This window comes from Saccoglossus kowalevskii, chromosome 1, assembly GCF_978046115.1.
Source record: "Saccoglossus kowalevskii chromosome 1, keSacKowa6.1, whole genome shotgun sequence".
Taxonomy (NCBI): Eukaryota; Metazoa; Hemichordata; class Enteropneusta; family Harrimaniidae; genus Saccoglossus; species Saccoglossus kowalevskii.
The window spans coordinates 15,927,186-16,071,364 of record NC_140641.1 but is presented as its reverse complement, the minus strand read 5'-3'; the positions used below and the strand labels follow the sequence as shown (position 1 = coordinate 16,071,364).

At 36.8% G+C, this 144,179-nt stretch overlaps 6 protein-coding genes, 1 long non-coding RNA gene and 1 pseudogene across 7 annotated transcripts; 4 read left to right on the top strand and 4 right to left on the bottom strand.

Annotated features, from left to right (window-relative positions):
• The first annotated feature begins 5,734 nt into the window (after nt 1-5,734).
• Nucleotides 5,735-8,530, top strand: LOC102806704 (uncharacterized). The gene is made up of 3 exons (XM_085496500.1): nt 5,735-5,739; nt 6,845-7,008; nt 7,806-8,530. Exons 1-3 carry the CDS (start codon nt 5,735-5,737, stop codon nt 8,528-8,530), a joined length of 894 nt encoding a protein of 297 aa, XP_085352626.1.
• A 13,710-nt stretch (nt 8,531-22,240) lies between these two features.
• Nucleotides 22,241-24,161, top strand: LOC146750388 (uncharacterized). Its single transcript, XR_014930061.1, has 3 exons — nt 22,241-22,421; nt 23,446-23,510; nt 24,022-24,161. It is a non-coding gene; the product is annotated as an uncharacterized LOC146750388 (long non-coding RNA).
• A 16,030-nt stretch (nt 24,162-40,191) lies between these two features.
• Nucleotides 40,192-40,941, top strand: LOC146750387 (uncharacterized). Its single transcript, XM_085496498.1, has one exon. It carries the CDS (start codon nt 40,192-40,194, stop codon nt 40,939-40,941), a length of 750 nt encoding a protein of 249 aa, XP_085352624.1.
• A 16,210-nt stretch (nt 40,942-57,151) lies between these two features.
• Nucleotides 57,152-58,063, bottom strand: LOC102809929 (histamine N-methyltransferase-like). Its single transcript, XM_006811837.2, has one exon. It carries the CDS (start codon nt 58,061-58,063, stop codon nt 57,152-57,154), a length of 912 nt encoding a protein of 303 aa, XP_006811900.2.
• Nucleotides 58,064-69,093: 11,030 nt separating this feature from the next.
• Nucleotides 69,094-71,943, bottom strand: LOC144354642 (profilin-2 pseudogene; annotated as a pseudogene).
• Nucleotides 71,944-79,982: 8,039 nt separating this feature from the next.
• Nucleotides 79,983-94,361, bottom strand: LOC100377758 (profilin-2-like). Its single transcript, XM_002730998.4, has 3 exons — nt 94,097-94,361; nt 80,609-80,783; nt 79,983-80,394 (listed from the first exon to the last, which is right to left on the bottom strand). The coding sequence occupies exons 1-3, from the start codon at nt 94,205-94,207 to the stop codon at nt 80,297-80,299; spliced, it is 384 nt and encodes a 127-aa protein (XP_002731044.1). The 5' UTR covers nt 94,208-94,361; the 3' UTR covers nt 79,983-80,296.
• An 8,937-nt stretch (nt 94,362-103,298) lies between these two features.
• On the bottom strand, nt 103,299-124,190 carry LOC102801475 (general transcription factor IIF subunit 2-like). The gene is made up of 8 exons (XM_085499521.1): nt 124,005-124,190; nt 122,812-122,885; nt 119,569-119,726; nt 113,254-113,295; nt 112,712-112,793; nt 108,517-108,616; nt 106,744-106,887; nt 103,299-105,010 (listed from the first exon to the last, which is right to left on the bottom strand). The coding sequence occupies exons 1-8, from the start codon at nt 124,068-124,070 to the stop codon at nt 104,888-104,890; spliced, it is 789 nt and encodes a 262-aa protein (XP_085355647.1). The 5' UTR covers nt 124,071-124,190; the 3' UTR covers nt 103,299-104,887.
• Nucleotides 124,167-143,245, top strand: LOC100369895 (replication factor C subunit 4-like). Its single transcript, XM_085499517.1, has 11 exons — nt 124,167-124,260; nt 124,472-124,611; nt 125,994-126,072; nt 126,294-126,373; nt 127,603-127,722; nt 128,434-128,503; nt 129,192-129,265; nt 131,089-131,209; nt 134,701-134,826; nt 140,167-140,292; nt 142,594-143,245. The coding sequence occupies exons 2-11, from the start codon at nt 124,490-124,492 to the stop codon at nt 142,759-142,761; spliced, it is 1,086 nt and encodes a 361-aa protein (XP_085355643.1). The 5' UTR covers nt 124,167-124,260; nt 124,472-124,489; the 3' UTR covers nt 142,762-143,245.
• Nucleotides 143,246-144,179: the final 934 nt, after the last annotated feature.

Here is a 144,179-nt window from a genome sequence, read left to right as displayed (position 1 = left end):
AAGATTGATTAATATTAGTACGATACATATAAAGTGTTTGGTGCGGGTAGTCAACAAATATGTTTATTTATACTGCATCTCAGTGCGCCAAGTAGCTGGCTAAAAATTATTCAAGTACAGAGTGAAAATGAGAACATTTGAAAAGTTGCCAGGTTGTCCATGGAAGGTAATATAATCTACCATGGGTTGGTATTGGAAATAATTGATTCTGGATTTCACTTGTGTCAACACAAGTGCGGCACTCTGCCGTGTCAATGAATAATAACTACCAGCTATGTCAGCGCATCATTATCACAAAGAAAGATCTTTTTTTTTTGTTTCTTTGGTAGATAGAACAAATACTGAGATATAACATTGCCACGTTGCAGATCTCCTGAACCACCACTAGTACTTGAATAATCGGAAATAATCAATGGATAGGAAGATGGCATGGTAAGAATACTGAATAGCAGTAACTGATAGTGAAGGACTGTACGAAAACGCAAACAATTGTTAACAGCTAATACACGGACAAAAGTCCCGTAGAAATCGGTATCCAGACAAAACACCCCCTTCCCTCAAAACAAAACACCCCCTTCCCTCAAAACAAAACACCCCCTTCTCTCAAAACAAAACACCCCCTTCCCTCTAAACAAAATACCCACTAGCATATATAGTGCTGCAGCCAAGGCTAAAATTGTGCACATTTGGTTAAAAGCATGAAACTTGGCACAAACATGCATTGGCCCATACTAAATAATTTTGGATAAAGACCCACCTGAAAAGCGCCCTCTATTGGTCACATGAGGCATATGTTTTTTCTCGTATACTTTTCACATTAAAGTGCTCTTATCGTATTACTATTTTAAGGATTGCCTATAATTTCTCCCTCAAATGATGAAAATGACTCAATTAACCACTGCCCATTATTGTATTATATATATGAAAATGCACAAAAATAAAAATGCGCCCTCTGGTGGCCAGTTTTAATATATACTTGATTTTAAGTATCACAAAGCTGTCAGAATTAATTTCTCCATTTATATCAGAATTTACACTTCATGAAGGATCTTGGGTGTATACTCAATTTATGATACTTACAATATCCACATGTAATTAGTCTTGACAGTTTCCACCACAAGTGCAAAGAGCTGTGCACTTCAAGCTGGCCTTGTAGCATTTGCATAGTCCTGTACATGATTTTTTACAACCGCAGTGGATAAGTTCATAACACTTGTTCTGTGCCTGGTGAAGTGTTGTCCACAGTGGTGTCCATCCATTTTGATACACCCATCCCCAATTTACAGGGCTTGGTATCACTGGGTCTGGTTGCAGTACCTGTCCCCATATATATCCAGCTTGATGGGCTGTACGCATAATGTGTTGTTTCAGTGCTGCTTGTGTTGGTGGGATATTCTCCAGTGATCGAGACTTCTTGGAAAACAATTCCTGCCTTGCTTCATTCACTTTACAGATCACACTGGTGCGGTTGTACCATAGGACTACAAACTTTTCAATGATGCAAGGAAGGCATCTGTTACTTCTGGAAATACACTCCATGTATCCCATGCTGACTTTTTGCCTTTTCCAGAAAAGAAGGGAACTACATCACACCCTGTGAATGCATGGAACACTGGCAATGCCAGGGATTTTCTTGGTCCTAATTGTGCTGCAATTTCATGTGCTGCAATGTATCTAAAACGACCAGCTCCAAAGGCTATCCATACTTCATGAGCAGCAATGTGTTGCATTTGTGAAACTGCAATAACCACTACATCTGTGTTGACTGTTCTGATCAAAATGCTATCACAGCCACGTTGTGCTGCATCTGCCACATGTAAAAAATATACGTGTGTCTGCTTCTTCATGAGTACACGGCTCTAATGGACTTGTGTCCTCTCTGTGGGGTGAAGTCAGCACCTGACCACCAACAGTGGCATATAGCTCTTTGCCTTTGACACAAATCTTTGAAACATGTTGTGACAGACGTTGGAACAGTTCATTGACACGTAGAAAGCTTAGCCAGTTACCCGGAACTAGTGTAGAAGGACCAACTCTTCTTCGGGTACCTGTGCCTCTCTTCTCACGAGTAGATAATTTGAGGCTGTCTGCTTTATAAATATCAAAAACAATGTCCAATCTGTGTACATGTTCAAGTTGGTACATTATGTATGGTATAAATTTCTCGTTTATGTAATCTTGAAATGTCTTTGAATTGCCTGGCAATACCATCTGAACTATAACAGCACCATCTAATACAGTTGCATCAGTATTTGGTGCAACTTCAGGAGCTTTTGCAAGATTTTCCAGGCACACAAGAAGGTCTGACTTTGTGCCAGATCGTAAAGCACCCAACTTAGACAGTGATGGGGGCCATGGCTGATTTTCATGTTTGAAGAATTCCTCTAGATTACCATCCCGTGACTGGCATGCAATATACAACCTGGAAAACAATGAGCAATCATCCTTCAATGCTGCAATCTGTGTCTTTTGCTTTGAGGGTGAAGCACTTCCGGAGAACAGGGGAAACTTATTTTTCTTCACTGGCTCAGTAATTGGTTTAGACCTCTGAACAAACCTTTCCTCAATAAAGCGGTCATATTGCCCCTGTCCTACTGCACATACATTCTTTATTGTCTGGGCTACATTTGAACCCATGATGTCCTTTGTGTCTAAAGTGAGAAGATCACCAATATCCTCCTCACATGGGTTTCCCAAATCCTCAATAGCTGAGACTAAAGCTGTTACCTCCTTTGCAAAGGCCAATTGAACATTGAATACTTGCTCATGATGTTTTGTTGGTTGTGGGTTCACTGTGCTACTTTCAAACTCTTGTATCATCCTGGACATTTCTGGACCTGCAATCATCCATCGTCTGAGAGCTGTTGGGTTTTCAGTCAATCCCACGGCACCACCATCTCCTTTCACTAGGGCATTTACCTGTTCGTGAGCCTGGTCCAAAGCCATTGCTGAGAAGGGTCTGCTCGTCTTGTGTGCAACAAACTGTCCAGAACGGAATTCTTGGTATACAGAGGGGTGTTTATCTGGTAAAGAGCTCATATCCCTGATATGAACTGACATCCATCTTGCATAATTAATGTGGTCTAGGGCAAACATCCATGGAATAAGCAGTCCTAGTGATTCAACATACTCTGAAAAGTGTGCCTCTCGGATCGAACCTACAAGCTTCAGAATGTTCAACTCTAGCACCAGGACGAGAGACCAGTATCGAAACTGTGGCTGCTTAGTTGACATGTTCTCACACCAATCTGTGAGTGTTAGTTGCTCTTCTCCATCTGGACAGGATTCAGAGTATTTGCTATATGCTTGTTGCTGAAGAGAACTAAGAGCAGCTGCTGTTACCTGATGGGCATGTCTGGTTCTTGTGAGATGTGTAACTCTTATAAAGGAATCGGCCACTCCACTTGTAGCTATACCTGCTGAAGTAATGACATTTGCCCATCCACTACCATCAAGCCAATTTCCTAAGACCTTGAATGCTGACATCTCAATATGCAATCCACCAAACATGATTAGAAAGTTGTCTTCGCCATGTGTTGTCGGAAAGTTCCACTGAATTTGTTTTGCTATCGCAAAAAGTGGCTGATCCATAACAAGGACTGGAATCTGGCCAGGATTTAGGTAATTTGTATCATCCTTGGCAACGTTCTTTGCATGTTTTATCATAGCAACAGAGTGAGCATTCTCTAAAAACAGTGGGAGTAGAGTGATCGTAGTTGGAGGATCAGTGCGTGGTTCCTGGCAGGCAGCATGATGTGCTGCCCAAGATAGACAGTCTTCTTTACCAAGCTCTTGTTTCTGGATTAATTGACCTGCATGTTTTAGCCATTCATATTGTTTGGTTAAAGCAGTTGATGCCATTGTTTTCTCGGATCTAGCAGCTCCAGATGTTGGCGGTACAAAAGGCTTTTTTAACCACAGAGCTGCTGGAGGTACAAGGGCATATGTTGCTGGCATTGGAGCAATTGACTTCTTTGCTTGCACACTTCCATCTATCACTGGAATATCACGGACTACACCTCGATGTTCTAGTGTTGAATTCTGCATCAAAGAAATGCTTGTGCCATGGAATGAGTCTTTAGCTGTAGTAGAACTTGGATTATGATCCAAATTGTCAACAGCTGCTATTGTGAATAAGTTCTGTGACAGCTTAGAAGGACATACTACGCCTTCTGCTTCATAGCTAGCACATACAGTGTTAGCTATATCTGTGGAAATACTGAGAACACGGTCATAAGAAATACACAGTCCCATATTATGCAGCGTATCAATTAGACCTCTTTTTCTCGTTTCTGCATGAATCTTCAATGCTATATAGATTGGTGCTGGTGTTTCTCTATCTCTGCTATGTCTCTGGTATGATGATGGTGCTCCATCATCATTACGTCTATGCTTAACAGTGTTGAATGCCACCAACTGAGAAATGATGAGAGAAGCTGATGTGTGTGGTTGGTCCTTAACAGATTGATCTTTGATACTAGGACCATCCAGGATCATATTAACCAGAGCGATTAATGATGTGGGCACTGACTGCTGCTGACAATTCTCAGGAAATCTACCCCTGAAAGACTGTTTGAATTTGAAAATTTCTCTACGAATTATTTTCGCTGCTTGTGCCAGATAAAGGGCCTCAGAGTCATAATCGTGCTGAAAAGCCTTTCTTATTGCATCTCCAATGTCGTGGTCAAACACTAACAGAACATCACGACCTTGATTGTGGGCCGTTAGCTCTGGGACAGCAGCCAGTATTCTGTTCTTGAGTCTTGTAGTATGTACACATCCATTCGTAACTCCAAGCTCTTCTAGTCTTGATGAATATAATTTACTGAGATATGCCATGTTAAACACTGGAGCACATTCTTTGGCATCACTGAATGATTCAATATATTCAACTAACTCAGCAAAAGCTATTCCATGTAATGAACTGTCACCAGTATCATCTTCATTCACATTCTCAGCCTTTTGCGCACGTTTATATAATTTGGACAAGCATATAGTATGATATTGAGTATCAATGGCCACCATGTCTCCACCAGCAAATTTCGCTAACAATGAAGTATCATTCACAGCTTGTGCACACTGTCTCACCTTGAAATCGATACCTAAGGTTGATGCCTTATGAAGACCATTTGGCCCAGCAACTTTGTCACAGAATATGCAAATATCTACACCACGCTTTGCTTGTGTGTGTCCTAAGCGTGATTTCCTGGTTTTAATGGGACTAGCAGTACTTGCCTCATGCTTTCGTTTTAATGCTCTTTCTAATTTCATAGTGTTTATTTTGTTCCTACATGATTTATGCCATACCGCCTTATTTTGCCGCATGTTGGTTTCAACTCCCAACCCTTCATTTAACTGCTCAACAGGCACAGTTACAGACAGTTCACCAATCTCGTGAAATTTGAGTATATTTTCAGCTACACTCTTATAACCAGAACCTACATCTGTTCTCTTAGATTGTGCAGGGCATTGCAACACCTCTTTCGTTTTGCGTTGGCAAAGGATACACAAGTTCCAATCGATAGGTGGGATGTCTGTTTGCTTAGATGAACTTGAAGTGCCAGGTTCTACAAATACATACGGCTTAGACATGTCTGTATTCAATATCTAACTAGATAATATTAAGAGTTGTAAACCACCACCACTTTCACCACTGTCTATGCTACTGTAATTGTGTGTACCAGTTAATTGCTGCAGAAAAGGATATACACATTATAAGGTTATATAGTGTAATATGGCGTAAATAAAGTTACTATCAGAGTGAACAGACATGCATTGCTCATACATTACTAATAACTGACCACAGAGGGCGGCATTTTCTTGTTTATCAAAATTTAGTCTCACAAATTAAGTCACTTACCTAATAATTTGAAACGTCCTTACAGTATTCAGTGGGATGATCCTCCATTGAATGGACACATGTATGTCGTTTTCTATAATGGAGACTCCAATTGTTGGCCACTAGTCAAGTATATCATCAGAACACGAGTTACTGAAATCATTCAAGGCACTCAAATCTTACTGTGCCAAAAAACACTACACAATCTGAATTGTGTACTCACTTAGAATTACTGGAACTACATATATGATGATGCAGTACGCAGCAGCTCTGGGTAAACTAACATTCAAAATGGCGCCTTAGCAACTGAAAGTGGGACCCCCTAGCTTGGTGACAATAATTACATCATCGAATTGTGCTACATGCTTGTAAGAAGTATCAATATTAAGATTAAATCTAGCGGTACAGTTATATTTATGCAATATTTGAGAGATTCTGAGCTACTATATAACACCCTAAAATGAGAGGGCGCTATTTACCACTAGAGGGCGCTATTCACATGGGTCTTTATCAAAAAACATTTAGCATGAATCAAGTTATCTATGTGCCAAATTTCGTGCTTTTAACCAAAAGTGCACGATTTTGACTATTTTTAGAGTTAACCGCAGCACTAATACTTTCATACAGCGCAATGATTATTCAACTTGTATTTTGACATAATACGAGTGTCAAGTATACAGTAAATAACGCCAAAAGGTTGTTTCAGAGTGAACATAAAATATAGGTAAATCGTGTCTGCCTGTAGCGCTCAAAGTTACGAGTTGGAAGTGTACGGCGTAATTGCTTATATTTGCTTATACATGTAACATAAGGCGTTTTACAACTTGATCACTTTTTGTTTCATACACCAACATTCAGCTCGTTTTTTTATATTCTGATCGGGTATCAGTCTAAATACGTACATCTCAGATATAATTCATCATATTCGTGAACACACACCAACACTCATATATAATACGATCTCAATATATTACATCAAAAACTCAATTGTGTCACTGTGTTCAGTTCACAGGTTCTTATAAGATGCGTCAGGCAAGAAGACATGCATCAAGTTAGTGATCTAACTGTTGATGTACATTGGGACTATTCAGTAGAGTATTTAGAATCCTTGCGTCTGGCAAATCCAACAGGATTTTACGTAGCTGAAAAAGAAAAAGGTGTAATAATTGGTAAGTATAAAACTTATCATATTGCGATTCAGAAAGTTCGGTACGCATCAGTTTGTAATACTCACAGAGTTGACCATTGTAAATCGAGGGTGAAGCTTTTCATAAAAATTGTTTTTATAGAACTTGTGACTTAAATAGCAGCTGACTGCCTGCCATGTGTAAGCCATTATCTGTTTAAAGGGAGATTGTTCTATGTATATATGATTAGCTAAAATTACCATTTGCCTACATCCATCCAGGTAGAAAACTAATAACCTCGTATTGTATTGTTGACTAGACATATATCCATACCGATATAACGGTATGTTTCTCAAACATTCTCTTCATGCAATATATATTTTAATGACATATATCACATATTCTATTTGGTTTGCGCATAAATTATGGCAAGTTAGATTTCGTAATTTAAATGTGTTGACAGAAAGCAGGTCATTATATGTATTTGATTGGAAGATCAATTCAGTTGTGCAGCATTCTGTTATCGTGTACCCAGGTGTACCCATGTCCCCGAAATATACACATGACCGCAGAATAAACTATAATGTTAAAAATAAAAGAGACATTGATAGGTAAATCTATTTACATGAACCTTAAAATGAATTAATTATTTCACTCCCTCTGTAGACCTTATGTTAATTTGTGGAGAGATCAAGGCCATGATTTCAAGAATATGCAAATGTGGTATCAGCTTCCAGACTATATAATAAATGAGCAAATCATTCTACTCAGAAGTTATTGATTGCCAAATGTTCTTATTGCCGTTAACAAAACAATGACTCGATTTTTCAACTTCTCAGGTACTGGATACAGTATTATCCACTCGAATGATTTTGCTTTTTTCGAGCTATCTATAACTAAATCAGAGCATAGAAGGCAGGGAATACAGAAAAAGATGTTGGAGACGATACTCGAGCATGCAGGAGACCGTAATGTTGGATTAACGTCACACGGTCAACATCGAAGTGAAGTGTATTCCAAAGCTGGTTTCAGACATTTAGACATCAATTTTGAGACAGCGTATTTACGTGGGAAAGTCGACCATTCAATATTTTCCCTGGATAATAATGTAAATATTGATATTGTGCCATTTCGAGAAGTTTCATTCAATAATTTATTGCAGTACGACTGCAAAATAACTCGGTTTCTAAGACCGGATTTTTTAAATGTTTGGTGCAATAGATCTGTAAATGTTTTGATTGCACTCAGCCGTGGTTCCCGTGAAATCGTGGGTTATGGGGTCGTCTATAAAATGGTACCCGGTGAGTTTGCCATAATGCCCCTGTATGGGGACGATGGTGACATTGCCAACTCGTTGTTTCAGGCATTGTATTGCTCTATTCCGGATAAGTCGAGCCTTCGAGGACATTTTGTTTGTAACAACCCCAAGGCATTGCAGCTGGCCACTGCATATGGTTTACAAGAAAATCTCGTTACCCTCAGAAGACAGTATACCTTGAAAACGATGTCATTTTCACTGACACAGATATTCACAGTTGGTCCCCCGGAGGCGGTCCCCGTTTAATATATACAAATCTGGTTTTAGCAGGAATCTCTTTATCTCCGTCATTATCCCAACAAGGGTTTGACATTTCTCAAAGTAGTGTACCGTACACGAGGATAAGCAGCCTTCAATTTTATTCAGCCTAGGCCTGTATCAATAATTATTTGAAAATACTTCCGTTCCCATACTTAAGTAAGCTCAACAAAACTTTCAACACATAGAATAGATAATTCAAATAACCCAGTTGAAATTGTTTCAGATTTTGTACTAGAAATCGGAGTACAATTTTGATATTATTCAACCAACATTACATCTCACTGTTTTGTGTAAGTTTGAAAGTGATACCTAAACATAGCTTTTAAAGTTTTTTGATGGAAAAACAATAACAATACTGATGTCTACATGTGAAGTATGACGTTTCTATCCGGGTAAAAATATTGAAATTGTTGAAATGATATATTTTGGTATATGTTATATTAAATGGCAAATGAATTGTTTCATTTGGTAGATGTATTTATTCTGTTATTCCATCAGTGTAGTCTAGATAGAGTGCATCAATTGTCCACGGTCGGGAATTTATTAAACAAAAAGACAGATTATGTAAATAACTGCCATAAATAACATATGCACTATATATCAATGTAACAGTGTATGCATGTGCTTGATTGTGATCCGACAACAAACATTCAGGTTAAAGAGTGTGGTAACGATTGATTATGATTGTTTAAATTCCCCGTTAAATCATATACCTGTATATTAAACAGAATTGAATATTTTATGCAAAAAAAAAAACGACCGCTTAAAGGAACGGACACAGTGCTTCACAAAGATAACACGGTGTAAAATTTGCTCACGATATGGAAAACATATAACAATATATTTTATTTGAACGTCCACATTTTGAACTATATTTAATAATTTTGTGAGGTATGATGGTAAATTTATACATTTCTCAGTAGCCGGAATATTTGCAACACATAGTAGTATTTTAAAGTTTTATTATATTTTAATAAGTTTATGAGTACGGAATATGATGGGAAGGATTCTGCCCTATATGATTCCAAGAGATTTTCAGAGTTGTCAATTAAAGTTTTAAAATCATGCTGATATAGACACTCTCTTATAATCCCAAACATTTGCTCATGTACGATAACATTATATGTAATTCGGTAATATTTTATAATTATAGATTTTCCCACATAATCTAGGGGAAAGTTTAAAATTTGACAATGCTTCTGTCATTGCCATATAACTGATTGACATGCAAATGCTATTGTTTCCATTATAAAGAAGATGAACAGGAAAAGTCTTGTTGAGTTTTCAATGTAAAATATGTCTTGCTCTCCTCGGTGAGTCCTGAGTACAGTTATGCAGTTCCGAAAGACATCAATATATAGGACTGTACTTAGTTTAACGAATGGATAAATTATTGTTGTTTACCACTGATCAATCATCAGTGGGAAACAAAGATTACATTTCAAAATGTCCATAGAAAACGTACAGTAGTTCGACACTTGAAAATTACCTACGGCCTCAAATAGAACAGGCAACATAATACGTAGTTTATAACACGTTTCCCATAGTTTGCAGTACAGGTGAGCTCTCCATGCAAATCTTCAGATATTCTCTCTTAAAATATGTATTGAGCAAGCACAACACAATGCCAGTAAACTCCAACAAGAAATGTACCATAGCTATAAGCCACTGATATATTTATATATATTTAGAGAAGACAATTGAGGTAAATGTGATTATATACATTGAATTACAAGACAAACTACAATTTTGCAAATATAGTTTAGACTAAGCCCTGGTTTATTGGATGATAAGTTTCATGCTTGCTACATTAAACCTATTGTAAACAAACTCAAGCTTCTCAAACTTTCCCAACCATAACGGACTTTTTCCTTCACTATGCACAATCCATAAATTACCCTGTAGGTAGAAAATTGCTCCAAAATAGATTTTGGAATTTATTTGTGAAAAGCAAACATCTATGCTAAATCAAGTCCTTATATGGTAAGGTTTCACGTCAGAGGCGATGCCAAAATTAAAAATCATTTTTGACCATTTGTGGGAGGGGGACATTTTGCGGTCAATATTTAAAAAAAATGACCCAATTCCTTTGCGATGCATATCAATTCACTCGTCTTGACAAGTAGAGTTCAAAAATATATAGTCACAGTGACCGAAAATGTGGAAAGGTCAACACACATTTCGTGAAGGGTCAAATTCATAAAATCTGTCATTATGATTCGATTTTGACGATTTTGGTGCCTAATAATATGTTTTCGTGCATGATAAAATTATGTCTATTGTAATCTGATGAAAATCATATATTTTTAGATATTTATTTTACTTTTAAGAGATAAGTTAGCAGAAATGTCAGATCTAGTTCAGCAGAACCTCACAAAAGAAAGTGTGGTATGACCGCAATGCTAGAGATAGAGAATTTATGATTAGTGATAAAGTGCTAATCTTTTTACCATCTTATACCAACAATCTGAAAACGCAATGGTAAGGGCCATACAAGAAAAGTGTCTGCAGTAGAATCCAATATCCCATATGCTGCTCCTGTTGTACTCGTTAAGACAAAGGATTGACTTAGAGATTCTTTGTGGACTATAGAGATTTGAATGAAGTGACGCACTTTGATCCATTTTCTATGCCTGATACTACCAAAATCGAGAAATTAGAAAAGTCGCAATTCATCACAAAGATTGACTTAATAAAAGGATACTGGCAAATACATTTAGACAAGATGCACGTTCAAATTCTACATTTGTTACTCCATTTGGCAAGTTTAGTTTTCATGTGATGTTGTTCTGCATGGCAAGTGCACCGCCAACGTTTTTTCGCCTTGTGCAAATGATTCTAGATTATGCAGGCGCATATTTTATTGACATCAAAATCTCTGATATGACCGTGTCAGATCATATTGAGCACCTCGAGCAATCATGAACATCTTGAGCATATTGAGCAACAGCTGCTAGCTAAAGTGAAAGAAGCAGGAAAGGATGCAATGTTGCGTTCTCTGAGCTGCAAACATAAAGCCTAAATCAAGTAAGATACAAGCTACAAGACTTTCCGCAACCTGTCACGAAAACTGATGTTTGATCGTTCATTGATCTTGTTGGGTATTACAGACGATTTAAAATGCATTTCCCTTGACATACTTAAAGAAAGAAGTACCCACGAAAGTATATTGAACGCAATGTGAACAGGTTCATCATCCAGGTAGATGCAAACAACACAGGACTTGATGCTGTGCTTAGCCAGGTGAATGATGATGGCCAAGAACATCCTATAGCTTACCTAAGTACAATGTTGGTTCCAAGTGAAGATTTGTAGTGTTGTGATGCAGTTTGACTATTGTAAGTTATACTATTGAAGATGCATTCTGTTACTTTATAACATAATTTATACTAGTGTCACAGTATAAGACCTGCTTATTGCTATTGAGAGGGAAACTCACAGAACTCAAACTGGACATGGGGTTCTTTCACAGCTAGAATGGGATAGACTAGACAAGAGTACTGGAAATGAAATACACACACACCCAAAATATCAAGTTAAAGCTCAAGTTATATGTCACCTTATCACCCGAGTGTATTGGAATGTAAAAAGTAGTGACGTTCGTGTAACTGAAAATGGCGGAATAAGCAAAACGTTATCTGCTTTCCTTGATGTTTCGTTTCATTTTGTTATTTGTGCAATTAAGAGTTTGATCATGGGAAACGATAATGTTTTTGGAAAAACATATACCAACAAAAATTATAGCAGAGACCACAACATTTCTCAGCATACCTTGAAGGTTATAATTGTGTTTTGTGCTGAAAATATCATTTCATTTACTTTATGGTAGCATATATTTTAATATGGTATTTGGATTCTATGTATAAACACATCTAATGTGTAGTCATTTAGAACATTGCTATAAAAAATATGTAATTGTTTCATTAATACAGGATTTTTGAAATCATGGAACGCAGAGGCGGCAATTAAATGTGGAAAAGTTCACCACCCGTTCAAAAAACTCAAAGACAGTGTGTACGTCATGGCATGGGTTGCGATATTAGGAATTTTCATTTCAGTAGACGCATTCAAAGTAACACATTACGCTCCTCGATGTTACTGATGGCTGACGCAAATATTTCCACAATATCTTCAACTTTGCTCACAATAAATCGGAGAATAATATCTAAATGTAGCTTTAGACATTCAGAAAAATTCTTTGGACATGTACACAAATATTAGAGTTCTCCTCAGGAGTAGAAAATGTAACTCCATTAATGTAGAATGCTACTCAAAAGTTAAAATATTGTCAGTTTCATTATTTTATCATATTCGATATATAATGTTACAGGGAATATCAAAATGACCGTACTCGGTTCAGAGTAAATAGCATGTTTTGTTTTAAGGCATTTTACCACTGTTTCTATGCAAGTCCATATCTTATACTTTTGCTCGGTGACATATGATAGAAAGAGAATATCATTCGATAGAAGTATTAAAGAATAGACAATATTTTTAGTGCTTTGTTAGTAATGAATTGTTGAATTGGTCTATAGAATCCGCTGCTGAAATGTGCTTTCACTTTTAAACATGGGTTGGACCATATAAATATACTGGCAAATTACTTCTGCAGGCACCTTTGCTAAATCATAGGTCTCATCTTTTAATTATAACTCAATACAAGGAGGTCAATAAACTACAATTTCGCCTAGACACATATATATATATATATGTGTGTCTAGGCGAAATTGTAGTCCCTGTTAGTTATCAAACTTAAGATATATAATTTTGTTTATAGTAATATAGTTCAACCATAAACATGTCAGAGATATGGATCCAGAAGCTGATGCTTGATTATGGTAATTTGTTAACACTGACATTATTGACATTCAACCATCTTGTATCTGATCGTCAAATGTGTACTTGTCCATATTGAGAGATATTACTGTGGAACAGCATTACTTAAAACAAAATAGCCACTAGTCGTCCATTTTGAATACATCTGTAAATCTATAACATGATGTAGAATGAATATATAAAATTTTAAGTCAAATCATGTCAGAGATACGGCTCTAGAACCACATTCATTAAAAGAAAATGAACACTAGTCAGCCATTTTGAATTAGATTTGAAAATTATGCATCCGGGACCTATAATTTCTTATGTATGTACCAAGTTTGAACAAAATCCATCCATCCATAAACGATCCATAAAAGATCTAATTCCATAATGCAGAAATGTTTTATTTTTTATATTTTTAGCACAAAAATGGCCACCACTTGGCCATTTTGAATCAGATAGTCAAACAAGTATATCTGTACATCTATGACATGATCTATAATAAATATAAAAAAATGAACATAATCAGTTAAAGCACGGCAGAGATATGGCACCAGAACTGCATTCATTAAAACAAAATGGCTGCCAGTCGGCCATTTTAAATCCGATCTGAAAAACAGTATGACGTGCATCAAGGTCCCATGTACAACATATGCACCAAGTTTGAACAAAATCCATCCATAAATTCTTTTGAATGATTTTGAAGATTTTTCAGCACAAAAATGGCCGCCATTCTGCCATCTTGAATCAGATCGTGAAACAAATTGATGTGCTTATGTATAATACTATGTATGATGTATGTATGAAGTTTGAATGTAATCAGTCCAGGAATGTCTAAGATATAGGACACACGGACGCACGGACGTACATGCGTACAGATTAAACCACAAGTCCCCGTTTTCGTAAACTGATATTAGCCAACAATTAGAAGTAACGTTTTAGGCCAGAAGATAGCCCCACTAGAACACCAATACTTCGTGATATGTGATGTCGCCTTGAACAAATGGAGAATCTGTGTGACGAATGGGTCAATTGATAATTGACACAATAGACTATTTGACGACATGGTATCCAATACTTAGACAGTGTGGTTCCGGGCCATTGCTGCTGCACATCGTGTCCACCAAAAGGGAGTCAATGCTCTGCATGACACTGTTATTTTGCGAGCAGGTCAACGAATTACAATAGCTGAACCCGGCGTTTATCATCAAAGTCTGTAGAGTTTAAAGTCGAACTTGGAAGAAAGCTTTGTTCTGCAGTTGCGAGGGTAGAGTTCAACGTTTCAATTCGTGACTATCTAATATTCGCCGGGCGACAACGCGGACTGACACATTTCGACGCACGTCTGGAAACGTCAGGTAGCGAACATGCTTTTACACACACACACACAATTTAGTCTTGAGCTTTCAGTTCATATACTTTGCTTGTGAACATTTTATTTAAGTGTATTTCACTGTTATATTGGACGAGTGGGTAATGTCGTTTCTCTCTGCTGACGCAGGATCGTTACTGACCTTGCTGTAGTATTTGTCTATTTGTGTGTCTCTTGTTTGTACAGTTTATCGATGTCATTCAGCGTCCCCATCTTAGGCAAGACCGACACTTGCCCAAACTAGTCGTAAACTGGCGTGAAGTGTGCGTAAAGCAAGACTGACACTTGCATGCCTTTTGACCACGATTTAGTCGTGGAAAGTCGTGCTATTTTGGGGCACGAACTTGGAGGATCCAGCACTGTTAACGACGAGTTCACAAATAGTGAATGCGTGCCCAACAATGTCCACATTGACACGAACTGGCACGACGAATTAACGTATACTAGTAGTTTACGCTCTTCCCGCATTGGCATGACGAGTTTGCACAATTCAGACGGTGTGCCGACTTGAGCATGCCATATAAAAAAGGGACTCGGTGACTTTCCGTGAACTATTTAATGTGATCTCGTTGTGAACTATGCATGAACTTGTCGTGAACAGTGCGGTAGCCTCCCAGTTCGTCTCAAAAAATTGCACGACTTGCCACGACACATTTGTGGTCTAAAGTCGTGCAAGTGTCAGTTTTGCTTTATTAAACCTCACGTCACAATTACAGTAACATACGAAATGTAATATCAGAGTACGCTATACACTAACGAGTACGTATTAAATTCATCCAGGGAGGGGCTGTACGAGGCACATTTACATAATTATAATTCCGCTTTGCGCTATTAATTGGTGTTTTCAGTTTGTGATCTGTCAAGTGTTGGACACGGCTAACAACTAGTAAAAATGCGAACAATTTAAGAGCACTAACACTTAGATATTTTGCAGAGCGAAATGTTCTATTAAATGAATTACACAGAACAAATCAGATGATGAATGTCTCATATTTGTTCCGTGAGAAAATGACTTTGTGGTTTCTGCATATTGTTCCTATTACGGGGCTATATTTAATTCAAAATCGGCCAAAATATATAGAACGAAGATTCGTTATTCAAAACACTTTCAAATCGAAGGAAACAATAAGTTAGCCATATTTCAAGATTGTCCCGTCTATCCTGATTCTGTGACGCTCGATAAAAGATTGATTAATATTAGTACGATACATATAAAGTGTTTGGTGCGGGTAGTCATTAAATATGTGTATTTATACTGCATCTCAGTGCGCCAAGCAGCTGGCTACAAATTATTCAAGTACAGAGTGAAAATGAGAACATTTGAAAAGTTGCCAGGTTGTCCATGGAAGGTAATATAATCTATCATGGGTTGGTATTGGAAATAATTGATTCTGGATTTCACTTGTGTCAACACAAGTGCGGCACTCTGCCGTGTCAATGAATAATAACTACCAGCTATGTCAGCGCATCATTATCACAAAGAAAGATGATCTTTTTTGTTTCTTTGGTAGATAGAACAAATACTGAGATATAACATTGCCACGTTGCAGATCTCCTGAACCACCACTAGTACTTGAGTAATCGGAAGTAATCAATGGATAGAAAGATGGCATGGTAAGAATACTGAATAGCAGTAACAGATAGTGAAGGACTGTACGAAAACGCTAACAATTGTTAACAGCTAATACATGGTGCAAAGTCCCGTAGAAATCGGTATCCAGAGAAAACACCCCCCCTAAACAAAATACCCACTAAGCGAAGCATATACTTTCATACAGCGCAATGATTATTCAACTTGCATTTTGACATAATACGAGTGTCAAGTATACAGTAAATAACGCCAAAAGGTTGTTTCAGAGTGAACATAAAATATAGGTAAATCGTGTCTGCCTGTAGCGCTCAAAGTTACGAGTTGGAAGTGTACGGCGTAATTACTTATATTTGCTTATACATGAAACATAAAGCGTTTTACAACCTGATGACTTTTTGTTTCATACACCAACAATCAACTCGTTTTTTTATATTCTGATCGGGTATCAGCCTAAATACATACATCTCAACTATAATTCATCATATTCGTGAACACACACCAACACTCATATATAATACGATCTCAATATATTACACCAGAAACTCAATTGTGTCACTTTGTTCAGTTCACAGGTTCTTATAAGATGCGTCAGGCAAGAAGACATGCAGCAAGTTAGTGATCTAACTGTTAATGAACATTGGGACTTTTCAGTAGAGTATCTAGAATCTCTGCGTCAGGCAAATCCAACAGGATTTTACGTAGCTGAAAAAGAAAAAGGTGTAATAATTGGTAAGTTTAAAACTTATCATATCGTGATTAAGAAAGTTCGGTACGCATCAGTTTGTAATACAATATTATATTCCTATTTGCAAACAGAATTCTTTCTTGAAACAGATTTATAGTTGACCATTGTAAATTGAGGGTAAAGCTTTTCATTAAAGTTGTTTTTATAGAACTTGTGACTTAAATAGCAGCTGACTTTATCCACTAACATGTGTGGACCATTATCTGTTTAAAGGGAGATTGTTCTCTGTATATCTGATTAGCTAAAATTACCATTTACCTACCCCTATCCAGGAAGAAAACTGATAACCGCGTATTGTATTGTTGACTAGACATATATCCATACCGATATAACGGTATGTTTCTCAAACATTCTCTTCATGCAATGTATATTTTAACGACATATATCATATATTCTATTTGGCTTGCGCATAAATTGTGACAAGTTAGATTTCGTAATTTGAATGCGTTGACAGAAAGCAGGTCATTATATGTATTTAATTGGAAGATCAATTCAGTGGTGCTGTATTCTGTTACCGTCTCAGGTGTACCCATGTCCCCGAAATATACACATGACCGCAAAATAAACTATAATGTTAAAACTAAAAGAGACATTGATAGGTAAATCTATTAACATGAACCTTAAAAAAGGATTAATTATTTCACTCCCTCTGTAGACTTTATGTTAATTTGTATAGAGACCGAGGCCATGATTTCAAGAATATGCAAATGTGGTATCACCTTCCAGACTATATAATAAATGAGAAAATCATTCTACTCATTCTGATCAAATCATTCTGATTTCCAAATGTTCTTATTGCCGTTAACAAAACAATGACTCAATGTTTCAACTTTACAGGTAGTGGATATAGTATCATCCACTCCAATGATTTTGCTTTTTTCGGGCTATCTATAACTAAATCTGGGCATAGAAGGCAGGGAATACAGAAAAAAGATGTTGGAGACGATACTCGAGCATGCAGGAGACCGTAATGTTGGATTGACGTCACAGGGTCAACATCGAAGTGAAGTGTATTCCAAGGCTGGTTTCAGACATTTAGATCTCAATTTTGAGACAATGTTGTTACGTGGGAAAGGCGACCATTCAATAGTATCCCTGGATAACAATGTAACTATTGATATTGTGCCATTTCGAGAAGTTTCATTCAATAATTTATTGCAATACGACTGCAAAATAACTCGGTTTCCAAGACCGGATTTTTTAAATGTTTGGTGCAATAGATCTTTAAATGTTTTGATTGCACTCAGACGCGGTTCCCGTGAAATCGTGGGTTATGGGGTTGTCTGTAAAATGGTACCCGGTGAGTTTTTCATAATGCCCCTGTACGGGGACGATGCTGACATCGCCAACGCCTTGTTCCGGGCCTTATATAGCTCTATTCCGGGCAAGTCCAACCTTCGAGGATATTTTGTTTGTAACAACTACAAAGCATTGGAGCTGGCCACTTCATATGGTTTACAAGAAAATCTCTTGACTCTGAGAAGACAGTATACCTTGCAAACGATGTCATTTCCACTAACACGGGTATTCACAGTTGGTCCCCCGGAGGCTGTCCCCGTTTAATATATACAAATCCAGTATTAGAAGGAATCTCTTTATCTCCGTCATTTTCCCAACCAGGGTTTGACATTTCTCAAAATAGTGTCCATACACAAGGATAATCAACCTTCAATTTCATTCAGCCTAGGCCTGCATCAATAATTATTTGAAACTACATTCCTTCCCACACTTAAGTGAGCACATGAAAACTGCCAACACATACAATAGATAATTCAAATTTCCCAGTTGAAGTCGTTTCAGTTTTTGTACTAGACAATTTGATATTATTCAACCAACATTACATCTCACCGTTTTGTGTAAGTTTGAAAGTAATATCTTAAACATAGTCTTCAAGGTTTTTTTGATGAGAAAATAATAACAATACAATAACAAGATGGTGTTTATATCCAGGTAAAAATATTGAAATTGTAAAAATGATATGATATGTTGGTGTATTTTATATTAAATGGCAAAAGAATTGTTTCATTTGGTATTTATTCTGTTATTCCATCAGTGTAGTCTAGATAGAGTGCATCAATTGTCTCTGATTCCAATTGCTAAATCTGAGCATTTATTTTACATATAGTAAATCAGAATTTGATTGATTGATTATATTATCGTGTATGCCAATTTAAGTAGGCCCTTGTATCTACTATTGAGAGCAAAACGTTTGTTTAAACCCTAGCTTTATAGTAGCATATACAAGACTAGCACAGTTGACAATATTTTTAGTGTGTTTTAACGATGAAATGTGTATTCATTATGGTCTATGGAATCCACTGAAAACAGACACTGAAATAAAAAAAAAACACTCACGATTGACTAATGTTAAGATGATCAATTCAGTCAGGCTTTGTCGAGCATTTTGAACTTGACCTATCATAAACCAGTCGTATTTATGCCACATGACATGTACAATCTACGTGAAATGCATAGAATCGTCATGCAGTAAACAAAAGACATTTTTTACACGCATCGTTAATCTTGTCGCACACGGCCCACATATATCGACGCAGTAAACGAAAATGCAAAGAATGCAACCATTTTGCAAACATATATACTACCAGGTAATACAAATGTCACGAGACGTCTGTATCACATCATAAGAAACGAATTATTATTGTTCAAAAGAGATGCAATTGTGTGTGTGTGTGTGTGTATGTATTAATTATAATCTATTATGCATTGTATACAATGAATGTATTTAGGTAGTAATTCATTTATTTTCATTGTATAAATTACTCAGAGGTAGGTTTTATAGCCCTGTAGGTAGACGCATTTGACCTACAAGAACAAACAGTGGGTCGTGACATGTAACCCAGACGGCGCCCCTATACAAAACTTGAATATTTGTGTGGTAACCGATAAATGAACAAGTGCCGTGAACCAATTGATGATTGACTCAATAGACTGTGACGTCATGGTATTCAATACTGAGACAGCGTGGTTATGGGGTCTAGATCTTGTCCAACAAAATGGGTCTACGCTTTGCATGAAATCTGGCGGGCAGATCCACGTACTACCATGGTCGAACCCGACGTTTAACATCAAAGTCTGAAGTCAAACTAGGAAGAAAGTTTGGTTCTGTGGCCGGGAAAGTAGTTTGATGCTTCAATTCGTGAACTCCAGTCACTGGTTACCTAAAATTCGCCGGGCAACGAAAGAGACTGGCACAACTCGACGGATGTCGGGAAATGTCAGGTACCGAACATTCCCACAAACACGTTATAACAAGAATTGTTATTTCCCTGGCCAGTTTATTCATGTAATAATTCACAAGTTTATATCATCGGTATATGGGACGTGTATAGGGAATGTCGTTTCTCTCACTTGTGTCGTGATCGTCACCGACCTAGCTGTGGTGTCCACAGTGCGTAATTTCGTGACCCCTACCTCTAACCAACCGGGTATACACAATTGGGTTGCACAATCTCGAGTTGTCTTTGTATGGCAGCGATGGACATTTTCAGCATGACCAATCATAAATCAATCGTGTTTATGCCACATGCATAGAATAACTTTGTGGGGATACTCGCTTCTTATCCGTTAAAAACCCCATCCGTGAAGTGGTTTAATCCGATAATTAATTTCATCTTGACACAATATATATCAATCAAGTATGTATTTACCACTGATGTTATCGTGTAACAAGTGTCCAAGTTACAGATCCAATAAAAAGCTGTCGATATATATATATACCTCACTCATCAGGAGTTAAGACTTTATTAAATAAACCACCGAAACAGACTACGTTATAAGCGCTACAGATTTGCATAACAATGGAGTGTGTTTACGATATTAAAACTAGTTGTTGCATAGCAACGATTAGGCTCTGTGTCTACAGGAAGAAAAAAGCTCATTTCTTTTATTTAAACTACAGTAATGTGGTTGGAAAAATATAATATATTTCTCTCTGATACATAAGTTGCAACGTTTGCTTGAATTATTGTATGGTGCAGCACGCGATAACACTCCCCATTTGATGTCGTAATCGCTGTTATTGTCTTTTAATGACCAAGCGTATTTACTGAGCTCTGTTGCGTTTCTCAATGATTGGTTGCGTAGCGATGCAGTGTGGTTTATGTACCGGGTTTTAAATTCATTTCCTGTTAGTCCCACATATGTTTCACACTTGTTGTTGTCTTGCCGTCTAATATTAGCTTGGTAAACCAAGGCCGATTGTAAACATTTTCCGTCTAAGGGGCATTCAGATTTCTTACGGCAATTGCATAATCTGTTGATCTCGGTACTGGGTGTATTGGTGTTGGCCGCTGTAAGTTGTTGTTTGTTTTGATTGCAGATTATTTGCTTCACGTTATTCGTACAACGGTATCTCAATTTGGAAACACTTATCAACATATATATATTGTGCCAACATGGCCAACTCATAAACTCAGCAATGCCAACTCATGAACAATACATTATATTCAAAGCCACAAGTGTGTCACGATACGTCTGGATTGTACTGTTGAAAATAGACGCAATTGTATATTAATAATAGTAATAATGTAGTATGCGTAGGTCGTGATATGTTGCGCATTTTAAATCCGATCTGAAAAACAAAATGACGTGCATCATGGTCCCATAATGTCCAACGTATGCACCCAGTTTGGACAAAATCCATCATGGAATTTTTATGATTTTGCAGCTCAAAAATGGCCGTCATTCAGCCATCATGAATCCGATTGTGACAAAAATTGATGTGCATATGTATAACATTATGTATGATGTTTGAATGCAATCAGTCGAGGCATGTCTAAGATATAGGGCAAACGGGAGCACATACCTACAGAAGTCCCCGTTTTCGGACTGTGTCTTATGCGTTGTATTAATGAAATATAATTATGTATTCATACATTTGGTATCATTGTATAAACTGATATCAGCCCACTATTAGAAGTAGGTTTTAAGGCCAGAAGGTAAGCGCATTTAATCCCACTAGAACAACAATAGGTCGTGATATGTGATGTCGCCTTGAACAAAAAGAGAATCTGTGTGACGAATGGGCCAATTGATGGTTGACACAATAGACTGTTTGACGACATGGCATTCAATACTTTGACAGTGTGGTTCCGGACCATTGCTGCTTTAGATTCTGTCCACAAAAAGAGAGTCTACGCTTGCATGACACTGTTATTTTGCGAGCAGGCCAACGAACTACTATAGCCGTTTAACATCAAAGGTTGTGGAGTCGAACTAGGACGAAAGTTTTGTTCTGCTGTGGAGTTCAACACTTCAACTCGTGGCTACCTAAAATTCACCGGGCGACAACGCGGACTGACACATTTCGACGCACGTTTGGACACGTCAGGTAACGAACATGCCTTCACACACGCACACATTAGTCTTGGGTTTTCAGTTCATATACTTTGTTCTTAGTTTGTGGGATTGTTATTTTCCTGGCCAGTTTATTTATGCGTATATCACTGGTATTTGGGACGAGTAAGTAATGTCGTTTCTCTCTGCTGTCGCTGGAATTTATGTCTCTTGTTTGTACAGTTTATAAATGTCATTCAGCGTCGCCATCTTAGTAAACCTCACACCACAATTACAGTAACGTACGAATTTTAATATCAGAGTACGCTCTGCACTCACGAGTACGTTTAAAGTTCACCCAGGGAGGGGAAGGTACTAGGGTACTAGTTGTGTTTCAAGTTTGTGATCTGTCAAGGGTTGGACACGGCTAACAACTAGTAAAAATGCGAACAATTTAAGAGCACTAACACTTAGATATTTTGCAGAGTGAAAGGTTCTATTAAATGAATTACACAGAACAAATCAAATGATGGATGCCTAATCTTTGTTCCGCGAGAAAATGACTTTGTGGTTTCTGCATATTATCGCTATATTTAATTCAAAATCGATCAAAATATATAAAACGGAAATTCGTTATTCAATAACTATTTTAAGTTCCAAGATTGTTCATCACACTTTCAAAAAATCATTTATAGGAAACAACAATAAATAGTCCCGTCTATCCTGATTATGTGATGCCCGATAAATGATTATCTAATTGTAGTAGATACATATAAAGTATTCGGTGGTGATAATCTATAAAAATGTGTATTTAAACTGTGTCTCAGTGCGCCAAGCAGCTGGCTTGAAATCGTTCATGTACAGAGTGAAAATTAGAACCTTTGAAAAGTTGCCAGGTTGTCCATGGAAGGTAATATTATCTTCCATGGGTTGGCATTGAAAATATTTGACTTCAACACAAGCGCGGCATAATAATTACCTGCTATGGTAGCGTGTCATTATCACAAAGAACGATGATTTTTTGTTTGTTTCTTTGGTAGATAGACCAAATACTAAAATATAGCATTTCTATGTTGCAGATCCCCCTGAACCACCACTAGTACTTGAGTAATCGGAATTAATCAATGGATAGGAAGATGGCATGGTAATAATACTGAATGGCAGTAACTGATAGTGAAGGACTGTACGAAAACGCTAACAAAACACCCCCTAAACAAAATACCCACTAGCATATACTTTCATACAGCGCAATGATTATTCAACTTGCATTTTGTCATAATACGAATGTCTCCAAGTATATAGTGAATAACGCCAAAAGGTCAACGTACAACTAATTAATCAGTCAAAGTTGCTTTAGAGTGAACATGTCACTAAATATAGGTAAAGCGTGACTATAGTGCTCAAAGTTACAAGTTGTGGGTATACGGCGTAATTAATTATAGTTGCTTATAACATAAGACGTTTTACAACTTGATCACTTTTTATTCCATACACCAACAATCAACTCGTTTTTTTTTATATATTCTGATCGGGTATCAGCCTAAATACGTACATCTCAGCTATAATTCATCATATTCGTGAACACACACCAACACTCATATATAATACGATCTCAATATATTACACCAGAAACTCAATTGTGTCACTTTGTTCAGTTCACATGTTCTTATAAGATGCGCCAGGCAAGAAGACATGCAGCAAGTTAGTGATCTAACCATTGATGAACATTGGGACTTTTCAGTAGAGTATCTAGAATCCTTGCGTCTGGCAAATCCAACAGGATTTTACGTAGCTGAAAAAGAAAAAGGTGTAATAATTGGTAAGTATATAACTTATCATATCGTGATTCGAAAAGTTCGGTACGCATCATTTTGCAAAACTCACAATATTAGATTCCTATTTGCAAACAGATTTTTTTCTTGAAACAGAATGATTAAAAGTTGACCATTGTAAATCGAGTGTGAAGTTTTTCATGAAAGTTGTTTTATAGAACTTATTGACTTAAATAGCAGCTGACTCTATCCACCCCCATGTGTGAGACATTATCTGTTTAAAGGGAAATTGTCCTTTGTATATCTGATTGGCCAAGGTTACCATTTACCTACCCCTATCGAGCGTGACTAGAAAACTGCTAACCCCGTAATGTATTGTTGACTAGTCATATATCCAGACCGATATAACGTTTTGTTTCTCAAACATTCTCGTCATGCAATATATAATTTAACAACATATATCATATATTCTATTTGGTTTGTGCATAAATTATGGCAAGTTAGATTTCGTAATTTAAATGTGTTGACAGAAAGCATTATATGTATTTGATTGGAAGATCAATTCAGTTGTTCATCATTCTGTTACCGTTTCAGGTGCACCCATGTCCCCGAAATATACACATGACCGCAGAATAAACTATAATGTTAAAACTAAAAGAGACATTTATTTACATGAACCTTAAAAAAGAATTAATTACTTCACCCCCTCTGTAGACGTTGTGTTAATGTGTGTATGATTTTGAGAATATGCAAATGTGGTATCACCTTCCAGACGTCTATATTAAATGAGCAGCTCATTCTACTCAGAAGTTATTGATTGTCTTATTGCCGTCAACCAAACAATGACTCTTTTTTGAACTTTTTAGGTGCTGGATATAGTCTTATCCACTCCAGTGATTTTGCTTTTTTCGGGCTATCTATAACTAAACCTGAGTATAGAAGGCAGGGGATACAGAAAAAGATGTTGAGGACGATACTCGAGCATGCAGGGGACCGTAACGTTGGATTAACGTCACAGGATCAACATCGAAGTGAAGTGTATTCGAAAGTAGGTTTCAGACATTTAGATCTCAGCTTTGAGACAACGTGTTTACGTGGGAAAGTCGACCATTCAATATTTTCCCTGAAAAATAATGTAAATATTGATATTGTTCCATTTCGAGAAGTTTCATTCAATAATGTATTGCAGTACGACTGCAAAATAACTCGGTTTCTAAGACCGGATTTTTTAAATGTTTGGTGCAATAGATCTGTAAATGTTTTGATTGCACTCAGACGTAGTTCCCGTGAAATCGTGGGTTATGGGGTTGTCTATAAAATGGTACCCGGTGAGTTTTCTATAATGCCCCTGTATGGGGACGATGGGGACATTGTCAACGCGTTGTTTCAGGCATTGTATTGCTCTATTCCGGATAAGTCGAGCCTTCGAGGACATTTTGTTTGTAACAACCCCAAGGCATTGGAGCTAGCCGCTACATATGGTTTACAAGAAAATCTCGTGACCCTCAGAAGACAGTATACCTTGAAAACTATGTCATTTTCACTGACACAGGTTTTCACAGTTGGTCCCCCGGAGGCTGTCCCCATTTAATATATACAAATCTAGTTTTAGCAGGAATCTCTTTATCTCCGTCATTATCCCAACCAGGGTTTGACATTTCTCAAAGTAGTGTACCATACACGAGGATAAGCAGCCTTCAATTTTATTTAACTTAGGCCTGCATCAATAATTATTTGAAAATACTTCCCTTCCCATACTTAAGTAAACACAACAATACTTCCAACTCATACAATAGATAATTGAAATTGTATCAGTTTTTGTACTAGAAATTGGAGTTCAATTTTGATATTATTCAAACAACATTACATCTCACCGTTTTGAAAGTGATACCTTAGCATAGCCTTCAAGACTTTTTGATTGAAAAGTAATAACAATACTGATGTCTGCATGTGAAGTATGGTGTTTCTATCCAGGTAAAAATATTGAAATTGTTAAAATGATATGATATTTCGGTGTATTTTATATTAAATGACAAAGGAATTGTTTCATTTGGTAGACTATTTATTCTGTTATTCTATCAGACGAATGTAGTCTAGATAGAGTGCATCAATTGTCTGTGAATCAACGATGTTCCAAGTCCAAAGTCTGAGTATTTATTGTATATTTAGTATATCAGAATTTGATTGATTATATTATCGTGTATGCCAACTTAAGTAGGCCCATGTATCTACCATTGTGAGCAAACGTTTATTTAAACTCTTTATGGTAGCAAATAATTGACTAGCATACTCGTAATCTTTATTTGTTCACATCAAATTTGTAGTCATCTCCAGGAAAGTGGGTATTATCTCACAGATTCGGCATTATGTTCCAAGATCAATTCTTCTTCTTCAAGTATAATTCCTTAATACTTTCCCACATTTCTTACTGTTCAGAGATTTGGGGAAACACATACTCTTGCGCCTCCAGAAAAAGGTCGTACGTCTCATCACATTTTCGACATTTATGCTCACACTGCCCCCTTAAAAAACTTGGAATATTGTATGTTTACAAGTTATGTAAGCTTCAAACATGTCTATTTGTTTTTGATCTAATAGTCGATTTGCACATACAATAAATCATTATCTGGACCCAATACCCCACAATTATGCAACACGTCTAGCAATGGATTAAATCCAAATTAAAAATTGCTCTCCTTATGTCAGTGAGATGACGAAATGTGTACTATAATTTTATTTAATATGTTTGTATGTGTATTTTTCTTTTGTAAGTTTATTGTTACTGTTTTGACTTTGTGTGATTAAGTTTTTTTCCCCAAGTAATTGACAAAAAATGATTCAATCAGTTTATTTTCTTTCGTCTCTTTTGTTAAGTTGAGACTTTGAGTCTTTAATCATATACATAATAATGTACTTGTATATAACTTATTCATATTATTATTTACTGTTTATTTTGTTCATTCTTTTTAAAGGGTCGTGGACTAGACTAGTTTTAGGCAACTGTTTCCGTGATCGTCAAGCAATTTATATAAATATATACAAAATATATATATTTTAAATTCAAATTCTACACTTATTTACATAACTGTATTTACTCATTTGTTTATATATCACATTCATTTGTATATTATTATCTGTATATATGTTTCATAGTGAAATAAACTTCATTCATTTATTCATTCATTCAATATGGACATGTTTTCTTGGTATAGAGGATTTTCGATCAGTTGCCCACTTGCAGGAAAAGTCTCTCTCTTGTTTCAAAACTCTAAAGCGAGAGAGTCTTCAGCTACGCATGCGTCAGGTGGCCATAGCGTGTCATTGTTTATAGACTAGCGTCTACCCATGAGCCTTTGCTTTCTTAGCGTGTGTTGTTATCATCGCTTTTAACTCAATTCTCGCACGTGCACAGGTGACGTCCCTCCCGCTTTAACGTTAATGACAATATGTACGTCATGGAAAGGGCCGCGATATATTGGAATTTTATTTTTTAATTAGACGCATTCAAAGTACACAAATATTAGAATGTTCCTCACGCGGAGACAGCAGGGGGAGAAAGAAGAGTACCTCGATTAATGTAGAATGCTACTCAAAAGTTAAAACATTGTCATTTTCATTATTTTTACACATTCAATATAACATGTTACAAGGAATATGAAAATGATTAAATATATGAGGTAACCGTACTCGGTTTGGAGAAAATCGATGTACAAAATGGGATGAAAATAGCACGATTTTTCTGTTTTAGAGCATTTTACCATTATTTCAAAGCAAAGTTATATCTCTCAATTTCATTTCCTCAGTGACATATGATGAAAACAGAGGGCGCTTTTTGATAGTATTATTTCAAATTGACAATATTTTTAGTGGGGTTTTAACGATGAAATGTGTATTCATTGTAGTCTATGGAATCCACTGCTGAAATTGAATGTTAAACACATTATTTAATTTTTTTCCCCTCAAAAAATCAACCACGATTGACTAATGCTAAAATGATCAATTCAATAAGGCTTTGATGAACATTTTGAACATGACCAATCATAAACCAGTTGTATTTATGTCAAATGATATGTATGATATCTACGTGAAATGCATAGAATCGTCATGCGGTTAACAAAACACATTTGTTACACGCACTGTCAATCTTGTCGCATACAGCCCACATATATCGACATAGTAAACGAAAATGCAAAGAATGCAACCATTTTGCAAAAAAAATATACTCCCAGTCAATAAAAATGTCACGTGACGTCTGGATCATGTCATAAGAAACGCACAGGAATTGAGTACCAAACGACAATAACAACACGCGCTAAAAACGCAAAGGCGCATGGGCTTGTTTGTAAAATGGCCATCTGACGCAAGTGGAGGTGACGATTCCCCGCTTTAAAAGAATCAATACACTGTTGGGGTAACCAAAATGTCTCCCTCAGTATTGAACTCTCCTTTGGTTGCCCTTTTTTAATTGAAAACTGGTCAAAATACATTAAACTGAGTTTCATATTTCAACAACAAATCTTTTTTAGCTATTGTCTATTTGTCGAGCGGAGCTTATATGAGTGATTGTCCATCATCCATGTGAACTTTTTACTTTTTCGACTTCTTGAAAACTACAAGCCTGATTGCATTGACTTCACTTAGACCTTTTATTTCATAATATCTTTAATTCTCTAATTTTGCTGAATATTTTTAATAAAAAGTTATATTTTTGACTTCTTGTTGAAAACTGCAAGGCTGATTGCTTTGATTGCTTTGATGGACCTCTCAGATTTGCTCATTTCGTGATGCCTTCAGTTCCCTAATTTTTAAAAAGTGATATGTTTGACTTGTTGACTTTGTTGAAAACCAAGTCCAATTGCTTTGATATTATACATAAAGGTACTACAGGTGGACCTCTCTCAGATTTGTTTATTTTGTGATAATATTCTCAATTCGTTAATTGAAATGTGCATTGCTAACAGCAAATAACTTGTCCAAGTTTAAGAAACTTCTGTGCACTTGGCTGGTCAAGTAATACATATGTGCATTCTGAATTTCGCTTAGAAAAAGGTAAACTATCAGCTTAATTGCTTGGGGTGGACCTTTATCAAATTTCATGACGATATCTTCAATTCTCTTCAATTTTTTGGTGAATATATTTGTCATTTTTGGTAGAAAAATGGGAATCCTTCTTGAAAACTACCAGCCAAATTGCTTTGATACTTAGTATGTAGGTACCTTGCGTTGACAGATTTCAGGTTTGTTCATTTTGTGCCGATATCATAAATTCTCCATTTTTGGCAAAGATTGTTGTAATCAGATTGCTTTGACATTTGAGGTGTACATTATTTTTATGAACAATGTGTTTGATGAAATTAAATTGACATGTTCTCAACAGCCAGAACCAAACATGTTGTGTGCATTAACTGCATTTAGTCTTATGGATGTACGTTGCTCGACTTGGCTACGACAATGTTCTTGTAGGACAGCGGAGCTATTTCAACCGTCAAGTAGCTTCTTTCACCTACCTCGATATATATCGTTTTACACCCCTGTGATATTAGAGTTTGATGTATTTTTGAAGATGCGTACAGATGAGGTAATTGGCTGTTGGGTAATGCACGTCATATTCAAGTGTTTACAAAGGGATAGTGGAAAGTACATTTAAGTCAAGATACTCGTGCAATAAGTTATCGCAACTCCATATGTTCAGTGCCCTGAACACCTGGCTCATTTAGCCGAAGTATTCAGTCAAATAAAAGCAGCTGGCTTATCAATATGATCAAGCAAACGCAAAATTAGTTTTAGTGAAGCTCATTGAACCCCACCCTATTTGTTTGCTTTTACAAAATGTAGAAAAAACACAGATTGTTACATTAGAGATTTGCACTTATACACTATTCATTTGATGTTGGGAATTACTAATAGGAATGCAAATGGACTACCACAGGCAAGGACAGTCTGGAATTGTTATACTTATATGGTATTTGAAGTAGTGTTTACGCAGTTGTTTATTAGTCCCTGTTTCAGGTGCAGCCTGAAAGGCGTACTATTAATTCTTATTTCTGTCTGTGACGTCTCTAACATTTTCTCAGAAATTCTGCAGCATATATTGATGAAACTTGGCAGGTTGATGAACAAGTCTCTGCCGAATATGCACATAATTTTTTTTCCAGATCTGAAAATCCTAAGTGGGTCATTTTCATCCAAAACTACCTCTCCCAACACCACTGAGAGAACAACTGAGCATTTTCAGAATAAATAATTAGCTTAGATTGTAATGCTAGGGTTTTCAGTGATGGGTCATACCATTACAAATCTCAGTGGAAGCTGTAGAGGGGTGTCAGGGCTACATATTGATGGGAATTATAGTGGTGATACTGAAACAAACTCAGGTCCTGCTTTTATACAAAGACCTGAATTAACAAAGAGGTAAAGTTGTTATTAAAGGTAAATCAAGGTTTACTCAGATTTATGAATGCAGTTTCTTGAGCATGTATGATACATAGTTTGGTTACACTTGTGTACTCTGAGATTTTGGACAATAACAGTTTTCAGGAAATTACTTTATGATGAGTTGTACCCATTCAATTGTTTGCAGATGTTCCATGTATTATTTTGACATGTTTATTTTATAATTAAATAACGGGGACTGTGACCCCTCCCATCTATGACCCAATTTATTGGCTCATGGTTATGCTATAATCTTAACAAGGTCAGAAAGTATAAAACAGTTTTTAAATTTAAAGGGCGGCAGTCGTCACAATTTGTGTAAGAGAATACATACATTATTGTTAAAACTTTGGTTGTTATAGTCAAACTACTGTATGGAGACAGGATAAGGAATTAGAGGCTGATTATTGAAGAATATAGAACAAATGTTTTTAATGAGACAATTCATTGAGTTACAGAGGGCGCAAACGAGATTCGTTATAGCGAACAAGTTCTAGTAGAAAAGTCCCTATTGGGATGAGATATGAGGGCGCACAAATTAGGTTTTATAGATATAACAGTTTGAGGGCGCTCTTCATCTCTGCAGCCATTTTATGTATTTTTTTGTGCCGTCTTCCAGACAATTCATCTGAATCTATTTGATTCTTGTGTCATATGAGGTTGTTTCATGCAAATTTAACGTCTAGAGTGGTTCGATTATTATTACCCCTACATATTGGGGGCTTTTCTTTTGCCATTTTGTTCTGTTCTAGAATTCTGGTATAAAGATTGCAATACATGTGATGGGTGTCTTGTTCTCTGCATTACATCACAGCATAGTCAACATGATTCATATCTGCTGTCTACATGTTTGAGAACCCTGATTGGATTGGATGTATCTCAAAGGTACACCGAGCATCTAACTGGTAAGGCACACCATGAAATATTAGGTAGGGATGATGTCAAAACAGATGCCACAAAATTTTTGCAGTATTGTGTAAAGTATTTGGTGATGGTGAAAGTTTACCAAAACTACTCCCTCCAATGATTCTTTTCATACAAGCAGTACGAAGTTTGTGTCATGATGATAGACGCATACAATCCTACATGTATGTACAAGTAAAGATACTTATGTAACTGTACCAGAGGTCACCTCTGTGATCGTAGCTGAAAAGAAACCTGTGTTGATTCCAGCTTGTTTCTTTAGTGTCATTTAGGGGTCAGCAAATATTGAAAGACATAAAGCTCACAGAGGGATTGCAATTGGTGCAGCGTATGTGTCGATAGATGACAGTGGTAAAGTCCCAAGACAGATAGCCAATTTTAGTGACAACGACGTGTACCTCCAACCCTGCACTTCTGTTGGTACAACATAACCTATGTTTCTAGAACCAACTTAGTACATTGAATGTGAATGAAATTGCTGATAATAATGTAGCTTTAACAGTACTGAATCATATTGTCTCTAGGGTGACAGTTGGTGACATTGTAAGTATGAGCAAATTTATTTTAAACGGTTGATTGGTAAATATCACACTACATTTAATATGAACGATATTGGATCATGCGACCTGGCGAAGCAAAATGTAACAACTACTGATGATATATCAATTTTTATTCCAGGAGTACATTCACAAATTAGAACCAGGCATCATTCAAGAGACATCCAGTCCTATGCCTTACAGATTGTGGCAAACTGCGATTTTGTGTTGAATACCTTACCTTAAACATAAAAACACACATAGATGCATATCCTCTCCTCTATTTGAAAGACACTTTATATGTATTGGGCAGTATTTTTGTAGTCTAGACTTGGCCCATGGATTCAACCAACTATCTGTTGCTAAATAAGATATAGAAAAGACTGCATTTCACACTGGTACTGGAGGTCTATACGAGTACGACCGCTTGTCATTTGGACAATACGCAATGCACCTGCCACATTTATGCGCTTGATGGATAATGCATTTACTGATTTGATACTTCTTTACTTCCAGACACTTCTTGTGTTATGTTGCAAATTCGAGTCTCAAAGTTAAACTTGATAAATGTTATCTATTTGGCACAAAAGTGAATTATTTAGCTCATACGGTATCAAGTGGGGGCCTTGAATAGGTGTGTGCTGAGTGGGCCAGACTAGTAACAGACTGTGAACTGCATGGAAACCTTGGACACTCTGGGTATACATGTGTGTAATTATCCCAAGATATGCTAAGATAGCTGCGCCACTGGACAACTTGCCAAACAGTCTGGCGGAGTTGTCAAGAAACCAAATAATTGGATGAACAAAACAAATTAAATTCGTGTGACGTGTGGCATTTCTGCAAATTGTGTCTACGCCCATTTTAGGCTCCCCAAATTTTTATATTGTTTTATACTTGAGACAGATATTAATTTTCTTGGTTTAGGTGCAGAATTGTTGCAAAAACTTGGTTACCAGAAAGTTGTGTTAGCATATGCAGGGATATGGAATTATTCAAGTACAATGTATTAAGTTTCAGCTTTCAGTACTCGTACTGAGAATGTGAATTTGTGTTATTAATTGTGTTATTTACAAACAACTACAAAACTAGGAGCGACAGAAACACAATGAGCAGCAAATCGTACATGATTCAATAAATATAGTCCTGGTAAAAGTACGAACATTACAGACGCACTGAGCAGAAAGGCGAGTCATGGTAGTGAACCTGTATCTGTGAAACTGGAAGAGATGAGTGTTTTTCAGATCTTAGTATACCCCAAGAGGGCGCTGTCCGATGTTCGCGGAAGGTATGGGACGGTGAACGCCTGAAAATTTATATCGAAACTCAAAAACAGTAAAAAACGATCACCATGACCTCACTTAACCAGAAACGTTTGTTTTGCTTCGTTTTCTGCAATTTATTGGGAACATTTAGACAGAATTACAGTGCTAATCCCATTGAAGCGAAACACCGTGTAGTCATCCGTCAGTCAAATTATCCGCAAGTTGAAAATTGTATCTGTTCATACAAAATAAAATTGATATTACCATTTATGATTACTGGTTCATGTTGCTTTGGAAACTATTAAAGCGGGGGAGTCGTCACCTGCGCATGCGCTACATGGCCATAGTGTGTCATTGTTTACAAACAAGCGTCTACCCATGAGCTTTTGTGTTTTTAGCGTGTGTTGTTATCGTCGCCTGAGACTTAATTCCCGCGCGTGCGCAGGTGACGACGACGACGCTTTAAAATAAGTATTTAGCCCACAGTCACATGCTCAAGTCAAAATATAGATTTCTTTTATAAATATAAAGCATCTCTAACTAGGAATAACTATTCACTAGTATTAACATTATACAACATATATTTCAAAGTTGAAATTTGGGGTCAAATCACCAGCACATATAATACCTAGAGAAAATTTCTAACTGTTGACACAGTCATTATTTTGTTGTTTTTGTTTGTTATGTTGCAATTCGTGGTCAAAATGACGATTTTTAGATCAAATTATTAAAACACGCTAACACTTCTTCTGAATTCGGGAGACCACAAGCACAGTTTGAAAATCGATTACACACCAACTAACTAGTAATGAATAATCGCCAGTAGATATTATATATAGAAACTTTGACACAGTCATTATATCTGTATTCAATATTGGCTGTGCTCAAGCACACAATTCTCCCCAAAGTTCTCCTTGCGGCTAGAGCACCAAAGTTTATATTCGTAAAAATAGAACTCTGCCAACAGTAGAAATCAGCCGAGATTTGGAGAATGAATCGCCAATATATACAAACTCTAAATCGGTTTCACCGTCGGCATACCCTGCTATAAAACATATTATTTCCGGTTTTAAGTTTGCAGTTTAAAGTATTGATTCCACATATTCCACCAGGAATACGGCTATTTCGTTATTCCCTATTTACCTGAATAGCAAGAGCAATGTGTAGAAAACGCTGCATAAAAAGGCAATCGACCTTTTTTCGGGTCATCGCTGCCTATTGTGTACATGGAAACACAGTCCCTCTATTGTCCATTGAGAGGGACTGTGATCGAAACAATCTACAGTTGCCGCGAGGTGTCAACTTCTTTACAGGACTACGATTTGCGTCATTTGTGAACATTCGCAATGTTTTTTATATCAGGGTACAGAATAATATCAGCTAGAAGTTTGGCCAAAATTATTTCTCCAGTGGCCAGAAGAACGAGGTCGACGCCATTGGATTTGGGTTATCGCCGACAGGTCAATGTAAATCAAATTCGGTAGGACAAGTCAATATTGTTTACAGTGGCAATTCACATAAATACATTACTCCGGATGTCCCGTCGGTTTACTCCGTTTTGGCGCTATGATTGCTCACATTTTTATCACACACACCAATTTATCCCTGCCCCTTTATTATCGCGGACATTTCACTGGGTGTGTCTGATAAATAACTAATGTTAATGAAAAAACTAAAAATGAACTCGACCTATTTTGAATCAGTTATCCTATGTCTAGCATTATATCAATGTTAGTTTATACATGCAGAAGTGAACAGGTAGAAGCGTTTCTCGTCATCTGGGTTTCTCCGCTGAGTCGGTCGCCAAAATGTTTACGTACAGCACAATAATAAATTACGTGACGTTTATTGTCACCGTTCTGCATACATTCAACTCGTTGTTTGCCTTGCCCGTAGTGTAGAGTAAACGAAGGGGAAGGTATAGTAAGGAAAAGATTTTGGTGTCGTCATTGTTGTTGGCGTGACTTGTGCGTGTGATAACTCAAGTAATGTTCACACGATCGGTTTCAAATATATATATGTTATAAACAAACATGCATCGATGGCCAAGTTCGATGTTGGAGCATTTTGCTTGCATAATTAATGAGAGATGGCTACTGATTGGTTTTCGCTTGTGGGCGCGATAACTTAAGTAATTTTCACCCGATCGGTATAAAATTTATATATGTTGTGAACAAAAGTGTAAGGATAACCAAGTTCAATATTGGTGCACTTTACATGCATAATTAATGAGATATGTGGTGATTATTTTTTCAGTTAAAACGTAATTGTTGTGAAAGCTTTTTTAGTTAATGAAAAGTAATTTTAATGTTTTGAAATTCAATCCTCCTAATCTGTATATGGATTTAACGAGAATATCCATGATGTAATAGTTGTTTTGAATTTCTTTGGCTGTTTTCATTGTTGTGTGATTATGTATATATTTCATCTTATTGGAACGAGTGCCATCTTAAGTTCTTTATAGAAAAATGCCTTGTTTTTACTCTAGTTAATATTTGACCTTTGTTTGAAGTCACTGTATGGTAATTTTATCTGTTCAAAGTTTATTTTCAAACACATTTGTCAGTTTACACTGTGAGCAGTAATCTCCTCAAATAGCTGCATTAGGTTTACTATGTGTGTCATTTCATTTTCATTGTGTGACTTTAGTATGTTTTCCCATCTTATTATAATCAGGGCTACCTGGAGTTCATTTTTAGAAAATGCTTTCTATTAATACTTTAGATAACATTTGATCTTTGTGAGAAGTCATTGTAAGGTAATTAGATCTGGTCAAGGTTTATATTCAAGCTCAGTTGCCAACAACTGTTTTTCATCAGTACAAACACATTCTTTTAGTTAACTTAGTTTGTTAAACCACAGTCGTGAGGAACTGCACCTGTGCTCTGTACTAGTCCTCATTGTTCATTGAGATACCAACTAAGTGCAATCAGTTTTGTGAAGTTGCTAATGTACTTGGATAATAAGTTATATCCAAAAGTTCACATATAATAATTATGCTATAAGTTGCTATAGAGCATATTCAGTATTTGTCAGTGCAATATAAGTGTTCTAAAGACATTACTGTACAATCAGTTATATTCTATTAAGTCACATAAGATAGTTATACTATAGATTGCATATCTAGTAGTTGTTAACTGAGCTGCATTTGCTAATATCCAGACTAATAAGTTAACTTTGCACAATTATATAAGTGTCATTCCAATATTATCATTATTTAGAATGCCTTGACTTAAGAAAAAGAGTTTTAGACTGAAACGCGAACAAAATCGTAAATACATACAGTGTGCGAGTCACAGCCTCAACAGTACAGTATACAACAAAACAACAAAAAGTAAATAGTGAAATAATTCCTCGGTCAGGTAATCATGTAGAATTAGATGGTGTTACCAATGAAGTTGATAATTTTATGGACCAATTAATGAACAAACTTAACAGACTAACAAATCAAAGTGAAATATCTTCAAATGTAATGCAATTACTAAATCAGTTTCACCTGTATCAAAAAAATATTGGGAGAACTGATTAGATAGATGTTATAAATGGACTCCCTTGTGCTGGTTTACAAAACCTTGGACTTACATATTATCAATATGTTATTATAGAAGTATTAATACATACATGTACTCCAGCATTTGCAAGCTACATTTTTACCAAATCAAAAACGCATCAATGCAGAACAAATAAAACACTGTCTTGTTTTTTTATGTGAATGAGAATCATTTATAATCCAGATGTATTTAGGTAACAACAGTTTCAATAGTGCAGCATGGTTACAGAAATACATTAAAAGTACAGATTTATTTAATGCTCTTGTGGAAAAGGATGCCTATGAGTTTCTTGTGATTATATTTGATACATTAGAACAATATGATGTAAATAGTAATAATATGCCAGTATATACTTTACAAAGTATATTTATGGGTATCTATAATAACACATATAAATCAAAACACTATGCATATCAGAATGTTAGACTTGAACCATTTACTGTTTTACAACTTCCTATCACATATTCTAGTAATAATGAACCAATTTATATTTCACATTGCCTTAATGATTATTTTAGTGAAGAAACAATACATGAATATTCGTGTAGTCATTGCAACGAAGTTCATAACAAAAATGTGACCAATCAAGTACTACCACCATACAACTTTTTCAAATAACAGTTACTATGATAATACTTCATACTAGTTATATCGTGTAATAGTACATCAGTCTAATCCATTACATTACTATGCCTGTATTAAAACGTCTGATAATGGTATACATTTAATGATGATAGCATAACACTTTTTGATATCGAAAAAGTTTAAAAAGAACAGGCTTACATGTTATTTTATCAGTTGATAGAAATAAATAGTAATTTCTATTAATCTGCCAATTACAGTCAAGAACCATGTCAAATACTTAGTTGGCAAGATTTATCTCCTGATGTGAATCAGGTTCAAAATAAGGCTGATGTTCAAGGAAAGATAGAGAAGGAGAAGAATGCAATGAGGTTAAAGAGAAAAAATATAGATCAATTAGAGAGGGAGAAGAATGCAATGAGATTACAGAGAAAAAATATAGATCAATTCGAGAAGGAGAAGAATGCAATGAGATTAAAGAGCAAAAATATAGATCAATTAGAGAAGGAGAAGAATGCAATGAGAATAAAGAGCAAAAATATAGATGAATTAGAGAAGGAGAAGAATGTAATGAGATTAAAGAGACAAAATATAGATCAATTAGAGAGGGAGAAGAATGCAGTGAGATTAAAGAGAAAAAATATAGATCAATTAGAGAAGGAGGAGAATGCAATGAGGTTAAAGAGAAAAAATATAGATCAATTAGAAAATGAGAAGAATGCAATAAGGTTAAAAAGAAAAAATATAGATCAATTAGAGAGAGAGAAGAATGCAATGAGATGAAAGAGCAAAAATATAGATCAATTAGAGAAGGAGAAGAAGGGAGGTGGTCAAAATCAAAACAGCGGTTTCATGGCCCGGTATACGCGGAGCTGATTTGTCCTCCTGGAAGCTCCCCTGAGCTTCGAGAGCTCCGGGCTATATGTAAATTTATGCAAGAATATTCAAGGCCTGAAAATTCAGTGCGGCGCCTGAAACAAATTGAAAACTCATTGTTTAACTCTAAAAAACATCAATTGTTGAATAAAATAGGACAACTTAAACGTTCATACATTTAAACGTTTGTACATATTTAGGACATTGTAGCAAGGTTTCAGCAGACTTATTTCCTAGCGTCGTGTAAATAGTAGAGTTTACAAAATAGCTGGCTGTAAATATTTGTTTTGTCACGTAGCTTTGTCGGCGTAAACATAGGACGACTTGCGTTATAACTAGCACTGATTTTAATATAAATAGTTATTTCTAAATAATAAAAAAAAATTATAGTGGAACGCACAGAAATATAAACTTGTGCTTTGCCGACAAAGCGGAACTATACGTTCCTACAAATTCTAGCCTGAAATTCAAATACGTGTCAGCGGTCACGGTCACGGTCTCCATACGTAAATTTCACAAAACTACGCGCCGAAAATATTTGCTGTGTCACTTTGCATTGTTTGCGTAAAAAATCGGATGCTTTGCATTACACTATCTTGCTCTGATTTGAATAAAATATTATTTCCCAATAAAAACGAACTTTAGTGTATCGCAATGATTTATAGTAACAATGGGATTATATAACGCCGTAATTCCTAACTACGCAACTTTCATAAAATGCTGGATCTGTGGTATACAGTTTCCTAAGTAAAATAGTATTTTGTCAAACCATCGCGATAAAACGTGAATATAATTAAGACACTACCGTTGACTTGGACGCACTGGCACTAAATAAAAATTCGAAAACTCTAGCAGGATAGGAATCTTGGCTCTCTGAACTTTGAACGAACTTCTATCAATTTTCCAAACACCGGGCAGCTACTTTTTCTACTTGACTAGTTGAAACTTTCCCCATTCGGTCATCAACAACTCTGCAATGTATGTTTGTTTCAGTTCAAAAGTTCTTATAAGACGCGTCAGGGAAGACGACATGCAGCAAGTTAGTGACCTCACTGTTGATGTACATTGGGACTTTTCAGTAGAGTATCTAGAATCTCTGCGTCAGGCAAATCCAACAGGATTTTACGTAGCTGAAAAAGAAAAAGGTGTAATAATTGGTAAGTATATGCGTTCGGTACGCATCATTTTGCAATACTCACAATATTAGATTCCTATTTGCAAACAGAATTCTTTCTTGAAGCTTTTCATAAAAGTTGTTTATAGAACTTATTGACTTAAATAGCAGCTGACTCTATCCACCCTATGTGAGAGGCATTATCTGTTTAAAGGGAAATTGTCCTCTGTATATCTGATTGGCCAAGGTTACCATTTACCTACCCCTATCCAGCGTAACTAGAAAACTGCTAACCCCGTATTGTATTGTTGTCTAGACATATATCCAGACCGATATAACGTTGTTTCTCAAACATTCTTTTCATGCTATATATATTTTAACGAAATATATTCTATTTGGTTTGCGCATAAATTATGGCAAGTGATTTTAGAGATTTCGCAATTTAAATGTGTTGACAGAAAGCAGGTCATTATATGTATTTGATTGGATGATCAATTCAGTTGTGCTGCATTCTGTTACCGTTTCAGGTGTACCCATGTCCCTGAAATATACACATGACCGCAGAATAAACTATAATGTTACATGAAGCTTGAACAAGTAAAATTTGTTTCACTCTCTCTGTAGACCTTATGTTAATTTGTGCAGAGATCGAGGCCATGATTTTGAGAATATGCAAATGTGGTATCACCTTCCAGACTTCTATTATAAATAAGCAAATCATTCTACTCAGAAGTTATTGATTGCCAAATGTTCGTATTGCGGTTAACAAAACAATGACCCAACTTTTCAACTTTTCAGGTACTGGATACAGTATTATCCACTCCAATGATTTTGCTTTTGTCGGGTTATCTACAACTAAATCTGAGCATAGAAGGCAGGGGATACAGAAAATGATGGCGAAGACGCTACTCGAGCATGCAGGAGACCGTAACGTTGGATTAACGTCACAGTGTCAATATCGAAGTGAAGTGTATTCGAAAGTTGGTTTCAGACATTTAGATCTCAGTTTTGAGACAACGTGTTTACATGGGCAAGTTGACCATTCAATATTTTCCCTGAAAAATAATGTAAATATTGATATTGTTCCATTTCGAGAAGTTTCATTCAATAATTTATTGCAGTACGACTGCAAAATAACTCGGTTTCTAAGACCGGATTTTTTAAATGTTTGGTGTAATAGATCTGTAAATGTTTTGATTGCACTCAGACGTGGTTCCCATGAAATCGTGGGTTATGGGGTCGTCTATAAAATGGTACCCGGTGAGTTTTCCATAATGCCCCTGTATGGGGACGATGGTGACATTGCCAAGGCGTTGTTTCAGGCATTGTATTGCTCTATTCCGGATAAGTCGAGCCTTCGGGGACATTTTGTTTGTAACAACCCCAAAGCATTGGAGCTGGCCACTTCATATGGTTTACAAGAAAATCTCGTGACCCTCAGAAGACAGTATACCTTGAAAACTATGTCATTTTCACTGACAGAGGTTTTCACAGTTGGTCCCCCGGAGGCTGTCCCCGTTTAATATATACAAATCTAGTTTTAGCAGGAATCTCTTTATCTCCGTCATTATCCCCAACCAGGGTTTGACATTTCTTCATTTTATTTAGCTTAGGCCTGCGTCAATAATTATTTGAAAATACTTCCCTTCCCATACTTAAGTAAGCACAACAAAACTTCCAGCTCATACAATAGATAATTGAAATTGTGTCAGTTTTTGTACTAGAAATTGGAGTTCAATTTTGATATTATTCAAACAACATTACATCTCACCGTTTTGAAAGTGATACCTCAGCATAGCCTTCAAGACTTTTTGACGGAAAAGTAATAACAATACTGATGTCTGCATGTGAAGTATGGTGTTTCTATCCAGGTAAAAATATTGAAATTGTTAAAATGATATGATATTTTGGTGTATTTTATATTAAATGACAAATGAATTGTTTCATTTGGTAAACTATTTATTCTGTTATTCCATCAGACGAATGTAGTCTAGATAGAGTGCATCAATTGTCTGTGAATCATCGATGTTCCAAGTCCAAAGTCTGAGTATTTATTTTATATTTAGTATATCAGAATTTGATTGATTATATTATCGTGTATGCCAACTTAAATAGGCCATGTATCTACCATTGTGAGCAAACGTTTATTTAAACTCTTTATGGTAGCATATAATTGACTAGCATACTCGTAATCTTTATTTGTTCACATCAAATTTGTAGTCATCTCCATGAAAGTGGGTAGTATCTCACAGATTCGGCTTTATGTTCCAAGATCAATTCTTCTTCTTCAAGTATAATTCCTTAATACTTCCCCACATTTCTTACTGTTCAAAGATTTGGGGAAACACATACTCTTGCGCCTCCAGAAAAAGGTCGTACGTCTCATCACATTCTCCGACATTTATGCTCACACTGCCCCCTTAAAAAACTTGGAATATTATATGTTTACAAGTTATGTAAGCTTCAAACATATCTATTTGTTTTTGATCTAATAGTCGATTTGCACATACAATAAATCATTATCTGGACCCAATACCCCACAATTATGCAACATGTCGAGCAATGGTTTAAATCCAAATTAAAAATTGCTCTCCTATGTCAGTGAGACGACGAAATGTGTACTATAATTTTATTTCGTATGTTTGTATGTGTATTTTTCTTTTGTAAGTTATTGTTACTGTTTTTACTTTGTGTGATTAAGTTTTTTTCTCTATCTGGACCCAATACCCCACAATTATGCAACACGTCTAGCAATGGCTTAAATCCAAATTAAAAATTGCTCTCCTATGTCAGTGAGACGACGAAATGTGTACTATAATTTTATTTCGTATGTTTGTATGTGTATTTTTCTTTTGTAAGTTTATTGTTACTGTTTTTACTTTGTGTGATTAAGTTTTTTTCCCCAAGTAATTGACAACAAATGATTCAATCAGTTTATTTTCTTTCGTCTCTTTTGTTAAGTTGAGACTTTGAGTCTTTAATTATATACAAAATAATGTACTTGTATATAACTTATTCATATTATTATTTACTGTTTATTTTGTTCATTCTTTTCAAGGGTCATGTACTAGACTAGTTTTAGGGAACTGTTTCCGTGATCGTCAAGCAATTTATATAAATATATACAAAATATATATATTTTAAATTCAAATTCTACACTTATTTACATAATTGTATTTACTCATTTGTTTATATATCAAATTCATTTGTATATTATTATCTGTATATATGTTTCATAGTGAAATAAACTTCATTCATTTATTCATTCATTCAATATGGACATGTTTTCTTGGTATAGAGGATTTTCGATCAGTTGCCCACTTGCAGGAAAAGTCTCTCTCTTGTTTCAAAACGCTAAAGCGGGAGAGTCTTCAGCTACGCATGCGTCAGGTGGCCATAGCGTGTCATTGTTTACAAACTAGCGTCTACCCATGAGCCTTTGCTTTCTTAGCGTGTGTTGTTATCATCGCTTTGGACTCAATTCTCGCACGTGCACAGGTGACGTCCCTCCCGCTTTAACGTTAATGACAATATGTACGTCATGGAAAGGGCCGCGATATATTGGAATTTTATTTTTTAATTAGACGCATTCAAAGTACACAAATATTAGAGTGTTCCTCACGCGGAGACAGCAGGGGGAGAAAGAAGAGTACCTCGATTAATGTAGAATGCTACTCAAAAGTTAAAACATTGTCATTTTCATTATTTTGACACATTCAATATATCATGTTACAAGGAATATGAAAATGATTAATTATATGAGGTAACCGTACTCGGTTTGGAGAAAATCGATGTACAAAATGGGATGAAAATGGCACGATTTTTCTGTTTTAGGGCATTTTACCATTATTTCAAAGCAAAGTTATATCTCTAAATCTCATTTCCTCAGTGACATATGATGAAAACAGAGGGCGATTTTTGATAGTATTATTTCAAATTGACAATATTTGTAGTGGGGTTTTAACGATGAAATGTGTATTCATTGTAGTCTATGGAATCCACTGCTGAAATTGAATGTTAAACACATTATTTAACTTTTTTCCCCAAAAAAACTAATGCTAAAATGATCAATTCAATAAGGCTTTGATGAACATTTTGAACATGACCAATCATAAACCAGTTGTATTTATGTCAAATGATATGTATGATATCTACGTGAAATACATAGAATCATCATACAGTTAACAAAACACATTTGTTATACGCACTGTCAATCTTGTCGCATACAGCCCACATATATCGACATAGTAAACGAAAATGCAAAGAATGCAACCATTTTGCAAATAAATATACTCCCAGTCAATAAAAATGTCACGTGACGTCTGGATCATGTCATAAGAAACGAATTACGTATTGTTCAAAAGAAATGCAATTGAGTATATATTATAATCTATTATGCATTGTATACAATGAATGTAATTAGGTATTTATTCATTTATTGTTATAGTATAAATTGATCAGAGGCGGGTTTTATAGCCCTGTAGGTAGACGCATTTGACCTACAAGAACAAAGAGTAGGGTGTGACATGTAACCCAGACGCCGCCCCAAGAGTAAACTTGAGTATTTTTGTGATGAACGATAAATGAACAAGTGCCGTGAGCTAATTGATGATTGACTGACCTAAGTGTGGTGTACACAGTGCGTAATTGCGTGACCCTGCCTCTTACCAACCGGGTATACGCGTTGGTGTTGAACGATACTCGTGTCCATCAGTCTGAATTATCCTTGTGTTATTTTATATTGGTTAAAAACCCGCACACGAGGTGGTAAAAATATTGAATAGTGTAGACCTCGTGTCTATAACAATGTTTTCTTCAACATTGGGGTGACCGGCGTACTATGTAAAAGTAGTCGTTTTAGTGAAGGGTGGCTATTTTGTCAGGAAAATACTAAATAATGTAAGAACGCTTTAATTTAGAAATATTTATAAAGATGAAGGGAAATTAGAGTATCACATCATTATCATCGTCGTTGCCGTCGTCGTACCTTCAATAGCTAGAACTAATGATATAGTATTGACACGTTGCAGATTTAATGAACCCCCGCCCGAGTAAATGAAAGTAACCCATGAATAGAAAGATGGCTTGGTAAGAATACTGAATAGTGTTAACTGATATTTACGAGACGCTACCATAACGCTAATAAGTTGTGAACGGCCTGTTTAGAAGTCGAGGTTTTATAAACGGGCCTCGGATATTTACTGGTTGCGTCCGTGTTGCAAATCTTATACTACAAATTTAAGGTTAATGTTTCACAGTAATTTTCTGAAACTAAAAATCAGAAAAATGATATTTTTTCTCAAATATGACATTAATAACTTGCGAATCAGTCAGCTTATCAGAAGTATAATCAAAGTTCTGTATAGCGAAGTTATTATTATTATTATTATTATTATGAAATTATGAATAATGCTAAAATATCTGCAATTTTTGAGATGATTACAATTTAAAATGCCATAATAATGTTGATAATAGCAACACAGAGATTTCCTAAAACTCTGCATATAGCTTGTTTAGTTTACCCTTAATCAAATAAGCTTTACAAAATAGGGAGGTCACCGATCTTGATTTTGAGATATTTACTTTAAAAATCACATGATTTTTAATAATAATGGCAGTTGTAATGGTTTCCATAGCAACAAGTAACTGGTAGTTATGGGAAAAAATGTACTTGAAAAATAATTTTAAACTAAATGGATGAATTTTTTATCTTGGAGATGTGTATTTTGTGTTGCTATGGGAACCACGTTTTAAAAGTTAAGAGTATGTCAAATTGTTCAATGCCATGTGAATGTAAATATTAAAGGTGACAATATACATATTTTTTTAGTTACGACCTATCTTTGTTGAAGTGAGAGAAAGGGGCAGTTTAATACCACATCCAATTTGTTATTGCATTACAATAATACCATGGAGGAAGGTGCATCAGACAAGACACCTAGTTATGTGATCACTTTCGACCAATCTCGGTGCGTATGTTTTATTTACCTATCACATCTAGTGTGTTATGTGATCAAATTATGACCAATCCAGGGTAGGGTTAGGGATAGGGAGAGGGGCCGTTTTTATTTACTCCTATCACACAGAAGAATGAAGATGGCAAGTAATGAAAAAGGTACATAATTACAAAAATGTATTTTATTCTCTGAATAAAGATAAACAAATGTACATGTACCGGGGTATTTACATTTTGGTTTATTTCTATCAGAGATATGATTCTGGTAGACTAGTAAACAATAAATGTGTAATGCATGTGTCAGGGAAGGATTGAGACTGTGAACGGGGATGGTGTGAACCGGAGATCTTTATTCGGAGTCGTGACATCAGATAAGTTCAAATGTTGTATCTGGGCGTTGGCCCAACGGCCAAGCCTAGAGAGCAAACAAGTGGACTAGGTCCGGTGTGTCTCCCCGAGTCTATATCTGTGTCTCTCTAAGTCTCAAGTAACATGTCTTTTTATAAGCTAAATCACGTGATCCAAATTGAACACCCTTTATGATAGGAAAGTGATTCAATGCACCCGCATAAGTTTCCCGAAATACATTGAATAAAATACATTGAATACAAATTACAAAACTGATTTTAGCACCTCCACATCGTGGGTAAATTTGTCGCAGGTGATAATGTTTTACGAATTATACTGTTACAAGTGGTGTCATACACTTTCAGCTGCCCATATAACACATACTTGCTAAAAGCGACACGGATATTGTTTTAGAAACCACGCTTGTAGATAGCAATGTGAAGATACGCTTGATATTGTTTCAATACAAGCGCCACCCGTGGGAATCCTGACCAAGTCCATGACGGGTGTCAGTACGAGCGATATGACATGGTACAATCGATTTAAATTTAAGCGTCCTCGCTTTACGATAATGTATTCAAAAAAATGAAATTGAAAAAGAAAAGTCTGATTAGTGAAAATATACTGAACATCAAGTATAAGAAGTTTAGCAAAAGAATACTTAGATTGCTATCAATTATATCGATATGATGACATGACTAAGATATTGCAGAATGTTTTGTGCATCTCCCCAATTTGAAAACAATCAGAAATGCCATCAATTATCCCACACATCTAACTAATCCAAAATCACCCAAAGAAGAGACTATTTTAAAAACAGCACATGAATGAGTGTGGCATGCTTGGGCCTGAGAATATGTGATTGAAAGTACTGTAAATAGTGGTGGATATTGTTACCGTTCCAAATGTCTTTCGAAAATGACGAGTTGAGTTTGAGTAGAGTTGTTCCACTGAAATAATGAATCAAATAAAACACACGAGATTTTGAAAATTGTACGAAACTTGTGGGGAAATGTCCCTCCCACGAATAGTTTTTGTTACCTGGCTGCTTCTGGCCACATAAATAAAATTTGAAAAAAATAGTGTGTTATTGGGAATTGTCGCATAGGACTTGTTTACCACTTCCGTGTGACTGAGAATGTTCTAGAACCGTACTGTGTCTGGGTGGAATTTTTAGAAGCTGGTTGAATAGGTAATAGGACACTGTAGAAGGCAATAGAAGGTAATGGAACATTCTAGAAATTTGTAGTAAATTCCAGACTCATTATGTATGCTGATGTAATGGTCTATTTATAGACAGTGTGGGTATATATAGGGGAGTTGTTCAGCACTGAGATCAGATCGGAGATCTTGTTGAATTGTATTGGAGTTTAAGTATCTAGTTATTGGAGTAGTGGAGTTTTACCGCGTTATTGTACTTGATGTTTGCAGAGTATAATAATACCAGTACCAGTTGAAACCTCATCTGTTGGCTCCGTGTTCGTATTTTATCATCGCCGCCAGGGAAGTCTTTTTGTTACTGTTGCCATTTTGGTATTTGAACCATCACACCGGTACTATACCAATTACGGTAATATTACATTGCGTGTGACATCTGGGGGCTCGTCCGGGAACAGTGAAGACATATAGAAGACAATATGGCCAGCGAGATAAAAGATATGTAGAAACAAGAGTTGATGGAATGGGCGGATGAACTGGGAATGACTGGAGAAGACAAAAGGAAATTTATTTTGGAGCAATTGAGTTCTCAGCGGGCTAACAGACAAGCGGCGAGGGAGAGAGAAAGGCAAAAATGGAAATAGAAGTAGAGGTGAGGAAAATGGAGATTGAGGAAAGAAAGGAAAAGTTACGTCTGGAAGCGGAAGCAAAACAGCGAGAAAAAGAAAGGGAGATTGAGGAAAGAAAGGAAAAGTTACGGCTGGAAGCGGAAGCAGGCGAAAGAGAGAAATTGCGAATGAAAGCAGAACAGCGAGAAAAGGAAAGGGAAGCAGATGTAAGGAAAATGGAGATTGAGGAAAGAAAGGAAAAGTTACGGCTGGAAGCGGAAGCAGAACAGCGAGAAAAGGAAAGGGAGATTGAGGAAAGAAGGGAAAAGTTACGATTGGAAGCGGAAGAAAAGTAAAGAGAATTTGAGTTGAGGAAATTAGAGCTGCAAGCAGCAATGCCGGGGTTTCAACAGGCTGATTTTGGTGGTCAACGAAATGTGGTCAGTGATGCACAGTCACCAAAGTTGCCTGCATTTGTTGATGGTAAGGACGAACTTGATAGTTATTTATTGCAGTTTGAGAGGTTTGCAACAAATGCGAGTTGGCATAGAGATGGATGGGCCACAAAATTGAGTGCGCTGTTGACTGGTAGAGCACTGGAAGTATATTCCAGGATGTCCGACACTGATGCAGTTGACTATGATCATGTGAAGGTGGCACTGTTGACAAGATACGATTTCACAGAGGATGGGTACAGGAAGCAATTCCGTGAAATTAAACCTGAAAGTTCCGAGAGTCCTGACCAGTTAATTGTGCGGCTTAAGAATTATTTTGCTTAATGGGTTGAGTTGTCAGGCACTGCAGCAACATATGATGGTGTTACCGACTTGATGGTGAAGGAGCAGTTTATTGGTGCCTGTACAAAAGATCTTGCAGTTTATCTTAAAGAAAGAGCACCCACAGATTTAGATGAGTTGGCAGTAATAGCAAAGCAGTACCTAGTGGCACATGGTCGACAGTTATCCACAAAGGACCAGGTGAGGCGTAACGATAATAAGACGGCCTTTAGAAACACTGATGTGGGACAGGGTAGTAGTATCCGGTGTTATGTATGTCAGGGTGTTGGTCATCGAGCAGTACAATGTCCATCCCGCATTACTGATGTCAACCATGACAAAGGTGGACAGTGCCTTCAGTGTGGTGCTATAGTACATGCGGCTAAGTTCTGCCATAGTGGACAACACAGGGGTCAAGAAAGAAAGAGTGTCAAACCCAGCACTACTACTGGTGCAGCTGCAGTGGTTAAAGAGGAGTCTAATATCAGTGCTAGCTGTGCTTTTCAAATTAACAGTGATGTGCCTAAAATGGTTGAGAAGGACCATTTGTTGTTAGCATCGGGGGAGCAGTTAAAGGTTGTGAATGGTGCATGTATGGAACGGAGTGGCGTTGTGGAGGACAGGACTTTGCCTGTGGGTCAAGGGAAGGTTGGTGACACAGTTGTGACCATGTTGAGAGACACTGGGTGTAATGGCATTATAGTCAAGAAGAGCTTGGTACCAGATGACCAAAATACAAAAAAGATGGGTCATATGTTGATGGTTTATCGTACTGTAAGAAGGGTTCCAGTCGCCATGGTGGAAATTGATACGCCATATTTGAGAGGCACGGTTGAAGCATTATGTGTGCAGGACCCAATCTATGAGTTAATTGTTGGGAATGTGCCCGGAGCAAGACCACCAGATGACCCGGATCCAGTGTGGAATGTGAGTGGAGCAGTAACAACCAGAGCGCAAGCGAAGGAATCTGGTAAGGTGAAGCCGCTCAAAGTGTGTGATGTAAAGACTGTAGCACATGTAACAAAAGACAATTTAATCGAGATGCAGCAAGCAGACACATCGTTGAAGAAATATTATAATAAGAGAGAACCAGAAGTGAGAGGGCACCATACAACCGAGTTCCAGGTATATAGAGGCTTGCTATATCGTGTGTATCGGGATCGTTCAGTTCCAGGAGGCAAGACGGTACGTCAAGTGGTTGTGCCGAAACTGTTGAGGACTCGTGTTATGGAGATTGCCCATGATTCAATATTTGGTGGACACATGGGGATAAAGAAGACAGAAGACTGGATTGTGACTAGCTTTTATTGGCCTGGGATACATCAAGATGTTACCAGTTTTTGTAGGTCGTGTGATGTGTGCCAGAAGACTGTTTGAAAGGGATCAGTTGTGAAGGCCCCATTAGGTAAGATGCCTTTAATTGATATGCCATTCAAGCGTGTGGCTATAGATTTGGTTGGACCAATTACACCAGCCAGTGACGGGGGTCATCGATACATCTTAACTATGGTGGACTATGCTACACGGTATCGAGAGGCCGTTCCACTTAAAAATATAGATACAGAGACTGTAGCCGAGGCATTGATTGACTTTTATAGCCGATTGGGGGTTCCAGAAGAAGTACTAAATGACATGGGGACTCAGTTTGTGTCAGAATGCATGCAAGAAGTATCAAGATTGCTCAGCATTAAGAGACTGACGTCTACGCCCTATCACCCCATCTGTAATGGACTGGTGGAAAAGTTTAATGGTACGTTGCAGAAGATGTTAAAGTGGTTGTGCCATGAACAACCAAGGCAATGGCATCGGTATATTAGTGCTTTACTCTTTGCGTATAGAGAGGTATCACAGGAGTCAACTGATTTTTCCCCATTTGAGCTGTTATATGGTCGAACAGTTAGGGGCCCAATGAAGATCCTTAAAAAGTTATGGACCGAAGAGAGCGATACTCCTGAGATAGTTAATAGTTACCAGTATGTGTTTGAGTTGAGAGATCGGTTAGAACAGATTGCTCGAGATTGCTCGAGAGGAATTACAAAAGGCACAGAACCGATACAAGTGTTACTATGATCGTAAAACAAAGAAACGAGTGCTTAACGAAGGAGATAGGGTGTTAATTTTGCTGCCAACTGACAACAACAAGCTATTGATGCAGTGGAAGGGTCCTTATGTGGTGGAGCAGGTAATAGGCGAAAACGATTATGTTAAAGTTGTATGATGAGCGGGAGATGTCACCTCAACCAGATGGAAGTGAGACAGGTTACTCACCAAATACGGCCACAGACTTGATGAATGCTACAGCGGGGTGCAACGAGTCAGATGAAGAGAATGCTGTAGACGAAGATGATCTTCTAGAGTTAGGAACTTATAAACCCAAGGAGTCAGGTAAAGATGTTCAAATTGGTACAAACCTGACAGAACACCAGAGAAAAGACTGGTGGGTTTAGTCAATACTTATGATAAGGTGTTTACTGACTTGCCAGGAAGGACCAAGATAATCAGTCATAAGATTGACCTGACAAATGATACACCAATACGATCTAAATAAGGTCACTGTAACCGACCCTGAGCCAATGGTAACAACAGGGGACATATTTCAGAGGCTACATAATAGTAAGTTCCTGTCAAAAATTGATTTAAGTAAGGGTTATTGGCAGATACCAGTAGCTGAAGAAGATATACCAAAGACAGCATTTGTCACCCCCGATGGAACTTATGAATTTTTAAGGATGCCATTTGGAATGAAGAATTCAGGAGCTACTCTGGTGTGGGGAATCAGAAAATTATTGTCAGGTATGGCAGGGGTTGGAAGCTATATAGATGACCTGATAGTTTATTCAAGCTGCTGGGATGAGCATGTTCAAGTATTATCTGAGTTGTTATGAAGACTGAGGGCAGCGGACATAACAGCTAGACCATCCAAGTGTGCTCTGGGTGCAACATCAGTAGAATTCCTGGGTCATGAAATTGGACACAATTGGGTGAGTCCAAGTCACGACAACATGAAAAAAATTCGAGAAGCGCAAAGACCAGCGACCACGAAAGGTGTCTGATCATTCTTTGGGCTGGTCAATTACTACAGAGACCACATCCCCTTATTCGCAACTATTGCAGCACCCCTTAGTGATCTACTAAGGAAAGGACAACCTAACAAAGTTGTATGGGGAGAGGCCCAGGAGAAAGCATATAACACTTTGCGGGAGTACTTATTGGGCAAACCAATTTTGAAGTTGCCAGACCCACAGAAACCATTTGTGTTGCGGACGGACGTGTCTCAGGTAGAAATTGGAGCAGTACTTATGCAGAATCATGGTGAGAAGCTTCATCCAGTTGCGTATGCAAGTAAGAAGTTATTCGATGCAGAAAAGAAATATTCAACTGTAGAAAGGGAATGTTTAGACATTGTGTGGGGCGTGAATAAATTTCGCCTATATTTAGCCGGTGTGGAGTTCATTTTGCAGACGGATCATAAACCATTGTCTTATCTGGATAAAGCCAGGTTCGCAAATGACCGAGTGATGAGATGGGCGATGACTCTGCAAGGATATAATTATCGTGTTGAGGATATTCCTGGATGGGACAATGTTGTAGCGGACTACCTGAGTAGATTGATGGACTGAGGAACTTTTGAACAGTATAGTAGAATGTTATTCGTTTATGACTGTATTTTATATTTTATTATATTCTACTGTATGTGATTTTTGAAGTTTTGTACTCAGAGCTTTATTCAGTTCGATTTGATATATTGTATTGTTGTTTTATTTGAAATTGTTATCGTATTCGTATCATTGACGTCGTTGCTAGTCATTTAATATTATATGTTATAATATTCTTGAGAGGGGAGGCATGTCGCATAGGACTTGTTTACCACTTCCGTGTGACTGAGAATGTTCTAGAACCGTACTGTGTCTGGGTGGAATTTTTAGAAGTTGGTTGAATAGGTAATAGGACACTGTAGAAGGCAATAGAAGGTAATGGAACATTCTAGAAATTTGTAGTAAATTCCAGACTCATTATGTATGCTGATGTAATGGTCTATTTATAGACAGTGTGGGTATATATAGGGGAGTTGTTCAGCACTGAGATCAGATCGGAGATCTCGTTGAATTGCATTGGAGTTTAAGTATCTAGTTATTGGAGTAGTGGAGTTTTACCGCGTTATTGTACTTGATGTTTGCAGAGTATAATAATACCAGTACCAGTTGAAACCTCATCTGTTGGCTCCGTGTTCGTATTTTATCATCGCCGCCAGGGAAGTCTTTTTGTTACTGTTGCCATTTTGGTATTTGAACCATCACACCTGTACTATACCAATTACGGTAATATTACGTTGCGTGTGACAGGAATGATTCATTTGCCGAGAATGAACTCATTTTGACCAACTATTGTATTTTGAAATGTTGATGACCAGAGTTTTCTCAAAATGACGAATTTTGCGTTTGACATGAAAAATCACACAAAATAGAATTATGATTGTACTGTTAAAAGCATACCTCGTGTCACCCTGCAAGGCAAAACGACCTATTAGTGACAAGTTGCATATTGTGTATGAAAAAATAAGTAAAATTAAAAGTTAAACAAGAGTAAAAAATCAAAAGTCTTTGTTCTTCAAATCTTCATTTTGTAGTTTATCTTTGGTTGAAGAATGTATCGTCCACGATTTCGTTGCTTCTCATGGGTTAACTTGCGTTTATCAACACTGACGTTGTTTCGTTGATTAGCTGTTCTGCACAGTAGTAACCCATGTAATCACAACTTGGTTGAACTTGATTTTGCAGTAGTTTATGGGTGCTATTCTGTGACGAGGTTTGGTGGTACTGTCTTTGTTCGTACGTTTACCGTTCCTGCGATATGTCGCTGTAAGTTCATGTCCTGAAAATCTTGTGATAGGGAAACAGCTTCCAGTGGTAGAGGCATGACCCACTTTTCATAGAGTGACCGTTAGCGGGACCCATTCCGCTAATACAGGATCTTTAGGATTCCGTCCACCATGACAGGGAAGGATTGAAACTGTAAACGGGGGATGGTGCGAACCGGAGATCTTTATTCGTGACATCAGATAAGTACAAATGTTGTATCTGGGCGTTGGCCCAACGGGAATCCTGGGAATCCTGACCAAGTCCATGACGGGTGTCAGTACGAGCGATATGACACATGTATATTATATTATATTATAAGATCATTCAGCTCAATATACACAAATAAGATATAATATATATCCCTGAAAGGTAATACATAACTTAAAGGTACATTTACTACATTACTGGTCACTCTTCCTAAATGTGCAGATCTTATGCAGTATTCGTGCACCACGAGAACAAGATCTACACTTAAAATCTTTGAAGACATGACAGAGCAAACAGGGTTGTTATTCAAGAAATGGAAAAGCTGTGAGTGTTAGTTTTGAGATTGTGTTTCACGGAGTCTTTAATATTGTACAGGGTTACTCTCCTTGGAGTATTCAATCATCCTGTCACAGTCCGTTGCCACAATAGCTAACTCCATTCAGTACTAATGAACTTTCACACATTTGGAAACCTCAAACAGAAACACGCATACAGTGCACCACAAAATCAAACATCTTTGTGGATATATTCGACCAGTACACTCGACAAAAGAGGAAGTATGCTTGACAAAAGAAGAAGCAGATGCCAGAATGATTCTTCATACAGTTTTGGTTGACAGAAGCTTGAGTTTGAAGAAATGAATGTCGTTGAAGAAATAACAATGTATTCGATAGATATACATGTATTGGCAATAGACACATGCTTCCCCCTATTGCAGTACACAACGCATATGTGGATTCGAATGTGAAAGGTTGCTGCAACAGCTGATCACAATTCACTCCAATCAACTATTATGAATGCGTTTATGGGTTATGACACTGTTCTATGGTATATGCAAAAAAAAGAAATTTTGGAAAGTTGTGAGTCTTTAGTAATTGCAAAAGCTCTTCCTGTCTTAGACGTTTTATCAAACCAATAAATTCAAGATTTTGCCAAGTTTAAACATTGAGTCCTCTATATAAAATTGCTAACAATATCTAGAACTTTTTATAATACATTGGAATTACAATATTCTCTTAATATGCGGGAAAATGTGTTACCATGCAAAGCACTATGTAACATTTATTTCTTTATCAAAAATAATTAATTGATATGGTAGAAATGCTATTTATAAACAAATTAATATTATGCAAATTAAAATATTTGCATATGTAACTGATGGTAATTAATGAACATTTCACAAGCTTAAATTTGACACCTTACTTAATGGTTTCGCAAATATAATTCCTGAGATACAATGGAATTTGTTATTTTTTTAAGTTCGTTTGTAAGTGATTCCCATGGAAACCACAGTAATTTCATGCCCATGGCCCTTAGGTATATGACAACAGGACAAAATATTTATGGGAGTTGCCACTCGTCTGACATTTATTTGTACATTTCTCTCAAAAGACATTGGGCAGTATACACACACATCTGAAGCAGACGACAAGTTTGCTTTACGGAGCTATCAATCGGGAATACCTACTCCAGTGATGACGTCATATTGTCCTCATTCGACCTGAAGAAAATGGCTGTCACCGCAGTTGCATGTGTTCCGGAGCACTAAATCTCGGGGGGGGGCGTCAAACTTATCGTTTTTGTTGCGGGCTTTGCTTTGGTGAGAGTTTAAAGCGGGTGGGGGTCGTCACCTGCGCATGCGTCAGATAATCATAGCGTGTCATTGTTTACAAACAAGCGTCTACTCATGAGACTTTGCGTTTTTAGCGTGTGTTGTTATCGTCACTTGGAACTCAATTCCCGCGCGTGCGCAGGTGACGACCCTCCCGCTTTAATAAAAATAATATGTATAGCAGGCAATGCCTGGCGAGCGAGCGCTTCCGAGTACTTTATTGATTTACAAAAATGACAACTGACGTTACCATAGAACATTGAAGCATGAACTGGGTTATTGGTTCACTCGCGAGCTCAGCGGAATTCAAGATGGCGCCACGCTCGATTCGTGTGTCGTCAGCGATCAAAATGTGATCTTCTGTATATACTCATTTTATCTATTGAGCTCGCTCCTCGGGCGGCCCGCTCGCTATTGTCGATTGGCTATCATTTATTAAGTGATGCGGGAAAATATTCTTCTTTTATCCACTTTTATTTGTGATACCCTTTGCCGTACGTCACACGTGTGCGTTACGCAAATCTATGGGAGGAATCAGCGCTCTTCTCTGTCAATAAAATGCTAATATCTTAAAACCACAGACTTAAGGACACCAAATGAATGAGAAATGACTAACATACCACCACAGTAGAAGAATAATGACCGACACAAGAAGAGCTATGGACCCACAGCTAACAACGTATGTTACACCCATTGTATATGTCGCCACCTATATTGGGGCCATATCGACGCTGTCCGAGGAAACGAAAATGTACAAAATGTAATAATTTTTCAATATATTATACTCCCAATCAATATAAGGACTCTGTCTTCAAGTGTTGGGCCACTAGCGTACTATGATTTTTCGAGAAAGTAGTTGTTATATTTTAGTGAAGCTCGGCCATTTTGCAATGCTTTACTCATAGTTCCTATAATGAAATTATACCATATTTCAGTGTTGACTGGGGTGAACAAAATACTTATCGTGACCTGTGGCGTTTGTTATTCTTGTTTTTAAAATATGGGTTTAAAAGAAATCGATTTTATTTTACAGTGTGTTTTATCATAACTGTTTTATAAATAAATGTTTGGATACTATTTTGATAACCATCTCAATTAAGGTACTGTGATAATTAATTTGGTGAAAATCGATGACGTCAACGATGCTGTAGTACCGCTTTGAGATGAATAGCAAATACATTGTACCCAGGTGTTAATTTGAGTCGCTAATTAACCCCGTGAGGACCTAGAGAAATGTAGCAATTGTAATTGTTATTGGTAATCGTGCCTAATGTATTCGAAGGATGAGCTCTTGGGGTTGCCTGCCGGTATGGAATAATACAATAATTTTATATAAGTGTGGCAACTTTGGGTGACATCATGACCGGAAGTGTTCAGGGTTGGACAAGTGTTATTTTGAACAGAATAATTGGCTAATGCATACATAGACTTTATTACAATAGACTATGGGTAATGTAGGGTGAGGTTTATTACAACATGGGTCAAGTTATATACATATGTTTGCAGTTGAATAACAAGTAGGAGCGGAACTCTGTTGAGGGGCGAAGATTCGGTGCATGTTATTGGTATGGACGTACGATTATCCCGGAGCATGACTACCTAATAGCATAGTGAAAGAATTGATCCTTGGTATATTATCAGTCATGCCCGAAAATCATCGTACTGTAAAATGCAACAGATGATCGTACATAGTGTCATGCGATGACGACACCAAAGACAACAGAACCATGGAGCCAACTATCTCAAACGTATTGGTATTGTTTATTTCTTGCACATTTAAATTTCTAGGTACAATTGCAATTCAGAGTTCGTGCAATTTTTGATACTATATTTGTACATTTCAGAATCTTTTCACTTTGCACTTTTCATTTTGTGTCTACACTACACAAACGAACACCTAATCCATTATCTAGTCACACGTGGCACTCTATACACAAATTACAGATTCGTCGGTGGTAGAGGGCGCAAACCTAGCAACACTATGGAAATTGAAAAGATAATAAAAAGTATTTTCTCTGAAATTAATATATAATAGAACTGCAATTAGAGCAGATGGTGAATAATTTGAAATCTAATTTTAAACTGTTGTAATTAAAAAAAATAAAAAGAACAATACATAAATAATTTGTAGTTCATTCAAGTGAAAGTAATTACGATTGCCGGTTGTATTAATTTTAATGATTACATCCGGGTCCTGTCTCGGTGAACGTCATTCATGCTTATAGACAATAATTGCATCAAAGCTGTTATTGAACATAACCCTACCATCAACTTTGTCACTGCATTTCTCGCTTTTCAATAAATTAATCAAATCTTCACGAATTTGCTCGTCTACCGATCGCCGAAAATGACATATATGAGTTAAAAAGTCCAAGATGTGATCGCCGACTTCCGAATCATCGACGAAAACTTCTGAAATGTCTACTCGCGACTCATCGCGGATGCTCGTAAATGGGATGCTCTTCGCCCTGAGCTCTTCTTTGACATCGGCCGAAGTGACGAAGTTCATCCGATCATCTTGAAGAATGTCTTTATGTTGCTTCCAGAGATTGTGATAGCCGCAGTCTTCGGCGGTCACTATGATCAATAATATCCCGCCAGGTGCGAGAAGATTGTACATCTCGTGAATTGCGCCATTATATGACAAATAGTATATAGTTTCGACGACTTGGATGAAATGAAATCTGGAATATTGTTGATCAGGACAGCACTTTAGGTTATTGACAAATTCGGCGAATGTTTTTTCGTGCCAATCAAATGAGGTAGGTTTCAACCGAGTCGCACCTTCTTCAATGGAATCTCGATATGATCGTATTGCCCGAGAGGATGGCTCCACCACGGTACATTCAATTGCGGAAAACATACTCTGAAGTCGATGTAACATCATTTGATCAACTTCTCCAGAACCGCTCCCGATACCAAGAACGCGAAGAGCGCGGTGGCTTTCATTCTTTGCTTTCCCGGTTCCCAAGGTGATATCTTTTACGACAGTGGGGAAAACATCACGACACCAACGGGGCATCCGTTCCGTGTACCACTTCGTACGTGGTAGAAATGAGCGTCTACAGTCGCTATAGTGATCCACATCGTTAAAGAGACTACGAACTCCTGACGAAGACATGATATATATTTCAGCTGCGTTTGTACGGTGAACAGTGAATGTGAAATATGCACGTTGTGACACACCGACTGACTACCTGTTGTTGAATCCAGCTAATCATCTCTCCGCGGTGATATACCTTCGATTAAGCAGTTCGAATGACAGTACTTAACGCGTCATCAATTCCCAGGCGTGAAATAACAATTAGAAAATGAAAAACCCACAATGAAAATTATTATCAGCATCGCAGGTGTAATTAGCCTGGAGAATGTGGTTACTAGTGTAAAAAAAGGTCTTCTAAATTCGCCATACGCTAGTTTTGTTGTCACTTTCACCAACGGACAAATTTGCTGTTCTTAATTGTTCACATTGCATCTTATCCTCGGGGGCGGACATCCGGGCAATTTCTACCGCCTGGCAACCCTCGCGGTGAAAACAAAGACCAAAAACTCGCATAAAACGGTACTTTGGGATGTTTGTTGAGACTCCCCTGAACAGTGTAACAAGATTAGCCCTACGTGTGTAACATATATAAATTTGGTTGTTCAGGATTACTTCAAAGTTGAGTTTGTGTTGTTTTCTCGAGTTTTCACTAGCTCCACCGGCGTTCCGTAGTAGCGCGCACAGAGCCCATAGAAATACGTGGTATAGTGGTGCGCGTCTTAGCAACGTAGAACGTCCGTGACGTAGCTCCGCCCCCGAGGATATTCCTTACAGTAATTATCTTGTTGATACCCCACTCCAAAAAACAAACAAACAAACAAACAATGGCAGTGCCTTCGTTGATTTTAGACAGATACTCTCCTGTTGCAATGGCATTAGGCAATAGTGACCAACGGCACCGATGTAGTGTTGAACTAAACAATGTTCGTACACAAGTGTCCTGAAATATGTTTTCCACTATTTTTAATCACGGGAGATTGTCAAACCCACATTATGTATTTCAGCACGTATTTAATGATTTGCAAAGTTTTACCCATAAATGAACAAAATTACTCAAGTTATTAAACTAATAATTACGGGTTTTGTGAGAGGCTGCGTAGCCAAGTTGGCAAAATCAAAACAACGGCACCGTGTCGGTCCCCTATCAACGTGTTAATCTGCGCATGATGGCTATTTGTTTCCATTGTGACGAGCTGACGACATGACAGGCCTTTCCTTCCCCGTATCGTCGGTAATATCCGGAGCGCCCACACCTCACTTGAGAAACAAACAAGGCTAATTACACCCACTCTAGGAAATAACGATAACTGTACTAATATTGAAACTGGCATCTGTCAGTTTGTATATTCTTATTAATTAATCAACACATAACCTAAATACTATTCCTTAATTAGTCAAGGCTCCTTAGCCGTGCTAGTTTGGACCAAGTAGTAAGGCAACGGAACATCAAACAAATAGGAAGTGGTTAAAAGTTCAGCTTTCATCAAAATATCAACAATTTCTAAGGCGTAATACAAATGCTACTTGGAGAGAGGGATGAACTTGAAAAGACACGAAACTGTACGAGTAGACGATGATGTATTCATTAGTCCACAATGATGTCATGTGTAAACACTGTTTTTTTTTTATTCAGTACGAATTTATAGCGCAACGATTTATAGGACAATCAATCATTCTTTTGAACTAATTTCCAGTTCTCTTGAAAATCACGTGTCATTCTTATTTTTAGTCGCTCTGGGACGAGGGAGGGGCAGCATTTCAGCTTGGCCATGTGTATATATATCTATAGAATAAATTCACTTTACGAACTTGAATACAACTGAATTCACATAATACAAAAAAATAATGTTATCCATTACGTCATTATAATACCATTACATATATATTCATTATACTCTTATATAAATTTACACTTTTATTCGAACAACCAAAAATTCATGTACGTTTACAACATGGAAATTGATCATGATCATTTAAAGCGGAGGTGTCGTCACCTGCGCACGTGCGGGAATTGAGACCCAAGCGATGCTGTCAAAACTACTTAACACACTTAACATTGTCTCAAAACGAACTACATGTACTCATATTAAAATACTACTGTAACATTACTCATATAACTAAGCAAAATGGTTAATATTGATACATGATGCATGATCGTCGTGCCAGAAAGCACAACACCGCACCAATTGCAGCACAGTATTACAATTCATTCAGTTTACTTTCCATTATAATATTTTTTACACACTTTATACTTTTAATTTTATTATATTTCCCTGTATATTTATATAAGGTTAATAGTGTATAGCAGCATTACATTCTCCAGAGAGAAATGAATGACTTTATTTAATATCGAATTGTGCACAAGTAGGTGAAGTCGACGCGTCGCAACGTGGGAATACACCAACTACTTCTATGGCATCGATATCGTTTTGATATGTAGTCGTCCATCAACGATAAGTATTTTATCATGAGATTTTATTATATTCCAGATGACGAATGACTACATAACCAAACACAGTGGTTGATTCGAACGACATCGTTTTCATCAATGAATGTCAATTGTATCGACACAAAAGCGTCCAATCACCAGAGAGCATTGCCCCGTGTAACTGAGACTAACGACTTACCAGCAAAGCTACTTAGAAAATGAATTAGTCTGACAACTGTGATTTGAAAATAATACAGTGCTATCAAAACGTTACGAACACCTCATACCTACGGGAATGTTAAGTTTTCATAGGTCACCGTCCATCTCAGGCTAATCTTGGCCTATATATATGTAATGTTATACCGTAGCCATCTATCTGCACTACGACATCTGTGAAGGGCTCATACCACTAACCAGAACTCCATAGACGACAATGTTAGCGTTTGTGTGAATTTCTTCAAAAAAAGGTTACAAAGATCAAAATAGTGCAGTTTTAATTTGTTGAAACCACGTGTATGTAATAGAATTCTGGCCAGTAAAACGCATGTTGGCCAGCTCAAACTCCTACAAATGGATGTAAACAAAACACACATATTTGTCAGTCTTTCTACCTACAATATTCTCAGAAACGCGGCCAGTCTGGAAATGTTTAATCAAGAGTTACTGTCGCATACGACTTAGTTACCACTTCCGTGTCACTGAGAATGTTCTAGAACCGTACTGTGTCTGGGTGGAATATTCTAGATTTTGTTTAGAAAATGGTTGAATAGGTAATAGAACACTGTAGGAGGCAATAGAAGGTAATGGAACATTCTAGAAATTTGTAGTAAGTTCCAGACTCATTATGTATGCTGATGTAATGGTCTATTTATGGACAGTGTGGGTATAATTAGGGGAGTTGTTCAGCACTGAGATCAGATCGGAGATCTCGTTGAATTGTATTGGAGTTTAAGTATCTAGTTATTGGAGTAGTGGAGTTTTACCACGTCATTGTACTTGATGTTTGCAGTGTATAATAATACCAGTACCAATTGAAACCTCATCTGATGGCTCCGTATTCGTATTTTATCATCGCCGCCAGGGAAGTCTTTCTGTTACTGTTGCCATTTTGGTATTTGAACCATCACACCTTTACTATACCAATTACGGTAATATTACGTTGCGTGTGACAGTTACCCAGATTCACAGGTCACCGGTACTTGTCAATAAACAGAGCTACACACTCACACAAGTCTAACAGCTGACGTAAATGAAGTACTCTCTCATACACCACGTTTCAGAAAAAGTGATAATTAAGGTTTAATAAAGTTCTCGTTGATCTTGGATTTGATATAATATAATATAATTAGACGAGTAATTTTCCATGCAAAGACCCCCCCCCCCAAAAAAAAACAAACAAACCCGAAAGCTGATAGGCTCATTGGTGGCATGAGACTTGAAAGGCAACTTTGAAGATTTTAATTATTGGGTTAATTATCCTGCATTATCGATTTCCGACCATTGACAATTAATTAGAAATGCCGGGCGGATAACACCCCATAACCGTATTTCTTAACCCGACCAGTAGAGGGCGTTCAATATTTCCTCGGCTATTTCCACCACTTTTTTGATCGGTGTGTTAATTTTGTATTGGACTCAGTTATAATGTTTTACAGTTAAATATGTAGCTATTTTTAAAACTGTTCAAAGTACTGTAAACAATTATTTATAATAGAAATACTAAATAAAGATATCTGAATATAAAAATAGCGAAAAAATGTTAACAGTTATTTTTGGCATCTGGAGTCCTGGTGACGATACTGGCCATATTTAAACTAAGTGTTTAAATGTGTGTTTAACTCAATAATCTCTCAATTATACGATCAAACGTCGTAATATTAGTTAGTTATAAGTGGAAAAACAATTTTCGCCTTTTATGATGACGCCCGCGTGATCACATATCCTGGCTTATTTTCTGATGATACCACAACATACCCAGTACCAACATGCACCACTAGTTCGCGTAGATCTCAGGCAGCGGGGGGGGGGGGGGAAATTGACTAAAAAACTAGCCTAACACTGACGATTTTCAACGCCAATGAGATTTCCGAGTTTAGGTGAATTTGACAGCGCCCTCTAAATTTATAGTAGAACTTCATTCTACCTTTGGATTTTGACAGGTGTTCAGACCATTTAGATGGGTGATTGAGAAACTGTTCCCGCAAAGTCCAAACCCCCTCTTCGCCCTTTCTCGGCAACATAGCCAAATAGTGAAAGCATGCGCGATAGCCGCATATCGTGACCAAATAACAAATTATTTGCGTAAATCAAGGTCGACGCGAGGAAATAAGCGCTAAGGCACATGTATCTAAGTTGGGAGCTTTCCAAGTTCTTTGCTAGAAAGAAAGTGTATTCAACTTCCACCGTAAGCCGTTCAGTTATAATTCATAACAAATTACACTTTCACTCCAAGTTTATTCGAAATGCCACATTGTTACAGCCGGCGCAACCGTCAGTTTTATATTAACATAACTGTTTACTTGTCATTACAGATTATACAATACACATTAAACATATTGTTTTGTTTTTTATGTAAAAGCATTAATTTTCTACATTTCCAAGAATTAAATAATCAAAAACACGGCGCCTCTGTAAAATCAGACAAAGAAGAACAGCAACATTTTAATACATTAACATTAATCGCTGCGTTGCTTCCATAAATGAGGCAGCAGGTCATATTTGTACCATATTTTGCAATATTTTCTATGTTCTGCAAAATGTGGTAGTCAGTTCTAGCACCATATACATTTATTTACACACACGAAAAGACGAGTGCAGTACGAGCAAATGGCGTATTTGCAGCGCCCTCATACGACATAATGGAACATTCTAGGAAACTCGTCCACTATTTACTCGGCAATTTAGTAAAACAGTCACTAGGCATATAAAGAAAATCGAATTTGATCAATTTAATAGGCGAAGAATGTACTTATGAATTTTCGCGACGTAATAATCTATACGCGATTTTTCAAACTTACAGTATTTAATTCGCGACAAACATACTTTTAAAATTTTCGGGATGTGTTAATTTGTCCGACCTGTGGGGACGTAATATTGCAATCCACAATCTTTCCGACTTCTGGGAACGTGATATTCTACCAGTGAGTGGTTTGTCCGACTTGGTGGAACGTGGTCATGATATTGTTATGCGCGAACTGTTCGATTTGTAAAAACGTAATAATTGAAATATGCAATCTTTCCGAACTGTAAGAACGTAATAATGTAAATGTGCAGTCTTTCCGAACTGTAAGAACATAATAATGTAAATGTGCAGTCTTTCCGAACTGTAAGAACATAATAATGTAAATGTGCAATCTTTCCGAACTGTAAGAACGTTATAATGACAATGTGCGATCTTTACGAACTGTAAGAACGTAATAATGTAAATGTGCAATCTTTCCGAACTGTAAGAACGTAATAATGTAAATGTGCAATCTTTCCGAAGTGTAAGAACGTAATAATGTAAATGTGCAATCTTTCCGAACTGTAAGAACGTAATAATGTAAATGTGCAGTCTTTCCGAACTGTAAAAACGTAATAATGTAAATGTGCAATCTTTCCGAACTGTAAGAACGTAATAATGACAATGTGCAATCTTTCCGAACTGTAAGAACGTAATAATGACAATGTGCAATCTTTCCGAACTGTAAGAACGTAATCAAGTAAATGTGCAACCTTTCCGAACTATAGGAACATAATAATGTAAATGTGCAATCTTTCCAAACTGTAAGAACGTAATCATGTAAATGTGCAGTCTTTCCGAACTGTAAGAACGTAATAATGTAAATGAGCAATCTTTCCGAACTGTAAGAACGTAATAATGACAATGTGCAATCTTTCCGAACTGTAAGAACGTTATAATGACAATGTGCATTCTTTCCAAACTGTAAGAACGTAATACTGACAATGTGCAATCTTTCCGAGCTGTAAGAACGTAATAGTGTAAATGTGCAATCTTTCCGAAATGTAAGAACGTAATAATGTAAATGTGCAATCTTTCCGAAGTGTAAGAACGTAATAATGACAATGTGCAATCTTTCCGAACTGTAAGAACGTAATAATGTAAATGAGCATTCTTTCCGAACTGTAAGAATATAATAATGTAAATGTGCAATCTTTCCAACTGTAAGAACGTAATCATGTAAATGTGCAATCTTTCTGAACTGTAAGAACGTAATAATGTAAATGTGCAATCTTTCCAAACTGTAAGAACGTAATAATGTAAATGTGCAATCTTTCCGAACTGTAAGAACGTAATCAAGTAAATTTGCAACCTTTCCGAACTATAGGAACGTAATAATGTAAATGTGCAATCTTTCCAAACTGTAAGAACGTAATCTTGTAAATGTGCAGTCTTTCCGAACTGTAAGAACGTAATAATGTAAATGAGCAATCTTTCCGAACTGTAAGAACGTAATAATGACAATGTGCAATCTTTCCGAACTGTAAGAACGTTATAATGACAATGTGCATTCTTTCCAAACTGTAAGAACGTAATAATGACAATGTGCAATCTTTCCTAACTGTAAGAACGTAATAATATAAATGACCAATCTTTCCGAACTGTAAGAATGTAATCATGTAAATGTGCAATCTTTCCGAACTGTAGGAACGTAATAATGTAAATGTGAAATTCTTCCGAAGTGTAAGAACGTAATCATGTAAATGAGCAATCTTTCCGAACTGTAAGAACGTAATAATGTAAATGTGCAATCTTTCCGAACTGTAAGAACGTAATAATGAAAATGTGCAATCTTTCCGAACTGTAAGAACGTAATAATGTAAATGTGCAATCTTTCCGAACTGTAAGAACGTTATAATGACAATGTGCAAACTTTCCGAACTGTAAGAACGTAATAATGTAAATGTGCAATCTTTCCGAACTGTAAGAACGTAATAATGTAAATGTGCAATTTTTCCGAACTGTAAGAATGTAATAATGTAAATGTGCAATCTTTCCGAACTGTAAGAACGTAATAATGTGAATGTGCAATCTTTCCGAACTGTAAGAACGTAATAATGTAAATGACCAATCTTTCCGAACTGTAAGAACGTAATAATGTAAATGTGCAATTTTTGCGAACTGTAAGAACGTAATCATGTAAATGTGCAATTTTTCCGAACTGTAGGAACGTAATAATGTAAATGTACAATCTTTCCGAACTGTAAGAACGTAATAATGTAAATGTGCAATCTTTCCGAACTGTAAGAACGTAATAATGTAAATGTGCAATCTTTCCGAACTGTAGGAACGTAATAATGTAAATGTGCAATCTTTCCAAACTGTAAGAACGTAATAATGACAATGTGCAATCTTTCCGAACTGTAAGAACGTAATATTGTAAATGTGCAATCTTTCCGAACTGTAAGAACGTTATAATGACAATGTGCGATCTTTCCGAACTGTAAAAACGTAATAATGTAAATGTGCAATCTTTCCGAACTGTAGGAACGTAATAATGTAAATGTGCAATCTTTCCAAACTGTAAGAACGTAATAATGACAATGTGCAATCTTTCCGAACTGTAAGAACGTAATATTGTAAATGTGCAATCTTTCCGAACTGTAAGAACGTTATAGTGACAATGTGCGATCTTTCCGAACTGTAAAAACGTAATAATGTAAATGTGCAATCTTTCCGAACTGTAAGAACGTAATAATGACAATGTGCAATCTTTCCGAACTGTAAGAACGTAATAATGACAATGTGCAATCTTTCTGTAAATTGTTAGGACGTAATATGCCCCACATAATTCTGAACAGTTTTACGGTGTTTATTTTATTTAATGCATAATTTAAATATATCTTTCTAAAAATATTCAAGATTAAATTCAAGACGAAATAGCCACCTATTTTCTCATGGATATCTTGGTCTTAAAAAAAGTCTAAAAAAGTAATTTATCGCAGAGTGCTTAGAAAGTTGTGAAAAGCTAGTCCAAAGTTGTCAGATTTACATGGAAATGTTACCCAAGTTTTTACATTATCGAGACCTGTAGTTAAAAGTCCGGAAAGGTGAATAAATATCTTGTAAATTGTCGTTTGAATATCCTGGTGGCTCCCGAAGGATGTGGACTTTTTTTTCCCAGTTAACTGTTAAGACTGTTTTTTCTTTTTCTTTTTGCATCTCCCACAAAAGTATAAAGATTAGTAATACACAAGTAAAAATAATAATAAAAATAATAATGTTGAACTTGCCCAATAATAATGTAGTACACAATTCAATAAGTTACAATCTAATTGATCAATTGCAAATGTACTGCCTGTACTGTTACACTAGAAAATTATTCCATTTCTTACAAAAAATTCTTGTGCCCTTTCTGGTTGAGAGTAGTAATTCGTACTTTTTATTGTATCTCACCTCTGCTATAGCTATGTTAAAAGCTGGCATATCTTTTTTAAGCTTGCTGTTGTAAATGCAATTTTTTATTTTAAGTATAATGTGGTTGAGACGGTTAACCTACTAATAATACCTGACGCGGATTATGGAGGCTTACATGAGGCTCTTTGGGAAAACATAAAGCATGTGTCAATGCATCATTGCTCAGTGACCATAGTTGTAGGTTAATTATGATTATTATCAATACAGTTTCATGAGCATGTGAAAACATAGGGCAAAAAAACCCAGCTTGGCATCTCCTTTTATTTAAATACGGTAAAATACATTGTTTTATTAACTCAAGTTCCAAGACATTTTCTAAATTAATTACTTTTCCTTCAGAGTTCTGCGTATTAATATTGTGTTTATCTGAAAAAAAGTGCTTTCTGACTTCAATTGTTTCCATATATGACCTTGTATAACGATAAACAACCAATGTCAACAAGCCGATGTGACAGCCACAGCCCACTCTGTTCATTGAAATTGATTAATACATGACAAATGAAATGTCTGCATTTATATTTGAATTAAGTGCATGTACTATTCCTACACTGAACTAATGACTAGGACTGCCAGACAATTTGAAATTTGTGAGTCTCTAATGTCTATGTTGACAAAATGTAAAACTTGTATATCCTACCGGTAATTCCAATTTATAGTGCATTGTGGGATAGTTAGGTCATATTGCATCAGCAGACATGGTCTATGGCTGCCAGTCAACCTTGCAATGTATTTGACACAAATCAACTTTTGCTGATACGCTACAACACAATCATCTATGAACCAAGTTTTGACCTAAACAGACAGCATAAATTTGAGATGTAAGCCAAAATGTATGAAAATTGCTGATTTTGGTCAAACAAAATGGATGCCAGGTGACCATCTTGAATTGAATTGTGACATAATCAACTTTCTATAACACAATCATATGTGAACCAAGTTTGGACAGTTTGAATTTTGGGTATAATAAAAAATGTGCAAAAAAACACAAAAATTGTTGATTTTCATTGGGCTGACAAGTGACCATCTTGTAATACAAATAAACTTTTGCTAGTGAATCGAGTTTCGAAGCTTGGACATTTATGATTTTCATCAAACAAATTGGCTGCCAGTCAGCTATATTGCATAGAATCTTGACAAAACTCAACTTGCATCTTTGTGAAATAATATACTGTCTCTGTACTTGAAGATAATATTCTACACATATGGTTGGTAATTTTGTATCTTGGGCATACCTAAATTTAAAGAAAATCAGTTCATGAACATCTGAGATATTGCATCATATGAATGGACGGAATACCTGACCCAGTCAGGGGATAATAATACACGGCACACTGCGACACTTAAATTATTAACAATAAATGAGGAACAGTATACAAATATAAATTGCTGTACAAGTTTTCATTTATTGTAAGTTTTTGAAATATTGAAAATCCATGCTAGAAATGTAACAGTTAAAACTACAGAAGTTCTTACCATTCATTATGTAAGAGATTATACTATAGACTACATTCATAGATGTATCGTAAAATGAAATTTCAAATAACACTTTCAATAAAAAAATCTCATGTTGCTCAATGAGATTTATGACAACAGAGGGGGGGGGGGCAAGGGTTATTTTCGTTCAATGTAATTGCAATATTTTTTTGTTCGTACAACGTAAATAGAAAAAATAAATTCCGTAATTCTGTAATCACAGGCTAGACGTACAACGTAATCAATCAAATATTTTTTTCGTACACTGTAAAAATGTGTCATTTTTCTCGGTACGTACAAGAATTTACATCCAAATAAAAAAATCGTAAAAAAAATCTAGGGAAATTACATTTCAGAAACTGTAAAACGACTAGATGACACAATTCACTACCAAAATTGAATGTCCAAGATGTAAAAGGCCCTCTAACCGAATGAAGAGCATTACGAGGGTAATATGCGCACGCGTCTCTACACACGACGCAGTAATGGCGGAGCATTTGAGTCGAAGAGCTCTTTGGACCATTCAATGTTCCATTTTTTAACATTGTAAACTGTAAAAACGTCTTTTTTTTCCTTGCAAATTGTAAAAAGCCCTTTTTATTTCCCGTAAAACCATACCAGCTACCCCCCTTGCCTCCCCTCACTACATGACTTCATATGGTGCTCCTGGGTGTCATATGCCAATTTGTTTTACAAAATTATCTTAAATGTTCACATAATGTTGAAAAAGCTATATTTTTGTGTTGAACTTTTAAAGGATTTGACAATAAATAATTATCTGGAGTAACTTCAGAAGCCTGCTCCTTTGAGATAATCAGCAAGTTTTTCAACCACAACTGTCGCTGCACCAGGCTGGGTTCCTTTTGTATACACACCTATAATGACAGCTGTGAGAAGGGAAAAAAATGTAAATGTAAACATGCTACAGCAGACTTTAATTATAATGAAAATCTTGTACTGCAAATATGACTAGTTACTGCAGACCTCCAATATAATGTAAACATGTCTAGCTACTGCAGACTTCCATCAGAATGAAAACATGTTATTATTTAGCTACAGCAGACTTTAATTATAATGAAAAAACATGTACTGCAGACAGCATCATAATGCAAATATGTCTAGCTACTGCAGAACTCCATTAGAATGTAAATATGTCTAGCTACTACAGACTTCCATTAGAATGTACATGTCCAGCTGCAGCAGATTTGCATTATAATAAAACATGTACTGCAGACAGCATCATAATGCAAATATGTCTAGCTACTGCAGACCTCCAATATAATGCAAATATGTCTAGCTACTGCAGACTTCCATTAGAATGTAAACATGTTATTATTTAGCAATGGCACTTTAATTATAATGAAAAACGTGTACTGCAGACAGGATTATAATGCAAATATGTCTAGCTACTGCAGACTTCCAATATAATGGAAACATGTCTACCTGCAGCAGATTTGCATTATAATAAGAACATGTACTGCAGATAGCATCATAATGCAAATATGTCGAGCTACTGCAGACTGCATCATAATGCAAATATGTCTAGCAACAATATAATGCAAATATGTCTAGCACAATATAATGCAAATATGTCTAGCACCAATATAATGCAAATATGTCTAGCACCAATATAATGCAAATATGTCTAGCACCAATATAATGCAAATATGTCTAGCTACTGCATAATTCCATCACAATGTAAACATGTCTAGCGACTGCAGACTTCCATTAGAATGTAAAAATATCTAGCTACAGCAGACTTTAGTTATAATGAAAAACATGTACTGCAGACAGCATCATAATGCAAATATGTCTAGCTACTGCAGACTGCATCATATTGCAAATATGTCTAGCACCAATATAATGCAAATATGTCTAGCACCAATATAATGCAAATATGTCTAGCACCAATATAATGCAAATATGTCTAGCACCAATATAATGCAAATATGTCTAGCACCAATATAATGCAAATATGTCTAGCTACTGCAGACTGCATCATAATGCAAATATGTCTAGCACCAATATAATGCAAATATGTCTAGCACCAATATAATGCAAATATGTCTTAGCTACTGCAGACTGCATCATAATGCAAATATGTCTAGCTACTGCAGACTGCATCATAATGCAAGTATGTCTAGCACCAATATAATGCAAATATGTCTAGCACCAATATAATGTAAATATGTCTAGCTACTGCAGACTGCATAATAATGCAAATATGTCTAGCACCAATATAATGCAATAATGTCTAGCACCAATATAATGCAAATATGTCTAGCACCAATATAATGCAAATATGTCTAGCACCAACATAATGCAAATATGTCTAGCACCAACATAATGCTAATATGTCTAGCACCAACATAATGCAAATATGTCTAGCACCAATATAATGCAAATATGTCTAGCACCAACATAATGCAAATATGTCTAGCACCAATATAATGCAAATATGTCTAGCACCAACATAATGCAAATATGTCTAGATACTGCATAATTCCATCACAATGTAAACATGTCTAGCTACTGCAGACTTACATTAGAATGTAAATATGTATACTACAGACCTCCACCATAATTCAAATATGTCTACCTACTACATACTGCAAATATGGAATATTCATAATTTTTCGCTTTTGTCCATAAATTTGTATATATTGTTCGGTTATTTCAAACGCAAAAATCATACCCTCACAAATAATAATAATGCTGTATATTCTGACAGCCCTACCTTCTGACCATTCTCAAATAGTTTACGTGTATTTACGCCACAGGTTGAAAATTGTCATCGAGGTGCAACTACAAACTAAAACCTGTGTCCTCAAAAACATTCTAGAAGATACATCACTCTCACTAATGTTTTTGAATGCCCCTCCCCTCAAAAACCATTTCAAAATTGCACACAATATCCGCCGTCCTTAGAAAATTGCAAGGATATTTCCCTTGCCCATACAATTTCCTAGCTTTCTTGATGAACAGCTCTACTAACTGCACCTGTTATTTTCAATAACTTAAAATACTTACGATAGCCCCATTGTCTGATTAAACAAATTTGGGACAGTTTGATTTCTTGATTATTATATGTATAATTTAGTACAGATGAAAAACCTGCCTTTCTTAGTCTTGACGACGATGAGTCCATTGTCACCCTTTTTAGCATATGCTGATTTCCCAGGTTCACTTCTTAGAAATGTGTACTTCACTCCTGCTATAGTAATACCTGATGTATGGAACTTTGAAGCGTCCTTGTTGATACCGAACAAAGCTGTCTTCACTTCCGCTGGAGTCGGCTGATAACGAAACGAGGCACTTTTAAGTTTGCACACATAATAATTAAAAGAAATCATGCCGAAAAGATGGCAGTACGGGTGAATCTAGTGTATTTAAATTGTCATTTATCCCTGTGTACTTGGACGCTACCGGAACAGCATACACTGATTTCCACGAACGAACACATTTAAAAAAACACTTGGTGAGAACTAGTGGGTGACTGCGCTGAGTAACATTTTTGAAAATACTTACTTTAAATCCTTTACTCCCAGCCTTCATTGCACCGTCATGAGTGTGGATAGATCCTTTGGCAATTTTTTTGGTCTTAATAAGGGAATCATCAACATATTTTTGCCAACTCATATTGATAAGCCGTAAACTGTAAAACGTTTTCACCAGAAAGAAGAACTCCTTTTGTCGTTCGCCCGCGCGCGCATTACGTGCTATCAAACTACGACCAAACCATTTAACATTTGGGGTGGTTAAGGTGTGGAGAAGGCGGTGTTTGGTGTGGTTATGTGGTGGAGTAGAGTGTAAAATAGAGAACAAGTTGATATAGCACCAACTGTTCGCCAAACCTGTATAGAGGGGTGTGGACGGTATTTAGTCAGTTTCTTGCACGAGATACAAACTCCATCCCCACCGCATACATGCTCGGCGAAAAGTTGATTACTGTATAGTTCCTGGCTATAGAAGCAAATTAATAAGGCTTTATCGCCCATTAGTCTATGCCGGTTTTCTTCAGTCATCCTAAAAACGTGGCGATTGGCTTAGTGGTTTTCAACCACCATTAGAATTTATAAAACAATTACTTTCATTAATAAAATACACGGTACAGTGCGTTTTATGAAGGTTGGAATTTAGGTTATTTAATATAATTTTATGATCACCTTCACATTGTAGTATTTGCGCAATTATTGATCGACGACAGAGAGCGCATACCACAAACAATATTCTCAACTTAGCGCCAAGGTCTAGGAAAAAGAGGTTTTCCTGGTCAATTTGATATTCAAGCCATGAGCACTTTTTTTAATTATGTATTTGTGAATACTTCATTTTAATTTTTCCATAAAATTTGAATTTGTTCAAGCATTTATTGATGCACACATTTACATTGGAATATTACGATAAGTTGGAATACAAATTAAAGAAGTTGAAACTAGAATGCACTAAATACGTTTTATTGAAGTATATATGATTCAGCATTGACCCACTTGAATGCATTATGTAAGAATTTGAATCCATAGATTTAATTTCAGCTTAGTCGGTAAATATATAAAGTACAATTATAAATGCGTCTATAAAACAAATCAATCTAGCACAATCGTTTCTTAAATGCAAATAATGATGATATACAATTTATTTTGCTCGTTCCTTATTGAAGACATTATTACTTTTGGTGAGAAAAATATGAAGGACTAAGAAAACACATAATAATGAAAGGAAATCATGGATCATGGGTGAATCTAGACAACAACTTTTTAATTCGCACTATCCTCTTTCTTTACATGATACAGGCATTTAGCCCAGTGTACTTGTTCGTTGTTTCGATGCTATCCCCGATCAGCTAGGACACGAGAAAGATTAAGATTTTGACACGAACACGAACGTCTGGCATTTTTGCTCGCTTGAAGACCTTAATAATATTTGAATTTATTTAAAAAAATTGGAATTGTTTAGAGAATATCCGAGGCCAGCATTTCCATGACAAATTTGCCAAACGGTTATTCAGTGATCGGGCAACAAACGTCAAATTTCAGTATGAGTTTGAAGTCCACAATGCATGGATCGATTATTTTCATATCTGAATTACAACTTCTTCTCTCTTCAATTTCACGATCAAATTATCACGTAAAAGCAATGATATGATGAGCGATTGTTAGTAGCCAAACTTGGTTGTTTGCTCATTTTCAAAATTCAAACTCGATCTGTTGTTTACTGGATTTGATAGAACTGTTTTTTTTCAAAATATGAATCATAATTGCAGAAATAAAAAAAAAAGATTGTGAAAGTAATACGGCGACCACAGCCCCTCTAGATGGACTGTGACGGCGACCAAGTAAAATGATCATGGAAATAATCATAATAAAAAGAAGTGGTGGCGGTGAATTTGTATGGCAAATCAGACAGTGTAGCCGTGAAGTGTAGTATGGTCTGAAACGGCCTACTTAATAATATTAATAACAGAGAGGTTATAAAATTTCATGGTACGTGTACGCGTACCTACGTACAATCACGCGTGCATGCTGCATTCTGTTCACTGCGAGATCCCGCGTTATGCGTGAAATCAAACGTAAAAACAGGACAAAGCGTCGCGAACTCCGCACAGTTCGATACGCGTTACTATTGCGTAAAGCGCAAAGACCTCTGGGAAAGAGATTGATAGCGCGTCGTAGTAGCGTTGTGTCGTCACAGAAAGCGCTGTCCAGAATGCCGGCCTACTTAATAATATTAATAACAGAGAGGTTATAAAATTTCATGGTACGTGTACGCGTACCTACGTACAATCACGCGTGCATGCTGCATTCTGTTCACTGCGAGATCCCGCGTTATGCGTGAAATCAAACGTAAAAACAGGACAGAGCGTCGCGAACTCCGCACAGTTCGATACGCGTTACTATTGCGTAAAGCGCAAAGACCTCTGGGAAAGAGATTGATAGCGCGTCGTAGTAGCGTTGTGTCGTCACAGAAAGCGCTGTCCAGAATGCCGACTTGGCTGGTTCCCGTTGTGTCGTCACCGGAAGCGCTGTTCCAGCACAAACATATATGTAGAAGACGCCGACCTGCAGCGTCAATGGGCTGGTTCCCGCTTCAAGTGTAATGGCGTACTAAGCCATTCGCAAAGGACGCCGGGAACCAGCGAAGAATGCCGACCTGCAGCGTCGTCAAACATCGCGTGGGATTCGACAAGCGCGAACGAATTTTGGGAGATATTTCCACGTTTAATAATGTGCTGCACATATTTGATGATGGTCAATTTCGATGAAGTAAGGGTATCTAAACGCAATATTCGCCGGTCAAGATCGGGCTTTCGAATTTGAGCTACGAAAAATCAAAAAGAAAATAGTTTGATTTTTGCGACATCTCGCAGTTAAGATTCGTGGAACGTCTTATCCCCGGTGTCGTTTCACTGAAAGGCGGCGCTATTTTACCTAAAAATTACGACACTTTTTCAAGTACATTGTATTGTTTGCAAATTATCACAAATTGTAGTATTTAAGTGAGACTTGTTTCCTTTCTTCCTAGTTGCAAGCGATAAATTATTTAAAACAAAAAAACACTTGGAGAGAAACAGTGGCTTAACGACAAACATGTTGCACATACTTACTTTAAACCCTTTACTCCCAGCCTTCATCGCACCGTCGTGAGTGTGGATAGATCCTTTGGCAATTTTTTTGGTCTTAATAAGGGAATTATCAACATATTTTTGCCAACTCATATTGATATACAATAAACTCGAGAACTTTTCACCAGAAAGAAGAAGTCAGTTGTTATTAGTAATTTATCGTTCGTCGGCGCGCGCATACGTGCTCCGTCATTCTCCTTCCCAGAGTGCAAGTTAGATCACCAAAAGTATCAAGGGTCACGCGCCATCCCCGGTCGTCAGTGGGACCGATGGTATAGAAGGCAAAAGTATATTCGTAGAAATAGAACTCTGCCTGGGAGATTGGTGCGCTATAAAGCTACGTTCAAACCATTTAAGGTAGAAGCCTACTCATAAATTAAAAAACCCAGAATTTATTCATTTTGCAATAAATTGTACTCCAAGACAATATAAGGATATTGACCTAAAAAAAGTTGGGGGTCACCAGCCTTTTTTTGAGAAATTGATGGTTGTATTTTAGTGGAAAGTTGCCATTTTGACACTATTATAACACTTTTACCACAGGTTCATATGGCAGAGATATTATGCAATATCTCAAAATCTTGCCCGGTGGCATAGGTTGAAAAAATCATATACACGTATTGTTAATGACGGAGTACTTTTTGTTGTTCTGAGTTATTTGAAAAAATATGGGTTTTAAACATTTGACATTGGAATTGTTCAAAAAATAGCAATTTTCAAGAAATATTAGGACAGGTTTCTCAAAAAGCATAACTAACACACAAAATAATGCTATTTCATTGTACCATGGAACATTAACTTCATGATTGTACATAATAAACTAATGAACATTGTCATGCAATTTATGACCAATTTTGTCAAAAATTATGACTAGGCTTCAACCTTAAAGAAAGTCATAATTTTTGACAAAATTGGTCATAAATCGCATGACAATGCTCATTATATACAATCATGAAGCTAATGATTTTTTCAGCCTATGTCACCAGGCTAGATTATGATATATTGCATAATATTTCTGCCATAGGTAATGGTAAAAGTGTTATAATAGTGTCAAAATGGCAACTTTCCACTAAAATACTACCATCCTTTTCTCAAAAAAAAGGCTGGTGACCCCAACTTTTTTAAGATCAATATCCTTGCATTGCCTGGAAGTACAGTTTATTGCAAAATGAATTAAGTCTGGGTATTTTAATTTATGAGTGGGCTTCTTGTCACCTGCGCATGCGTCAGATGGCCATAGCGTGTCAACACACGTCTACCCATGAGCCGTTGCGTTTTTAGTGTGCGTTGTTATCGTCGCTTGGGACTCAATTCCAGCGCGTGCACAGGTGACGAATCTCCAGCTTTAACTTCTAGGGGTACTTGGGGTGAGGTGTGGTGCCTATGTTGGTAACCAAACAAGGTTCATGACAACTATGGCATTATAATGCTGTCTATTATTGATCACAAAATTGTCTTGGATGTGCAGTCCAGTTGGTTTGTTGCAGATTTACTGAACACAAGTCAACCCACATATTTTCAGTTAATATTAATTTTCCATTTTTGAAACAGTGTCAGTAATGAGGCCTCATTTTGAGCCAGTGTCTTAACAATTAATACTCATGTTCCCCTAGAATAATACACAATTGTACATCTAAGGGTAATTTAACGGAAAAAACACAAACCAATGTTTTGGATAAAAAAGTATCAATATTTGGCAGCAAAAATGATTCATCGTTTTCACCACCTGACTCTCACTAAAATGTGTCTGCATCACTATTCTGGATATTTTTGCCCCAATCTTCTGAAGTGAAGACTATATATAAACAGGCCTAATTTTGTGATGAAGAGGGAACTGGTAGTGAAAAGGCTTTACTACACAATGAAAATAACATGGATTACTACACCATTTAACAGATCTTGGAGTGCATGTTATGATCAGCAGTATAAATGTGCATTTATTTCAATGTCAAATAAATGTTTTTGTAAAATTTAAAGCCACATCTTGAAAAATTATAGTGATTGATGGGCTTTCCAAGTTTGAAAATGATCAGATACAAGTCATTGTCAATGACACGTCCCCGTTCCGTTCATATTTGAGTGACATGTACAATCAAAGCAGATCATGACCGAAATCTCAGACCACTGAAAGTCCGAAATGCACCTGCATATGTACAACACATTGTATGATGTGTGTGAAGTGTTGTCTTGATCTGTCCAGGCATGTCTGAGATATGGATCAAAAAATAAATTCTTTAAAACAAAATGGCCCCCAGTCGGCCATTTTGAACTTGATCCAAAGAAAAATTGGTGTGCATCAAGCTTATATTATCTTTAATATATGCACTAAATCTGAACAAAATCCATCCTCGCATGACTGAGATCCGGAATTGTGAAAATACGTGATTTTGATGCATTTTCGGCCTTAAAATGGCCATCATTCAGCTATGGTTAAGCGGATCATGAAACAAATGCACATATCTATTTGTGACATGATGTACCATGTGTGTGTGTGAAGTTTGAACTTGATCAATTCAGACATATCTGATACGAATCCAGAACTGAATTCTTTAAAAAAAATGACGTGCATCAAGGTCCTAATATGTTTAATGTATGTAATAAATTTGAACAAAATCCATCCATGCATGCATAACTGAGATCCGGAATGGTGAAAATGTGCGATTTTGATGCATTTTCGGCTATAAAATGGCCGCTATTTGGCTATCGTTAATCGGATCATGAAAAAAATGCATGTGCATATGTCCCATATAATGAGTGATGTTTGAACTTAATCGGTCCATGCATGTTCGAGATACAGGTGATCACGGACGCACACAGGGCAAACCACAAGTCCCCGTTTTCGGACTGCGTCCGAACAGGGACTAAAAAGTTGAGGATAAACATTTTTCACATTTTTTTTTGCCATAGGGTAGGAGACAAAAAGAGACATCACTTCCAAGTACATTGTACACCTGTCATTAACCACCAACCAAGACCAAATCAGCAGAAGAGTTTGGTCTGAAGAACTGTCAAAGTGCGATTCATTACTGTGTAGTGCAGTAAAATGTCAGATGTAGAGACAATCCAGATCAAACAAATAAACAATAGCCAATTTGAAAATCAGATTGCCCAACAACCAGCGAGCTGGCTCTTCTGTATACTGGTTATGTTATTTCAAATGTCCGAGTTGCATATCCACAAGGTCTCATGCCATCAACTAGCCAAAATAAACCAACTTTTTGTTTTCTTCTGCTGGAAAGCTGCAAGACTTTATTGTTGAGTTTTATGATAAGGCAAGTCAATTTCACCTGAAGAGTAGTCGACTAATAACAGGTTACTTAACTATCATTTTTGTAGTTATACCATTGTTGATCACATGAACCATTTACTTGCCATGCGTTTACTTCTGCAACTCCAGACTTAGTCTTCATGAATTTTGCAATCACCATTTTCATATGCATATTAACCAGTGCATATGTAGATTAGTAATCATGCACTATTCAGTGTCTGGGTTTGGAAATTTAGAGGTGAATGAGTTCAACCCAACAGTACAGTAAAATTGGGAGATTGTTATACCACTCTTAGTCATGTGACCAATTGTTGAGTTTTTTCGTTTGTCTCGTCGTATAGATTTGTAAAAGGCCATTTTTCTAAATATACAGACTACTAATTTTTGTATACCCATAATCTGTGGGAATTGGTTCGAATAGCTATACAAAAGTACACACGTCAAGAATATATTTGTAGTCATGTGATCTGAACTTGTTTGCATTTACGCAAATGTACCACAGCAAAGTAATGCGTGCTTAATCGTAGTACAAGTTAATTGCAACTTGTAGCTGTGCTGTCCCAAGTGCAACATCCTTACTGTAGTACTGGCATTTGCACTTAAACAGCACAGCTACTCCTGCAATCCATGGAAAGAATTGCATGTATCAATTTTTCAACTTGTGTACTGGAATATTCATGTTTATGGTGTGTAGAACATTGGCCACATTAAAAAATCTATGCATTACAAAGCTGAATAATTGATTAGCATCATGCGAGCACTGAACTTTAGTTGGGGAATGCAAAAATGATTACACTTCCCAATACTATCCAATCCTAATAAATTGCCACAAAATTCATTTCTAAAACTTGCCAAATGAATTGGCAACCTTACATGAAGAGCCCAGCCCAGTACATTCAGGCCGGCCGTTAAGATGTGCAGAGCTTGAAATTCAGATGCGACTGCTGCCACTTTTTCATCAGTTTTTTGAAATTTTGGCTTAGAAAACGAGTGTCCTCAGAATACCAAAGTTCAAATGCAGATTGTGTAAATAAGTGCAGCACATGCAAACACAAGGACAACAGAATTGAAGACAGGACAACATGGTTGTTATTATTGCATACATGTTCATTAGATAATGTACAATATCCAGAACTGACATTTCATCTACAAGCCTGGCACATAACGTGGATGTCACTTGCCAGCAATGTGGCGGTGAGCATCACTAATTCATGTGATGCAGGTAGATTGGATTGGTAGGTTGGAACGTAACATCATGCAGCGTTGTAAAAAGAATATGGACAGGAATTTAACTTTGACGACAAATTATACGATGCATGTATGTATATTCAATGTTTTTCTTCACTTTTTTTTAAAACTATCTTTGTGGTAATACCATAGAAATTTAGCGACGATACAAAGGCACAAAACTCTACGGCAAAGCTGCCCTATTTCTGTAACAGAAAAAGTTACTCTATGAAGCTAGATACAAAAAAAAATGTTGGCGATCTCATCCAAATGCATAATTCTTGATGTAGTTGAAATTTCATCCTCTTATTACATTTCTGATTTGTAATGATTGCCTGGATTTGAGCGATGCCAATGGCGTGCTTGTAACAAATATTTGAATTTGGCCCCTCACGAGGAAGCTTGAATACACAATTGTCAAATTATGGTGGATGTAGTATTTTACATATTTCAGTGATCAGAAAGCTTCTCAATACACATCACCTAAGGACGTCGCACCCAAGCAACCATGACAATGCAAAAACACCCATCAACAATTATGTAAAACAGCAAATCTACAACTTATTCTTTTTGTTATCAATTATTCTTAACTTGTTGCAAAAAAACAAATTTCATCCATACTCCCTTACCCCAATTCCCTCCCCAGTTTTCCCCTCCCACTTGGGTACAGAATGGCTAACTCAAGTACACAATACATAAAAATGACAAAGCTTATCCAGTTTTGATTATCAAACTCTCAAATTTGTCCATGTGTACATATACAAGTGGTGAAAAATGAATCTAATATATCACAGCCAGACTGACCAATATTAATATTATCTGACTTTGCAGTTTCAAAAAAGAAAAGAAAAAAAGAACAGCTGCGTATGACAAGTTTAGTAACCCGCATTCTTAAGGTAGTCGCCCACTTTTTCAACAACTACAGTTGCTTGACCCGGTTGAGTTCCCTCCACATAGATACCAACAATAATAGCTGCAAAGAGAAAAAAAATAATTGAATGAATCAGTTTTCATTCCAAAATTGAATTCACAGTTGTCTACTCTAAAACTGGACGAGTCGAAATAGATGTGATAACCACTTAAGTATATTAACATACTCCCAATTAATTTGGTTAGCTAAAATGCGAGAAAATCTACAAAATTACCATAAACCCAATGAAGAACTCAATTTGACCAGAAAAACTAACCTTGTTTTGTTTTTACAACGCAGACTCCAGAGTCTCCCTTTTTCGCATATACATTTTCATCCTTTACGCCCCTCAAGTAAGTATATTTAGTTCCCGCTAGATGGACACCAGTTGAGTAAAAGCAATCTTGTGCTGTAATTCCTTTTGCAAGTGCTTTTCCTTCTTCTGGAGTTATCTGAATAATAACATGGAGACAAATATAATTAACCCTTAAGACGCGATGTACGAGAATACTCGTAATAACGCGTCTGAATCCCACAGCGAAGTACAAGAATAATTGTAAACAACCCTCTGAGAAATTGCGTTGTTTTGAATGACGTATATGTGGAGTACATCATCAAAGGCGAAAAACGTATGAAATAAACTTTGACCTGCATATATGTGTGTTATTCTTGCCTCAACCGGGGATTCCCCGCCCAATATGCAAGTTGCATGTACAAATTCCATAGCTCGACCGCTAACTTTGAATGACTAGCAACGCAATCAAAATGGCGACACCAAATTTGCATTTCAATGACCCTGAAATACAAGCTGTATGGGATGAAATATTTGTCGATTCTGATTCTGAATACGAATTTGAAGGTTTCACTGCGGAAGCGACCGATTTTGGTGATATCCCAAACGATGATACCAAGTGGGAGATTGAAAATTCTGGAGTGGAACTTGCCGACGATACTCGTCTTGGCTGGTCATTGAAAGCAAGTGGCAACGACATTTTGGTACCGCCGTTCACCGGCGTTCCGGGACTCAATGTTCAATTGCGGGAAAACGCAACTGCATTAGATTGTGTCAAGTTATTTCTTAAAGATGGGGACATTATCAGCATTGTTGAGCAGACAAATTCTTACGCAAATGATCATCTTGTACGCAACGATGAAAACTTGGAGCCGCACTCCAGACTCCGGAAGTGGAAGAATGTAAACATAGAAGAGATGAAGATTTTTCTTGCCATGACAATCGCTATGTCGATGCTCCACAAGAACGATCTTGATTATTGGGGCCTAAATGCGATAATTTCGACGCCTTTTAATCGTAGCATGATGCCAAGGGATAGATTCAAGCTCATTTTAAAATTTCTGCACTTCAATGATAATGCTGCCTACGTTGTTCGCGGTGAAGCCGGATATGACCCTCTTTTCAAAATCCGACCTCTGTATGACACCATAACACGCCGTTTGTCTGAAGTTTATACGTGTGAGCAGTGTATCAGTCTTGATGAAGGAATGGTGCCATGGAGAGGGAATATTCACTTCAGGCAGTACATTCCCAGTAAACCAGATCTTTTTGGTTTGAAATCATACATGGTGTCAGAATCATCAAGTGGGTACACTTCTGTTTTTGATATATATGTACTGGGAAAAATTACACCTCTAACCCTGATACAATAGAAAGTGAAAATGAAGGCCATACTTTCAATGTAGTAATGGGGCTGATGAGAAAAGGTAGTTTGCTGAACAAGGGATACAAACTGTACACAGACAATTACTACACCAGTCCTACGCTTTATTGACCATCTAAAAGCTGAAGATACAATGTTAGTTGGTACAGCTAGAATGAATAGAAAAGAAATGCCTGCAGCCCTGAAATTGCCATTGCGACAAGGTGAAGTCATTTATCGTCAGAGAAATTGAGTCTTGGCGATGAAATGGAAAGACAAGCGTGATGTTTCTATGTTGTCATCAGTACACATGCCAATTTGGAAATTTGTTGGCCTATCCAGGGGATCCGAAGAACAAATTGTAAAGCCTTTGAGCAAGATTCTTGTGTCAAAGGCAAGTGTAGTCTAATTTCTATAAAGTAGACAACTGAGTTAATTTTGATGCATATCAAGACAGCCTTTGATGTGCAGTCTTCAGGCATTTCAAATGTTTTTCTGCCTGCTTTATGTAAAATTACTTTACATGCAGCAGTGTTTCAGTTAGATTTATTTTTCTTGCGTATTTCTATACGCATTCACCATTTTTGTTGCGTACAAAGTTGCAAAATATACGTAAAATCGAAGTAGTTTTGAACAAATGTAAAATCAACAACGTGAATACGTGCCCAAGATATAACTGTTCTAAATTTGTAACATAAATAAAAGGTAATTGTTATTTTAAACGTTTTGTGTTCTCGTAATTACTATTGCATTTCAATAACACAAAGATCTCCACTAGTTATGTTCGTAGTTATTAATTTCGTGTATTGTTATTTTCGACGCTGATGCTGCTGTCTGAAGGATAACATGCCTTCCCTAAAATCAAAGCCACCAACTGCAGGCCCTTCCATTGTGATCATCATTAGATCATTTATAACTTCTTTGTTGAGACGGCTTCTTCTTGAAGTTTTAATGCGGTTTTGCGTGCTAAAACCACGCTCACAAGAAACTGATGATACCGGAATTACAGCTGCAATAACAGCTACAATGTAGTTTTGATATATTTGGAAACACTTCGTGGTAGTCATTGTACAATAACATACACACATCAATAAAGCGAAGCTGTCTCAATCCGTATAGCATAATTTTGAATTGCTGGTATTCGATACGGAGCTCTTCAAAATTAATTATGGCTCTGTGGATTTCACCATCGTCACCCATGTCACGCCCAAAATGACCAAGTGCTTCTATTTCCGGTATTCCGAAGTTAGCTAGCTCGTTCATCTCTTGTGGCAATTTCCTGGGATTGAGCAGGACATCTAATGAAGTTAGAACAGTTATCTGATCACCCTCGAAACGACGTTGCAAGTTGTGAATCAGTGCTTTCACGAATTCACACCGAGGGGCCATTAACGAACGCATCGATGTTGACTTTGGCTGCATGCTTCAGTTGAACTCCGTGGTAAGTGCGTGTTTGCCTGTCAAACGAAATTCATGAACTGCTTCATGTACACCGGAATACGGAGTTTCCAATAGCTGCTGTAAACTCTGTATGGTAGACGAAACCATGGGAGCAATTGTAGACAAATCGATAGAGTCACCTTGAAATAAGATTTAATCTATCCATCAGCGCTAGCATATCTTTTAGAAGTTTTGTTGTCACAAATTTAAAGGATGACACGTGTAACACTCCCTTCGCAGCTGCATTATTTTTTTCAGGCCTTGATTCCTCCTCCAACTCAACTCAACGAGAACAGCCCAACTTGTTGATCGCTGTCACTGCTCAGGATAACGATAGCCATCTCACCGAACACGGCTCTTTGAGTGACTGGAAATCGCTATCCAGTGATTCATTCAATTCTCGCAAACGATTCATACGGGCAGCAGAGAAGTGGTAAAAGTTGTAGATAGTGTTTACATCTTTACAATATTCACTGATGTTGACAACACCTTTATCTCGCTTTGTTGCATCGCTGGCCGCTAGAGCAACTCTGAGCAACGCAGTGAACAGATGTCAGAAAAGGATTGAGACGTTTTAATCAGGCTGCGACACCATTTAAACGCCCAGTCATAACACTGGCGCCGTCAAGATCCAAAGCCCATGACTTTATTAGTCCCCGTTCGGACGCAGTCCGAAAACGGGGACTTGTGTTTTGCCCTGTGTGCGTCCGTGCGTCCGTGATCACCTGTATCTCGAACATGCATGGACCGATTAAGTTCAAACTTCACTCATACATCACACATTATATGGGACATATGCACATGCATTTTTTTCATGATCTGATTAACGATAGCCGAATAGCGGCCATTTTAAGGCCGAAAATGCATCAAAATCGCACATTTTCACCATTCCGGACCCGGATCTCAGTTATGCATGGACGGATTTCATTCAAATTTGGTACATACATTAAACATAATAGGACCTTGATGCACGTCATATTTTTTTCGGATCAAGTTCGAAATGGCCGACTGGCGGCCATTTTGTTTTAAAGAATTCAGTTCTTGATCCGTATGCAAGACATGTCTGGATTGATCAAGTTCAAACTTCACACACACACAAGGTACATCATGTCACAAATATGTATGTGCATTTGTTTCATGATCTGCTTAACAATAGTGGAATGATGGCCATTTTAAGGCCGAAAATGCATCAAAATCACGTATTTTCACAATTCCAGAACCGGATCTCAGTCATGCATGGATGGATTTTGTTCAGATTTAGCACAATGTGTTGTACATATGCAGGTGCATTTCGGTCATGATCTGCTTTGAATGTATATGTCACTCAAATATGAACGGAACGGGGACGTGTCATTGACAATGACTTGTCAATTTCAATATCACTTGCAACGAGTGTCAATCAACACATTCATCACTGTTTCGGCATTCCCGCGTGAATAGTGACATTGATTTCTTCTTTGATCTTCCGGCATATCGTATCTGACAATGCAATGAAAACCTGTACACTTGCAAGACTCCCTATGGTCGCTGGTGGCCAAGTGGCGAACTAATGTCGAACATTGCAAGTCGCTGCAACCTTTAGTGAATGAATTTGACTTGTCAGAACTTTTACAGGTACGGCAAAACATTTTGATGTTCACTTCTGGAGCTGTAACTTTGGGTTCGTGATAACCAAATGAACTCGCATATTCATTCCTGGCAAAATTTGTGATGTATTTTCACATGCACGTCAAACACTCGCCGTCTCGGCATTTGGTTGCGTTGAGTTTTCCGGTAGCTTTTGAAAAAAGGTCGATTCGAATAACCATCACAGTTTGTATTTGCCTTTTAAAAAGGTCTATCCAAACATGGAGCTAAAAAATAAAACCGGACGCAACGTTTTTGGCAGTCATTGAGAGAAACAATTTGCATATAAAACAAAGGACAGCCCCTATTGCGTGAATCCGGTTCTGTGATTGCTTAGACGCTTGACTCGTGTCAATGTGGGGCCCCAGTGAGGTGTTTACAATAAACGTGTGTGACAAGTAGGCCTACAATAAAATAGAAAATAAGTCAAAATTAACAGATTGGGCGACCGAAGAGTACAGCATGATTATTACTAGAACGAGTACAGAAATTTCTCGAATGTCTAGGTTTACGTATTACAGCAAGGAAAGAATGTCCGCGCAAGAGTTGTAATGTTTTACATTGGCCAAGCTCCCATGCATTTTTTAAACACTCTGTGTGGGATAATAACTAAAAGATAAATAAATACCATAAATAAATAAATAGGAAACTAAGCTCTCAAGCTCCCAACTTTAACACTTATTTGACCTCCCGGTTTGCGTATTTTGAAGCGAGTTTATTTTCCCCATGTAGACACCGCCAAAATCACAATTTCACCGCAGTGATTTTCCAAAAGACAGTGTCCGGTAATACCAGTCTCACACATTTAGGACGGAGTGGTACACAATATGGACGAGACGCCGATGTACTTTGATTTAGTCCCAAATAAAACTGGACAGAAAGGGTACTAAGACGATCAAAGTGTGCATGACTGGAGCAGAAAAAAGTCATTTGACAGTGGTGCTGACCGTCGCATCGAATGGCGATGTTTTACCACCTATGATAATTTTTAAGGGGAAGAGAGAACTGGACATCAGTCATCCACCAGGTTTTGTTGTCATCGTCCATGAGAAGGGGTGGATGGACGAGCGTCTGTTACGGTTGATCGACGAAATTTGGCTGCCATTAACCAAACGAAGTTATTCAATGCTGGTATTGGACTCGTTCCGAGCACACAAGACAGATGCAGTGAAAAGCAAAATTCGGCGTGGCAATTCACTGTTAACGGTCATTCCTGGTGGCTGTACGACAAAGCTGCAACCCCTGGATGTTTGCCTCAACAAGCGATTTAAAGCAGAATTGCGCAACTCCTGGACTTTGTACATGCAGGAAGCAGCCGAGAAAGCATCACTAGACTCTTCCACAGAAAACCGGTTAGCGACTGCCAGCAAGCAGACTGTTGTAGACTGGATAGTCGCGGCATGGCAGCGGCTAGTCACAGCCATTGATGGTTTGCAAATCCTTTAAGGTGTGTGGCATATCCAATGCACTAGATGGCAGTGAGGATAGCCTCACACACAACGAACAGGCTGTCACCGACATCCTAGCCGACATCTTGAACAACACTGACGACGACTTGGAGCCTTGGTTCGAGGGGTTCACCGACACCCAGTAATGACTTCCGCAGTATATTTTGCTGCACAAATCAAACGGCCCTTTTCAGAGCCACCACATCCTCCCAAAAAGAGATACCGTTACAATCAAAGTTTATTGTTTTGAATAAAAGAAAGCATTTTATTTCAATGATTTGCATCATGATGAATTCATACCAACAATACGTTTCATTTATTTATTTATTAACTCAATAACTGCAGATACTGTAATGACAGTGGCACTCTATCAATAACTGTAAGACTACTGTGAAAAAGGACATTTACACATTTTATTGATCGCCCAAAATGTAATCTTTTCTAAGGTCTATAATTTAGTAAATTTTATTTATACACCCTTGTTCTTATTTCACTCTTGTGTAAATTAGGTCATCTACGTTGTGACCCCTAGATTAATATGAATGATTTTTACCAAAACCCAATAAAATGTGCGCATTCATCAAAAATCGATGTATGGTAATGGAGATAGCAGTGACACACACACACACACACACACACACACACACACACACACACACACACACACACACACACACACACACACACACACACACACACACACACACACGAACTGCCAAGACTGCCATTGTGTGCTTCGCACATGGGAGTCAAAAAAATTAAATATACATTTCCCATTATGACTTGACTTTGAACGAACTATGTCAAGGCAGGTCAGGGAAATGGCAATGAATGGACAGATCCCAAAACATTCCTGGTGTCAGACTTCATTTGACAGAGACTAATAACTGTCCAAAGGAATAAATAAGACATTCAAGCCAAGCCAGCATCTCGATGCAGGTAACAAACCTGGCTAATGTTCCAGGGTCTGATTAGAATTTAATGGCAGGATATTACAAATTGTAATTTTATATGGCAAACCATGAGCATCTTGCTTATTTAATCAATTTTGCAACAAGTATAAGCTGGCTCATGGTGGCAGCTGTCTAAAAATGCAACAGCTACCCCCTCCCCAAATGGCCATGCTTTTCTACATCAACCTTGGTCTCCAATTTTAAGTGTCTTGAAATCAGACCATTTTGAAATGGGACAACATTCATGCACATAAAGTAACAAAATTCTTCGCTGGTAATAAACTATCAACTTCAAACAGTCATGTAGTCTGCATGCCAACAAGTTATGTTAGTGTTTCCTCAAGGTCATTTGTCACATGTCCAATCGATTTGGAATGGTTTAAATTTAATCAAGTTGTAAGAGTATGAAATTGTTTCTATAATAAAACACCACCCTATCAAATAAGCATTTTTGGGTGACCCAAAAATAATGTGCTCAAATGAAATCTCACATTTTATTGATTTACCTCCTGCATAATAGAGTAATACAAAGACCAGATCTATGCAGACAGATTGTCAAACTTCCGGAAATGGGACACACTAAATATAACAGTTGGTTGCTCAAGTCGAACAGGAAATATCGATTAGAAATGATAAATACCAAAACTGAATGCTACTACCATTTATTTATTATTGTGTAAAGCATAAATATCAAAAGGAAGGAAACCAAATTCGCATTTTCTGAACGGAAATTTCAAAAGCATTTATCCATATTTCAGCATGGAAATTTGTCTCAAATCCTATAGTTCTGTAAAAATGACAAAAGCTTCAACGAACTTAATTCTTGGTGAACCTTTCTTGCATTGCTGCTTAGTGGCATTTCCAAGTTCCTGCACTGATGTCTAAGACTACTTCTACATACATAACTTATACCTACCTAACAATTGTCTACAATATCTAAAGCAGATGTCGAAATAAATATTCCATGAATGCAAGTGTTTGTTTTAGGGAAGAGTAGGAAATCAAACGGGCGGTGCACCGCGGTCATTACCGCGGTGTACCGCAGAACGCCGGGGAGAGCCGCGGACTGCTTATAATTAGGGGTCTCTACCGCTGTACCGGTCTCTACCTCGGTCCTCGGTAATGTGTGAAATACGTACTTAACAGTTTCTTTGTGATTCCACGAGTCATTGTTTTAAAATCCGATGCTGTAAATGAATACGATATGTGCGCTTGTTTAGTATTTAGTACATGTATTTAGCGTAACACTGGAATAAAGTTTACAATTGAAAAGAGAACGATTTACAAAGTTTCAGCGTATCCAAGCCGTATCCTGGTTCTTGATTGATTTGGCAGTATCATGTTCACCATTTGTGTCACACTCCAGAAAAAATGGCCAGCAAACGAGAAACGAGCGAACTAATCAAAACAGGTCTGGTTGTCTGCATTGCACTGACAATGACATGATTACATGTATTTTCTGTTTCGTTTCATAAATCTTGCCTTGCGCATGTATTCTTGGTTGACAGAATTATTTTTAAACAAAAGACGTTATTTTTCTGTTACATGTTCGTGTTCCATGGTACTCGTGAGTGTGAAAGGCATTTTGAATGAATAATTATTGAGTTTATGATACCGTACGATAATGCTAGCTGGCTTGATTAGAATTTCATTGCGTGTGAACCGCTGAGGTCATTGCCCGTTACTGTGCCAACCGCACGTAGTTCAAAAGCACCTGACGTTGTTTTGTTTTCACTCGAAATGTAAGCGATCGAATACTCTGCGTTCAAAGTACGCTGCCCCGAGTTTGAAATTACAGTAAATTGTAACGCATGGATTTTATTTACATGACATTTAGTTTATTTCAAAATGATATAGATGTCAAACCATAATTATTATTATTTGAAATGTTGTTTCTTGACTTGACTTTTCTGGCTTTAATGTTTTGTGTGTGCGTGTTTGTTTACAATATCATTATCAACAACAGTTATTCAGTGGTCCCGTCTCTGAGGCAGTAAGTCGCGGTTTCGACTAAGTCGCGTAGTTCGATGGCTCCGGACGATTGTATTGTGTTTTGCCGTCAGTTTTAAAGTAGAAAAACTAAGTCTGGTATTATCGCGTATTTAATTGCCCGCTCAATCAGTTGGAGGTGACAACTTAACATCTACAGACCGTCAATTACTGAAATAGAAAGGGTGATAGCAGCCTGACTCGAGGGGTCGACAGGGGTATAAAAAATAAGTTTGCGTAATTATTGCAAAGGCAACGCATTATCAAGTCGGCAAAGTTGAAATATTCACAGCCAGTACGTAAACAATGGAAAATAAGTTTGCGTAATTATTACGAAGGCAACGCATTATCACGTCGGCAATGGTGAAATATTCACAACCAGAACGGTAACAATTTTTACGTAGGCAACGCAGAGCCAGTAAAAATTTGCGTAATGGGATGTGTATAATAAAAAGGTCAACGCGCGGAGCGCGAATGGTCACCAAGGTAACAACCCACTTGTTCAGCGCGTGACTTGGGGTTAAACTTGGGCCAAGGTTTATTAGATTAGTCAGTTTCGCCAAGAAGTGCGCTATTTTTTTCGCTGATCACCCAGTTGTGTATATATTGTAGCACCAAGTGTGTGACACTCCCTCTTCGACTTCGGGTTGCTTTTCCTACTTAGTGCATGGTCTCGAGGTAACGTAAACTGCGGCCTCTCATCGAGTGTTTTACACTCGGAATTTGTACTTCGCCCGATTATATTGGTTATGGTATACGCGAAACATTAATCTTTTAAAATAAATCCTGAGACTATACATGATGTAAATTCAAAATAATGTGATAATATTTTACATTATGTGGGGTCTACATTATTCTGGGTTGCTTTGCGATGTTATACCAAGACTCCTGAAAATAAAATAGTGTTCTTCTGCGAACTAATATAGACGATTTTTCCAATCTTCTGGTATCACTCGATTTTATTATTTGAACTTGGCGGCAAGTAACCTTTAGTTTCCCAGTCTATTGTTTCCATTCATAGTCTTAACAATAGGGTGTAAATTGCCATGCGAGCCTACCGCACACTACCGCGGTAAACCGGGGTCATGGAATCTATGCATAAATTTGCATAAAATGCGGTCGACCGGCGAGCACCCACCACCACCGCGGTAATGACCGCGGTAAACCGCGAGTTTGATTTCCTACTCTTCCCTTAACTTTTTCCACTTTCAATCTTAACAGCAACTCTGGCTAGACACAACCATTGTCACAAGAGGTGTGGGAGGTAACAGAATACACTTGTTACAACATTTTACCAGCCCTGTTCTGATCACATTTTGGTTGGTTACGTAGATGTTAGATATTAGTAACATGGGGAATACATTATATAGATGCACCTGGACAGAATTGTTTCATCACAAGCATACAATTCAATTGAGTATTCCATAGTGGTATTTTGAATATGCAAATTTTCAATGGTTGAATGCCGAGTCACGTCACTTAAGAATCTTCTGAGGGATATTGCAAGGGAAAATTGATGGGGAGATAGCAGTTTTCATTGCTCTACTTGTCTAGATTTCCTAATGCAACCTTTTCTAGTTAATTTTTCTCAATCTGCAAATTTTTATTTATTATCTTTGGTCAAATCATGGAGGTAGAAAAGAAAAGGAGTGAGGACGCTATTTAAGCCCATGTTAATCTTATAAACATCCTTTGTCTTCACACTCTGGTTAGGCCACTTATTGTTTTTGTTTTGAAGTCGTTTTATCTACATGATGATAGCCGCTTATTTACACAAGAAAACGAGAGTAGAACTGAAAAAAATAAATTCCGTTTAAACATAGTCTATAAAATTGAATGTGCAAACCATAAATAAACGAATTGTGCATGCGCAATGACCTTTATCGGGTCATAAAGGTCATTTCACACTTGTAGGTACTGGAAATTCTGCATACGGACGATGTGCGATTACTTCTTTTCTGATATTTTTTATCGAAATAGTCGTCCAACTTTGGACATTGATTGAAAAAATCCCGCAAATTTCCGCAGTGAAATTTAAAAATACATGATAAGTTTATAACAAGATGTTTTGACAGGGCATTTTTCATCAGTGTGCAGAAAGTTCATAATTTTCAAATTAGATGCGATGTAGACTTGGAAGACATTCATCTAAATGTACTCATTTTATGCTTATTCTCAGAGTTTTGGTTAACCTTGTGCATTATGAAAGGTTTTAGGCAAGTGGAAAAATGTACAGTAAAGTTTACTATACAGGTCATATGCTGGAATTGAATACTATTGTATAGAACTGTTAGTTCACTGTTTGGTATTAGTATTATCTGGTTCAATGCTATTTTTCATAAGTAAATAATTGCTGTATTTCACAGCAGAGTATTTGGTTACACACCACTAAGGTGCTTGTCAAAATATTCAAATCCATACAAGGGTTTGATGAGCTCCACCTTACCATGGACACCATCAATAAACAGCTTTTACTTCATTGATATGCAACTCGAGCAATGCAAAGTTTTGCTAGGTAAGGATTCAACACATGAAATTTGGTGGGCTCAAATGCATACTTACTACAAATCAAGTTACTCAAGAAAGGTAAACTGAATATTGAAATGCGTTAACGCCGCTAAAAATTATTTGAAAATTTAAGAAATTAGCAAACACTTAAAATTTAGATATAAAAAGCCATTTGAATGTTTTTGAATTCAGAATTCCCCACTTCCTAATCTCCTTTCAAGAAATTATTTTTAATTTTCTAATCTGCATTGAAATTGATAGGTCATAGAAACAAAACAGAAGAGCCACATCTACTTAACTAAATTTGTATTCATTACATGATTGAGGCTGTAATGAACCAGGAGAAACCAAATGATGTGCATGCCAGTTACTCAAAATTAAATTGTGAGCATTATATTACTGCAAGTTTGAACATAAATCCATGGCTGTCATCTGAGAAAGTGTCTTGACTGCAAGGATTAGAACAAAAATAAAAATGTGTATTATAATACACCAGTTAGTGAAAAGTCACAGAAAGGACAAATGTCAAGGTCAATCAGAAGAATGGAAGAGATGTCAAAAAGATGGAATTACCTAACAAATATATTGGTTGGCTGCCTGCCAGGAGCATAAATTACTACCACACAATTGAGCCATAATATGAGGAAGGGCATTTCCTTATTAGACCCTCAAACAGTTTTCAGACGATACAAAGCTTGGTTACAGACAAATGCACACTAAAAATCATTGAACAATTTATATATCAGGGAAGTTGTCCTTCAGAAGCTGGCAACAAAAACACAAAATTGACTGATACAAATCAATGCAGACCTTTAATTTGTTTAAATACAATTTAAAACGCCTTGCCAGAGAAACACAGGAGGATGTGTAATAGTTAGTCATAATGATTCAATCTGGTCGATTAAAATCATTTTTAGATGTAGCATGGAAACACCAGACTTAAATTACGAAACCAGGCACAGTAGCATATCTCTTATTGTTGAAAATGCAATAAGAATTCACACTCCCGCCCCTAGACTTCCTTCCACAGTATTCAGACCCCCTCCCACATCATGCCAAGCCCATATCCAGTGTTTAGATCATTATAACATGAACAGGATATGAAGAGAATAAACTGAAGCTGCTGAGAGCACAATTTGTACAAGTAGCTGGAACAACATGTGACCCGTTGGATTGAGAAAAATTTAATGAAATTGTTATTAATTTAAAATGGATGTGATTTAGTATTGACAACCATTTACATTTTAGGAAAATAGTGTGCTGCAACAAAAACACACTACAGTTATTTAGCAGCTATACATTTATTGTCTGATTTATGAGTTGTATGTACTTGTCAGTGTCACCAGACGCACAACAGATAGTTCCTTGGAGACTAAGAGGAAGCAAAAAATATTATTTATTAATAGCATAGTGCAGATAATTTTAAGTTGGACAAATACAATTTGTTAGGCAAACGGCAAACCACAGAAGGCAAGACAGTTTAAAAGAGCCGAGTCATCTGCTTTTTTTGACAGACCAATGCGAAAGTTGTACGCAGAGGCGAGACAGGCAGCGACAAATGCCTACAATAATTAAAATGAAGCAGTTGAAAAAAAGTGTAATAACTAGTCAGAGGCTCTAGGACGTGTCCTAATATTAGCAATGCTAAACACACTAACAGTCTGTACAATTTAAAAGCTTTCATCGAGACAACTCGGTCACGCCCCTGGTCACGAAACCCTGGTTAGTGATGAACCCCCACCACACATAATATTTTTCAGTTAAAATAAGATCATTTGTTGACTAGTCTACATTTATTCCACCATTTTCGTGAAGCTTGGATGTAAAATAATAACACGACAGCACAGAACGTTCTAGAAATGTCACGTCAGACATGTATTGGCCGCCATGTTGAAAAAATCCTTCTCGTCATGCCACTTGCTCGTCTGTCCCGACTTCCGCCAAAGTACCGACACTGATCGTGTACTCAACCGACTAACCAACTACATTTAATCAGAAAACGTGCAGAAAACCATGTCGTAAGCTGGAAAGGACCGTTCTCTAGGGTCAAGAACTGCAAGAATGTGCAAGGCAATTTGACCATGAATGACCCCGGAAAGTTGCTGAAGCCGAAGCATGTAAAGTAAAGAATAAATAAATTACTCACCACAAAATCTTTGCTTGTAGCCCATGTTGAACCGTCATGTCCTAGAATAGAAGCTTTAGCGATTTTTTCTGTTCCAATAAGGTGTGTATCAACGTATGTTTGCCAACTCATTTTGATTTCTTGTATAAATCTTTTTTCACGTACCGCTGTAGACGTTCAGATACTTGCGGAAGACACGCAGCGCTTCAGAGCGGAAGCTTCAAAAATGTCACGTGGACAAGGGTTGGAAATATTCGACCGCAGCTACTTCCTTTACTAAGAAATATGGAAAGCTACCCAACTAGCTTAAACAGTCGTCAAGCTGGAAAAATAATAGTTCTGTACGCTATTGTATGCAACGCTGTCTGAGGTGGATAAATAACCGAAACACGTTAATTAAGTTCGGGAACTACATTAGTCGAGTGGAAGGATATACAACCCCGCCTATGATGATTCAGTCCTTAGAGGGGGGTGTGAATAATTTTTCCGAACTATGATGTCAGCTGTAAACATGCATAAACAAGTAGCCGAGAGGAACAATATTCTTGATTGGATGAATATAGTTTCGGCGCCACTTTCAGGCGTGCCCGTTTTCTGGTTAACGCTGTACAGTATGGGAAACATCCCTTAAAGCAAAGTAATTTATGACGAAGCATGGAACTAAACACATCATGGACAAACCAGCCACGTGGTAGAAATAATACAATCTGCAGAGTCGAACGATTTGTGTGTGTGTAAATCTAAATAACTAAACCATATTTATCAATTTTGATGCTTTTTATATGTATACTTTGCTTACTTATTGTTTTATCTGTTATTGATGTTTGTTACTTGTTGTTGTATGTTTATTGACCATAGATAATGCATGGAGGTAAATACTATACTATACTATACTATACTACACTACACTACACTACACTACACTACACTACACTACACTACCCTACCCGACCCGACCCGACCTGACCTGGGTACGACGTTAAAACTGCATCCGGTTGTGGAGTTTTTGTACTTGGGAGAATGAGGTTACCCTTTGCCACAACTACCTCCAGGTCACCCTTGGGCAAGGTGTAGCACCTGTCAGCCTTGGGTGCCAACTTCCCACATAATAAGTTTGGTTGACGTCAGTAAGGGCATACGGTCATAAAAACCTTGCACCAACTCAACCTCAAATGTGAGGTATTACCTGATAAAGGCAACGTGTATGGTCATTTAATTATGTATATATTTATCCTGGGCAAGATTTTAAACTACATCCGGTTGTGGAGTCTATGGACTTGGGAGAATGGGGTTACCTTTTACCACAACTACCTCCAGGTCACCCTTGGGCAAGGTGTAGCACCTGTCAGCCTTGGGTGCCAACTTCCCACATAAAATGTTTGGTTGACGTCAGTAAGGACATACGGTCATAAAAACCTTGCACCAACAGATCCGCATAGGTGGACAATATTTTATGTAAATATGTATATATACGTTTCAGTTTTCCTTGGCATTTGGCAGGGGTGATCGTAACCGTAGTGAGAACCAGTGTGACTGGCCTGCCAACGGGATGCTAAGGTTTTTATAGTAAAAGTTATCAGTCACGTTCGTTAATATAATTTCGTTTTATTTATCCGTATATCAAAAATCACTATACTATACTATACTATTATCTGTAATTCGTATTTTTACATGTAACAGGTTTTGCAAAGCTATCACAGAGTTCCATAGTTTGACCACTCCCACCACGTTTTGTTCGTAGGGCGTTTTCCGTTCGGAGTGGGAGTCTATAGAACAGCAAGCAAGGCGACTCATAGTATTGACAGAAAATTATGGATTTCTCGTGAAAAGTCGTTTTAATTCTACTTTATATTTTCATTTTAAATTCGTTTTAGAACAAAATGACATTTCAAATATAGCCAGGATACAATTTAAGATGGAAATGAAAGGAAGACGGAAATGAAAGGAAGACGGAAATTGAATTGTAAATAGAAATGAAAATAAAAGTTAAAGTTAAAACTATTTTAAAATTACAATGAAAATAAAAAATGAAATTAAATTCAAAATGAATATGAGAAATCTATAAGTTAGAACATGAGAAATCTATAATTTTCTATTGCCATTGTTGTGAGCTTCTTCTGTTGTACTGTAGTAGATGACACAACTGCCATGTTTGAGGTCAACTCTACATCTAGATTAGAGGGTTATACCTTTTTTTTTCTCAAACATATTTTCGTAATATTTTATAGCTGTCAAATTAAGTCCAAATCATTTCAAAAATTGTAATTTTCTCTCTTTTCGAATGTAAAATTACATTCACTTCAAATCCAAAATGAGCACACCATTTTAACAAAAGGTTTTGGAATTTGTTTGAAACTGAATGGATAACAAATCCACATCTGTGTTGTCTGTGACCTGAGTATGACCTCAGTATATAATAAATGTATTGTCAATGATGTCCTCTAGTTAAATATCTCAGATGTTAATCTTGATAAGTAATTCAAGTGTTTACTGATGAATAGTAATTTGTTGCAAACAAAGGTGTGTACATTCCTTAAAAGTTTCAAATGATTACCAAAGATTGAAGTACTGCTGTAGAAGCTTAATTTTACACTGATATTTAATTTCAATATTTTGAAATTTTAGCATATTAGCAAACCAATTGTAATTTTATTGTAATTTTGCATATGTTCAGGAGACTATTATTTGTGTTGAAAATTACGATTTTCACATTTATTTATTAATTGATGAAATGCACTATAAACTTTCATATGATAAAGTCAACATAACATAGAATGTCATGTAAGTTGGTTAAAATGCATATTTTCTGAAGGGAAGCAAGGCAGCCTCAGTAGTGTTTTCCAAAATCAACAATACAGGTTTAATCTGTGTGCCTATAAATTTCAAAGATAAACTCAAGACAAAGCAATGTTAGGATGTGTTATCAGTAGCTATCTGACACACAATGAGTGTTTCCAAACATTTGAGTGGTTTGTCTCCGCCCCTGTTTATTTCACAGATTAGTCATTTGCATATGAATGTGTCAGACACAAAGTCACACAGCCACTGAAAAAAATCATTGATTTTGGTGTTTTCATCTGGCGATTTTATTGAACTATAGCTATCCCATTCCTTTTATTTTTTGGTTTCCAATAGCCTTACACATTTGGATGCCCCTACACATGTTAAAACAGACCTTGATGGGAAAACAAATCGCTTGTGCAGATAAACAAGCTTGAAAATCTTTGCTGTGACTTCATCGACGTTTTCTCAGAGTTTATGTTTTTCAAAATACAAGGTCTTTAACAAAAAATAATGAATACTTATTGTCCTCGGATTAACACCAAATTTTCACGGCTTTAAGGTGATAATGAGAGGAACTTGAATGTGTCCAGACAAACTATTTCATGGATTATTTACCAATGTGTTGTGGTTTGAGTTGGGGGCAATGCGACTAAAACAGAAATTAAAATTCAGGACACTACTTTTCAAAACTCGTTGCTTGAATAAAACTGACCAGACACATTCAATTTACCAGGCTATTGATTAACTAGGAAAAGTAAAAACAAAACTTCTTATCAATGCGTAATTATTTAAAAAAAAAAGAAGTAATTTTTCACTTTTCATTAAGTAACGCACCGTAGAATGCAGATAAGGGCATGGCAAACACACTTTTGAAAAGCTTGAAGTCTGACGATTCCAAAAATATATACTTTCCTGGGTCTATTTGTAGTCATTTAGTCACAATTAGAAGATGAAAACAAGTATGCAAATAATAGTCCCGCTACCTTAATTCAGCGAAATTTAAACCCAGTGAAAAATTAGTGCATTTTCAATTTATGCTGATTTAATTTTTAGGAATGGCACACTTGGTAAGGAATTAAAACACATTTTATTTTTATTACCAATGGTAGAATGGTATTCATAATTTACCTTGTCTCTTGACAAGCAGGATGCTACACATCAACAACGCAAACTAATGCATTCTCATCTCTTAATCATCCAAAGTCATCTGCTGTGGTTAGGGGTTCCCCATTAGAAAATTGAGGGTGGGCAGGAGGATTTTGTCATGGAAGTATGGAAAAAGCAAAAAATTGTTGTCATCGGACATTTCCAGCCCGCCAGATTTCAAATGATTAATCCCTTGGAAATTGTATAGTGAGCATTTTAGATTTTCTGCATTGTTGTATCCAGGGGAAAAAAGTATATAAAAGTTGTATTGTTTAGTTGAGAGCCATTTCAATTTTGAATAACTTTGCCCCAAATCAAATATGTTTGTTTGTTTGTGAGTTATTTAATTATCCAAACCTGCTGTTTTGAATTCTGCTTCCTGTTGCTTGCTAGGTATGACTAACCTATGAAGTATGTAAATTCAAAGTTTGACAAGAACACATTTAGTGTTGATATAATTTTTTCTTTGAAGGGTACATAAGGGACTCGTTTAAATTTGGGGGTTATGGGTAAACAGGGAGGAGTATATTCATACTGATGTGACAATTAACCCATGATTACATCACTGGTTGGTATCTTTTTTTTCCTGGTTGAATTCAATGCATATCTCTGCCAGTATGTAGCACTCTAGCATGAAATATGTGTATGTATGTATGTATTTATGTACGACATAACATATTTGCTCTGTTATAGTATACACTTACTTAAATGACAGGTATGTCAAAATAAGATATATTTTAATGATCGGGTTAAATACAGTAAACACAATTCTCAGTATCTCAATTGCAGCACGCATGTTTTTTTTTCAGCAGTGACGACACAACTTTCAAACCTCTGGGGGTTGATACATTGTGTTCTATCGTACAAATCATGTATAACATTTTGTGCAGATGAAAATGCAGTTAACTGTTCATCATTAAAGTCATGTCTGTTTTTTAAAGTGTATTATACAAATGCAGTTTCCAACTCATTTAATGTTAAATTTGTCATCTCTATTCAAACATGTGCCTATTTAATATTAATTCAAATATCGAACCATATTCAGATCATACCCATTTTTTCTCCTTTGTCTACTTGCAACCTGTTGACTTAAATTAATATTTAACTTCTATTATGTCTTAAAATACGATGACTTTTATTTTATGTTTATTTGGCAACTAAAATTAGTGAAAGTATAAAAGTTCAATGATTAATATTTGCATCTACTGAATCATAATTTGCTACCTGATAAAACACACTCAGTAGAAATTAAATCAGTTCTTCAATTGTATTATGCCAATTTCTACAATGTTCAACTTTCTTCTGTGATGCAATACGTGAAAACATGTTCCAAGGACATACGTTTGTATTTGTGGACCTGAGAATTGCTGGTGTATGTGCAGTTGTATTTGAGATGCTCTTTTAATAGAGCAAATATGGTACTCCTACTGTACTTGGTAAAATTAGCATTATTAGTTGTTTTTTTTTTCAATCACTTTGATTAAGACCTGTATTCAATGTGAAATTATGTTCAAAATTAATAAAGAAATTATAGAAAAATAAATAACATATGTTGGGAAAATTAAGATGTTCAACTTATCAAATAGCTTCTTTTTGTTTTTATGAAGGAACATACCTCCTGAATTGTAATTTCTTGTCAAATAGGGTCAATTTTTTGGTCAAATTTTTCTCTGATTGAATTTCTTAATGTCATTTCTGTGACTCCCAAAATAGAAACAAGTTGATTTTTTGTGTCAACTTTCAACGTCTATGAATATAATAAATATACATCCCATGGTTATATGCAGTTCTCAAAGTCATGATACATTTGAAAGTGATAAATTCCTAACACAAAAGTTATGAGAAACCTAAACTGAAAGGTGAAGAAGAAGTTGGCTAAGTTTTATTACATGTACCGGTAGTTTGCAAAGCAGTTGATAAGATTTATTTCAAATTTGCATTATAATAAAGCTTTGTAGTATGACTGTCAGATACAAGACAGGTTTCCTTTTGCTGTTTACATAACTAACATAAGGTCACTTAAATCAGGTAAAACAAATGTTTGTATATACTGTATGATCCATTGCTGATGTAATATATGGAATGTTTTGTTTTCTGTGTGATTATTCATAAAAATATTAATATGTTTATTACCAATGCATCATACTCCATTCCTGTCAAAATACAATAAACATGTTCAATTTAAACATGTTCAAAAATACTCAGTTTTCTATAATGCTTCTTTAATGATAAGATAAACGAATATTTTCAGTTGAAAATAATATTTTGGTTAAAAGGTCTAGTATGCAAAAAAAACATTTCAAGAAATATGATTTTTTTTAAAAGTCCACATATATATTATTCTTGCATGTTTGTCTTAATTTTGTAAATAAACTATTTTTTTTCTCTGTGTTAATGTTGTTGAAAAATGAATACTTTTGCAATAGATTTAATAATAAATACACAATGTAGGGTGTTTAATCAACTTTAATTTTGAAGGGAAGTGAAAACAAAAAATATCAATATTTTAATATTTGACAAACAATATTTGTACAAACCAAGAAACTTACTGATAGTTACCAGGGTTAAGATGTCAAATGATGTCAATCATCGATAGTTCTCAATATTCACCTTTTCTTCCCAAATATCTTAGAGCCCAAATGTTTAAAAATTGCTAGGACCAAATATGGCAAATCAAATTTGGGTCAGAATTTCACCAAGTTAGTGAGAGTTTCTGTGAGATGGTGATGGAGGGTTTCAAATATTGTTTCAAGCCATGATTATTATAGACTAGAATCTAGATACTTCTGTAGGTCACCATGACCACTACAATAAATGCCTAGCATTAGACTGGCAAAGTTGGGACTTCTTTTTGGTTTCACAAAGAAATATATAATTGTCTTTTTAACGCGATTGCGAAAACTAGCGTGACTGCGAAAGAAATTCTTATTGGCCTTGCAAAAGTATTCAAACATATAGGTCAGTAATATCTGGTCAGTTTAAATATATAACATAAGTGTTGCATGATTTGTAGATTGAGAATACTTATGACTACATTTTAACTTGTAAATCTACCAAATTCACATTCCTATAGCCGAGTGTGATTCATTGTAGATCTCTTGGAGACTTTGCAAAGTGCATAGATTCTAGTCCAAGCTATTTCTGTATGCCGGAAATTATGATGAGAAAGCTGCTACTACATAAATTCAAATATAAAGTAAAGGTTAACCAGGACTTAATGGTTGCGTCTCTTGTTTCATATGAAACCAGCTCCCAGTGAAATGATCAGTTTCCTCATGATTATTTTACATGATATTGCAAATTCATATGGAACCAAACTACATTATTATTTTCAGACAATTTACCTAGTATTTAGTTACTGATATATAAGTATTTTGAAAGGACATGAAAGATCCCAAAGGTTTATTGTCATCACTTTGGCTGAATAGCCCTGTTCATGCTTTTTAAAAATGTTATTTGATGTGAGTTTATGACTTCAGGATTTTACTGAAAAAACAAACTAAAGCCATAAACCCACATCAAATAGCATATTTACAGTCATAACTTTGATTCCTAGTACGCAAACCTACATGTAATTTGTCTCCATAAACAATGAGGGAAGTGGAAAAAACAAATCCACCTGTAATTTATAGCCATAAACAATGTGAATAGTGGTAATAATAAATTTTGAAGCAAAAAATCCACATGTTATTTGTCTCCATAAACAACATTTTACATTTGGATTGAAGTAGAAACAAATCTTGAAGCCACAAGTCTTCATATACAATGAGGGAAGTGGAAACACCGAATCCTGAAGCCACAAATCCACATGTAATTTGCATCCATAGAGAATGAAAAATGTGGAAACGCCAAATCCTGAACCTCAACCCCCCACATATAATTGTCTCCATAGACAATAGAGGAAGTAAAAACAAATACTGAAGCCAAAAATCCACATGTAATTTTTTGCAATATACAGTGGGGAAAGTGGAAATACCAAATCCTGGAGCCAAACATCCACATGTAATTTATACAATGTCGGAAGTGGTAACAACAAATCCTGAAGCAAAAAATCCACATGTAATTTGTCTCCATAAACAATAGGGGAAGTGGAAACAACAAATCCACCTGTAATTTATGGCCATATACAATGAGGGTAGTGGTAACAAATCCTGAAGCCAAAATTCCACAGTCATTGTAATTTATGGCAATATGCAATGGGGCAGTGGAAACAACAAATCCCGAAGCAACAAAGCCTCATTGTATATTGTCACAAATTACATGTGGATTGAGGAAGTGGAAACAAATCCTGAAGTCCATGACATTATATACAATGTGGAGGAATTGGAAACTAGAATACAAAACCGGGTATGGTTTTTCAGTTGACTCATTAAAAAGCAGTTAACCCATAACATCAATCCACTTGTGTTTTACAATGTACTTAATGCCAAAGTGTGTTAAAAATAAGTTGAATTCCTAGGTGTATGGCTAGCAAAAATAGTGCAGCTACAATATACGCACATGAAAAAGTATTCTACTTCGCACTTGACTGCTTTATAGAAATCCACGTTATGTATGTAAAATAATTTTTTTTTTTTTCAATAAAATTTGAACATGCACTGTGCAATGATGCTTTAAGTCTCTGAAATTTAAATGTTCCAGGAGTGTATGTGTCATGACTCTAGCAAGTTTACAATGACTCATTGTGTTGGAAAGTAATTAAGGTTACCAGTATATCATACTCGTCAAAGCAGTGGGCAAAAATTTGTAATTATTCCTGCAGTGATCCAAAATTTTAATATCAATATTTCATTTTTATAATTGCCAGTACAAGCATATAACCAGTGAAAATTGTTAGTATTTTGTAGAAATTCTTGCATGGGACCAAGGGTTTGGTAACATTTATTAATAACCCCGGCATGGAGAACATACCAGATTGTTTTTAAAAATAATAGTTATTAGATTTATACTTTAAAACTAAATGCAAAATTAAAAGTGCATGCAAGATCTGTTTGTGGTTTGTTAATCCCGAACAATATTTAGGGTTTTTTTTTGGGAAATAACTATTGATTTTAATGTTTACTTTATTGTGTACCAGTAAATTACAAAAAGTTGACATCGACAATAAACAAAAAAAAAACTGATCTCTGATAAGAATTGCCACGCCCACTATATGTTCATCAAACATCAACATGATTTACAAAGTTTATTGCCCACGACAATCACAAACTACTTGAAATTTAACTGATATAGGAGGACAACACGGCGGACATAATAGCTAACATACATGCTACTCACAGTTCTACACCAAAAATTCGAAAAAAACTAAACTACAGATAATTTTATTTACGTTGAACCTGTACAAACAATAGTAGTTGAGAATATTGCCAATGATGCTTACATTCGTAACAGATGAAGAAACCATAACATAATAAGTATTTAAAAACCTAATTTTCACATTGATCAAACTTGCTCTATTAGCAGGACATGTGCTAATTTAAATGACAGAGGTGTGGTTTACTGTAAAATACTTTATTTTAGCTGGAATTAATTTTCACTGAAAAGACTTTCTGGGTGTTTTGTATGGAATTTATTTTCACTGATTTTTGACAAGTTGAATGTAAAATATAGGGGAAAAAAGACATATTTGCTGGATTTTATTTTCACTGAATCATTCCTTCAGTGAAAATAGTGAAAATTAATTCCAAGCGAAAATAAAGTATTTCACAGTAACTAAATCACATAATCCAGTATGCAATATCGGGAAATGATTATTTTGTTAATGTGTGCTTTTAAAAAAGCCAATAATAATTTTTAATATTTGTTTTAAATACTGAGATGTGAGATTATTCTCATCTGAGCAGTGCAGTGATACATCAGAATCAAGCTTTCCCTAGTAAATAAGGTACTTTAAACTATTCGCTGGTTTTTAATTTTGCTTTTTTTTTTGGACAATAAGTAAAATCCGCTAAACTAAATCCATGTGAACATGTAAAATAACAAAAGAACTCATTGTTTTCCTTGCCAAGTTTGTGAACTTAGACCCAGTGAAATTGCTCAAAGCTCCAAAATGATGAAATTAAATGCCAGTGAAAAAAAATGGTTTTACAGTAGTGCAAAATTGCAGAAACTGGAAAAGCAAATTATTAATGACTTAAAGGATACATCAAATTAATTTATGACACATATAGCGGAATTTACATAACAAGATAATTGCAATAGGTATATATGTATTACAAAGTATGATTACAATTCATCATACATGTTTTGATCAGATAATAAAGACAAATTAAAGAATTATATTTCTCATGATGCACTGCTTGTGTACCTATATTGAACAGAATTATTTATTGTATGCCACGATAAATGACTTGAATATAATGTTAAAATAAAATGACTTTAATGGATTTAATGGATCACATAAAAAATAAACTTGCAATTGTTATTTTAAGTTATTGTCATCATACAAAGTTTGATTGAAATCAGCCCATTGGTCACTAAAGAAACAGTTGCTGACACATTTCAAGTACTGACATTTAGTCAGAATTGAGGACTGGTCTGCGTCATTTTGTCAGAATTGTGATTTCTTGTGTATAAATCATTCCGCATTTTAAATGAATGTGATGGAGGGCTTATTTGCGAACAGATTGTCAGTATGGTGTCTCTATCATTGCTCTCGTGCCCATGTAGCATACATATGTATGTTACCATTAACATGTCAATCATAATACTTCAATTTCCTGTCAGTGAAAGGATGCGATTTTCACGAGGGCAAATGAGGGCTGAAATTCCATCTAATAATTGCATGGAAATGAAAACAAACCGCAGCATGGAGGTAGAAGCAACCATATGATTGTTGGAGCATAGTAATACCTGATGTTTAGGTTTGGATATGTACATATGCTACGACTTGTCGTCAGTTTCTGGTTTGTAATGTCTGTACTCTGGTTTCAGTTCCCACATGTTTTTATGCGGTGCCCTCATGTTGTACACGCCAACATCTTTCAAGATTTCTTTTAAGTATGTCTACAATAAAGAAAAGAGAAAGTTATACATATGCAATAACAATAAATGGTGGTAGTCGTCTTGCCGTGTCATGTACGATCCGTGACTCACAGTGATGTACACAACACATGTAAAAATACATTGTTTGTTTACATGAAATTACATGAACATGCCTTGCGCAACAACCACTGCCCTTTAAAGATATGATGAATGCAAACAGTGACCTACCCTATCTTTAAGAGTCTATTTAGCTGGAAATAATACACTTATATGAAGATTTAAATATCTTCACACACCATTTTGTGGTGACATAAAAGTCATGCACACAGACACAAACATGGAAAGTATGATACGAGAAAGGGATAAATCATTTCCATGACTCACTAGTTACTATATAGAGGGCGGGCTAGGGGGGTAGCTGGTACAGTTTTACGGGAAATAAAAAGGGCTTTTTACAAATTACAAGGAAAAAAAGACGTTTTTACAGTTTACAGTGAAAATTGAATTTTGCAGTGAATTGTGTCATCTAGTCATTTTACAGTTTTGAAAATGTAATTTCCCTGGATTATTCTTTACGGCTTTTTTCATTTGGATGTAAATTCTTGTATGTACCGAGAAAAATGACACACTTTACAGTGTACGAACAAATATTTGATGAATTACGGAATTTATTTTTTCAATTTACGTTGTACGAACAAAAAAATATTGCAATTACGTTGAACGAAAATAACCCTTGCCCCCCTATATATTCTTAATTTGTGGACATATTAACATACTGAAAGTCACGTACATTAAATACAACTTCAAATGTTTTAGGTAGTCCTAAGGATTAATAGGATTAGGATATGCAATGAAGATCACACACGAAATAAAGAAGTCATGTCAATTGCGGTATGATCACAAAACTGTGGAGAAACCTAGATTCTAATGCAAATCTGTGAAAGAACTGGTTTGTGTTATCTCGGACCATGTCCTTGCATATTTGCAAAGCATGTAATATATAATGTCGCTCACTTCTGTTTGCACAATTGTTCTATGACTAGTTAGAACTATGATCATTGACGTGCATTGAATGGATTTTATTTCAAACATTCACAAATCGCTTGAGTTCGCTTCTCGCAAGATTTTTGGCAAATGTAAATGTAATTCATAATAAATTTGGTGACTGGTGAAGGGTAGTGAAAGCCCATGGTTTTCAATGTAATAATTGTAGAAATTGTTATTATCAATGACAAATTATTCCACTATATGGTAACAGAATAAACTGGTCTGAACGATCATTTTGGATTACTGACTTCTTGGGGATGCAATTCACAACCGTGGATAGAACAGCATGATATTTGAATATATCATCTGGAGATAGCAGTGCAGCACTTCATGGACAATAATGTTCAAATTATCAACCATAGTAGACACAAATAAAATAAACAATGCAGTGCATTTGGAGAGCAAACAAGTGTTCATACAATTAGCATGTACAAGAAATGGTCATCCTATTTAGACTGTGATATATACTGAATACCGGGGGGTACATTTCTTAACCTTTTGAACACCATAATTTTCACCAACATTTTGCACATTTTCGTGCATTTTTCGACAATTTCATTATTAATTTTAGACCAGATAGACATAATTTCTCATTGTTAACATATCTTTATCAAATTTTCATTAAAATATGGAAAAAAAAAATATTTTGTGGAAGGTGACTTTGGCCGTGATATAGAACTGTACATAAATTATCATTAGTCACTTACAATAGGCTGCTCTGTGATTCTCACTAGGTCTTTGATGTTATAATACTGATGTCTTTCAAAAGCACTGAACAGCATATCCAAAACGTCTTCTCGAGATCCTCTGGACCGCTTTCCAAGTTCTTTTTTCTTGTTGTTGTAATCAATCTGTGTATTAAAATAAACTGCATTTGTTTAGAATGAGTCTTGAGTAAAAAACTAATATTATCAGTACTAAGTGTCAGAGCACTATCATTAAATAACAATAGTATTGTCATTGAATGACTTCATTAATGTCAGAGTGTTGCACTAAGTGGCCGACTGTATTTAAATGGTGTCATTGAGCTATATACAGTTAAGAGACTAAAGATCCATCATTGAGGTGTTAGACTACTGCCACAGAGTGACTGAAACACTGTATTTGAATGGCTGTAACATTGTCATTCAGTGGTCTGAGTTTCATGGTTAATTGACTAGAAATCTATCATTGAGTGGTCAGTACGTGTATCGCCACCAAATGACTGAAGTGCGACCATTGAATTGCAATACTACACTGAGCAAATTGAGTTCTGCCATTGGCTGATTTGATTACTGTCATTGAGTTGTAAAGAGTATAGTCATTGAGTAACTGGAACACTGTCACAACAACAATATTGTCATTTTGTGGTCTAAGCTCTGTCATTGTGTGACTAGAATTCTATTATCATGGGGTCAGAGTACTGTCATTAAGTTACCACAGTAATGTCACTGAATTAATTGATTATTGTCATTGAGAGGTCAGAGTACTGTTACTAAGTGGCTGGAATTACAACAATACATTAAGTAACCATAGTACTGCCAGTGGATGGCTCAGAGTACTGCCATTGAATGACTAAAGTACTGTCACTTAGTAACCACGGTAATGTCATTGAGGTCATAGTACTGCTACTAAGTTGCTGGAATTGCACCAATAAGTAACAATAGTACTGCCATTGAATGACTAAAGTATTATCATTGCATAAGTTGCTGGAATTGCAACAAAACATTAAGTAACCACAGCACTATCATTGAAAATGGTCAGGGTACTGCCATTGAATGACTAAAGTATTGTCATTGCATAAGTTGCTGGAATTGTAACAAAAAACAAAACATTAAGTAACCACAGCACTATCATTGAAAATGGTCAGGGTACTGCCATTGAATGACTAAAGTATTGTCATTGCATAAGTTGCTGGAATTGCAACAAAATATTAAGTAACCACAGCACTATCATTGAAAATGGTCAGGGTACTGTCATTGAATGGTTTGATTGTTGTTAATAAGTAGCTTGAACACTGATAAATATTGAGTGGATGGAGTACTGTTAGTTAAATGGCTTGACTTGTCATTGAGTAGCAGAGATTTACTGTTGAATATTGAAAGGTTTGAATAGTCACTGGATGAATTGATTGTTGTCAATGAGTAGCTGGGAGTGTTAAACACAGAGAGGTTAGTGTGCTGTCATTGAACGACATGATTGTTTTCATTGAGTATCTGGAACTGTTAAACACAAGATGTTTGGAGTGATGTCATTGAATGGCTTGATTATTGTCATTGAGTAGCTGGAACTGTTAAACACAGAGTAGTTGGAGTGCTGTCATTGAATGTCTTGATTATTGTCATTGAGTAGTTGTAACTGTTAAACACAATATGTTTGGAGTGATGTCATTGAATGGCTTGGTTACTGTCATTGAGTAGCTGAAACTGTTAAACACAATATGTTTGGAGTGCTGTCATTGAATGGCTTGATTGTTGTCATTGAGTAGCTGGAATACTTACATTACTTTTGTGATCTGTTACTGGTTTATACGCATTGGGGACCACTCTGTCCAACTGCTTAACAGATCTCACAGGCTTATGTGCAAGCTCTATGGATGTCCTAAGAACAGAAACAGAGAAACAAACTAACTACTATGCAGATGGCATCTTTAAAGTGACATTAAACCTCCAGGCTCCTGGCTGGGATATTAGAGGGGAACCTCGTCTGTTGTCACACTTCAGTTACATTGTATACACAACTTGTTCCAAGCAATGGTTTGGAATAAAATTACATTGTGTAACATGTGCACAATGAGAATGATAGCCATAGTTCAACAGACACTGGTGGCTTAATAAAATCCCTAATTCATCAACCAATGTTAGCACATTTGCTCTATTATAGTGTGTGCTTAATATGTAATTTGCAGATGTGATTCTGTAATATTTCAATACACAAATAATGTTACCTGTTGTTTAAATGTGCTTTCTATTAAAGATGAGCTTCTAATAGAGAAGATATGGTCTATAAAACACTAACCACAAGTACATCCATGGATTTTTAAAAGGCTGATTATGATTATTATAAGATTATTGTTGATAAAATTAATTAAAAATTAAGAGAGTCAATACTAATAATTGTTGTGAAATTGGTAGTCCAATAAAGTTATTCACTGGTTTTAGCCTTGGTAGTAAGAATATAATTAATTAATAACTTTATTAATTGGTGAAGGTCTATTTAAATTATTCATAGAATTCAGTACAGATGGCATAATGTACTGGGTTGAACTCCATCTGACTCTCATACCTTCAAGCAATGAGTACTAAACTAGATCAACCCCGGAATGCCATATTTTTTACCACCCCAATTGTGATGCAACATTTAGCCCATTTTTCTATCCTATTCTATAAATACACTTTTTCTGTTAATTTTCCACCAACATCTGCATAATTCTTCATTGACTACAAGTCTCATTTTTTTTAGATAAAAACAGGAAAATATAATATACCAGTACCCCCCATACCATATTTGCTCTGTTAATAGAGCAGGTGCATTATGTAAATTGCAATTTTTTCGATGGCCAAAATTAGTAATATTTTATTGATTAAGGGAAGAGTAGGAAATCAAACGGGCGGTGCACCGCGTTCATTACCGTGGTGTACCGCAGAACACCGGGGAGAGCCGCGGACTGCTTATAATTAGGGGCCTCTACCGCTGTACCGGTCACAACCGCGGTCCTTGGTAATGTGTGAAATACGTACTTAACAGTTTCTTTGTTATTCCACGAGTCATTGTTTTAAAATCCGATGCTGTAAATGAATATGATATGTGCGCTTGTTTAGTATTTAGTACAGTGTACATGTATTTAGCGTCAATTTCCTAAGTGATGCGATACAATTTTTCATGGTACATGTAGGTATACCTTTATTACATTGGAATAAAGTCTACAATTGAAAAGAGGACGATTTACAAAGTTTCAGCGTATCCTAGCTGTATCCTGGTTCTTGATTGATTTGGCAGTATCATGTTCACCATTTGTGTCACACTCCAGAAAAAATGGCCAACAAACGAGAAACTGTCGAACTAATCAAAACAGGTCAGGCTGTCTGCATTGCACTGACAATGACATGATTATTTTCTGTTTCGTTTCATAAATCTTGCCTTGTGCATGTATTCTTGGTTGACAGAATCTTCTTTAAACAAAAGACGTTATTTTTCTGTTACATGTTCGTGTTCCATGGTACTCGTGTGTGTGTAAGGCATTTTGAATGAATAATTATTGACTTTATGATACCGTACGATAACGCGAGCTGGCTGGATTAGAATTTCATTGCGCATGAACCGCTGAGGTCATTGCTCATTACTGTGCCAACCGCACGTAGTTCAAAAGCACCTGACGTTGTTGTTTTTTTTTTCACTCGAAATGTAAGCGATCGAATACTCTGCGTTCAAAGTACGCTGCCCCGAGTTTGAAATTACAGTAAATTGTAACGCATGAATTTTATTTACATGAAATTTAGTTTATTTCAAAATGATATAGATGTCAAACCATAATTATTATTATTTGAAATGTTGTTTCTTGACTTGACTTTTCTGGCTTTAATGCTTTGTGTGTGCGTGTTTGTTTACAATATTATTATCAACAACAGTTATTCAGTGGCCCCGTCCGTCTCTGAGGCAGTAAGTCGCGGTTACGACTAAGTCGTGTAGTTATAAATTATACAAATTATACGAAAGCAACGCAATTTCAAGTCAACAATGTTGAAATATTCACAACCCGTACGTAAACAACGGAAAATAAGTTTGCGTAATTGTTACAAAGGCAACGCATTATCAAGTCAGCAAAGTTTAAATATTCACAGCCAGTACGTAGACAACGGAAAATAAGTTTGCGTAATTATTGCAAAGGCAACGCATTATCAAGTCGGCAAAGTTGAAATATTCACAGCCAGTACATAAACAATGGAAAATAAGTTTGCGTAATTATTACAAAGGCAACGCATTATCAAGTCGGCAAAGTTTAAATATTCACAGCCAGTACGTAGACAGCGGAAAATAAGTTTGCATAATTATTGCAAAGGCAACACATTATCAAGTCCGCAAAGTTGAAATATTCACAGCCAGTACGTAAACAATGGAAAATAAGTTTGCGTAATTATTACGAAGGCAACGCATTATCACGTCGGCAATGGTGAAATATTCACAACCAGAACGGTAACAATTTTTACGTAGGCAATGCAGAGCCAGTAAAAAATTGCGTAATGGAATGTGTATAATAACAAGGTCAATGCGCGGAGCGCGAATGGTCACCAAGGTAACAACCCACTTGTTCAGCGCGTGACTTGGGGTTAAACTTGGGCCAAGGTTTATTAGATTAGTCAGTTTCGCCAAGAAGTGCGATATTTTTTTCGCTGATCACCCAGTTGTTGTAGTATATATTGTAGCACCAAGTGTGTGACACTCCCTCTTCGACTTCGGCTTCGGCTTGCTTTTCCTACTTAGTGCATGGTCTCGAGGTAACGTAAACTGCGGCCTCTCATCGAGTGTTTTACACTTGGAATTTATACTTCGCCCGATTATATTGGTATACGCAAAACATTAATCTTTTAAAATAAATCCTGAGACCATACATGATGTAAATTCAAAATAATGTGATATTATTTTACATTATGTGGGGTCTACATTATTCTAGGTTGCTTTGCGATGTTATACCAAGACTCATGAAAATAAAAGTGTTCTTCTGCGAACTAATAGAGACGATTTTTCCAATCTTCTGGTACCACTCGATTTTTATTATTTGAACTTGGCGGCAAGTAACCTTTAGTTTCCCAGTCTATTGTGTCCATTCATAGTCTTAACAATAGGGTGTAAATTGCCATGCGAGCCTACCGCACACGACCGCGGTAAACCGGGGTCATGGAATCTATGCATAAATTTACATAAAATGCGATCGACCGGCGAGCACCCACCACCACCGAGGTAATGACCGCGGTTAACCGCGAGTTTGATTTCCTACTATAGCCTAATAGCTTTTTTTTATTTTGAGATGTGCTCCTAATAGAACAAATACAGTTTTAAGTTGGTGAAAAAACATGACTTTCAATGGGTTATTAAACACAAAAATCTGAAGTTAAAATTGTTGATCCGTGACCAGTCACAATAAATCCTAAATATGATTATTTTCATTATCAAATTCAAATTTAAATTCACCTAGTGTAATTCAGCTGATATAAGAACAAGTGTATTTTCTGGAATTGTTAGTTTTGGCAAACTCTGAGGATACACGTACCTGTTATAATTGCATACTTGCTTACATATTTGAGTGCCATAATTTTTTCTCAACAAATTTTTGATGCAACATTTTGCCTGTTTTTACACATTTTTTAAATTTTTGCTTGATAATTTTAGACCAAATGGAGATAATTTCCTCCTGGCTACAAGTCTTGATCAAAATCTGGGAAAAACTGTGTAGGTTTTTAATTTGCGAATGATGAAAAAAGTTGATTGTGGTGCTCATAATGTTAAAAACCTAGATTGCATTTCACTAGTATTGTTGCATATACCATATTTTCTCTATTAGTAGCACATGCACTTGTGTAAATATTTTGATGATCCAGTATACAGTTGATTCAATTTTTTTTTTTACATACATGTACATGCTTTTGTTGGAGATATACTTCTAATAGAACAAATATGGTAATGAAGAATAATTCTTACTTTTTCAGTTTCATGTAATTTTCTGTTCTTACTGGTCGGCACTCAGCTCTTTGCACAACTTTTCCTTCAATCATCACTTTAGCTGAAATTGAGAGAAATATACATAGCGGTCACGGCTTGCTGTACAGGTGATTCTACCATTGTAGGTGTGCGCATGCATCACTTCTAATATGGTCATGACAGTCTATATCGTGAAATAGTAAATTAAACTGACATGCAATGCTGAGTTTGGAAGTAACATAATAGTTAGCTCAAGAACCCAGAAGTTTTGTCCATCCACAATATGCAATCGGGTGTACAACCCTAATTAATGTTAGTGTTTCTGTTATCAAAACACTATTCGAACACGCTGAAACATGGGTGCAAATTTGCACCATCGCTTGATTTATCTCTATAATTGTTCCTGGCCCATTTTATTTGTATTCATATGAACAACATTAAAAACATTTTCGGTATCTGACGAGTCGCCAAATATGAAATCAGATTCTGACTGCAGAAAAATGGGAGAGTGTTTTATGTTTGAAAATAAATAAGCATCTCACTGTTACTACTGCTAGAACTTGCACCTTCTTCACTCGTTGAATCTGGGAGAAAAACAGAAATTAAGAACAACTTATTAGGTTGAATGTTATGCACCAGGTAAACGGTGAACAAATTGCTAGTGTTTTTAGTTGCATGTACCAGGTGGTACATGTACTGTATTTTCAGAAAAATCGCCTTGGGTCGTGTTTTTGATAATGGGTCATATATCGGAAGATCACCAGAACCACAACACCACCCTTACTTCTCAACATTGTTTGTACAATCAACTGTTTTCATATCCACGTCTGCCATCAACATGGATCGTTTTTCTCCCATACAGTAGACCAATCTACACTTGTCATGTACCTGAATAAATTTAAAAAAACAAAAAATTTTGGTATTCCAAAAAAAGATTTAAATTTATATCCTTTGAATCCTGTAAATGTAATATCTTGTATGGCACTATGAGCATTTAACTACAATAAATCATAAAATATATTTTGATTTTGTGCAATTTTCTTTTATTTAGCTTGACTGTATATGTACACCTGCATTATTTTAGCAGCCTTCTTAAATTGGTTGCTATGTACTTATCCTTATTGCGTGGAACTCGCCACATGTGCATGTGATGCTAAATTATTTTCTGTGACACTAGCTATTTGAGAGTTCAACGAAAAAATCTCAGTAGTTGATTTTCCGTTCAATTGCAAGAACTCGCGAGTTGCATGAAAAATGCGTGCCGAACGTCTGCCGCAAAAATCGAACGATCTGATTTTGAACTTGAAATTCTTTATCTCGTAGCTGACAGGGGAATACTGTAAAATACTTCATTTTAGTTGGAATTAATTTTCGCTGAAAACACTTTTTAAGCGTTTTGTATGTTATTTATTTTAACTAATTTTTCAGGAGTTGAATGTGAAACATAAGAATTTTATTTTCACTGAAACATGCCATAGGCGAAAATGGTAAAGTATTCTACAGTATTGCATTTGAATACCCTTAGTTCATTGAAACTGATCATCGTCAAATGTGGACAGCACATTATTAAGCATGGAAATGTCCCCCCCCCCCCCAAATACTTTCGTGTTTGGTGAATCCAACACGATGTTTGTCGCCACTACGACGCTATGACCTTTGTTTGTGCTGTTTTTACGTTCGATTTCATGCATAGTGCGGGATCTCGCAGTGAACGAAAAAATCTCAATTGTATGCATGTTGACAATGATCATCGCAGTAGGGTATAACAAAATCATCAAAGACAAGTATTATCTTAAACTTTTACTAATTAGTCAAGTACACTCTAGCCTGGTTACCTTTTTTTTTTATTTTGACATTTTTTTATCCCTCTCTATTATAATTTGGACATGTAACTTAAATATTGCTCATTAACTATGTAAATTTAAATGCAACATCACCATGAATGGAGCGGTTACACTTTTGGCTCTGTGGCAACCATCAATGATACGGCTTGTGAAGATAACTCTTGGTCAGAAAATTAGCATATTCAGATCACTGTAGTTACATGCTATATTTATCAGCCAATCAACATCGAGGTCACCCACTGACAGTACGAGCAAAATCTTGGCAACATGTTCAGAATACATTCATTTATAAACCATGATAGGCATAAAACGACACTCGATCGTCAAATTGCATATATGTACACACATTATAGTGATATATTATTAGTCTTCCGTTTCCTGATTACAGGTTGTATTATTACAGTACCGGTACCTCATCTTCTCAAACAACTTTAATTATGAGCAAGCATGATATATAATTTTGACAGTTGTTTGAATTTACTAGTATCTACTAAAATGCACAATTGGCATTAATCAGATGCAGGTAATTAAACATAAGTTGCCCTCCCTAAATATAAATGCACAGTTCTGATGACAATGCAAGTTTTCAAATCACTGAGTAACACTTAAAGCTTATCATAAATGCATGTACCAGATACAATGTAGTACCAGAGGTGAACATTTTGTTACCGTAGCGACCAAATGGGGAAAACTGGTTGCCCGCTGGGAAACCACAACAATGAATACAGAAATTAATTATTTTAAAACCATTTATTTTCACTATTTTAAACTTTTGAGCATATTTATGGGTTAGAGAATTAATTTAAATTAATTTTATGCATATTTACTGTTTCAGGTAATTCGATCAAATTAAATTTAATTTAAGTTTGAACCGTGCATGAGCTCCATTGTTATTTTAGATTTAAATTTAGCGGAATATTGTCCAATGCATTTAGTCCAGTAGTCCATTGTACAATTGCTATAGTACCTACATTTTTGTGGAAAATATATTGTTTTATATATATATATATTTTTAAAGTTATTTGAAAAGCCAGATCCTAACATGATTTTAACTGATGTTTGTAGCCGCTATTCCAATTATTCAGGTTTATTTTGTAAAATGAAACGAATGTTGACTTTGGCTTTCAAAGAGTAAAATACAAAAAAAAATTTAACAAACAAAATTTCTATATTTTCATGTGGACAACCCGTTTTTTTAGAAAGGTTGTCCAAGGTATTTTTAAAAATTGCACCCTCCCCCAGTATAAACAGTGCATGGTAACGTAAAGTGTCAGTGCAATGTATGACAGATGGCAGTTACTGGTGACATATGAATTAGTGTATCTGTTAGAGTATAGTGTAAAGTGCTTTTAGTTCATGACAGACACATTTTAAGGAAACCCATGACCTCATTAAATCACAAACATTTATTAAAATATAATATGCATTCCTCTTTTCTATAGCATCAGAAAATCCATTTAAATTAAGGGGGATCTTAATTTTGATCTAGCATTGTAACTTACGGTAATATGATAGCAATACCTACAATAAAAGCTTATTAATTAAAATATAGCACTCAGACATCATTCCTAATTTCATCTTTTCATCACAAAATAGTCCTGTTTATAGTCTGCACTTTCCTTCAAAAGATTGGGACAAAAATAGACCAATTTTTTGAGTAAAAAATTTTCAGTTATTGAAGAATAAGTTAAATTTGTGTAATTTTCGGTAAATACATACTAAATGTTTAATTTTGTGCCATAAACATATGGTTGATTGTTTAATCGACACACAAGAGTTACACACAAAGTTACAAAGAGTACAGTTACAAGAGTTACACACAGAGTTACAAAGAGTACAGTTACAAGAGTTACATACAGAGTTACAAAGAGTACAGTTACAAGAGTTACACACAGAGTTACAGAAAAAAAAATCTTGATTTGAGGCTAATCAATGCAATTTTTGTAAGCCAGGGTGGGTGTGAACCAAACATTACATCAGCCATATACTGGATGTAAACCATAGATACAATAGTCAGTCATGGGACAATTGAATTCTATATGGGCCATATCATCAAAATATTATCACATCAATCTTCAGAAGCTTATTTATAATCTGCTTTCTGGTATGACATTGCAGGCTGCACATCAACACCTCGACCTATGACCTTGTAAATGACTCATACCTTCTCTCTCAATTCCAACTTGTAGAGTGATATAAATTCTGACCCCATTACTATTATCAACAACTTTTGTCACCTTCACAAAAGAACTCATCTAAATTATTCTGCATAATTTCAAAATTGGGATCAACAACTGTAGCCAATGGGGACTAAGCATTACGTCATGTGATCAATTATTCATAAAGACGTTCAATTCAAACAAAAAAATAAGTAAAAAAAATTAAATATTAACTCTTGGGATTGATATAATTTCCCAATGGCATTGTTCGAGAAGGCATTATAAACTACCTTGAGATTCAAAACAAATCACTGAAAAAACATATGACGAAATGCATATGTGGTTAAAATTATCTTTCTCATCTGCACACCTTGTCCTCGTATGATCTCTTTCTTGCATGGTAAAGCATTCTCTGATCACGTAATCGTGACAAACATTATTACGTCCATTTTGTCCCGAGTTAAAATAAAAATTACAGAGAAATGCTTGGAATGCTAAATCAAAATATTGAGGTAAATAAAAAGATATTGATTGTGATTCAACAGCTCAGAATCTAGGAATCTTATTATGATTCGTCTGTTTGGTGCAAATCTGGCATTTAATTAATGTGGAGAAAATTAGATAAACATTTCAATTAAAAATAATTGTCTCAGAAAGGGTTTAACACAATACTGACCATTATATAGCATGCATTTTATGAACACTAAATGTGTAAATACATGTGTCAATTACTACTACCGGTATTCAAAATATACATGAGTTAGCTTTTTCTCTGGTGTCCCGCGTACTCAGAATGTATTATGTTTAAGGATTCTTGAATATACTTGCATATCTCAATCATAACTACCGGTATTCCACAAGTGAATCTTTGCCAATCACAGGAGAGTGTACAAGGAAATCTATCACATGTTTTAAATGATGTCACTGAGAATTACATCATGTGATTAATTATTCATGAAGACGGCCGATCAGTACAAACAAATGAGTAAAACATAGACATAATTATAACATTTAGGGGAATTGAAATCATTTCTCATGGGCTTTGTTTAAGCAATAAACTTTCTATGATTCAAAGCAAATCACTAAAAAGTTGAAATTGTTTTTATTTTTACTGCATGAAAATAACTGTAATTATAGATTTGTGTCTTTGTTTTCTTGTGTCATTCGCCCCAAATTGTAATGGTCATCGCTGAAATGTGGACACTGGAAGCATAGCAAATATTCTATATTCTGATTTTGTACTTTAAATCACTTGCAAGTTAAAACAAGCAGCCTGACGGCTGAGATAGCTCTGCTGAAAATGAACAATATGAGGAATGAGGAAGTCCACACGTAGTACCTATATATGTAATATAAAAGCAATCGGACTTGCGGTTTTCAACAAGAAGTCGAAAATATCACTTTTTACCAAAAATTACAAAAATATTCATCAAAATTAGATAATTGAAGATATCACAACGAAATTAACAAATCTGAAAGAAGTCCACATGTAGTACCTACATGTATATATGTAATATCAAAGCAATTGGACTTGCGGTTTTCAACAAGAAGTCGAAAATATAACTTTTACCAAAAATTACAAAAATATTCATCAAAATTAGAGAATTGAAGATATCAACATGAAATGAACAAGTCTGAGTGAGGGCCACATGTAGTACCTATATATGTAATATCAAAGCAAATGGACAAGAAGTCGAAAATATTCACCAAAATTAGAGAATTGAAGATATCATCATGAAATAAACAAATCTGAGAGAGGTCTACCCAAGGTACATATACACCAAGTATCAAAACATTCAGGCTTGTAGTTTTCAAGAAGAAGTCGAAAAAGTTAAACATTGACACGGACGCCGACAACGGACAATCACTCATATGATAAGCTCCGCTCGACAAAGTCGACAGTGGTGCTAAAAAAAGGCTGCTGGGTTGCGTCCTGATCTCCAGAGGGCGCCATCTATTGAAATCAAGTTTTGTCAAGCGAACCTCAGGTGGCCATGAACAAAATGTCAAATATGTCGCCATTTTGAGAGGTTTTTATTCCCACTGCCTCTCACTGATGATTTTATGTGTAATTTTCATTGATTGTGTGTGCAATTTTTTAAGGTTTCCTACACATGGCCACATCGCATTTTATATTACATTAGCCCCTTTGCCCATGCAATTATTTTTAAACAATATTTTGGTAAGATTTGGTCATCTTTATATTTTACATGTAACATCAAAATATTGCTGCTTTAATGATTCAGTATACATCAAACCCAATTTTAGGTTTATATGTGCCTTGATTGGAGATGTACCTCTAATAGAGCAAAGTATGATTGAAAAGAGCTTTTTGGGTGGCGGTGGGGTTTCTGCCAAAAATTTATATTTTACACTGTAACAAGCAGCCTCTCAGCTAAGATAGCCCCGTTTTTAGCAATGCACATTTCAAATAAAGAACTGATATAAAGATATCATTAGAAAATGAACAAATCAGAAAGAGGTCTATCTGAGGTACCTCCATGTATAACATCAAAGCAATCGGACTTGCGATTTTTAACAAGAAGTCGAAAATATCACTTTCCATCAAAAATGACAAATCTGAGAGAGGTCTGCCCAAGGTACATATACACTGAGTATCAAAAGAATAATAATTGTAGTTTTCAAGAAGAAGTCGAAAAAGTAAAAAGCTGAAGAACCAAACACTGTATTTGCTCTTTTACCTGGTAAGAGCACATTCACTTATGCAGAGATTAAGTCATATTTAATGATTAACATTTTTTTGATTTAAATACAAATATAGTATTTTTTTATCTTAACACAGCAACTAGCAGCAGCATTGGTGATGTTGTGCAAAGAACAGTATGATACTCACCTGCGGGAATTTCTGAGAATACGGACATTGACTGACTACCTGGTGTTGATAGAATAAATTTATACTCTCTGGGGGTTTGCAATTCACCCTCATTTGCTGTGGCTACATCTTCATTCAAAAGAAATGTGATATCCTTTCTGCCAGTGGGACCAGTAATTCTATAAGACAACCAAGAACATACTGGTATTATGAAAATAATAGCTGTTGATTTATTTTTCTCTTGGTTTATGAAGGTCTCATGCCACCCAATTAGGATAAACAGTGTTCGTAGCCAAATCTTATAGTTGTTGTTAACCAATGGGTTTTCTTCGCGTTTTATCTGAGACGCTATGTATGAGGGCATACTTCAATTACGTCAGCTGTTAGACTTGTGTGTGTAGCTTTGTTTATTGACGTGTACCAGTGACCTGTGAACTGTGACCTGTGGATCTGGCCAACTCTTGATGAGACACTTCCAAACTGGCTGCTTTTCTGACAAATCTGCGTGTTTGTTTTTTTCATCCATTTTGTAGGAGTTTGAGCTGACCAACATGTGTTTTACTGGCCAAAATTCTATCACATTACATGTGGTTACAAGAAATTAAAACAATATTTTGATCTTTGTAACCTTTTTTGGGGGGAAATCACAATAACATTGTCATCCATGGAATTCTAATTAGTGGTATCAGCCGCATAGGGAATATCAAAGGACACCAAGGCAGACTCATTTGGCATCAAGTTGATGGCCTTTAATGTCTTTGTGAAGTTCAAGTAATTCAATCTCATTATACCGTACTTCCCCCGAGTATAAGCCCAGGGGCCTGAACATGTAAAATCGAAAAAAATAAGAGGTGGTCTTATACTAGAGGACCACCTCAGAAAAAATCATTTTTTGGTGCGTTTAAAACTGTAACCATCTTCCCAGCCATTTTTTGTTCACAGCGCTGGTCTCGGGGAAATATAACGTCTTTTTGAGAAAACAAAAATGCGAAAAGAGCCGTCATTGATTTCAACGACACAATTTACAATGAAGAAACAAATATGAACAAAAAACAAAAATTTGATTACAATACGGTTCACATATCGCCTGAATTTACGGTGCAAAAATAGGTAGGGTCTGTGGGAAAACGATCGAAGGCAAGATCGTACGCAAATTCTCAATACAAAGCTATTAATAGATTGAGTAAAGCTACTCGCGTCAGAGTGATTCAAGTGTAAGTATATAAACCTGAATGCCTAAATGCAATTTGCATATATCCATAAAGTATAATGCATACCATTTTTATATGTTTTAGAAGCACATCTTTGTCAGAAGTACAAAGAAACCATTCATTGTATGCTGGATAATTGAAATATAATTAATTTTAACCATAGACATAACTTTATGTATTTATGTAAGTCTATGTGATATTTATAGGACAAATATTGATGTTATGATTATACAGTGCAATGTTAGACTAGGCCATCAAACCTAATTGTCAACCTCGTGTAAAATACTTTATTCTCACTTGGAATTAATTTTTGCTATTTTCACTGAAGGAATGATTCAGTGAAAATAAAATCTAGCGAATATACCTTTTTTCCTATATTTTACATTCAACTAATCAGAAATCAGTGAATATAAATTCCATACAAGACACCCAAAAAGTCTTTTCAGTGAAAATTTATTCCAGCTAAAATAATGTATTTTACAGTAATACAGATACAAGCAATGTGAAATTCCACTGTCTTTTATCATTGCTGTGGATATCTCTATTTTCTGTTTGCATTAAATCCAACATGGAGACACTACAACATGATCAATTACAATGTGATACATTATTGTATTTGGCGTGTAGATACTTACAAATCACAATTCAGATCAATTGCTTGAGCAGTATGTAAGAATTACATTTGTTAACATTCTCTGATTTTTCCTTTAATCCAAGATGGTGACCAAACATATTGAATTTATCTGATTGCAATCTACAAGTTTTTCAAGTGTTATTTTTTTTTTTAAATCCAATAAGCCACATAATTGCTATAAGTTTTAATTGGTGAACTTAGAAGCCCATATGCTGATGATACAACAACACAAATTTCACTTTCACCTTCAGAAGTATGAGAAATTCTTTTGATGAACACTTCAGGGATTTCTTAAACCAAGATGGCTGCTAAACCATGTGATCAATGGTTGGTCGTTGGAGTTGTGAGTTGTAGACTCTGTGAAATTAATTTTTAATCATTTTATGCAAATTTTTGTTGAACTGCAAATATTAGGAGTAGAAAATTCAGATTTGTAATTTTTATTTTACCACATACAGACTGCAGTATTCATAGTTATATGCTTGCTCAATAATACTGGTATTGATAACAAAATTATGTAAATGAGATAAAATAGTTCCTTCTAAAGTTGAGTCTCATATATATACCTAGAAAATTGTGCATTTTGACACTTTTTGATATTGTTAAGCTTATACCGTAATGCATATTGGAACAATAAAATCTTCAGTGTCACTTTCACTACGCAAATAAGGCACATGTTCAAAGTATAATTTTGGTAGTGTAACAGCAAATTATGTAAATGAGTCACTTTCATTGTCTGGGAGCCATGCAGCACAAAGTAATTACAACGTCAAACATGAAGGGATGTGCCTATTCTTAAGCTTGATATATGTTACTTTTTTTTCAGAAATTGAGCAACAAATCAAACTGTCAATAAAAATGAATTCTATATAAAAATTAGCAAATTAAAAATTAATCATGTAGCTTTTAAAGCATCATAAACCCAGATTGAAAAAGAATAAAATTGTTTGAAAATTGCCAAGGCAATCACACTCTCTGAAAGTCCAGTTTCCGTCGGGTGAAGGTGTGATTAAAAGTCACATTTATTCTTTGATATTAGTCTCAGAAATAAGTAAAAGAAAGCCCTTTGACTCAAGAAATGTATATTGTATTTTTTTTATTTTGAAACATTCCTTTGTCAGTTGTTATTTTCGTCGCTAACTTAGCATCAAAAATATCGACAAGAGCGTATATGCCAACATTTGAACATGAATATGATGATACGGTGTATCCATGCTGAATATTCACTTGCTTTGGTCATGAAAATACAGACACAAAATACGCCACATCGCTTATGAAAATAACTTCTGTACCCCACAAACGTCAGGCTAAGGCCATTAGGTTCTGTAATATTTCCATGTATATTGTAGGTGCACAGGGTTGTTTTAACTATTTTTATTGAAGAGATTGTTGGATGATAAAATACATTTTTTGGCTTACTTGCTGATTCTCAATTTGCCAACTTCTCCTTTACCCTCGGCTTTGGACCATTTTTCTGCCACAAATTTTGGCATCTGCATGAAAACAAGAACAATTCTACAATCACGAAGTATAAAAAAAAAACATTTTCCACAATAAACCTTCTTCATGTTCTTCAAAAGATGCAGCACTAAAAGTTCCCTAATTAACAAGTATGGTAAGTCAATGTCACATGTGCAAAACTTATTCAATGGGTTTTTTTTCACATAATTCGTTGCAAGCTTAATAAAACTAAATTGAAATCACATTTCAACAACTGTTTCCTTCACAAACTGTGAAATTTCCAGTGAAATTTTCACTGCTACAAAATTTCACAATTTTATCGCTTGTGATATTAAAGCGCGGTGGTCGTCGCGCATGTTCGACATTTGTGTTGATAAACATTGATTTTTCCACAATCCAATGCACTCTTCAAATGGAAATCACAAGTATGAGGTTTGACCAGGGCACGACTTGCACTGATTACCGCCAGTGACTCCTTCGCTACCTTCCAATCACATGCAAATGGCTTTAAATATAAGTGGTTTGGGCAAGAGTTCCTTTTGTATCCCCCATCCCTAACCCTATTACTAACACTCCCTGTTACATGTATCCAATTCATTTGTATATGCCCCCTCTAGATAACTATAGATGTCCTTAGAAGGGGCATGTACAATTAAATGGGGAGTGCTGGAGGGTAGGAGTAGGGTTAGGGATGAGGGGTACAAAAGGAACTCTTTCCGTGGTTTGCAGCTATTGTGTTATTTCAGTAATTGGTTAATTGCAAAACATTATGAGTGAATTTTGTCTGCCATGGGGTGATCATGAAACCATATAGTTTTCTGATCACCCCACAACAAACGAAATAATCTTACTACAGCGAAACTATAGTCACTAATAGGATTGTATGGGATTGTGTGCAAGTTTTGTTTACATGTACTACCCCTGTCAAACCATAGGCTTTAGGGTGTCACGGGGGGGGGGGGTGATACTCGTGGTGTTACAGCCAAATGTGAGGATTTCTTTTGTTTTAGCATAACAATGAGCCATTTCCATGTACACGTAATTTTACTTTCATATTTCAATAATTCATACAAATACCCACGTTATGTGATTTCAATAAAGCATGTCATATTTTACTGTAAATATTTGTTTCTTTTTTGCAAAAATCTTACCTTCACGAGCCAGACTCCTCTTGCAGCATTGCTAGTATCAAGTTCATTCGTATTCTTCTCTGCCATGGTTGCTATAACAACACAAATTGCTGCATGGAGGATGTGCAAATCCGAGTACAAGTAAAGCAGATGATGATGAGGATACCAACACAAAACAAAACCGGAAGTTAAGTCTCACCTTTCACCTTTGACACAGCTTTCTGCGCATGCGATTCAAAGATGGCGGGAAAATTACACTGCTTCCTGAAAATAACAGGTTTGTGTAGAAGTTCATAATTTCTATTCTTGTTATCGATTTCCATCACTGATAGACGATTGTCTATTATTTTTTTCAATCATCGGTACATTTAGTACAATGTTGTCTCCTTGGTTGTCATCTTGTCGGTACCAGACAACAACAAACAACTTCGAAAGTGTTACCCATGACTCCATCTATCTTGATAACTTTTGTACACTTTCTATTTTAGCCACGTGAAGCGTACACTATGCATGCGTTTTTGAAGGGTGGTGGATCAAAGTTAAAGGAAAAAGTTGACAAAGAAGGCAAGTCTGGTCCTAGTGGCAGTGGAGGGAGCAAAAGGCAAATCACACCATGGGTTGAGAAATAGTGAGTGACGTCTTTCTATCTGCAAAATGTTATTTTGTGACATGTTCGTATGTATACACAACCCTGAATGTGTTTTCAATTTCATCTCTGAGGGCTTTCTGTTTGAAAACTGGTGGGTGAACAGATGTTGAGTCTTTGCGATTAGTGGGTCTGTGTGTATGTATGTCTGTTCCACAGATATATCAAGAATTGTCAGATTTCAATGAAACATGAGATAATTTGCAGGCCTGATTAGTTTTTGGTTGAAATATGTGCATATTAATTTGCCAATTTTAAGTCTCTTAACTTTTTTCTGAAGAACTACTTAATGAAACTTGATACATAGATTGTTCGAGATATTACGCAGACCTGATTAGTTTCTGGTTGCAATCTTCGCATATTAATTACTTAATTTGCAATTTTTTATATTTTACACAAATTTACACAAATCGTAGTCAAGAGTATGACGTTTTATTGTGACTAGCGTGAATGGGTAAGCTTCGCTTCGACTATGAGCTGTAATCACCGTAAAAAATGTTAAATTATTCTTCAAATGTTCAGTTTATCTTTTAAAAACAACTAATTTTTTTATTTAAAAAAAAATCGTGCCGTTTTCCCATCAAAATCCAAGCCAAAAGATCGTACTATAACGTCGGCAAATCTCTTTGTTGCATTCAATAACATTAGCATATTTAAATGAGTTATGGTAATTTGAACACGTCCATCATTTTGATTGGTTAATTAGCGTTTTGACCTATCAGGTCAAAGAACATTGTCCCAGGTCAACTCATGCTAAACAAGGCAGTGATATTTTCGACTTCTTGTTAAAAACCGCAAGTCTGATTGCTTTGATACTATACATATAGGTGCCTCAGGTAGACCTCTCTGCGATTTGTTCATTTTGTGATGATATTTTCAATTATCTAATTTTAATGAATATTTTTGACATTTTTGTTGAAAACAGCAATGTCCGATTGCTTTGATACTATACATATTGTTTATTTTCTAATGATATTTTCAGTTCTTTAATTGAAATGTGCATTGCTAACAGTGGAGCTATCTCAGCCGACAGGCTGCTTGTTTGCATTTCATAATAATTCTACGAATTTATTTTTTGTACTACTGAGTAATAATAATTACCTTCTGCAGTGATTTCTTTTTGCCTTGGGTGGCCCAACTGCATGCCAGCATTGCAAGTCCGCATAGGTGGATTTTTCAATGAAAATAAAAGTCCACAAAAAGTATTTGATGATAATTTTTTTGAAATTTTGAATCCCAAATAAGGGCCCACCAGCGATTTTTTGGATGGGCTAATTTACGGCAGAATTTGGTACTTTTTCTGCCATTGCCCCTCACAGAGTTTGTAACGGTCAATCCCTAATTTGAATCTTTTCTTCTTTTAGTCGGCCTAAGTCAGTTGATGAAGTTGCATTTCAAGATGAAGTTGTAGCAGTCCTAAAGAAATCCATTGAAGGAAGTGATGTGAGTTGTATTTTCTACATGTACCACCCAATCTTAGGAATGAGATGCATCTTTTCAACTACGCTTTTTAAACGAGTTACAGCATTCTGAGAAGCAGTCTGGCTGAATGAAGAAATCAAGAATATTTATTGAATACATAGATTAGAGTTTCAAATCATGTCTGGGATTATTATTTCTGTATTGTTCTTTTACTATTTGTTCTTTCATATTCGACTTTGTAGCTTCCAAATCTTCTGTTTTATGGCCCACCTGGTACTGGCAAGACATCAACAATACTGGCTGTTGCACGTGAGCTTTTCGGGTAAGATTTTTTTTGCTTTTGTTTTTGTTTTAAAAGAGACTGAGGACAAACTTCAGTCATCAGTCAGATTTTCTAAAAATTTAGCGACAGTGAGGTTGATCATATGTCACGTTATTTCAAACTGAAAAGTAGCAATTTTACATAGTATTTGAGAAACATCTTTTATGACGTACACAAAAATGAGACAGGATTAAATTGCAGTATTTGTGTCATTGAATAAAAGATGGTGAGACGGTTTGCTGCTAAGCTTTACAAGCTTCAGAGATTTTCCCTCAGAAATCAGTGTTTTTGGTTCTCAGAGACACGAAAGTGTGGACAAAAATAAATATCATTGTCCAGGGGTTTCACAAATGTATTTAATAGCAGGCCATCATCATGTAACAACAGGCCAAAAAAATAAAAAGGTTCTTGGCAGTGTTAAGCGCAGAGCGTTGAAGGTGGTCGGGGGAGGAGAAAGATGAGAAAGTAGACGACTGATTTGGGCTTGTAGCTGGCCCCTGATTGCTCAATTTTTGTGAGTCTGTTATATCAATTGATGGAAATTTGTTGTAAACTATCTTGTACAAAAATGACCAGTATTCAAGCAACCCTTCAAATATGAAATCCATTTATTAAATATGAGGTTGTGCTGTGTAGCAACAAATGTATCAAATCTCATGTTTAACCTTTCCAACAATTCCCGATTCCTGAATTAACGTCAGACGTGATGTACTTCTATTAGCACATGCATAACCTACCTAGCAACAGGCAAGGGTATGACAAAGATATAAAAAGTCAAAATAGCACCGGTAGACATACCACCGGGAGAAGACAGCAACATGTTTTAAACAGTTTTTTAAAGATAGCGGATTTAGTGTGGGTACAAACGAGGGCAGCTAGAAGAACTAATTAGGACAGCTGAGAAACGTGGATTTCCAGTTGAAAAAGATGATTTTTCAGAGAAAATGGGCTAAAATAGAGATGGTACGTGTGTGTTTCACAGAGTAAAATATCACCCTGACATAGTTTTTCTACTTCCAAAATACGTTGCGAGTTGGAAACAGTGATTTTCGGTGCACTGCGACTCGTTCGGAACGTTCAAAATCTGTTCAACCTCCCCAGGTCATGCGATATGCGCAAGTGTACAAACGATGAACTCGCAAACGCTATCAATTTGGGAACCCCCAACCCCTGCAAAATTATAGTTACACATTCTGTAGTTTATATTCTCATCTTCTGTTTCTTTCAAGAAATGAAATGTTCCGGACCAGAGTGTTAGAACTAAATGCCTCTGATGAGAGAGGTATCAATGTTGTCAGAGAAAAAGTCAAACGCTTTGCTCAGCTATCTGCATCTGCAACAAGATCAGAGTATGTACTTATCTGTTTTTCATTTTTTGATATTAATAATTATTTGTGGACCATATCAACTGATAGTAATGATTACCAACTATTAGTCCAAGCCACATTGAGTGATAGGTCAAATGGCTTTTGTATTTTTATATGTACACTGAGAATATTTACCAATTACCATAATGGAAAGAAAAATCATTAAAATTTACATGATGCCAATTATATACTTTGATACTCTGCATAATGAGATTTCTAACTGTCTTCGCTGTAGTAATGGGTGGTGATCACCATGCATGTGGATATGTAAACGTAGCATTACGCTGCACATGGAATCGAACACTGCCCTGTAAGGAAACTACCGTACTTTCCCAAGCATAAGCCCCTCCCCGAGTATAAGCACACATATAGACATTTAATGAGTTGATATTTCTCTTGGTTAATAGTTTTCGAAACGCCAAAATGACAACTTGTTTCGCATTTTTCTCCTCAAAAAGCCATAATATTTTTCCCGAGACTGGAGCTGTGAAAGAAAAAATGTAATTTGGATAATTTTTCGTGGTTGGGAAGATGATTCAATTTTAAACCCACCAAAAAATTATCTTTTCTTGTAATTCAACTGTTCACTCAGCCTCTGTTCATCGATAACACAATCTATGATGTCACCAGCTCAAGTGATATCAGGTGATATCAGGTAATAATCTCATATTTGCGATGTTTTCTCTTTTCAAGTGGTAAACCATGTCCGCCGTATAAAATTATTATATTAGATGAAGCAGATTCAATGACAGGTGCTGCTCAGGTAAGTGGCCTAATATTAGGTGCCTACTGATTGGGAGTCAATCAGGGGCAACTTGATTGAGTGACGCCTATTCTAGAGATTATACAAACGGGTATAGACAATCCCTCTGTAGACTGGTCTTGAAATGGCCTGAATGTTCTTGTGAACTAGTCTCACCACATATAAATAATAATTTATGCTTTTTGGGCGAAATTGAGCAGATAGTAATATGATGATAGTTGTGCATATCATTAAGTTAGACAGACTACTACTGGACTTCGCTGAACAAGCACCTACACACTGTATAGTGAAGAAGTGTCTGAGTCAGAATCGATTGTTTAACCTTGATGGTTCTAGTGCTATGTCTCTGACATGATTTGACTGATTATGTTCAAGTTTTTAAAATATTCATTATACATCATTCAAAATGGCCAACCAGTGGCCATTTTGTTTTAATTAATGCTGTTACTGAGCAATAGCTCTCAGTATGGACAAGTAATCGTTTGATGATCAGATGCAAGATGACTGAATGTCAATTATTTTAATGTTAAAAATCATAATAATTAGGCATCAGCTTCTGGATCCATATCTCTGACATGTTTATGTTCAAACTACTACCTTAAACAAAACTTTGTATCTTGAATTTGATAACTTACAAGGACTGTACCATGCATGGCTTGTTTAACTAACATATGATTTATTCAACTAGGCTGCCCTGAGAAGAACAATGGAGAAGGAAACAAAAACTACAAGGTTCTGTTTGATTTGTAACTATGTCAGCAGGTTTGTTAATTTAAATTCTTCTCTTCAGTTGCCTCTTGCGTCTTTACATTGATGTAATATGGTGACTTTGTGAACATTTAAATCATTACTGTTCTGCAACCCAATTAGATCTGTGGTGTAAAGGTTCTCACCAAAAACTAGTCAGCAAATTATGACCCTGGAACCACGAAACCATGCAGCTGACTGACTGCAAAACTATAGGGTGTTATTATATAATTGTGTTTAATTCTGCAGGGTCTCAATACTCCTTAAGGCTACTGCTATGGTACCTATGAAATACAAATCATATCTACTTCACAATTTCAAAGCAAATTTCTTAGAAACTTTAGGGTACTATATAATAATGACATATATATATATAATGAAAGGGTACTATATAATAATGACATATATATATATATAATGAAAGGGTACTATATAATAATGACATATATATATATAATGAAAGGGTACTATATAATAATGACATATATATATATATAATGAAAGGGTACTATATAATAATGACATATATATATATAATGAAAGGGTACTATATAATAATGACATATATATATATAATGAAAGGGTACTATATAATAATGACATATATATATATAATGAAAGGGTACTATATAATAATGACATATATATATATAATGAAAGGGTACTATATAATGAATATACAGTGTGTGCTCAACACTACATGTTGCACAGGGACACCAAATTGTCAAGCATTACAACTCATTATGCACATTTCATTCAGTCATTGAGAATCCCCCAATATCATACAACTCACTATTGTGTTCATATCAGCAACTGCAATTCCCCCAACCAATACCAGTCTGCACATCGTCCATTCAGCCACTGAGCATTCCTTGCAAATAAGGTTGCTTTGTAACTGAACTTTAATAATTCCATGCTGAAACAACCTACATAGCATTGCTACGGTGTGCCAAGTGGTGTAGCTGGGAGAGTCGGTGCCGTATGTGTGTGCCAGTTTGAGTCGCACACATGGTTGACTTCGATTGATATCTATTTACTTTGCCATTTGTATAGTGTTATTTCTGATCTTGTAAAGCCAATGAGCTCTAATGTTTTGTTAAATCGTATCCATGTCTTCAGTTCCTTCATACATTGCTGTTTATGGAGAAAACTGCTGTGAATAAAAAAAATGGATCTTTTCAATGTAGCCCACATTGGCATGAATTTATATATTTTTTTTTTTGTTTGCTTTGTTGCTACATTAATCTGCAAATAATTATTCTAAACAAAACGAAACATATTACTGTAGAATACTTTATTTTCGCTTGGAATACATTTTCGCTATTTTCGCTGAACGAATGATTCCGTGAAAATAAAATCCAGCGAATATACTTTTTTTTCTATATTTCACATTAAACTCATCAAAAATCAGTGAAAATAAATTCCATACAAAACGCCAAAAAAGCCTTTTCAGTGAAAATTAATTCCAGCGAAAATAAAGTACTGTAAAATGACTAATTTTCACGGGGTTTAAATTTCACTGATTTACCATTTCAGGCATATTCAGTGGGTTTTAAATTCACGGTTTCGTCATTTAGATAATGTGTTCTATGCTAAATTTTACATATTCACTGTGTTTTAATTTAGCGCATTTTTCCAGTCAGCGAAATAAGCTAGATTAAAACCCAGTGAATAATTACCCCCTTTACAGTATTCCACAGTATTAGCTATCAGGTTAATAATCAATGCTTGTTACAGATTGACATGTGATGCCCTCTATAGTTCAGTTGGAGAAATTTTTTATCTAAGTGCAATTGTATTTCTTGTGGCTGTAATGTGCAATTTGTTGTACTTTGCAGAATAATTGGACCTCTTACATCGCGATGTGCTAAATTCCGATTCAAACCACTAGCCACCTCCATACTTTTAACAAGATTGAAAGGAATTTGTGAACAAGAAAATGTCAACTGCAGTGAAGAGGTAGGTGTGAAGGTGTCAAAGGGTGAACATTATGTATTGTCCACATTAAGTCAAATATTGCGTCACCTTCTTAGTGACATTGTCCTTTTACCAATGCAAACTGAACAAGCCACAGATTTATTAATTAAATTTGAATGAATAATCGGGTGTTTAGATTACAAAATTACAGTACTGGACCACGTTAGCGCCCTTGCCATGTCAAGCGCCCATTCGGCAAAGTACCCACTCCACTAATTTAAAATTTGGTCTTTAATCATTGCCTAATGAATACTAGTAATCGTTTTTATATAATACAGTGTGGATATCGACTGCCGTGAATATGTTGTGAATGTGTAGAAATCGATAACCATGCATAAAGTATGCTTCGACAATTACCTGTTAATAAATGTAAAATGCGATAAATATTTCATGCCATATATTCAGTTACCAGTTTTTTGAAAAAACCATGCCAATCCAACACTGTCGTCAGTGGAGAAATTATGACGATTTTAACTTTGACTGTGTTCCAACAGACTCTAATAATTTCAATCTCATAAATTTTGGGTGGTATGTAATTAATACTGTAATAAAATGTGCATACTTTTTGTGACCATTTTAGAATAGAAAAAAATAGCATAGAATAGATTTATTTCACCAGAAAAAAAAAGACAATTGTACAGGAACTTTATCTGAATAAATATTAAATATGTATATTTTTTCTGGTGGGGACCAGGGAGGTAATTTCTGTTTCTTCATTGTAAAAGTCAATGATGATGCAACTAATTTCAGAATGTAATTTCCCCCCTTAATCTGTCACATGGGGAATTAAAATTGTCATTTGCACTCTTTAGCGACGGGGGTGCCCAAGTAAGCACCCATCCCTAACAAAATCATGATTTTCTGAGTTGAGGACACTCAAATCAGTGCTTGATGCGGGATGAAGTGCCTCATTTGTAGTCAAAATACAATCACTTCAATAATATTTTGTGGCCATAAAATGAACAATAATGCCCATCTTCATACAGCACCAAAATTCTTGACTATGTCACTCTCAATGGCGATGCACGTTATTACCCTGATCAGTTAGCCATATTAGCATGCCAAACTTGTATTCCTTCGCAACAGCCGAGGGAACATACAACCACAGCTGCTATATATAGGCACACATGGATAAAGTGCCAAATATTTTATATCAGGTTCACATTTACTCCTGGGTAAAGAGAAAGTAGGAGATGGTATCTCCAAGATTCAAACTCGCAATGCTGTGGTTGCCAGTCCAAAGTGATATTTATTTAAACTGACATTTAATTCCAAATACGGAATGATTATGCGCATAAGTGTCCTCTAATAATAAAAACAAACATGGCTGCCATTAGGGTTTGACCGGACTCCACACAAAGAAGTTCGCTGATTCTGTTCTAAACTTTTTGGATTTCTGCATTCCCATGATGTATCCTTGGAAGAAAAAGCCAATCAGCCATTGGGAATCAAAAACAAAATGATGGGCATCGAGGTCCCAATAGTATGAGATTATTACGAAGATACCTCAAAGTGCATGAAGACAGTAGCAGCGGGAGTATCGGCCGACGTTCAGCGGCGTACTGTCTGAGTGCATACTTTGAGGTATCCTTGTAATAAACTTATTATTATACATCTGTTCCAGAAATGTATCTCAAATCTACAAATACATCATGTCACACAGATACACACAATACAATTCAAGATGCCCTTTCGTGTCCATTTTAAAGCTACAAATGGAGAACTTCTTCAATTCCGGATCAAGATCAAATCAAACTTTACACATGATAGATCATGTTGAGTTCTGATTTAAAAAAAATGGCTGACTGGTTTCAGATTTGTTTATTATTGAACAACGTGGAATGTGTCATATCAATGACTTGTTTCTTTTCATTCTGAGAATGTTATCTTTGTCCCAGAGTGGAATGTATCCCTATAGAATTTCTTGTGATCTGCAGCAGTAACAAATACAGCTGTGACCACATTATTTATTAGTCCCCGTTCGGACGTAGTCTGAAAACGGGGACTTATGTTTTGCCCTGTGTGCGTCCGTGCGTCTGTGCATCCGTGCGTCCGTGATCACCTGTATCTCGAACATGCATGGACCGATTAAGTTCAAACTTCACTCATACATCACACATTATATGGGACATATGCACATGCATTTTTTTCATGATCCGATTAACTATAGCCGAATAGCGGCCAAAATTGCACATTTTCACCATTTTGGACCCGGATCTCAGTTATGCATGGACGGATTTTGTTCAAATTTAGTACATACATTAAACATAATAGGACCTTGATGCACGTCATTTTTTTTTTGGATCGGGCTTGAAATGGCCGACTGGCGGCCATTTTGTTTTAAAGAATTCAGTTCTGGATCCGTATCTTAGACATGTCTGGATTGATCGAGTTCAAACTTCACACACACAAGGTACATCATGTCACAAATATGTATGTGCATTTGTTTCATGATCTCATTAACGATAGCCAAATAGCGGCCGCTTTAAGGCCGAAAATGCATTGAAATCGCACATTTTCACCATTCCGGACCCGGATCTCAGTTATGCATGGACGGATTTTGTTCAAATTTGGTACATACATTAAACATAATAGGACCTTGATGCACGTCATTTTTTTTTCCGGATCATGTTAGAAATGGCCGACTGGCGGCCATTTTGTTTTAAAGAATTCAGTTCTGGATCCGTATCCGAGACATGTCTGGATTGATCAAGTTCAAACTTCACACACACATGGTACATCATGTCACAAATAGATATGTGCATTTGTTTCATGATCCGCTTAACAATAGCTGAATGATGGCCATTTTAAGGTCGAAAATGCATCAAAATCACGTATTTTCACAATTCCGGAACCGGATCTCAGTCATGCATGGATGGATTTTGTTCAGATTTAGTGCATATATTAAACATAATATAAGCTTGATGCATACCAATTTTTCTTCGGATCAAGTTCAAAATGGCCAACTGGCGGCCATTTTGTTTTAAAGAATTTAGTTTTCGATCCATATCTCGGACATGCCTGGACAGATCAAGTTCAAACTTCACATACACATCATACATTATATCATACATATGCCTGTGCATTTGGGCCAGTCCTTTTAAGGTCAAAATTCACAAAAATTGCACATTTTCACCATACCGGAACTGAATCTATGTCATGCGTGGGCAAATTTAGTTTAAATTTTTTTTTGGATTGTGTTGAAAATGGCTGACTGGTGGCTATTTTGTTTTACTGAATGCAGTTCAACATCCATATTGTTGCTGCTTTGAATGTATATGTCACTCAAATATGAACGGAACGGGGACGTGTCATTGACAATGACTTGTTTTGTTTATTTATATGCGACTCTTTTGAATCTGGGGCTCACTATTTGAATAAATTAATAGGAGCTGCATACATTACATAACAAATTATAAATCGTTACGTGCATCTCTATGCTGATCTAACTATTTCCTTCTCCATTGTTGCAGGGAGTCCAAGCCTTAGTAACGATATCAGAGGGTGATTTACGTAAAGCTATTACATATCTACAAAGTGCCCATAGGCTTCAAAAAGTTGCAGCCATCAGTGAAAACGATGTCTATGAGATCGCTGGGGTAAATTGAGCTTTTAATATTATGTTAATATGTATGAAGAAATAAATAGTGCCCTCTATAGAACAATTTCTATTTTCACTAACTTCATGTTTATAGTTGAATGATATCCTGTATTTGTAAACCACTTGTAATGTTATCAGTGTAAGCGTAGTCCCTGGTTAGATTGTTGTTTGAAAACTGAAACTTGTATTAAAATTGGGACTGCACATGCAACGTCATAGTTTTGACATTCCTGGATCATTTCCAAATGAAATTAGGATGAACATCACATGTTTTATTAACCTTTTCACCACCAGTTCCCTCTATTCACTACGTTCAATTACCCACCATAGACTCTGGTCAGTCAAAATGACTATTTTGAACTGTAGGCATTAATCAGCGATTCTGCCGGTGACGGAGAGATAGAATCTAGGTCAGGGAAAGCCCCATGACCTCAAGATTCTTTTACTCCTTACGTCACGAACCCACGTGACCGAGGCCACATGGCAGCGCCATAGGTAGCCGTCAATCACTCTGATTTTCTCTCCGCCTCGAGTGGAGATGAAATATAGCGAGCTCTGCTGGATCGCCTGCTTTTTTTTTTCCTGTCCGGGTTTATAGCTTGGGTTGTTGCCGCTGCACGGCATCCGACATTGTAGCTGGTAGGATAAGTTTTCCTTGTCATTTTTACCCTCGTGTCGTTTTCCCCTTTGTGTGTAGTATTTTTTACAACAAAGAAATTAAAACCGGGTGCCACTATGTAACCAGTTGGTTTTCATGGCGGCACCTTTTACAACTGTAATTCGTTTCCCTCATGCATGTCGTCTTTTATTTACAATGTATTTAGCAATATATAGATGTAATGACAGCACCAGGGCTCGCTGCCGTTTTCTTTCCGGTCTCCTCGTGTTTCGAGTCGACCGTGCAGTGGTTATATTCAGAATTTACCAGCATAGAACCCGCATCGAAGATTCTTTGTCATAGCTACGTGCGGGGTTCGGGGTTTTTGCGTGAAAGTGTGGTTTTTTTCCTGGAGTTCTGAGGCCTGAGATTTTCTTTCAGAGCAATCAAAATCTCTGAGACTGACCGCGTCACAGCAAGGTCGCGCGTCCTGTAAACAAATCGGTCAAAGTGAGTTGCGTGTTTTGCATGAGTGGAAAGTCCTCGCGCTTGGCTATCAGTACTTCGTGTACCGGGACGTTGAGTAAGAGGCTCGATGGTGGAGGTATCGATATTTTTCGCGGTCTCCTCCGCTGATCGGAGGGCATCCTAACAGTCTGTTTTTTCAGGCGGTGTTTTACCCGATTTTACGAGGCTGTGCCCCTGGAGGCTTTTCTCCTATGTGGCCCGTTGCGGGTCTCTTTGTGGACCCTTCCTCGCACGGCGCCAGGTTTGTCTCCGAGTTGAGGGCTATGGTCAAAGGACTGTCGGGGCAATTGCGTCCCTGGCAGGCCGGGTAGATCAGACGCAGTCGGAGCGAGCTGTCTCAACTGTGTCCCCTCGGTGGGCAAGCAGGAAGAGACACGAAAGCATGTTTGCATTCAAACACGTCTCTTCCGGGGAACCCTCGTTCCCAGTCACGGCTCTCCCACTATTTTGGGGGGAGGCCAAGGCTCAGGCTAATTGCACCGGGCCTTCTCTGGAACCTTGGGCACTGAAAGCCAACGGGGTGCTGGCAGCCAAGTCTCCGGTCTCGGGGCAGGGCTTTCAGGGCAAAGCACACGTTGGAACCCCCCCCCCCCACACACACACACACACTTTCAGCCAGCTAGGGTTCGTCACACGGTAACGGTACAACGGTAACGAATTTATCCTTGTGTCCGGTCCCCGCTGTGGGTTTTGACTCCTTCGTAGTACCAAATCTACAAGTGGCAGGCGTCCAGTTCTGGACCTAGGCAGACTGAATCAGTACGTGCTCCTCGATCGGTTCCACATGGAGACACCATTCAGGGTTCTTCTCTCCATCCACCGTTTTGACTGGCTCGCCCCGCTAGACTTAAGCGGGGCCTACCTGCACGTACCGATGCACCAAGCGAGTTGCCATCTCCTTTGAATCGCCCAGCTGGGCCAAGTATTCGAATTTCGGGTGCCCCCCGTTCGGGTTAGGCACAGCGCCCTACGTGTTCACCAGAGTGATGAAACAGGTAGTGCTGTAGTGTAAGCAGCCTAGCTGAATGCCTAGTCAGCGTTCCCTCGGTGTCCCTCCGTGAACTAATGCGGATCATCGGAATGATGACCTCGGTTCGAAGGGTCGTTCCCCAGGCCGCACTACGCAGCCGCCCGGTATAACGCTTGTTATAACGCTGAGCTCTCCTATGGGAACTAGATAAGCAGTTTCGATCTCGGACCAAGTGAAGGAAGCCCTGCCCTGCTGGTCGTCACTGGCCAACCTCGGGCAGAGGGGCCTCCTTGGACCCGCTCGCCGCAGGTATGACTCTGGTAACAGATGTCTCCCCCCAGGGTTGGGGAGAACATCTATTGGACAAACAAGCCCAAGGATATGACTCCCGCATAAGTTTCGGGACCACCATATCAACCAGCTCGAACTGAGAGCAGTGTACTTAGCACTACCACGCTTTCTACCCGTAGTTCGAGACCACAGACAACGTAGCGGTGGTCTCTTTCAAGAAGGAGGGGGGGACGCATTCCCCATCGTTGTCAGTCCTAGCGGAGCAAAATCCTCCTTTGGTGCCTGGAATACAATGTGGAGCTAACTGCACACCACCTTCCAGGGGTGAGGAACAGTCTGGTGACGCCCTTTCAGGGCGACTCAGTCTCCAGAACAAGGAGTGGCTGATACCCCAGTGGGTTGCCTCCCGGCTGTTTCGGTTGTGGACAGTCCAAGATTAGACCGGTTGCCGCACCCCGTAACACCAAGCTCCTGAAGTACGTAACACGCCTGCTGACTCCAGTAGCCTGGGCCAGGGTCGCTCTGCTACCCCGCGGACCCACTTAGTTGTGTACGCCTTTCCTCCCTTCCCGCTAGTCCACTGGGCACCGGAGAAGACTTCGACAGGTGCACACCTGCATATTATCATTGGTCGCACCCAATTGGCCAAACAGGGCCTAGTGTTCACTTCTGTCGGAAACAATAGTCGAAACACCAGCAGTGCTTCCGGACTTACCGGACCTGCCATCCCAAACAGACGGCACACTACCACGAGCCCAGCGGGTATCACTTACACGCATAGAGGCTCTCGTTAGACCCGCACATACGAAAGCTTTATCTGAGCGGGCTGCCAACGTCCTGGCCAGGGCGAACAGGGATTCCACCAATGCAGCCTACATTTCTAGGCTGCGAGCATACACTGGTTAGTGTAGCGGAAGGGAGATTGATCGATACCATCCCTCTATTGGCCAGGTAGCAGGCTCCTTCGTCCACCTGTTTGACGAAGTGGGTTTGTCCTACGCAGCGATCATTGGCTACAGTCCGGCCTTGTCCCCCACCATTCAAACGTACGGGAACAAGACTAACTGATTGTCCTGTTATTAGGAGACTATTAACTGCTTTCAAGATGCTGAGACCCCATACAAGGGAACCGCCCAACTGGGACTTGTCGGCTGTGTTGTCCACTCTAAGCAGACCACCCTTTGAGCCTCTCCGATCAGCACCACTCAAATTTTTGAAGTGGAAATTAGTCTTCCTACTGGTCCTCGCCTCAAGTAGGCGTCTACCAGAGCTGGGGGCATTGTCCTTCTCGGATAATGTACCGTTGTTATGGACAATCAAGTTGTGCTAAAAACACGAATCGGGTTTCTCGCCTAGAACCAAATCCCAGGACACGATCCTCACCCGATCGTCATCCCCCGGCTGGCAAATATTGTCGGTCCAGAGGATCAGGAGGAATTGCTTCTCTGCCCGGCCCGAGCGCTGAGTTGCCACGAGAACCGTACCAGGTTTTCCAGACGGGGAATCAAACACATGTTTTTGTGTTACGGCCCTGGCAAACAGGATAAGCCGGCTTCCCCAACTTCCATCTCCAGGTGGATTACTGTGACTGTACTGGAGGTCTATAATACACTATCCTCCTCAACACAGACCTTGCAGAGACACCAAGTACGAGCACATGAGGTCCGTGCGATTGCTAACTCACTAGCGCTAGTGTCAGGCGCCCCCCTCGAACACATTCTGAGGGCAGGCTTCTGGAGAACGCAGAACGTCTTCATCAACTACTACCTAAGAGACACCCAATCTATTGAGAAGGGTCTCTTCAGGTTAGGCCCCGTCGTAGTGGGTCAGGCCTTGTTTGCTGACCCAGCCCGAACGACCGCAGGGGCCTCTGCGCATGGGCGATAAGTCAGTCTCGACATTTTTGCGGGCAGATTGTCTGTACCACTAGCACTTCCTGGAAGCTCCCAGGTTTCGCTTCTGTCAACCTACGCCCTCATGCGAACTGTTTCGGTCCTACTTCAAGCTTACCACCCCCGAATTCGGCTTGGGTCTAGCTTTCTCGAGCATACCGAACCCTGTCACCACAGCAGCACTGACTTCTTGCTTCGGGGACAGCACAGGCAAGGTAAGATACCACCCTTTGTTTTCATCCCGGACTGAGGAAAAGACTTTCATCATTCTCCTTTTTTTCCTGTTTGCTCGGAAAAACCCGCCACCTATCGGTGTCTGACTCTGCCTACTGTTCAAAATATTCATTTTGACTGACCGGAGTCTATGGTGGGTAATTGAACGTAGTGAATTTAGGCGAGGGTTCTCCGAACCCGCCTATTCACATAGTTCATACCCACCATAGACTCCGGGTCCCCCCCAACCTCCCCACTCTTTCCGTCACGTTGGTCTAAGTCCTCGAGGCAGAGAGAAAGGAACCAGCGTGATTGACGGCTACCTATGGCGCTGACCTAGATTCTATCTCTCCGTCACCGGCAGAATCGCTGATTAATGCCTACAGTTCAAAATAGTCATTTTGACTGACCGGAGTCTATGGTGGGTATGAACTATGTGAATAGGCGGGTTCGGAGAACCCTCGCCTAATTTCATCACAAATAGTCCTATTTATAGTCTGCACTTTCCTTCAGAAGACTGGGACAAAAATAGCCATATGTTTCGAGTAAAAACTGAAAATTGACTCAACTTTCGTCTGTTGGCTCCAAAATTAGGGTTCATTTCTAGAAATATTTAAGAATATATAAAAAAAAAAAAAGTGCAGAACAATTTGGATGAGAAAGTTAACACATCTCATTTTGTTTTAATTCAAAATGGCCGACTTTGTTTTTGTGTGTGGCCTCAGAAATTTGTTGTTTGTCTAGCTATTTTTTAGTGTGTATGCTGGCATTATGTGTACTTACAATAGCATGGTCTTTACACTAACATTGTAAGACATGTACTAATTGTTTTGTTTTTGTTGTCAGGTGATACCCCAGTCAATTATAGATGACCTATTGAAAGCATGTTATTCTGATTCCTACGAGACTCTGGAGAAGCGAGTAAAAGAACTTACATCTGAAGGACACTCTGCGACCCAGCTCATTACTCAGGTTTGTTATTACATGGTATAATTTCCTCCTCGTCTCTGTCAGCCACACTGGGGAAACTGTGCCAAACAGAAACGATGTCTGTATGGCCATCTCTTTATAGTGCTATTTCCCCCTCGCTGTATGGTATAACCCCCCCGCTCTTTGTATGGTGTAGTTTTTCACCTCTCTGTACGGTATACCCCCCTGTATGGTATAACCCCCCCCCCCCGCTCTTTGTATGGTGTAGTTTTCCACCTCTCTCTGTATGGTATCACCCCCACCCCCATATGGTATAACCCCCCCCTGCTCTTTGTATGGTGTAGTTTTCCACCTCTCTGTATGGTATCACCCCCACCCCTGTATGGTATAACCCCCCGCTCTTTGTATGGTGTAGTTTTCCACCTATCTGTATGGTATCACCCCCACCCCCGTATGGTATAACCCCCCCCCCCCCCCCGCTCTTTGTATGTTGTAGTTTTCCATCTATCTGTATGGTATCACCCCCACCCCAGTATGGTATAACCCCCGCTCTTTGTATGGTGTAGTTTTCCACCTATCTGTATGGTATCACCCCACCCCCGTATGGTATAACCCCCCCGCTCTTTGTATGGTATAGTTTTCCACCTCTCTGTATGGTATCACCCCCCGCTCTTTGTATGGTGTAGTTTTTCACCTCTCTGTATGGTATCACCCCACCCCCGTATGGTATAACCCCCCCGCTCTTTGTATGGTGTAGTTTTCCACCTATCTGTATGGTATCACCCCCACCCCCGCATGGTATAACAACCCCCCCGCTCTTTGTATGGTATAGTTTTCCACCTCTCTGTATGGTATCACCCCCCGCTCTTTGTATGGTGTAGTTTTCCACCTCTCTGTATGGTATCACCCCCACCCCTGTATGGTATAACCCCCCCGCTCTTTGTATGGTGTAGTTTTCCACCTATCTGTATGGTATCACCCCCACCCCCGTATGGTATAACCCCCCCGCTCTTTGTATGTTGTAGTTTTCCATCTATCTGTATGGTATCACCCCCACCCCTGTATGGTATAACCCCCCCGCTCTTTGTATGGTGTAGTTTTCCACCTATCTGTGTGGTATCACCCCCACCCCCGTATGGTATAACCCCCCCGCTCTTTGTATGTTGTAGTTTTCCATCTATCTGTATGGTATCACCCCCACCCCCGTATGGTATAACCCCCCGCTCTTTGTATGGTGTAGTTTTCCACCTATCTGTATGGTATCACCCCCACCCCCGTATGGTATAACCCCCCCGCTCTTTGTATGGTGTAGTTTTTCACCTATCTGTATGGTATCACCCCCACCCCCGCATGGTATAACAACCCCCCCCCCCCGCTCTTTGTATGGTGTAGTTTTTCACCTCTCTGTATGGTATAAACTCCCCCCCCCCCGCTCTTTGTATGGTGTAGTTTTCCACCTCTCTGTATGGTATCACCCCCACCCCCGCATGGTATAACAACCCCCCCGCTCTTTGTATGGTGTAGTTTTTCACCTATCTGTATGGTATCACCCTTACCCCTGTATTGTGTAATTTCTCCCATTGCTGAACAGTATAATATGCATTCCAGTGACCTTGTAAAGCACTTGCCAAAATAGTTTTATGGACCATCTGCAGTTGTCTCACGCTTACATAATGGTTGTCCATTTCTGTACAAATGCTGTACATATACAATTAGCCAAGTACCAAATATATGAAGCATTAACTGTTGTGATACCCATCGCATAGGATCACTGATAGTGTACGAGAACGTCATCCAGGGTCACAACATTTGTGTTTACTCCCTTGCGTGATCATGCAAGACGACAGTCTAACACTTGTGTAATTTACTGTAAAATGTTTTTTTAGCTAGCATGTTATTTTAGCTAAATTAGTTCATCCGCAATTTCACTAATTAGAATAGAGTATATTCTCACAATGAGATTATTGGCATTTTAGCTAAATTAAGATTCAGTTAATTTATTCATTGAGTTAAATTTGCTAAAATGGCATGTAGCTATTTCAGAGTTTTACAGTATGTATGATCTTCTCAAATTTAATTAATTTGAATTTGCAGTTTAGTGAGGTTGTGATTTACATATGATCTTCCCCAAATTATTTGAACATGCTTAGTCTGACCAGGAATTTGAATTCCCCCAAATTCCTAAAACATGGAAACCAAATAATTGACGATCAATCTGTTCATTTTCAACAGATGCGCGGATTTCACAGCACAACACAAAATTCTCATCTTCAATCTATAATACCACTCCATTCTGCTTGAATAATGAAGAAAAATTTATGCTTTTGCTTTTTTTTTTTACAGATTCATGACATTATTGTACAAAAAGCTGATATTTCTGGGAAACAAAAATCGATTATCTGTGAGCGTCTCGGAATGGTTGATAAGCGGTTATCAGATGGAGCCGATGAGTACCTACAAATGATGGATCTGTGTACAGTCATCATGCAACAGTTTTGTCACGGAGAATAAAACAAATTGGTACCAGGGAGTTGACAGTACAAAACATTTATACATGTTCTGATACTGTTAACCATACAGTCATCTGTGAACATTGAATGCAATGTTTTCGTTTGTTATTATCACGCAAATAGTCTACTGTAAATACTTGAGGAATCTATTCATTTTATGGTCTGTAACCCCGGGATATTGTGTATTGTCTGTGAAATGCATCATGAGTAAACTTAATAAATTCCTATAGGCCCCCCCGGCCAAATTGGTATTGTAACAGCTTATGCAGTATTGTGCAGACTCTTTGGAGAGATAAGTGTATCAACAAGTCAGATATTTATTACAACATATTTGCAGATCAGTTGATTATTGAGCTGTTTCAGTGAGGTTTCTGGGCTGGACCAGTTCTTAATGTAAGCCAGAGTCAACAGAACATGTGGCATTTCAAAAAATCTTGTACAACTATTCTTATACACTAAACCAATAAATAATTATATATACTTTATCTGTGGATTATGTGAGAGTTTTCCGGGAAACTGGAGTTCAGCTTGCCACATAGATGTATGGAATGAATGCATGTCTATCAGTTATGTATTAATAAAAACTGGCGTCACCAATGAATGAAAACTATTTAAATCTGGGTATAAAAAACAAAATAGTTTTGCTTTTAATTTGTATGCATTTGTGCCAGACATCAAGCAGTCAACTTAAATTCTAGTGGTCAACCTAATTATGGCAGTCTTTTGCTTACCATGAGGGTACCATAGTTTAATATCTTACAAGAGCTTCATGCATATTCTAGTTTTTGATTTACTAAGCCAATTATACACAAGATTGGGTAGCCCCATGTATAAATGAGGAATGTAATTGTGTGAAACTAAGTTTTAAATCGCACCTTTTGGGCGATCAGTTCAGGTAGTGATACAGTGACCTTACTTGCAATAACTGTTGGCTACAACCACGCGTGATTAAACTGCTCGCCTTGTGTATTTTTGACTTCCAGATAAAGGTGGGGTTGCCGTATTGGTCCCAATAACCTAGGCTAGTGCGTCCCCCTCAACGCAGGATAGGTCATTTCTACTTTTCATCTGGTTCCACAGAGATGCCCAAACCTGAATAACCTCGACAAAATTTGCCAACATTCCATTTGTATTGCCGACCATAGACTGGCTCAGATCTTTCAAACAAGATGGCCATCAATACATGACTGATCTAGCAAACTGAAAATTGTTGGCCTCAATCATACTGGTCATGAGACTGTTGCACATGTCTTATATCTTGAATTTCCAAGGCGAATGTTCTGTCGAAGCTATCTGCTTGAAGTTATTCATTCGGACTATGTATGTGACAGTGGCCTCAGTTTACCAACAGCCAATCATATTGCTTTTTTCATCAACATGCTTGGCCAAGCTATCAAAATCCTTGGGCGGAGCAAGTCA

What these genes read in the sequence shown, in the direction of transcription:
- LOC102806704 (XM_085496500.1), top strand. An exon ending in AGAAAAAGGTGTAATAATTG is followed by an intron (nt 7,009 to 7,805) that starts GTAAGTATAAAA and finishes TCAACTTCTCAG; the next exon opens with GTACTGGATACAGTATTATC.
- LOC102809929 (XM_006811837.2), bottom strand. Translation starts at nt 58,063, where the DNA reads ATGTCTTCGTCAGGAGTTCGTAGTCTCTTTAACGATGTGGATCACTAT.
- LOC102801475 (XM_085499521.1), bottom strand. Translation starts at nt 124,070, where the DNA reads ATGGCAGAGAAGAATACGAATGAACTTGATACTAGCAATGCTGCAAGA. An exon ending in GGCAAATTGAGAATCAGCAA is followed by an intron (nt 119,727 to 122,811) that starts GTAAGCCAAAAA and finishes GTTGTCTTATAG; the next exon opens with AATTACTGGTCCCACTGGCA. An exon ending in ATTCTCAGAAATTCCCGCAG is followed by an intron (nt 113,296 to 119,568) that starts GTGAGTATCATA and finishes TTTTTCTCCCAG; the next exon opens with ATTCAACGAGTGAAGAAGGT.
- LOC100369895 (XM_085499517.1), top strand. Translation starts at nt 124,490, where the DNA reads ATGCATGCGTTTTTGAAGGGTGGTGGATCAAAGTTAAAGGAAAAAGTT. An exon ending in GCATCTGCAACAAGATCAGA is followed by an intron (nt 127,723 to 128,433) that starts GTATGTACTTAT and finishes TCTCTTTTCAAG; the next exon opens with TGGTAAACCATGTCCGCCGT. An exon ending in CAATGACAGGTGCTGCTCAG is followed by an intron (nt 128,504 to 129,191) that starts GTAAGTGGCCTA and finishes TTATTCAACTAG; the next exon opens with GCTGCCCTGAGAAGAACAAT.
- LOC100377758 (XM_002730998.4), bottom strand. Translation starts at nt 94,207, where the DNA reads ATGAGTTGGCAAACATACGTTGATACACACCTTATTGGAACAGAAAAA. An exon ending in CTACAAGCAAAGATTTTGTG is followed by an intron (nt 80,784 to 94,096) that starts GTGAGTAATTTA and finishes GTTATTATTCAG; the next exon opens with ATAACTCCAGAAGAAGGAAA. An exon ending in CGTTGTAAAAACAAAACAAG is followed by an intron (nt 80,395 to 80,608) that starts GTTAGTTTTTCT and finishes TTCTCTTTGCAG; the next exon opens with CTATTATTGTTGGTATCTAT.
- LOC146750387 (XM_085496498.1), top strand. Translation starts at nt 40,192, where the DNA reads ATGACCCAACTTTTCAACTTTTCAGGTACTGGATACAGTATTATCCAC.